Raw genomic sequence first — 141487 nt, 5'->3', positions numbered from 1 at the left:
TGGCTGGGGGACAGCCAGGACTGGAGTCCATGGTGAGAGATTTCCCCTTCTAGGCTTCAGTGGTGGCAAGACCAAGAATTAGAAGGCTGGGATCAGACAGAATCAGCAGGGATGTCGGATGAGCAAGGTTGTCTTCCCCGCAATGGGGTCGTCCAGTGCAGGGGTAAGATGAGCCCAGGGTGGCATCAGGAACCAAGGGCTGGCTCTTCATGTCACCTTCTCCATGTGATGAACCAGTGTATGAGCTGTCGGGGGCAGGGGACTTGATATGGAAAAACCCCTGGCAGGCAGTTGAGAACTGTGTGAACTTGGCCAGTCAATCTCTGTTCCGGGGTTGTTGGAAGGGACAAACAAGATTGTGGGTGTTGAGAATCTTTGTATGCTATAAAGTGTGGTGCAGAAAATGATCGCTAAGATCGATGCAGCCCTTACCAAGTGCCAAGTGCTGGACTTAACAGTTTTCTTTCAACTCTTATAATCCTAACAGTAACCCAGTGGTGCAGGTACTACTGTCCCCGTCACCCGTTTACACGTGAGAGTGAAGACTCGGACCCGGGCAGACTGGCTCTAGAGTTTGTATGGCTTAACCACTATTCTACATTACCTTTCCCCATGACCATCTTCGCCCTGTCTTGTTCTGCGACCTTGGGCCAGTCTCTTCCCTTCAATGTCCCCAACTCCATGTTGGGGGTTGGGCCAGATGAGCTCTTTAATCCTTCAAGCTTTGGCAGTTGGTGGTTCTGGAAGGGAACTTCCAAGTGGGGAAGAGGGTGAGGTGGGGTGAGAGCGAGGAGAGGACAAATTTTTCCAGCATCTCTGCCCCAACCCAGCCCCTCCTTAGTGGGTAGATTGGCAGGCTCCCCTTTGCCCTACAATTATGGGGCCAAGGGAGCAGGTGATGCTTAGCACCAGCCTGAAATACCCACTGGTCACTGGGGGTCACTGAAATCTGAGTGCCAGGACACCCGACAACAGGCGGTCAGGGCCTAGAGGGTAGCAGGGCCACAGCCTGCTGGAGCCACACCTCTTCGTTCCTACCCACCCACCCTGGGCTCCTGTCTCCTCACTCAGGGTCAGTTTATCTGGGCACCAGGCCTGCTCTGGGCCCTGAGATAGGGCTATTTCTAGATGTTCTCCTTGTCTCCTTTGCCTGGGCCTTCAGCCAGCTCAGGTCACCCACATAGACGCCCCCCCCCACACACACACAGAGTGTCCTTTTCTCTCTCTCACTCACCGCCACTGACTTGGTGCCTGGCCCTGTGCAGGGTCCTGACAACCAACAGATATCTCACATTTGACTCTCACTCTTTTGAGAGATGGGAGAAGTGGATGCATCTACAGATGGCAATACAGAGCAGCTATCATTGTCCCAGGGGGCTGTACACAGACCGTGGGAGACCAGAGGAGGGAGCTGCTCATTCTGCCAGGAGGGTCAGGGAAGGCTTCACATAGAAGATACCCTTTGGGCAGAGTCTTGAAGAACACCTCAGAGTCTGCTGTGTGTGGGGAGAGGAATTGGGAAGGCAGAGGAAGAGGGGATAGTTAAGCAAGATGAGATTTTCCTGCTGATTGATCTGGGAGGAGGGCAGAGGATAGAAGTGACAAGTGATGAGATTGGGAGTGTAGTTTAGGGCCAGACACGAAAAGGCCTTGTCCGTCACGGAGGAGGTGGCCTTTCTTCTGAAGGAATGGGGAGCCACGGAAGGTTTGGGGCAGGGCAGCACCATGATGTGACTTGTATTAAGGGAAGAGTTTTCTGGCTCTCGTGGAGGCTGGATTGGAGACTGGTTAGGAGGCTGTGGCAGCTGTCCCAGTCTGCTCACCCACGCCTGCAGCCAGCAGGAAGGGGAAAAGGGGAGGTGACACACCTCTCCTAATGAAAGGCATGACCTGGCAGGTGCACACGTCTCCTCTCTCGGCCAGAAATTAGCCACACATCCACATGCAAGCGAGTCTGGGAAACATGGTCATTATTCTGGACTGCCTGTTGGTCTAGAAAAAGGAGGGAATGGATATCAGGGGACCAGAGGTCTCTGACACAGTGGTTAAAAGCCTCTCTCTGAAATCGGACTTCCTGAGCTCAAGTCCTGCCTTACCACTTACCAGCCGAGTGGGCAGGTTACTTGCCCTCTCTGTGCCTCATTCACCTCACCTGAGGGTACAATGAGCTAACACACCAAGTGTTAGAGTGGAGCCTGGTACATAGTGAGGCCCAGAACTGTCTTTGGCTTCTGAGCATAGGGGTCGTTTTGGGGACACGTGCTGCCTGAGTCCCCTGGCAGAACTGAGGCACCCATGGGGGCTTATGTGTGGCTAGGGCACCCAGGGTTATTTAGCCCCTTCCCTTAAGCCCCATGGTTTAGCTGAGGTAGAGAATGCTGGGAGCAGGGCATGGGGGTCCTGGGAAAAGAAAGGTCAATTTTGGAGGGAATTCGAGAATACGTGGCCCAAGGAAAAATACCCCTGGACCCAGGAGCTTCGGAGGCAGTCCAGCCCGGAACCCCTTCCACTCTCAGGAGAGCAGATCTCCCAGCACCAGGAGGTGGTTAGTTTTGAGTCAGGGGCCCTTGAAGCAGGGCTCAAGCGATCAGACTCGTAGCTGCTGTGTGACCCCAGGCTTCCAGCCATTATTGCCCCTCTCCTGACCTGGGTCTTCCCATTTGGAAGCTGGGGATCACTTATTCCTACCTTCCTGCCGTGTGACTGTGAAGATTAGAAGTCAGTCCTGGCTCTGGAATTGGTTGCACCTGCAAGGCTGAGCACCTGGAGGGATGGGTTGCTGTGGACGACAGTGCGCCCCCTCCTGGGAAGGCGGAGCATTGCAGTTCCGTCCTGCTGTGCCACCGACCTTCTCCCTCGTTTGGCCTGTGCTCCCTTTCCCAGGCTACTGGCTGTGAAACAGGGTGAGATAAGTGCTGATGTGGGAGGGAGAGGAGAAGAGCCTAGAAAGATTGCGGTGGGAGGGAGGAGTGGGGAGAAGATATAGCAACTGCAGGAAAAAGGCAGACAGGTAAGATTGAGGGCTCGTGGGCAGGGACGAGAAGCTTAGCGTGAGTGGAGAGGTGTTTAGAGTTAGCTTTGAAGGGACCCGTTCTCCCCATATTCAGGCCCAGATGTGGAGCTTGCTGAGGGCAGGCACTGTGCCTCATTCATCCTTCTGTCCCCTTCCAGGACACCGCATAGGCCCCCACAAAAACAGGTCAGCTATCAGAGCTCGTTGGTTGACTCACGCCCCACCCGAAGCCTTCGTGAAGCCCCCTTCCTCCCAACCAGACTCCGCTTCAGGGAAGATCTGAAAGGCAGCCCTGGGAGGAAAGAGGTGCCCTGGGAGACAGGAGACTGGGTCCCAGGCAAGGAGCCCTTGTTGCCTTGCTCTGTGACCTGGAACAAACCACATGCCCTCTGGGCCAGTCTCCGCATCTGAATAGCATGAGGGGGCACTGTGGTTTGAGAGCCATTGTACACAGAGAATCCCGTCTTCACACGAATTCTTAGGCGGAAGTCCAGGAGATGAAACAAGCAAAAGGGAGCTGCACTGCTGAAGCCAGGAAGGGGCCTGGAATCTACTTGTGTGCTCTAGGGGGCCAGCAAGGCCAGTGTGAAGAGTGCCAGGATGGACACTTGGATCTCTGGGCCTGGCAGGCCTGCCTGTTCTTTCTGCAGCTTGGGGGTGGGGGCGGGGATGGGGGTGGGCAATTGAGTATCTAAGCAGCTTTGGCGAAGAGCAGGCAGAGCCCTTCCCCGGGTTGCCCTTCGATCACTGGGAACTGGCCCTGCCCACCCACAGTAGTTCCCTCTGGGGTCCCTGGGCTGGAGGGAGGGACCCCAGAGAGAGCCCTCAGATTCCAGGGCCTCTGGGTGCTTAACAGGGTTTGGAGTCCTGAGTAGGAGGATGAGGAGAGGGGAAATGAAGGGGAACCGCAAGATTTGGTGTCAGGAGGCTCCTGCCAGCAGGTTAAGTGGTCTGGAGCAGCCACTGCCCCTCTCTGGGTCCCAGTTTCCCTGTCTGTACAATGAGGGATGAATGCAGTGATATCTTCAAACCCTTTGTCACTTGTGACTGGAGGAAAGATGGGGGTGGGTTTGGAGATTGTGCTGTCATGCTGAGTTTCCCAAGAGAGATGGAATCCTGCTTGGAATTCAGAGGCAGTGATGGTGGGTGTGGCATCAGAGGCATGGAGGGGGTGAGGTGGGCTGGCAGGAAGACTGACTTTGAGCCTGGGCTCTGCCACTAAGCTGGTGTGTGCTCCCAGATCCAGGATTCAGTGACTTTCTGGAGTCAGACTGGGACAGGGGTCTGGAGCAGGCCCAGGGCCAGGGTTCCATTTTGCAGAGCTGGGAGTGGCTGTCATCAGCCATGGGAACCTGAGAGTCAGGAAGGATACAAGTGCCGAAAGGACCTTAGGGTCATAACACCCAACAGAAGGGCAGCCAGTTGCCCAAGGTCCCAGAATGGGCTGGGGGCAGAGCCAGGCCCAGAACCAGGACTCCTGACTGCCCGTTTCCTCTTTTCCTCACAAGAAGTCCTGATTGTGAGGTACAGGAGCAATCCGGGAAGTGGGGGAGACTGACTCCTCCCTGATCCCTGGGGTCAGGGAGGACAGAGGTGACATGTGTGGACATTGTGGTGACCAGTGTTAAGCCCAGCTAGCATGGCTTCCTCTCCTCTCTCCCTGGGGCTGGTGATCTGGGAGGCTTCCATCGCCTTTCCTATTTTCCTGCAGGGCGAGGGGTGCAGTGGGGCATTGGGATTTTGCAGAGACAGAGGGGTCCTGATTGGGAGGGGGGGTGAGGCTGGGCTGGGGGGTGCAGGGAAGAACTGAAGACAGAGGCTATTCCCCGTGTCTGGGGTGGGGTGGAGTACTGCCTTGTAATTTCTGGAATTCCCGCAAAGACCAGCATTCTAGTCCCCAAGTCCAGAGGAAGAGACATGCACAGGCTGGGACCTGGGACCTGGGACCCTTTGCTGCAGCGCTTGCACTTGTACAAACGTCTCCTGGAGCAACAAAATACAAAGAAACAAATAACAGTGTACATGCTTGCAGTTGGGGCAAATTATAAACAGCAAGATACAAAAAGACCAAAAACTCAATGGCTACTTCTGAGGTGTCAGGAGCAAAAGCAGGGCGCTGTGCATGATCCCTGCACACAGCTCCACCAAGGGGGTGGGGAGACCACCCAAGCCCCACTCTGGTCTGACCCATGAACCCCCCCATACCCTCACCCCACTTAAAGGACCAGCTCCTTCCCCCCCAACCCCACAACCCCCGCCCCCAGGGAGCGAGCAAGGGAACATGTTACTTGTTTTCTCTCCCTCTTATTTTTCTTTTTTAATTAATTAATAATTTATTTTTGGCTGCATTGGGCGTTTGTTGTGGTGCGCGGGCTTCTCATTGTGGTGGCTTCTCTTGTTGCGGAGCACGGGCTCTAGAGCGCAGGCTTCAGTAGTTGTGGCTCACAGGCTTAGTTGCTCCGCGGCATGTGGGATCTTCCCGGACCAGGGCTCAAACCCGTGTCCCCTACGTTGGCAGGTGGATCCTTAACCACTACGCCACCAGGGATGTCCCTTTGCTCCCTCTTGCTGCAGCATGAGTCCCAATAAAGCCTTGCCTGAATTTCTCTTATCTCTGGCCTCTTATCAATTTCTATTGATGAAACAGTCCAGGAACCTGGGTCAGTAACACAACTGCATGTGACCTCACATACACACCCAGACACCTACTCACATATCCCCGCCCCTTGACTGGTGACATAATTGGTGGGGCCCAGTGCAAAGTGGGCCCCTTGTTTAAAAATTATTAAGAATTTCAAGGTGATGACAGCAAGCATTAAACCAAGAGTGAGGCCCTTGTGAGTGCAGGGAAGCTGACCGCACCCCTAGACCCACCACCACTGAGGCACACGCTCCCTTCCCTCCAGAAACACACAGCTAACTACACCAGCCCCTGGGTTCCTGGAGCCTCACACCCAGCCAGAACCCCTCTCAGCTGGGCAGGTCCAGCTTCCCCTCATCTGGGGTGCGAGATCTCTCCCTCTTACTCAACAAAACTGCCCCCTTACACACACCACCCTGCCTGCTGGCTTGTGGGTGAATGATAGAGGAGTGGGCGATGCCAACTCCTCCACCCATTATGTGTGCCAGCCTGCAGGGACGCAGCTGACAGTGAAATGCCAACAATAATATACCTAACACTTGTTGAACATTTACCATGTGCTAGGCACTTCTAACACTTTATAAATATTAACTCATTTAATCCTCACAACTTTATGAGAGGTATTGTAAGTTATCGCCACTTTACAGATAAGGAGCCTGAGGCACAGAAAAGTTGAGTCACCTGTCAGATCACACAGCTAGTAAGGGAACTGGGATTTGAACCCAGGCTGTCTGCTCCAGAGAGCCTTCTCTGTCGGTTGTTGCCATGGTGCTGGACCAGGAATGTATCAGGCACTGTGGACCCAGATCTCGCAGGGCCTCTTGTGAAATGAAGAGAAAAGATGCTTAATGCAGCTTCACCTTGACTGGCATCCATGGACAACCCCGGGAGCCCCAGGATGGTCAGCAGACTGCAGAAACACAGAAGATTGTCTTTATTACAGTCTTAATATTTAGAAGATATATGAGCTAGAGACATATTCATTTTTTATCTTTTCAGAAACAAAAATGTCATATATGTAATGAGGGCATTTTCACTGACAACTGTGTACATGGTTGGATCATGGACAGTCCACATGGTGGCCAGTTATCTAGAAGACTTTCTCACGAACTGGAATGAAGGGAAACCTGCCCTGTCAGCAAGTCCTGTTCATCCAGCTGGCCTCCTTTAATATCATAGACCAGACTTCCCTGGTGGCGCAGTGGTTAAGAATCTGCCTGCCAATGCAGGGGACATGGGTTCGATCTCTGGTCCGGGAAGATCCCACGTGCCACGGAGCAACTAAGCCCGCGAGCCACAACTACTGAGCCTGCTCTCTAGAGCCCGCAAGCCGCAACTACTGAAGCCCGCATGCCACAACTAGGAGCCTGCGTGCCACAACTACCGAAGCCCACGCACCTAGAGCCTGTGCTCCACAACAAGAGAAGACTCTGCAATGAGAAGCCCGCGCACCGCAATGAGGACCCAATGCAGCCATAAATAAATAAATTTTTTAAAATGTTAAAAAAAAAAAAAAATCTTAGACCTTCGGGAGAGTCTGCCCAGCGCATGCCCACCCTCCTTCTCTCAGAGTTGCCCCTCCCCACTCGATGTGATCCTTGAGGCCCGGTCTGAATCCTTGGTCCCGCTCCTCCACACCCCTGGCCATGACTGATTGGTCCAGGAATGTCTACCTGCTCCAAGCCGGCCAATCAGATCTTTTGTCTGGGGATGGTGGATCTGCGTGTCAACCCACTGCGGCTGGTCTCTGACCTAAGAGCAGGTAAACTTGTTGACTGTAAACCAGCTGCCTTCACCTTCACTGCTGTTTTCACAAAAGAAAAGAGGAAGGAAGCTGTGTACAGGGGAAGGGAAGAATGAAGTAGTGACGAAGGGATATGTGGGGGGAGAGGGTAGCTGGCCCTCCCGCTGATGGCCACAATTGCTCTTCCTCCCCGGCATGCATCCCTAGGATAACTCCTGCTGTCATGTCAGTTAGCCTGAGAAATTGCTGTTCCTTGCAGTCCAACAACCTTATTTAAGTTTAAACTGGAAAACGGCAAAGAAAAGTACCACAAAGCCCCTGAATGTGTTGGTTTTATTGTCGTTGTTGAAAATGACAGATCCCAAAGCCATAGAGCTATCTGTGTCCTGGGAGTGTCCCCAATGGAAGCACGAGGTCATCTGTCTCTTTGTTTGGAAAATGCTTCCCACAGTGGAGAGGGCTTCCCCAAGACGAAATGACACCGAGTTCCCTTACCAAGTTTATGATTAATCTCTCTATCCGAAATTTTATTCCCTTTCTTGTCCCCTCTGACCTCGATCCTGTGCTAACTGAACACTCATCAACCAGAGTCAGATGACTAAACTTGCTGTTGTCAGTAACATCATTAATGTACTAAAATTGCTGCTGTAAGATATCATCATCAATGTACAAATTCAGGTTGTTTCTCCAGAAACACCTGGCTTCTCCAGAAACACCTGGTTGTTAGCCAGATGAGCTAACAGACCCCCACCCCACGCCCACCCCAGCCATGGACTACCTGGCCAGATAATCGTAACCCAGAGACATCCTGACTTCTGAAACTATAATTAATTAAGAGATGTCACAGCACCGTCACTAGGCGATGATTAATCCCAGCCTCTTTGTTCTTCCCCTTTAAAAAAAACCCCGTAACTCAGAGACCAAGTTGGGGTGGATCTGAGGTTTATCTCCCACTCCCTTGCTTGACATCCTGCAATAAACCCTTACTTTGCTACCAACTCCCGCTGTCGGAGTTTATCTTTCTGCACTGCTGGCACACGAGACCTTTGCCTGGTTTCAGAAATGTGCTTTGCAAAGGACTTTATCAAACTTGGGCTGTCCAATGGTGTGCCAGCAAATATTTGACAACTGGTTCCTCAGAAATCCAAATGTATACATTATATACATATGTACATATATGTTTATTATAAATTTTACTGATAAAGTGGATATGTAGAACACAATTTACAAATAACTGCACAATGTAGGAACTCTTGATTGTAGATTCCACATAGTCAATTGATTCTCCAGAAGGTTTTTGTTAATTTTTGCTGAACTCTTGCATGTCTAGTCAACCTATGGCTGCAATTCAATCCAAGTTTGAAATGGAGTTGCATTCCAGCCTGCTGTACTAGCTCTTTTCCCCATAAATTTATTGTCATTAAACCTGATATGTGATCTGCTGTTACACTGCTCCCTCTCCTATAAATATATTCATTGAACGGAAACCTCTTTCAGCTTCAGCTCTTTAGTTTACACTGTTAATATTTCATCCATCACTTTCTTTAACCTAGAAAGTCAACAAAACAGCAAATCAAGGCCCGATTTGTGACTTTTGCCAATTCCCACCTTGGCCGACTTCAAGTTACCAACGTGATATCACAAAGCAGAGGTGGGAAGAGGTGTGTGGAAGCACATCATTCATTATTGCCAAAGTTCTCCTACTCAGTTACAATAGATGCAGATAACCTCGAGAGAACAGAGAATAATAAAATGTAGTAAAATCAGTAGGAAGTCGTGAGTTTTGAGTATTATCTTTATTTTAATATTTCCTTTTTTAATTGAAGTATAGTTGATTTACAAAGTTGTGTTAATTTCTGCTGTACAGCAAAGTGATTCAGTTATATATATATATACATTCTTTTTCATATTCTTTTCCATGATGATTTATACCAGGATATTGAATATAGTTCCCTATGCTATCCAGTAGGACCTTGTTGTTTATCCATGATTTAATATCTCAATTGTAAATTTATACAATTTAATTTTTAATAATGACTGTTCAACAACCTGAAATTGCGAAATTCCCCAAACTTTAGCAACTGGCTCCTGAAAGCTGGTGTGAGCCAGCTCTGGCGCACTGCTGGATTTGTCTCCATCCAAACGCACCCTATGGGACACTGTCAACAGAAGAGGCCCCATGACTGGAGAGTCTGTGGTGAAGCTGTTTGCCGTGGGAAAGTTTGACCTGGTTTGTGCCTTGGAGCAGAGGAAGAAACTTGAAACAGTGACTCTGTCAAATTCAAGGACACATCGACGCAGCCAGTTTGGCAGGGCCATTTTGATTCCTTCATATCAAAACATGAGATTTCTTTTTTTACTACTAAGTGCTCAACAGACATCCTTGAGCCTTGACCTCAGCCCCTCTCTGCCTCCCCACTCTGTGTCTGAGACTCACCCCACTTATCACAGTCTGCAGATGCCTGTTTTCAACCCAGGCACCCAGAGGAGAAGCCCTTTTTGTTTGTTAGATTTTTCAGTCTCCATCACAACTTGTTTGTCCCTCTTTCCCAGGGAAAAGCGGAACTTTCACTAAGATCGCTTTCTTTGCGTAGCCAATGTGACAGGAAAAATTGTTTAATTTTAGAAGAATTCAGTCCCTGTTTTACTCATCCTCACCTTTCGAAACCCTAACTCACATGTCACCTCCCTTCTGATATTTCATTTTCCAGCATTGCTATGGCTATGACTTGTCCATAATCCAATTGTACTTGTTCAGACGAGAGTGTGAATGTTTGCTTACTAATCAGTGCCCTTGACTAGGCTGTGAATTTTTCCTCAAGGGCAAGGGTTGTGTCTGTCTTGTATGCTATTGTGTGGCCAGTGGCCAGTACAGGATCTGGCACTGAGGATTTTCTCACTAAATGTGTCAAATTAAAACACCTGAATATATATTCAATGCTATGGGGCCTCTTACAAGCCCCTATAAGCTGGGAGGTCACACTCTGGTTTGGGGGTCATTCTGGTAGGTCCCCCTTTGGGGTCTGGCTGCAACGTGCAGGGCCCTCTCAGGGCCCGTGATGTCTCTGCTATCACCACTGTCTCCATCCTTTCTCCTGTTCCAGCCTGGGGAGGGCTTTAGTCTGCTTAACAGTTTCTCTTGCATGGGAAGCAGGAGAGTAGGAAAAGGGCAAAATATCAGGAGAAAACAAACAGATCAATACATATTTCTGGAGTGGCTTTTATGTACCAAGCACTGTTCTAGGCCCTGGGGTTGCAGCTATGAGCAAGCAGACAGTTTCTTCTCTCAAGGGGAGCTGGGGTGGGCAGACAGTGATGGTCACAATGGCTACCCTTTATGGAGCCTTACTATGCGCCTGTGTCATCTCATTTACTCCTTCCAACAACATAATGACATGTGTTACTATTATCCCCATTTTATAGGTGAGGAAATAGAGGCACAGAGAGGTTCAGTAACTTGCACCAGCTAGTAGATAATCGGGGTAGGACTCTGAGCCAGGCAGTCTGAAAATTAAAGAAGGTCATGGGGTAGAGAAGGGCTGGCCGTGCATCCAGCTGGGGAGGACACTTCGAGCGTTCCTGAGTGAGGAGGTGGTGTTTGAGCTGGGGGCTGCCTGATGATAAGAGGCAGACATGCCTGGATATGGGGAATGAACATTCCAGGCAGAGAGAAGAGCAAGTGCAAAGGTGAGATGCACTTGCTTGAGATGTGAGAATGAACTTGACTTATCAAGGGCTGGAAGGAAAGCCACTGTGGCTGGGAGGTCAGGAGTAAAGGAGAGAAAGTAGCAGGGGGTGAGGGGCGAAGTAGATGGACCCAGATTGGCAACATTAAACTCCGTGGAGCAGGGAGGTTGCAGACATCTGGGCTGCTTCCCTTGTGCTGGGTAGGGCCAAGCCCTATGCCCATAAGCCCCAAGAGGTCATTATCTCCTGCCCCTGGAGGCAGCTGGGGCACCCATGGCTGGGGCCTATTCTAACCTCTCTTTGGTCCTGGGACCCTGAGGACTATCCAGCTGCCAAGGGGAAGGGGGCCAAGGGTGGGCTGGGGTGGAGGGCCTGCGGCCCAGAGAAGACATTTCTGATGGGGCACCAGGCAGGAGGTGCTGACCCCTGGGTCAGAGACCTGAGGTCTGTCCCAATGGTGGCAAAGGCATTTTGATTGGAGTCATTAAGATCACTCAGCCTTGATGGTCTGGACTTGAGCCAAGCTGTCCTCATTGGCTCCCCTTGACTTCCTGGACTGACCTCTCTCACCACCCAATGACACGAGAGATCCCTCTGGGGGCACTAATTAGCACCCCCTCTTCTGGATTCCAGGGCTTTCTCCCTGCCCCCATTCAGGGAAAGAGCTCCTTTTGGAGACCAGCCATTGCCTCTGCCCCCCACACGCACCTTCCCCCACATCCTGGGGGTTCAGCTGAGGCCAGTGCAACCACATTTCCCAGGGCCTCCTTGTCCTTCCTGCCTACGGGGAATTTTCACCCATGTCCCCTCTACTGGGAATGTTCTTTCAACTTCTGTTTACAATGAAAATTCCTCCTACCTTATTCCTCAAGGTATAACAGGTGAATTTCTTCCATCCTTCCTTCCTTCCTTCCTGTGTTCCTTTCCTCCCTCCCTCCTTCCTTCCTTCAAATTTATTTTTGGCTGCGTTGGATCTTCGTTGCTGCACGCACGCGGGCTTTCTCTCAGTGCGGCGAGTGGGGGCTACTCTTCATTGTGGTGTGCGGGCTTCTCACTGCGGTGATTTCTCTTGCTGCGGAGCATGGGCTCTAGGTGTACGGGATTCAGCTGCTGCAGCACACAGGCTCAGTAGTTGTGGCTCGTGGGCTTAGTTGCTCTGCGGCACGTGGGATCTTCCCAGACGAGGGATCGAACCCGTGTGCCCTGCATTAGCAGGCAGATTCTCAACCACTGCACCACCAGGGAAGCCCTCATTCATTCATTTTATTCATACATTTTAGGCATTCATTTATTCAGCTTCCACCAGGCACTGGGGGCACAGAGGGGCACAGACAGATTCTGAGGTCAAGGAGTGTATTAACCTGTGTGAGAGGCAGAAGGTAAACAAGCAGGACAGGTTACATACATAATGGACGGGTCCCAGTGCAGAATAAAAATGTGAGACCCGTTGTTAAAAAATCATTAAGAATTTCAAAACGGTGACAGCAGAACATTAAACCAATCAAAGGGTGCTTCCTAACTAAGGAGCCCTTCTGCAGAGTTCGTGTCCCCAGGAAGCTGGTCCTGTGAACAAACGATTCCATCAGACATGTGGTGGCGAGCCTGGAAGTCATCCAGAGGGAGGGGATGTCCACATATTGCCAAAAGCAGGAGAGAGATGGAAGGACTCTTTTTGGAAACTGCACGTTGTCCGGACGTGAAAAGGGGCCAGAGGAACAGGCAGTGTCCGATGTAAGAGAGTGAGTCTTTATTCTGTGGGCAGTGCAGAGCCACTTAAAGTTCTAAACAAGGGTGTGATCAGATTCTTCTTCTGAAAAGATTATTCTGGGACCAAATAAGAAATACAAATAAAAATATATGAAAAATGTAAATAATAATACATATAAATGATACAAAAAATAAATGTGAAAAAATTTCCACTTCACTAGTAATCAAACAAATCGAAAGTAATGTTTTTAACTTTTTTTTTTTTTTTTGCCACGCTGTGTAGCTTGCGGGATCTTAGTTCCCCGACCAGGGGTCAAACCCGTGCCCCCTGCAGTGGGAGTGCAGAGTCTTAACCACTGGACCACCAGGGAAGTCCCCAAAGTAAATTTTTTTTATTATCAAAAAGTGTTGTTTACAATATCAAAACTTTGGAAATGACTTTAACCCACACAGATCAGGCTGGTGCCCTTGTCCTCACAGCTCCCGAGAGGTCTGTTGGGGTTCTCCGGGGCACATGATTGACATGGGAGACATTCCAAGGGGGTCGACTTTATTTGACGATAAGTAATTTCAAACCTAATTTTTGTGTTCAAACAAACATGACAATCACACCACATGGCCACAATAAAAAATATAGACAATGACAAGTGTTGACAAGGATGTGAAGCAGTTGGAACCCTCACCCATTGCTGATAGGAATGGAAAAGGGTGCAGCAACTTTGGAAGGCAGTTTGGCAGTTTTCAAAATGCTCAACAGAGTTACCATATGACCCAGCAATTCAACTCCTAGGTATGTACTCAAGAGAAATAAAAACATATGTCTGCACAAAAACTTGTTTATCAATGTTCATAGCAGCATCATTCGTAATAGCCCCAAAGTGGAAGCAATATAAATGTCTGTCAGCTGATGAACAAATAGAATTTTAAAAAATGCTTTATTCGTATAATGTAATGTTATTTGGCAATAAAAAAGAATGAAGTGCTGATACATGCTATGATATGGATGAACCTTAAAAACATTATGTTAAGTGAAAGAAGACTGTTATACAAAAGGCCACATAATTCCGTTATTTGAAATGTCCAGAACAGATAAATTTATAGAGACAGAAAGTAGATCAGTAGTTGTCAGGGGCTGTGGGGAGAGAGGAATGGGAAGTGACTGCTTAACGGGTACAGTATTTCTTTTTGGGGTGCTGAAAATGTTCTGGAATTAGATAGTGGTGGTGAACACACAACCTTGTGATTGTTCTAAAACCCAGTGAAATGTACGCTTTAAAACAAATGGATTTTATGGTATGTGGAATATCTTTCAATAAAGCTGTTTTGTTTTTTGAGAAGAAATCATGAATACAGTCGAGCAAAGAATTAGGGTGACCAGCTGTCCCAGTTTGCCCAAGACTAAAATCAGAAAAGTCCCAGGCAAAACAGGGTAAGTTGGTCACTCTGCATAGAATGCAAACCTTACATTTATTTGAATGATCAAATGTGAGAATTTAAAGAAATTTCCTGGTTATATGAGAGGTAAAGCAGGGGGAAAGCTTAAGGAGCAATGACCTAAATGTCCAACAACAGGAGGTAGTTAAATTCATTCATTCATTCATTCATTCCCCACTAGAATGTAAGCTCCACAGGGGCAAGAGTTTTTGTCTGTTTTATTCACTGCTGTACTCTGAGGGCCTAGGACTCTGCCTGGCACACAGTCCATGAATGTTTGGTGAGGAGAGCTGTATGCTAGGTGCCAGTGGTGCATTAGTTCCTCCTGTCCTAGGGCTTAAACTGCCTCGTGGCTAGTTTAATAAGCAGACAAACAAGACACTAGTGAACAGATGCGGGAATAAGATAATTTCAGATAGTGATATATGTCATGAAGAAAATAAAGTGATCGAGTGGATCACTTTAGGCTGAGTGGTCCCAGGAGCCTTGCTAAGAAGGTGACTTCTGAGGAGGGGGACACCCACTGACACAGCCACTCTCAATGGTGTTAAGAAAACATCTTTTTTTCCTTTTTTTAAAACAATGAATCAACTTCTTATTTCACTGACTGGTACTTCTGATCCTCTATCTGATGCCACATTTAAAATCTTCAGAGTCCCCCAAAACAGCATTCAGTCTTCTTATATCCAGAGACAGGGGCCCAGAGGCAAAAAAGCTCAGGCCCCAGGCTGTTTTCAGGTGGGACAACAGCAGACATTCCTATGCAAGCCTGTGTCAGTTTTTAACTGAAATGCCATTAAGCTCTCCATCCTGAAACTTTTTTCTATGGCGTCTGTGGCAGAAATACACTCATCTCTCATATATGTAATTCCATGGGGGTGTGGGGTGGACATTACACAGGTACCAGCCAAACTTCTTATTCAGCCAGAAAGTGGACTTCTGGCTCAGTTTAATAGCAAGGAGATGAGCAAAACTGTGGTGAGTGTGCTGGCTCTTCCTCAAGGTGAGCTGGGCTGGATGTGAACGGAAGCACATGATAAAGGTGAATTAAGCTCCATAAAAAAATTAAGTTGCTCCTATCTCTATGAGCAGTCTATGAGCTGCTTCCAAGAATCCAGGGATGCCCACATCCCATACCTCATCCAGACAAGGCCAATTCCTCACGCACAGCTACATGGGAAGCACAAAAACCTTTTGTTGGACTTCCCTGGTGGTCCAGTGGTTGAGACTCCTCACTTCCAATGCAGGGGTCGTGGGTTTGATCCCTGGACAGGGAACTAAGATCCCACATGCTGCAGGGCGTGGCCAAATAACCCCAAAAAACAAAACAAAACAAAATCTCTCAAATAACGTCTTGCTTTAAAAAAAAAATCTTCTGTACTGCTGAACCAGTTTGCAAGGCAGAAATAGAGACACAGATGTAGAGAACAAATGTATGGACACCAAGGGGGGAAAACGGGGGTGGGGTGGGGTGGAGTGGTGGTGGTAGTGGTGGTGGGATGAACTGGGAGACTGGGATTGACATATATGCACTAATATGCATAAAATAGAGAACTAATAAGAATCTGCTGTATTAAAAAAATAAATTCAAAAAAAAGGAAAAAAACCTTTTTCTTTAAAAACAAAATCTTTTATTAACATTGTGGGGTGGGGATTGGGTCTAGGGAAAGATGTGGGATGGCTTTTTTATCCCCCCTGCCAGCAACAGCTATGTATCTACACACACACTCAGACACACATACATATCCATGTTCAAGGAAGTTTTTCTTCCCTGACTACAGAACCCCAGAATCCAGCTTGCCCCAGGATGAGAGACAGTGCCCATTAACTGCACAGGTCTGACGTATCAACGCACTGTATAAGGCTCCTGTGTTGTCTCACAAACTGAGAGGGCAGGGGCAAAGGGAGTGGATACTCACGGGGGATTTGCTTTTTGTCTGAAATCCAACCTACTTGGCAACACTTTTAGGTCCAGGCTCTGGGAGAGGTTCTGTGGGCACGATATGGTGGGTGACCTGACAGTCCCAGCCCACTGGGGTAAGAAGGGAGTGATTTCGCAGGGACAGAGTAGTATCTCTCACAGCCTCTGTGGGCTCAGCTTCTACACCCCTCGGCAATGCCTGAGTCCAGCACAGCAAGTGAGCCGTGTTCACTGACAGAGGCCGGAAGGGGGCGCTGTGTGGGGAGAACACCAGCCCAGTGAAACGCTGGGAGCGCACAGCTGAGCTGAGGGCACAGCTTGCACTCTTTGTGCCCACAAGGGAGACAGTCCATTCTCATCACCGAAGACAAAGACTTTACTCCACTGAGGATGCCAAGGCTGGGAGGTAGGAAGGTAGTCAGAGGCACTGCAGCCCATCTGTGATGCTGGCTTGGGGCAGTGGATATCCCACAGTGAAATTCTACTGTCCTCAGTGCATGAAAGAAACACGGAGTCCTTGTGTAGAGAGGCAGCAACACAGGTGACCTGCCCAGAGTGAGCTCGGTATGAATTCAGAATCATCTACCGAGCAAGGTCCCAAACCTTGATGCAGAAGTCTTTGCTACCACCAACCGCTGTGTGCCAGAGCTTGGGACACTGCAGACACGATGTCATGGTGCTCATACTTGCAGAACTTGCTGTCAATGAGTGTCTCATTCTCATCCAGCTCCCACAATTCAACAGCACCTGAATTGGAAGCTATTAGGATACCTCTGTCCCCTACCCAAGTGAGGTCAGCCACTCCAGCCTCCGTCTGGACTCCAGCAGAGCAGAAATCTTCCTTGCGGACAGCACAATGGTCCCTAAAAAGTCAGAGGGAGCCAGCCCAGCAGAGGCCACTCAAGCTGGAAGCCGTTAGCAGGAATGCCCCGATACCACACCGCCTCCAACTGATGCTCCATACAGGTGGGCGCATTAGGGGGATGGTTCCACTCCCCGCTGCCAGGGGCACAAGTTGGGGGTGGGGTTTCCTTCCAAATCTCCATGGTTCCAACTCCAACCTGGCCCCAAACTGGACGCCCGCCAGAGATTCAGCTCTGCCAACCCCCACGTGGTCCCTCCTCAGGAAAACATCTTAATGGCCAGGAAAATGTTCATGGTGAAGTGGTACCCTCATGTTCATAGCAGCACTATTCACAGTAGCCAAGACATGGAAACAACCTAAATGTCCATCAACAGATGAATGAATAAAGAAGATGTTGGTACATCTATACAATGGAATACTACTCAGCCATAAAAAGTATGAAATAATGCCATTTGCAGCAACATGGATTCAACTAGAGATGATCATACTAAGCAAAGGAGGTCAGAAAGAGAAACACAAATACCATATGTTATCACTTACATGTGGAATCTAAAATATGGCACAAATGAACCTATCTATGAAACAGAAACAGACTCACAGACATAGAGAACAGACTTGTGGTTGCCAAGGGGGAGGGGGGTGGGGGAGGGATGGACTGGGAGTTTGGGATTAGCAGGTGCAAACTATTCTATATAGAATAGATACACAACAAGGTTCTACTGTATAGCACAGGGAACTATATTCAATATCCTTTGATAAACTATAATGGAAAAGAATATGAAAAAGAATGTATATATATGTATAACTGAATCACTGCTGTACAGCAGAAATTAACACAACATTGTAAATCAACTGTAATTCAATAAAATAATTTTTAAAAAAGAATAAGATATATTAAAACACGTTGAGGGTGGGAAGTAACGGGTGATTTCTTTTTACTTTTTTAAAGCATTCTTGTATTTCCCCAATGCCCTGCCTGATGCAAAAATCTGGGGGATTGGATCCTGAGGTGAACTAGACAAATGAGGTCCCTGCTCTCATGGAACAGGTATATTTTATAACTGGGAGAAACAAAACTCAGAGTAAAGGAGTAACGTTATTTTTTTAAAAGATTGCAGAAATTGCACTGGTAGGTGTGCCAAAGAGCCAGCTGGAATCTGGAGTCCAGGTTAGGAGTTGGATGCAGCAGCTGTGCAGCCCGGGGTGAGAGCGGAGCTTGCTGGGGAAGGAACAGAAAGTCAGGGAGCACCTCTCAACAGTCACCCATTGTGTGCATGGGTGTAAGCCCTTTCCCCTGTCTCAGCCTCAGTTTCCCCATCTGTTAAATAAGAGGAGACACTAGAGGTGTTTCTTGTTTATAAAAGATTTATTTATTTATTTATTTATTTTTGGCTGCATTGGGTCTTCATTGCTGCACGCGGGCTTTCTTTTCAGTTGCGATGAGCAGGGGCTACACTTCGTTGGGGGTGCGCAGCCTTCTCATTGCTGTGGCTTCTCTTGTTGCGGAGCTCTAGCCGTGTGGGCTTCTGTAGTTGCGGCAAGCAGGCTCAGTAGTTGTGGCACGTGGGCTCAGTAGTTGTGGCTCGTGGGCTCTAGAACACGGGCTCAGTAGTTGTGGCGCACAGGCTTAGTTGCTCCACGGCATGTGGGATCTTCCCGGACCAGGGCTCAAACCCCTGTCCCCTGCATTGAAAGGCAGACTCTTAACCACTGCATCACCGGGGAAGTCCCTCCTTCCCTTTTAAGACTGAATAATATTCCACTGTATATATATATATATACGTTAGGTAGTTGTGAGTTTCCTTCAGCTCCAACATTGCAGGATTCTCAATTCCAAGTGGCTGTCCACCCTGGGGCTGATTGCTGCCTGGTGGGTTGGGGACCCTGGCTTCAAGCTGACTTTCCCTCCTGCTTGTGTCACCAGGCAGCCAGGGGAGGGCCCCGGGGGATGAAAGGCTTTGGCTAAATACCTGCTGCCTTCTCTCTGGAGCTTCAGGAGCCAGGTCAGGGCCTGGCGCAGGGCAGGGGAGGGGAGCTAATGATGGCCTGTCAGAGGCTTTGTCATCCAGATGAAACTGACCCTGCTCCCGGCCCCTGCTCCCAGGCCAGCCTGATTACAGGGAGCCCTATTCTTCCCTTCCTCGGGGCCAGGCCTGGCCTTGAAGCAGCCTCTGCATGCCCAGCTGCTCTGGAGCAGCTGCAGAGATAGGCCAGCTGAGGAATCTGGGGTAGCAGCTGCCAAAATGCACTGGCTTTGGGGCCAGAACAACAGATACAACGCATGGTGAAGCCAGCAGGCTTATGCAGTGGTTCTCATCTGGGGGTGACTAGTAATAAGAGCCACTGTTGCCTGAAGTTTTACTAGGTTCATCATGTACCAAGCACTGGACATGAATTATTTCATTTAATCTCACACAGCCCTAGGAGGTTGGTACTGTTAACCCCATTTTACAGAGGAGCAAGCTGAGGCTTGGGGAGCCTTACACAGCTGGTAAGCAGCCCAGCCTTGTTTGGTGATGAAGCCTGATCTCTTATCCCCTGGTTCTGCAATTGGGTGGAAATTTCTTTGGCGAGTTCCTTGGTGGAGGGCAGAGGAGGGGGCTGAGTGGATGGAGATCTATTTGCCTTCCCTGCACCAACAAAGGGCAGCAACTCTTGTAGCTGCTCAGGGTTCTGCTTCCAAACATGTGAACTACTGCTGTAGTTCACCTCATTTGTTTTACAGGTGGAGAAACTGAAGCCCTGGGAGGGACAGGGAACTGTCCAGGTTCACTCCAACAGGGTCTATGGCAGAGCTGGGATTAGAACCTGAGTCCAGCCTCCCAGCCATGCTCTGTTTTTGGTGCCCACGTGGCCTACTGGATCTTGTATGTGACCCACACAGGCAGGAGGGCACTCTGGGGCCTCACCTGCTGGGTCTGCTGGGCCTGGATCCCCACCCTTCCTTACAGAAGGAGGGAGATGCAGAGGTGGCCGGCAGTGGTGCAGAGAATAGCATGCAGGCTGGAGCTCAGTTCTGATGCTGCTGCTACCTTGCTGTGTGGCCTGGGTAGCTCTGCTCTCTCCAGACCTCAGTTTCCCCTTCTGTACAATGGGGGTTGCTGACAGTTTGGACCAACAGGCACTGAGCAGGGAGGAAGAGTGGTTAGTCAGGAGGAGAGGAAGGGAGGAGAGGAAGGGAGTGTATGGAGAGAAAGGGAGGAGCCACGGGGCCGCAGGACACCCTGCCTTACCCTGCTGTCCTGGGGAAACACCCCAGGTTCCGCCGCCCACACTCCACAGCTGGCTAGGGGACACCGCTTGGCCTGAGAGTGTCCAAGCCTTGGATGAGAGAGTTCTTGGTCCCCAAGACTGCCATGGGGCCGGTGGCTTCCCTTCTTCAGCCCCAAGACATTCCCTCGCCCTGAGAACGGTGCTGGCCTCATGGGGACCTAGAGGAGGCTGAGCTACTGGGTGGGCACTCCCATGGGTGTAAGCCTCACCCAGCCACGTGTGCTTGCATCCCCACAGTGCGTGTATGTGCAAACCCACCTGCACGTCTCACACAGCAGGGACTCTCACAGGCCAAGAGAGGCCCAAACCAGTTCTTATTTTTGAGGCTCCCAATAATTTAAAAATGAAGACATGCCGAAACAGTCTGGCCACAACTGTGGTGTGTTTAACATACTTTTATTTAATAAATTAACATCTTTAACATGCGCACACACACACTCACAAATCCAATGCAATTGAGAGATTCATAAGATCATTGCAGGAATTATAAATGATATGAGTTCACAGTGCTGTGTGGTCTGGTGACGGGATATAGTTTAAAATTGTATGATGAGCGTCCCGTTCTTTCCATCTTGCGCGTGATTCCCTGGGACTAGACATCCAGCCTCCTTTGAGTGTACATTGTTTTCTAACATTTTATTATGAAAAATGTCAAGCATCCAGAAAGGTTGAAACAATTGTACACTGAACACCCATATCCTTATCATCTGGAATCTACGAGGAGCATCTTGCAATATTTGCTTCAACTCATATCCATCCCTTTTTCCATTCATCCATCCAAATCCATCCAAATCCATCCTTTCGTCTCTCTATCCCTCCACCCGCCCATCTGTTTTTTGACGCATTTTTGAGGCTCACGAATGTGAGGACTCAGTCAAATGACACTCTTTTCCCGCCTCCTTCTCCCTGACAGTAACAGGTGTTGCTGCACTCTCACACTCACACACACCCCCCACATGTAAAACCCTCACGGGCACACACCTCACATGATTCACCCATGCTCTCCAATTCATGCATGTCCTCTCCTTACACATACTGACATGAATTCACATATGCAAACATCACACATAATCACCTGTGCACACACACACATAAAGACACACACACACACACACACAGTGCCACATGTGCATTTGTGGCAGACTTTTGATATCTGTAAAAGGAGCATCCAGAGACCTAGAATCCTCAGACCTGTGACCCTCGGGTAGTCCGTGCCAGGCCCTGGTTTACTCTTCCAGCCTTTGCTTCCGGCAAGTGTCAGGGGCTCCCCTGCAGCTCCCCGCCCCACATGTCTCATCTTTTCCACTTTTCCCACAGTCTTCTCCCTCACCTCCCAGTCACATCCCACAGAGAAAACCTCCCACAAAAGTTCCTTCTGGAGTGTTCACCACATCTGGGTACAAAGCCCACCAGACTGCCGCTCCAGGAGGGCAGGGACGCTGTTGCCTTGTTCACACCACATCCTCGGCACATGGCACCCTGCAGGCCCTGTGGTCGGTTGAAAAAGGAACAAAAGCGGCAGAGCTTTGCATCCCCTGGGCAGCCTCAGGGGCATACGCGTCACACACGCTCACCGCCATGCACACACAACACATTCTGCACGCATCCGTGCTTACATGTACATCGTGTGTGTGTCTGTGTTCATGCACACACCTGTCTGCCTGTCTCCATATTCTCCAGATGGAGTCAATTCCAGGACCTGAGTCCTCTCCTAAAGCCTTGGTCGCCTAAGACACATCTGCTGGAGTGTGAGGTCCAGATGTGGCCCCCGACCATGCACTCCCGAGCTTGGCCCTGTGCATCTGCATGGCAGAGGTTAAGAGTACCAGCTCTGGGCTTCCCTGGTGGCGCAGTGGTTGAGAGTCCGCCTGCCGATGCAGGGGACACGGGTTCGTGCCCCGGTCCGGGAAGATCCCACATGCCGCGGAGCGGCTGGGCCCGTGAGCCATGGCCGCTGAGCCTGCGCGTCCGGAGCCTGTGCTCCGCAACGGGAGAGGCCACAGCAGTGAGAGGCCCGCGTACCGCAAAAAAAAAAAAAAAAAGAGTACCAGCTCTGAGAATTCCCTGGTGGTCCAGTGGTTAGGACTCCACGCTTCCACTGCCGAGGCCCTGGTTCAATCCCTGGTCGGGAAACTAAGATCCCGCAAGCTGCATGGCGCGGCCAAAAAAAAAAAAAAAGAGTACCAGCTCTGGAGTCCAACAAAACCTGGGTTCCATCCTTGCTCTGCTTGTAATCACTTTATATGTTTCACGTGTGACTTACGTGAGTGCTACTTCTTGGAGCATGGATTTCCTTATCTGTTAAGCGGGAAAATAGTTCCCATCTTAAAAGCGTCCTACAGAAGATGCTCTTAGCAGGGTGCCTGGCGTGTTGTAAGCCCTTAAACATGGTTGCTGCGGATATCATTATTGTTGTTACTTCAGGCCTTTGCCTCAAACTCCCATGCACCCTTTGGGAGGGAGGGCAGCCTTGGTGGGGGGCTGTGTATGGGTGGATGGTGTCTCGTGAATGCCTCTCCCCAGAAGCTCCCCCAATCCCAAGCCCTTATTGTCCCACATGCATATTCATAAGGGATAGCTTCATCCCTGCTCTGTAAATGGGTCAGAAGCAGGAAGTGGAGGCCAGGGCAGAGAGCGAGGCCCAGGGGACAGGAGGCTCAAAGCCAGAGTGCATCTGAGTCCTCACAGACAGGAGGATGGTAAGAGGGATGGGCAAGGATGGGTGGGGGATACTGGGGGCCATGGGGGAGTTTGAGCAGGGGATTGTCCCCATATTACAGATTTGAAAACTGAGGCCCAATGAGATCAGATTAGAGAACCCTTGGGCTGAGTGGCTCAAGAAACCAGGTCCTGCTTCCTTTGGGATCTGGAGAGTTGAGCATCTGTCTGGGCTGGGTGATGGGCACAGGGGGATGGACCAATTGACCCGTGTAGGTTTCTCTCAATGGGTGTAGTTTACATGGCATTACATGGTTGGAAGAGCTGTGGTGATCCTGAATCCCAACCCTCCACTGAGGCTCCAAGAGGATGGGCGACTTGCTAGGATCACACAGCTGCTGACAGTAATCTTGCCTTTGGAGGTGTGAGAGATAGAATGATTCTGGTCCCTTGCAAGAGATTCAAGACTGGGAGAAAAGTGGGTGGGCTTGTCAAGATACCAAGGAATGAAGCTTCTTTATCCACCTCCTCATTTCATCTCCTCACTACTCCCGTGAGACAGCTGGAGCAAAAACGATTATCTCCATTTTACAGATGAGAAGCATGAGGCTGGAAGAGGAGGAAGCACCAGGAGAAGGCTACAGAGTGAGTTGTCTGCAGGGGGTCTGCCCCTCTGTGCAGGGCGATGTGGGGATGTGAGAGCCCAGCTCGCCTCCATCTTGGGCGGGGTGAGGCCAGGACAAGGCAGCACATCACCCCCTTCTGGAAAATTTCAATCTAAAAAATCAGAGGGGGCTGTTTCTCTACACTTGCAGGTATATTAATCCCTCCCTCCTTTCAGATAATTGCCTGTTTCTTAGAATGCTTTCTGGATGCTTGGAACTGCTCTGTGAGGTTAAGTAAGATAACCACTCCCATTTCAGGGTAAGGGGTGTAAGTAAGAGAGGAGACGTGATCTCCTGGGCGGCAGAGGGTGTGAGAGGCAGTGACAGAACAAGAGTCTCAGCGAAGTCGTGGGTGTTTTCTACCGGACCAGTTCATGGAAAGGGATGGGTTGAGGGATGGAAAATTCGGCTCTTGGGGCAGCAGTGTCAAGAGGAATTGACCCTGGGGTGGGTGGCTGTGAGAAGGGCTCACTTCAGACTGCTAGGTGGCAGATTGAGGACACTGGCCTTGTGGTAAACGTTCAGGCATTCATTCATTCAGGAAGCATCCACTGCCTTAGTGTGCCAGGCCCTGTGCTGTGCCCAGGGCAGGGGAGGGACCGGCCAGAGGTGAATCAGACAGTCCTTGGGTGGCTCAAAGTCTCCTGAGGGTCTCTGACTAGGACTGAAGACATTATTGGACAGAAAAAGAGGCTGACTGGGTATTGTCACCTCTGCTTTCAAACAGAGGCAGTGAGATGTCGGGGAGAGGCCTTGGGTTCTGAGATCAGGGCCAGATTGGGTGGTCTTCTAGCTCTGCCCTTCTGAGTTGTGTGGCTTTGAGCAGCAATAATAACTAAGCACAATAGGCATAGCTGATGTTTATTCAGTGCTCAGTTTACGTCTAGCACGTCACTTTACTTCTTTGAACCTGTTTCCTCGTCTGTAAAATGGAACGGAGTAGGAGTTAGTCTACTTCTCAGGGTTACTATAGGGCTTGAATGGGACCATGTAGGTGAAAGAGTTTGGTATAAGCTTGAGCTGTGTGGTAACTTTAGTTATTTGTGGGGCTGTAAAGGGGTCCCGTGTTGTAGAAACACAGGGAAGAAGGAGGATATTTATTCCTAATGGAGCCAGGTAGTGGTTTTAGGGGAAGGGTGGTTCTCTTCACCAAAAATATATGCGATTGTGAGCAAGGCTTTGAAGGGTAGAGAGGGGGATAAAGAGAAGGACTTTCCAGGGGGAGGGTATCTTGTGTGCAAAAGTGTGGAGGAGGGATAGTGTAGGGTATGTTTGCGGAACAGTCCTGGTACAATGAACGGCTAAGCCTGGCGCCCCGTGAATCACCAAGGATGCAGTCAGGTAGGATCTTTGGCCCCGGGGCCAGCTTTGAGGCAAGCAGATTTCCTTCCCTAACATTATCCCATCTACGGCTGAGTGAGGAGCGGGCTGGAGGGTGAACCGAGTGATTATAGAGCCCTGCTTCTGGGTCTCTCCCCCTTACCTCTAGGGGACGGCCTGGCAGGAATGTGACCCACCCACCCCTTCTGACCTCCTTAGCTGGGGGTCAGGTTCGGGCATCCCTGGAGCGATGAGCCGGGTGGCTCTGGGGAGCATGTGGCCCAAGACAGGAGTCAGTAGAGCTTAAAGAACAGGTGGATGGAGGGGAGGACAGACGAAAGAGTGCGAGGCGGGGTCTTAGGAGTAACAGGCACAGGGAGCTCACACTTGGCAAGCATCTCCTATGTGTTGTACCAGCCCTTTGAGGTAGGTATCCTCACTTTACAGATGGGGAAACTGAGGCTCAGAGAGGTGAAGTGACTTGCCCATTTCTTTGTCCAGTCATTCATCATTCAACGCTTATGTATTGGGCAGAGGCTCCGTGCCAAGCGCCGAGGAGTCAGGGGTGACCATCTCTTGGCTTCTGTCCCCTGCGGTGGGGGTCCGGGGGAAGTGTTGTGAGGTCGCATTGCGGCCTCGTCGGCACTCGAACCCAGGTCTCACTATTTCCAAACCATCACTTTGGATCCGGACACGAGCCCCGTTGCACGGCTCGCGCGGCCACTGGAATCCCCGGTACCTCCACTTTCCCTAGGGTCCCACCTGCCGCACCTGGCCCAGGTGAGTCCCGGGAGGTCCCGAGCGCCGCCGGAAGGCGGCGAGCGGTTCCGGCAGGTAGGGCGGGGCGGGGCCGGGGCGGGGCTGAGGGCGGGGCCAGCCCGCGACGCCAGGAGCCCGACCGGATTCCGCGCCCTTCTGCCCGCGCCCTGCGCCCCGCGCCGCCGCCGACATGGGGGCCTGTCTGGGCGCCTGCTCCCTGCTCAGCTGCGTGAGTCCCGCCCCCGGCGCCCGCCCCCGCCGCCTGCCCCTTCTTCGGCCTCGCACTTTTGTCCTGTCTTCTTCCTCCAAATAGTTTCTTCTTTTTCCTTCCTCCAAACTTGTCTTTCTGGGCCCGCATCCCGCCTCCTCGCCCCTCGGGTCGCCCCTCTAACCGACTTCCCCCGCCCCCATCCCGGGCCCGCGGGCGCCGGGGACAGCTGGTGTCCGGGGATCGGGTTACCGCGGGGGCGGGGGTGGGGCGCGCTCGGGCGGGGGAGGGGGTGTCCTGGGCGGGCGCCCCTCCAGGGAACTGGGGAGACTGAGGCCCAGAGCCCGGGGCGGCTGCGGCCCCAGCTGGCTCAGCTTGGAGTCGTCCTGGCAGTGCGCCTCTGGTCTCCCTCCCGGACGCTCTCTTTGTGTGGCCTGCCGGTCCCTGTCCCTCTCTGCCGTGTGTCCTCTGTTTCTCTGGCAATCTGTCAGTTGGTCTTTCTGTCCCTACCCGTCTGCCTCAGTTTGTCCATTTGTATGTGTCTGATATCTGTCCGTTCTTTTGTCCGACTGTCTTTGTCCGTCTGAATCCTCTCCATCTGTCATTGTCTGTCTAGACGGCTCCGTGTCTGTCCGCCGGGGTCTGTCTGCCCGTTCAGTCTGTCAGTCTCTCTGTGTCTTGTCTCTGCTTCGTTCAGTCTGGCTCAGGCTAATTCCTGGGCACTTCCCCCAATGAACCCCAGACGCTTGCCCTCTGGGCCCCAGAGCCGAAGTTGGGGGAGGGGAGGAGGCCTCCTTTGCTTTTCTAAGCCGGTCTTGAGTGAGGGGTGCGGGTTACCACCGCCATCGGCCCAGCTCTGGGTGGGAAAACCCGGGAACTGAGGGAGGTTGGGGTGTGTGGGGGAGGGATTACCTGGTCGTCTGCTCGGGGATCTGGGGAGCAGCCAGCAGAGGGGAGGAGCGTCCTCCAGACCCCGGCTGGGAGGCCCCTTCTCTTTTCTCCTTTCCCAGCCCCCTCTCCCTTCCCTCTTCCCTTCATTAAATCTGAGGTTCATTCAGGCAGCCCCCTCCCCCTCTGCCCCACACAAAAGATGAGCAGAGAGGCAGGAGGGGGAGTCTGGTGGCTGCTGAAATCCCAGTTTCCTTTGTCCCTGATTTGTGTGAGTGTGTTAGGATGGGGGTGTAGGAGTGGACAGCTGGGGGATCCAGAGATTTACTTTACAGCCATTTTTGGAGAATGATATCTGCACAGAGAGGCTACATAGTGGGTTCCTGGACTCTTGTCCTCCCTGGGCCTCTATTTCCCCATCTGTGAAGGGTGTGTGTGTGTGTGTGTGTGTGTGTGTGTGTGTGCGCACACCTGCAGGAGGGGGAATCAAGAGCTGGTCCCTGAGATCCCTCCCTGCCCAGTGAAACCAAGGTTTGGGCTAGGGCTCTGGCCAGAAAGGGTTTGCTTCCTGATGGGGGAGGGAGAGTTTCCTTGGAGTTGACCAGAATTCCATCAGGCTGGGCTATCCTGGGGATGGGGGGAGTGTTGAAGGGAGACCTGCCATTTCTCTGTGCGTCTGTCTCCCTGTCTACCTCCCTCATAATGCTGTTGGGAAGATTTAAAAGTGCCCCGCCCTGTTAGAGTAAGTGCTCCCAATAGGAGCTATTGTTATTATCATCTTAAAAAGGTGGTGGGAAAAAAAAAAAAAAAAAGGTGGTTGGAGACTTCCCTCTGGAGCCAGTTGCTGGTCTCTGAGTCAGACTCCTACAATGCTGAGTCAGAAGGCACCTGACGGGCCTGCTCCAACCCCCAGTTTACCGATGAGGAGGCTGCAGCCCAGAGAGGTTAGCTGACTTGCCTAAGCTTGCACAGTGAAAGGAGGAGGAACTGCACAGTCAGGATTAAAATCTGATTCCTGGTCTAGGCTTCTGCCCACACCTTCCCTCCCTTCACATCCTGGATGCTGAGGGATAGGGTTGGCACAGAGTGGAATCGGCAGGTTCGCTTAGGAAGTATCTGATATCTGCAAGGGACCTGCCCCTCGGGTCAGTGGCCTCCCCTTGGCGTTCTGACCTCTGACATTTACTGAGTACTTACAGCATGCCAGGTGCTGTGCCGAGCCCTTCACCCCTGCCATCTCATTACGCACCCCACCCGCCAACCCCATGACATAGTTATCCTATTTTACAGATCCTGATACGGACAATAGCTTCTGTTTACTGAGTGCTTACTGTGGGCCCGGAGCTCACAGCCCAGAGCTGTCCAGTGGTAGCCCAGGCCCAGCAGTGTAGTGAGCACTTTGTATGTACCCTTTCATTTAATCCTCACAACGACCCCAATGAAGCAGTGAGTATTATCACCATTTCACAGCTGAGGAAGCTGGATCAGAGAGGGAAGATGATTTCCCCACAGCCACACAGTTTTAAGTGGCACAGTTGGGCACTACTGGATACCAATAACAACCTGTTTCAATGGACATTGCCCCACAGGAGTGAAGTTCTAAGGGGGGGTTGCCAGGCATCTTTAGAGGGAACATTTTGGCATACATGGGTCGGTGGGGAAGACTTTTGTCCCTCCTGCCGTGACGCATTTGCGTCTGCCTCTTGGTCACAAAAGTCGCGCTCTTGATCAGCATTTGGACTGGGCTGAAGGTGGGTCCTGGCTGGGAGGAGATGAGATGGGCCCACTAGGGATGGGAGTCGCCAGCCAAGCCAGCACATGGTGAGCTGGAGATATTTAAGGAGGCCCTTCTACAGTCGAGGGAGTGTGAAAGGCCTTTGGCTCAGACCCATTGGTCTTGGTCCTGGCTTGGCCTCTTCTCAGCGGCGTGACTGAGGACCTCTCTCCTTGTCTGTAACGTGGCGAGAACAATGGCACCTGCCTCTCAGCATGTCAGGAGGGTTCAGTGAGACTTAATTAGCATGAAGCTGGCGTGCCGCGGCTGCTCTGTAAGCTCCTGCCAGTGGTAAAGTGCTGGAGACCACTTTCGAGGAATGGGGAACCTAGTGAAACCCAGGGCTGTCTGATGGGCTCCAAGCCACCTCACTGCCCTGCCCAGAGGCCCATTTTATGGCTGAGGAAACTGAGTCCCACTCGTCTAAGGTCATACTGCCAGCTGGTGGCAGAGTCAAGACAGGGCCCTCTCCTCTTCACACTGCGTGGGGGAAGGAAGTATGCTTTGAGTAGTCTTGGGCTGACCTCTTCTCTCCTGTGTTTGGTCTAGTGCTAGGGTGGCTCAGCCAGTTATGGGGTGCCATGGAACCTCGCAGCGTAAAGACTCTCAGACCCCGGGCTCCTGAGTTCTGAACTCTCCGTTCTGAGAACCTGGCTGGTGCTAAGATTCCACCGCTCTTATTTCTGGTGCTTTTCCATTGCTGCCTTTCCCCTGAGTGCATTTGTGGAGGGGGTGTTGTAATCTGAGTGTGGGCACAGTTTGTAGTCTGCCTTGGCCTTTCACATTGCATCACAAGCATAGCCTGTGTTGCTGTCAGTCTAGTGGCTTTCATCTTTCCTGCCTCAATAACATTCCATGGAGTCAGTGGGCCACCACTGTCCCCTGGTGTTGGGCAATGAGGTCATCTGCAGTTTCCTGATAGTCTAATAAGCTCATACAACCTAAAGCTTCGTGCCTGTTTTAGTTTTTTTCTGAATTTAAAATTTCTATTTTTTGATAATGAAAATCAACTTTATTGGGGTATAATTTATATTTAACTATATTTAGTTGTATATACCCATTTAAGTGTTCCTAACACATCTGCTCCATTCAGCAGAGAGATCCCTCTGAGGGATCACGATGTACCATGATGTACCACGATGTAATGATGGATATTTAGTTATTTTCAGCTTTCTCCTATTATTTTCCTCATGGGAAGTGTCACAGTGGACTTCCCGGTGTACATGTGTGCACACGTGTCTGCCTTTACTCCCGTGGGCTGGTATTTCTATAGGAGGAGGTTGTGGTAGGAGTGATCCCCAGAGGTGGAGTGGGGATCAGAATGTATGAACTCCAAGGAGGCTCCAGAAGCAGGGGGGGGCTGTGTGTATTGTTCTCTCCCTGACCTGGTCTCTCTGGCTACCAGCCAGGCCCTTGGAAATCCTGAGGTTTCAGGTATCAGGAATACCTGGATTCTGATCTCCAAAAACCACAGTGAGTTGAAAGGCCAGGCTCCCTGACTGCAGCGTGCAGCTTTTCTTGTGTCTCAAATGTCTCAAATTGAAATGGTATCAAGCCAGAGCCGGACCCTGACCTGGGTACTTGGGCACTTGGTCCCTGAGATCAGTACCTGTTGGCCTCCCTTGGTTTTCTTGGGCACTGGAGGGATTGTTTTCATCGCTGGGGTGTTTTGAAATTTAATGAGTCTGCCATCAGTGACTTAGCAGGCCCTGATGCAGACAGGCTTGACCTTGAATCCCAGCTCCTTAGCTCACTTGCTGTGTGACCTTGGCCACATCACCTCTCTGAGTCTCAGTTCCCCACTTGTAAATGGGAAGTTACAACACACTTCATAGTGTCCGTGAGGCTTAATCTAGACAAAGCCCTTATCATAGTGTCTGGGACAAGTAACTCGTCATAAAGGGAAGCTATTACTGTTATTACCTGAATCTCAGCACTGCTGTTCGCTTACTGTGTGACTTCTGGCAAGTTTCTTAATCTCTCTGATCTCAGAATGCTCTTTATGTTTACGAAACACTTCTTCTGGCATTTGCTTATCTCCTCACCACCCCCCCTCCCAAGGTAGCCATGAACAGGAGTCAGGATTGGGGTGGGGTTTGCAAGATACAACCAGAAATTGCTGGATGATTTGGACCGTGAGGGAGAATTTCATTCGGCATTCACTTAGCAACTGTGCTGTTACTTGGCTTTGTGGGTGAGAGAGATGGGTAAGAAGGAGCATTCTCAGGGGCATTTCCAGTGTGGGGGGAGAGGTGTGGGGGATACAGGAGGGCAGCTGCCCCTCAAGCAGAGTGTGCTCTACCCCTTGTGACCAGTCCAGAAAGCAGGGGGCGGGGCCTCAGAGGAGCAAGGGGCCCTTTTCAGCCTGCTCTCCACAAAGCTGGTCACTCAGCATAAGGCTGTTCCTGTCCCTCCCTGCTTTGAGAGGTGATGCCCAATGGCAATGGATGAACACGAGGATCCTGCACATGGCTGCCAGACTCTGCCAGCCTGGCCGACCTCACCACTTGCTTGCTTATGAAGCTTTGGCCATAGGGACTTCTTTCCATTCCTCCAACGCTCAGCTCCTGTCTGCCCCAGAGCTGCCTCAGGCTCTGTTCCCTCTGTCTGGAACACTCGTTCTTCCCCTTGGTCAGGAGAGTGAATCCTCATTGTTCAGCTCTCAGCTTAAGTGTCACTTCTTCCAGGAAGTAACCCACTACCCCCAATCTAAACTAGGCCCCCGCCAGTCACTCTCATGGCAGCACGTATGTTTTCTTCTTCACACTTACCATGACAGGTGTAATGACTTGCTGAGTATCTTTCCTGCCCTTGGAAGCTCCAGGATGGCAGAGCCTGTGTCTTCTTGCCCTCCAGACTCTTAAATACCTGAATGAGGAGTCAGGGCTGCTTGGGGGAAGAGAAACAGTGAACCAGATGTATCTGGATGTGGGCCCACTTCCTCCAAGGCTGGGCTGTAGAACTGGCTCCCAAGGGATGAGTCTACAGCTACGAAAGGTGTGGCATCACCAGCCCTTAAGTGATTTCAGCCAGCCCTAGGGAGGGAGGGGCTCACGGAGGGCAGAGGAGCTGGAGACAGAAAGGGCTGGATGCCTCTGCTGTCCCAAACTGGTGCAGCCCCAGAGCGGGAAGTCACAGCCACCCATATTCTTCATTCCATTCATTCAACAGATGTTGATTTATCAGCGCTTGCTCTTTTTGAGGTCTTAACATACGTCTGGTATGATGCCAGGCGCTTTACATTTGTTCAGCAGGTAGTCACCGAGCTCCCGACGATGTGCCAGGCACAGTTCCCACCTCTGGGAATACCATGGTGAACAAAACAGACAAAACCCCTTGCCCTGGTGGAGCTTGCACGCTAGCAATGAGAGGCCGGCAACACGAGTAAACTGTGAAGCCAATCAGGTGGTAGTAAGTCCTACAGAGAAAAATAAAGCAGGGAAAGGAGAAAGGGAGCCTGAGTGAGTTACAATTTTTTTTGGTCGTGCTGCGAGGCTTGCGGGATCTTAGTTCCCCGACCAGGGACTGAACCTGGGCCGTCGGCAGTGAAAGCACGGAGTCCTAACCACTGGACCGCCAGGGAATTCCCAGGGAGTTACAATTTAAAATCCCTACAGGACTTCCCTGGCGGTCCAGTGGTTAAGACTCTGCGCTTCCACTGCAGGGGGTGCGGGTTAGATCCCTGGTCGGGAACTAAGATCCTGCGTGCTGCGCAGCGCTGCCAAAACAATAAAAATTAAAAAATAAAATAAAATCCCTACAGTATTTCATTCTTAGAACTGCTATGTGAGAAGCAGGTACTGTTAGGATTCCCATTATATGGAAGAGGAAACTGAGGTTCAGAGAGCTTGAGTGAGCTGTCTAAGGTCACATAGCTAATCAGTGAAAGAGCTGGCCTTCCGGATTTTTTTTTTCCACTCTGCCTCCTCCTAAATAAGAAGCACTGTGACCCCAGCTCTCTCGCCGAAGCCACAGTAACACCTGAGATAGGTCCAGGTTTGAATCTGGGTTCCGTTGCTTACTGGCTGTGTGTCCTTGTGGGACCCAGCCTCTTCCAGCCTTGGTTTCCTTGGCCTCTCCCTTGGGCTTGAAAGTTAGACGGGGTGACATCTGGGGAAGAGGTGTCCCTTCGTGGTGTGGCACAGGCAGTCTCTGCGTAGGTTTGGAGATATTGAACGGGCAGTGGGCAGTGGGTGGATGCTGCGTGCTTGGGCGGGGAAGGGGAGAGGAGACCAGAGAGTAAGGTGCCATCCTGGCCTCCCCGCAGGCGTCCTGCCTCTGCGGCTCTGCCCCCTGCGTCCTGTGCAGCTGCTGCCCCTGCAGCCGCAGCTCCACACTGAGCCGTCTCATCTTCACGGGCTTCCTCTTCCTGGGGGTGCTGGTGTCCGTCATCATGCTGAGTCCCAGTGTGGAGAGCCAGCTCTACAAGGTGAGCCACCTGCGGGACCTGGCCTCTGGCAAAGGCTCAGCTACTAGGGGCCCAGGCTTGGGGGCCCAGCTGATCAAGAGGTGGGCAGGAGTGCCAGCGCACCGATGATCCAAGCTTGACGATGAAGGGTCGTTTCTTCATATTGGGAGGAGGGTTTGAGCCTTATTGTTTCTCATAAGCCTTGGTCCCCTTGGGAAGTCTCATGAATCATTATCCCCATCCCCGCCAGACACTGGCCTCAGGGTAAGCTCTCCCCACTTTCATGCGTGAGCCCAGTTTGAGGGTCCTAAGTCTTCCCTTCATCTCAGTGTTTCATAGCCAGTGGGATAGTTAGGCCAGAGGTTCTGACATACTGTGTATACAGAGCGTGAATTCCCTGGGAAGTGTGCTAGTCATGCAGAATCTCAGACCCTGCCTTAGAGACTCTAGTTCTGTAGGAGAGGGGAACCTCCGGGGATTCTGATGTAGCTGGTGGGCGGAGAGCACTTTGGGAAATCCTGCCCTGGACCGTGCCATGCCTTCCATTTGTCCCTGGGGGGCTCACTCATAGGGCTTCAGCCGCAGAGGTGGGTGGGAATGGAGATGGGCCATGGGTGGAAGTGGGAGGCTCGGGTGGCCCTCCTGGGAGAGCCTCCTGCCTGGCGGCCTGGGCTGAGTCAGCCCGGGTTCTGGGTGGGGTGGGGTCTTCCAGCTGCTCTGTCTGTCTCCACAGCTGCCCTGGGTGTGTGAGGAGGCGGCCGGGTCCCCCGTCGTCCTGCAGGGCCACATCGACTGTGGCTCCCTGCTTGGCCACCGTGCCGTCTACCGTATGTGCTTCGCTATGGCGGCCTTCTTCTTCCTCTTCTCCCTGCTCATGATCTGCGTGCGCAGCAGCCGGGACCCCAGGGCTGCCATCCAGAATGGGTGAGGAGGGGTCCCACCTGCACCCTGGGCCCCTCCCGCTGTGGTTTTCCCTATCCTCGGCCTGTCTCCAGCAATCTCCAGACCCTAACCCTCAGACTCAGGAGCCGCTGAAGCCAGGAGGGCACAGCACAGAGGTCGGCTCATCTAGTAGTTCCCATTTCTCAGATGAGGAAACAAAGCTCAGGAAAGGCAACAGCATCCCTAGGGCCACACACCAGTTTAGTGACACAGTTGGGGTTAGAGCCCAGGTGACCGTCCTCACCCATCACTGGTCCTTCCCTCTGCCCCTCGGGGCTTTTTCTAGGGCCAGGACAGATTTTCTGTGCCTGTCAGACTATCAGGAAGTCTCTCTCACCTCTCCTAGTACCTGCTCTTCAGGGTTGGGGTTCTGGGGGTCCAGCCTTCTTCTCTCCCCCTACTCAGCTTTCTTGTCTGTCCTCCCCCTTTCCCCACCATAGGTTTTGGTTCTTTAAATTCCTGGTTTTCGTGGGCATCACCGTGGGCGCCTTCTACATCCCTGACGGCTCCTTCTCCAACAGTAGGTGGCCCTGGTGGGGAGGGATGGGGGCTACCAAGGATGAGCGTGCTGGGGGCTCCTTTGCACACAGACCCCAGACTACTGGCTGGGTCCTTGCCTCCCACCCAGGAGAACAGGACTCTGGTGCTTGGCCACATGGCCTTTGGGCAACTCGGGGTTGGGGGGAACCCCCTTTGACCCCGACCCACACCCTGACACAAGGCATCTCTGTGCGTGGCCAGGGGCTCCTGAGGGCAGGGACTTTGCTGCTTCTCAGTGTCCCCAGTGCAGGGTGTGGCACAAATGACTGTTGAATGTATAAAAGTGAGCGTGAGAAGAGACCCAGACCCAGGGGCTGCTGCGCCATGGCTGGACCCCCTTGCCTCCCTCCCCTCTGCCTGCCTAGTCTGGTTCTACTTTGGTGTCGTGGGCTCCTTCGTCTTCCTCCTCATCCAGCTATTGCTGTTCATCGACTTTGCGCACTCCTGGAACCAGCGGTGGCTGAACAAGGCTGAGAAGAGCGACTCCCGCGCCTGGTATGCAGGTCAGTGCCACCCAATGGCCTCGTGAGGGGGCTGGGCTACCTGAGGAGTTGGGGAGGGTGGGGGTGGGTGGGTGTGGTCCCTGAAGCTGGACTACGGCCTGGAGGGCATCTCGAGCTGCCTCCTAAGGGCAGGAACTGAGCCGTCCGTGTCACGTGGAGGGAAGGGTGTGCGGCAGGGGCCCACTGACTCGGGTGGCTGAGGTGGGGTCAGATGAGAGCTGCACTGGAGAGTTCAGAGGGATCTGATTGAGCGAGCCCTGCAGAGCGAGCCACGAATGACACCTGGTCATTGAAACCCCAGTGGCAGAACGGGTCCCTTTTCAGTTCTTCTGAACTGATCAAGAAGAAAGGCACTCTTCAGGGTTGATTTGATTTTCACACCTCCCTGATCACCAGGCATCTAGTTCACTTTTTGAGAGATTGTTCTCTATTCATTGTCTTTTTTTTTGGCTGCGTTGGGTCTTTGTTGCCGTGCGCAGGCTTTCTCTAGTTGCGGCGATTGGGGGCTACTCTTCATTGCAGTATGTGGGCTTCTCATGGCGTGGCTTCTCTTGTTTTTGTTTTCGTTTTTTTTTTGCGGTACACGGGCCTCTCACTGTTGTGGCCTCTCCCGTTGTGGAGCACAGGCTCCGGACGCGCAGGCTCAGCGGCCATGGCTCACGGGCCCAGCCGCTCCGCGGCATGTGGGATCCTCCCGGACTGGGGCACGAACCCGCGTCCCCTGCATCAGCAGCGGACCCTCAACCACTGCGCCACCAGGGAATCCCGGCATGGCTTCTCTTGTTGCGGAGCATGGGCTCTAGGTGCGTGGGCTTCAGTAGTTGTGGCTTGCGGGCTCTAGAGCGCAGGCTCAGTAGTTGTGGCACACGGACTTAGTTGCTCCACAGCATGTGGGATCTTCCCAGACCAGGGATTGAACCCGTGTCCCCTGCACTGGCAGGTGGATTCTTAACAACTGCGCCACCAGGGAAGTCCCCTCTATTCATTGTCTTTATTTTTATGGTGACCTTTTTTACGGCAAGTGAATCATTTTAGTTCAGGGTGGGGCAGGAGCTCACAAAGCCTGGGTGAGGGACGGAAGTTTTTTTGTTTTTAATAAATTTATTTATTTTGAATCTTTTTGGCCGCGTTGGGTCTTCGTTGCTGCGCGCGGGCTTTGTCTAGTTGCGGTGAGTGGCGGCTGCTCTTCGTTGCGGTGCGCGGGCTTCTCACTGTGGTGGCTTCTCTTGTTGCGGAGCACGGGCTCTAGGCACACGGGCTTCAGTAGTTGTGGTGCACGGGCTCAGTAGTTGTGGCTCGCGGACTCTAGGGCGCAGGCTCATAGTTGTGGTGCACAGGCTTAGTTGCATGTGGGATCTTCCCGGACCAGGGCTCGGACCGTGTCCCCTGCATTAGCAGGTGGATTCTTAACCACTGCACCACCAGGGAAGCCCCCAGGGACTGAAGTTTAGTAGACGCTCCTTGGAGGAGGAAGTTGGGGCCTGAGACCCAGTGCACTGCTCGACAAGGGATGGGGGTCCTTGCACCTCTTGACCCACCTGCCGCTGCCTCTCCCTCCCAGGCCTCTTCTTCTTCACCCTCCTCTTCTACGTGCTGTCAGTCGTGGCCGTGGCACTACTGTTCATCTACTACACCCAGCCTGGCGCCTGCTACGAGGGCAAGATCTTCATCAGCCTCAACCTCATTTTCTGTTTCTGCGTATCCATAGTCGCTGTCCTGCCCAAGGTCCAGGTGAGCCTGCCTGTCTCTGCCCAGCCTGAAACCAGGCTCCTCGGTGTATGGGACTTCTTGTAGGAACCTTGGGGTCCTGGGGCCAGGGCTGTCAGTCACAGAGGCTTGGGCCAAGAGTGTGGGCTCCCAAGTCAGCCTCCCTGAGTTAGAGTCTTGACTCTCGCATTTATATGCTGGCTGTCTTTGGGAAAGTGCCTTAACCTCTCTGTGCCTCTTCCGTCTCAAATGTAAAATGGGAATAATAACACTATTTGGAGTTATTCTCAAGATTGAGACCATGTTTATGAACACTTAGAACAGTGCCTGGCATATCCATCAGACATTGGCTATTGTTATCATTATTTTGATGTCATCATTGTTTTCATGCAAATCAGGAGAACATTAGGAAGGGTCACTGAGTGATGATTCCTAGACACCTCAAGAAGTGGTATTAGAAGGTGCAATTCCACAGTTTCCAATCCCAGACTATCTGGGATGATGGGTGGGAGCTCCCAAGGTAATCACTTGTTCTTCAGAAGGGAAGCCTTCTGAATCCAGTGGTATTTCACAGTTTGGGATATCAGCCCACCAGGCGTTTCAGAGGTAGCTTAGATAGTCTTTGGGGGTCCTTAGCAGAAAGGTTGGGAATCTCCCTTCTGGCCAGAGCTTCCATTTCCCAGTAAGAAAACGGAAGCCCAGAGAGGGTGATGCCTCTGTTCCAGGTCACACAGCAATCAGTATTCATTCAGCAAATACCTCTTGAGCATCCACTGTGTACCAGGCACTCTTCTAGATGTTGGGGATACAGCTGTGAGGAAGAGGAGGAATAATAATAGCTAACAGTTAATGACATCTGTCATGTTATTTAGTCCTTGCACCATCATCATCCCCACTTTCCAGATGAGGAAACAGAGGCTTAAAGGAGTAAAGAGACTTGCCTAAGGTCACATGGCTAGTAAGGGGTGGAGCTGGGATTTGAACCCAGGCAGACTGGCTCCAGAGACGGTGCTCCTAATCACAGAGTTCAGATTCATATTTTCAAGTGTGTCTGTGTGGTGAGGAGTGGGAAAGAACAACCAACAGGAGACGAGGCCAGCTGAAGTAATTTTGGAGAATAAGTGCTATGTGGAAAATAAAAGAGGGTATGGGCTGAAAGGGAGGTGGGCAGGCAGGGCCGGGGTCTGCTGCAGTCAGGGTTTTCAGAGCCTTTTGCGGGGGTCCTGTTTGAGCTGAAGCCTGAATATAAAGACACTGCTGGTGCAGAGATATGGGGGAGGAAGATGTCAGGGAGAGGGCAGGGCGAGTGCAAAGACCCTGAGGTTGGAGAGGATTTGGCAGGTTCCGCGGACAGAGAGGTGGCCACCATGTTCGGGGAGTAGTCAGCAGGGAGGGCTGTCGGATGAAGATGTAGATGGGGTAAACGAAGGAGGGCTTTAATTCAGAGTGTGAAGAAGTGCTGCCCTTGAAGGATTCTCAGCTGGGGAACAAGTCGGGTAATCTGTTAGGAGAAAAAATTAGGACTCTACCTTTGGGTGGGCGAGGTGGCAGTGGGTGGCCCAGGTGGTATGTTTTCCCGAAGGGTGTGGGGTGGGATGGCCCTAGGGTGGTGAGGGTTTCTGAGGTCCCCCGGTTGGGTGTGGCTGGGCTGGGTGGGGGTGGGGTGTACCCAGGTTTGGCAGGAGTCACACTGTGGGCTGCCCTTGCCAGGATGCCCAGCCCAACTCGGGTCTGCTGCAGGCCTCGGTCATCACGCTCTACACCATGTTTGTCACCTGGTTGGCCTTATCCAACGTCCCCGGTGAGTAGAGGCCTGGGTTCCAGGTGGCCTGGTCTTCCTCCTGGGCTGGGGACCCTCAAAGGTGACGGGGACATTCCCAGCCCATTCCAAGACTTAGTCCTTCAGGGAGATGGGAGGACCCCATCTGTTCCTGGAGCTGTCTCTGTTGTTTTGTCTGCTGTGTGCTGTCGCTGGGACTTGAGTAGTTGGTTGTGTGTCTGTCTGTCCCTTGGCTGTCCATCTGAGCCCATCCTCTGGGCTCCCTGGCTACAGACCTGGCCTGCGTGGGCTGAGGGTGACCATGCTCCCATCCCCAGACCGGAAATGCAACCCCAACCTGCTGACCCTCTTTGGCAATGGGACGGTCCTGGCAGGCCCCGAGGGCTACGAGACCCAGTGGTGGGATGCACCGAGCATTGTGGGTCTCATCGTCTTCATCCTGTGCACCCTCTTCATCAGGTAGGGTGGGGGGCTGGTTTCTGGGAAGGAATCATGATTGGGAGCCCTGAGGCACAAGTGACGGGAGGATGTGGGAGCTGGGACACCAAGCTGGAAGGCGCGCTCCGCAGGCAGCACATCCAGCCCCGGCACTGTGCTGGTGGGGAAACTGAGCCCCTCAGAGGGCACAGAGTGACTGGGCAGCGGAGGCGGGGCTGAACCCTGCCTCCTGGCCCAAGGCCTTTCCCGAGCCCGGGTTGCCATGTGCCCAGCTCAGCAGGGTGCAGGCAGCTGTGGTGCCAGGGCCGGAGCCTGGACTGGGGCCAGCAGGTCCAGGCTCTATCACTCACACCTGTGTGTGGCCGCTTCACCTTTCCAAGCTTCAGCTTCCTTTTCAGTTAAAGGATGATAGCCTCTAATGCCCAGGGTGGCTTGTGACCCCACAGTGTCCCTTGAGAAAAAGCAGCTCATTCTTAAGATCACATGTGCTCTTAAGAGCACATTCTTGAAGGGGTCTTAGCAAGTGCTTATCAGCGTGGACTTGAGCCTGGCACCTTGGGCAAGTCTCTCAACCTTTCTGTGCTTCAGTTTCCTTATCTGTAAAATAGGAATAAAAATACTACTTATTGCATTGGCTTGTTGAAGAGTTATGATGAGTTAATATGTACAAGGCACTTAGAAAAGAACTTGGCAAGTAGTAGGTGCCAAATAAATGTTTGCCATTATTGCAAAGAACTATTAATATTTGCACAGCTGGATGGCTGTGAGTGGCTGTTTTGTGTCACCAGATGGTAATATCAAGTATACTTATTGTTGACACTGGCAGACTCAGGTATTGCCTCCCTGCGGCCTGGCATTTCTCCAGGTGCCACTCTGTGTGTCTGCACCTCTGCCCTGATCTTTTCTCCCCCAGTCACCCTTCCTGGGCAGCGCCCGTTTGCCTGTAAGCAACACACCTGCTTCTAGGCTCCTGGGCTAGAACATTTTGAGGCTGTTTCACATTTCGTTTTGTTTTCACCTTTTTCAAAACATTTTCTCCTAGTTGAGTTGGGGCAGTTCACAAACACCTCTCTTCTTTGTCCTCTCCTTTGATTTCTTTTCCAACCCGGAAGGGCCCACGTCACCTCCATCTTACAGATGAGGAGACTGAGACTTGGTGAGGAGCAGCCACTTGTCCGAGGCCATGAGCGCACAGTGGCCGTGGTGCTGGAGCTCACTTCCCTGCCCCCGAGCTCTATCCCTCCCCATCCCCAACGTGGGCGCAGAGCTGTGCTTCCTGATGCTTCTAATACACCTCCCTGGCCTTCAGTCACTGGGCTGCACCTCGGAGAGCCCACAGATCCCATCTGTTCTTAGCACAGTTCTTAAAACCCAGGAAGCAAGGAAGCATAAACAGCCACGAGGGCAGGGACCACTGATGATGGCTCTTGCCCCCAGCTGGATGGCCCAGATCTAGGCTCACGTGCACTAGATATCAGTACAGTATTTGGTGATTGGGGTCAACTGAAGCTCAGCAAGGGGTGATTTTTCAATTTGATGGAATGGGCTGGAATCCAGGCCTTTGTTCACTTTTTTCAGGATACAAGTTGGATCTTCAAAATTGTATATGTGTCTCAAACTATTAAATGTAGTTAAAAACATCAAGACCTCATTGTAGAAAAGCAATGACAGAAATCATTACTATTATTCTCTCTTTATTATAAACATAGAGAAAGGGGAGGCAGTGGGTAATACTACTTAGCTAAAATGAATAAAAGGTAAACAAATGTACCAGCAAATGAGCATTATTATGAAGATTTTTAATGAATGTAGTAGCTGGTACGATCCTTTGCGGTACTAAGTTCTCAACACGTGTTTGTGGAGATGGCAAATAAACAACCAGAATAACAAGGGCCGCTTATCTGGTTTCTACTCTGTGCCAGGCACAGTGCTGGGCCTTCAAACACCATTACTCCATTTAATCCTCCCAGCAACCCTATAAGGGAGGTACTGTTATCTCTGAATTTACAGACGAGGAATCAGAGGCTCAGAGAGGTTAAGCGTCTTGCCCAAGGTCACACAGGGAGTAGGGGTAGAGTTGAGAGTCAAGGCAGTTTGTTAACTCCAGGGCCCAGGGCCTAACCTCCAGGCCGCCGGCTCCCAAGCCTCTGGGACCCTGGTGCCCATGGTCATCATGGCCAATGCCGTGGTGCGTGAGGCCCCCTGGCGCTGCCCACCCACCCACCTCAGTGGTGACGGCCTGACAGCCACACGCACATCCTCCCCCCGCCTCCCCCAGTCTGCGCTCCTCGGACCACCGGCAGGTAAACAGCCTGATGCAGACGGAGGAGTGCCCGCCTGTGCTGGAGGCCACGCAGCAGCAGCAGGCGGCGGACTGCGAGGGCCGGGCCTTTGACAACGAGCAGGACAGCGTCACCTACAGCTACTCCTTCTTCCACTTCTGCCTGGTGCTCGCCTCTCTGCATGTCATGATGACGCTCACCAACTGGTACAGGTGCGTGGATGGAGCCGCAGGTCCGCAGTGCGCGTGCCACTTCCCTTCCCCTCCAGCCCTGCGCTGGGGTTTAAGACTTGGGCATGGAGGTGTCTCTCTAGGACCCTCCAGGGAGCCTGCCTCATCGGTGCTCCAGTTTCCCTGCCAGTACCTAGTCCACGCAGTAGCTGGCACCTTCGCTAAGTGCTGAGAAGTGGGGATCACGGGAGGTGAGGCTGGGCCTGTGCAGGGCAGACCAGGTTTACAGATCAGGGTGGTGATTTGGGTTATGGGGTCGGATTTGGGATTCATGGTTTGAGGGTTAGGAGTAGGGTGTGGGGTCAGAATCGAAGTCACAGGGTCAAGAATAGGAGTCCTGAAGTCAAGAGTTGGGATTGGGGCCATACAAAGTAACAAATTTGGTCATTTGGTTAAAATTGGGGTTACAAGTCCAGAAAGCCAGGATTGAAGTGACCAGGTCAAGGAGCTAAGATCAGAGTAACTAGGTTAGCGGCCAGAACTGGGGTCACAGGGCCAAGGGTCAAAATTGAGGTCAGAGATATCAGAACTGTGGTCATAGGGTCAGGGATGGGGTTATGGGATTGAAGGTCAGAGTCAACGTTAGAGGTCAGGACTAAAGTTAGGAGCTTCTGGGTCCCAAAGTCAGGGACCAGGAGTGCGGTCACGGAATTAGGATCGCAAGGTTAGCGACCAGAATCAGGTCACAATATTATACCTAGGACTTGGGTCAAGGTTGGAATTGAGGTCAGGGTCAGGTCTATGGTATAAGGCCATGAGCTCTATGTAGGGTCTTAAGGCCAAGTGTCAAAAATATCAAAGGGCTTCCCTGGTGGCGCAAGGTCAAGAGTCCCCCTGCCGATGCAGGGTACACGGGTTCACGCCCCGGTCCGGGAAGATCCCACATGCCGTGGGGCGGCTGGACCCGTGAGCCGTGGCCGCTGAGCCTGCGCATCCGGAGCCTGTGCTCCACAGCGGGAGAGGCCACAACAGTGAGAGGCCCGCGTATCGCAAAAAAAAAAAAAAAAAATCAGAGATGGGGCTAGAGTTTACAGGGTAAGAGCCAGAGGTGAAGTCAGGGGTCGCAACTGGATCCTAAGGTCAGGGCCGGGACTGAGGTCACAGCATCAGGGCCAGGCTCACTGGGATGATGGTGTGTTCCAGACCCGGTGAGACCCGGAAGATGATCAGCACGTGGACCGCCGTGTGGGTGAAGATCTGTGCCAGCTGGGCAGGGCTGCTTCTCTACCTGTGGACCCTGGTAGCCCCCCTCCTCCTGCCCAACCGTGATTTCAGCTGAGGCGGCCCCCTGCGGCCAGCCTACCTGGTGCTTTGGGGCTCAGTGACAGCAGGCTGAGCACCCGCCGCGCCTCCGGGACGTGCCTCTGAGCTGGGCCCCTCTGTTCTTAGTGCCTTCAGGGAGGAGGAGCATCAGGCCCCTTCCTCCCGCTGCCCCCCCACGCCCACCATGGAGCTGCCTCCTCCTTCCCCTCACCCCCATTCGCCCACTCTTGCCCTCTTGGGAAAAAAGGGCCCCTTGTTCTAAGGCTCCCCAGGAGAGGGTCCTGAAGGAGAGAAGCACAGAGCTGCTCAGAAAGCAGGAGTGCTCACCACGATGGAGTGCCCAGCACTGGGGCCCGGGTATTCCTGACCATGTACTCCAGGACACCCCGTCCCCTTCCTGGGCTCCGTGCCTTACTGAGTCTCTAAGACTCTGCCAATAAAGAAGCCGGTGTGTGTGCCTCCCATGTCTGTGCCCTTCCCCCTTGGCACGGGCCCCATCCCGTCTGGGCCCAGTGCAGGGGCTGGGAACAGAATGTCAGGGCAGAGGGGGCTGAAGGGCCAGACCATGAGGGGCCTTGAAGGTCAGATGGAGGGGCCCTGGCTCTGTCCTCTGGGCCATGGAGAGCCTGCGGGCTGGGGCTATAGAGGAAGGAGGGGCTTTGGCAAAAGGGAGCCTGGGGGTCAGAAAAGGGGGCCCTGGAGCAGTGTCCATATGCGGGGTGATGAGGCCAGAGTCAGGGTGGAGAGGGGGCTCACGTGGGGAGGCTGAGAGGCTGGTCTTCGGGCCATCTTACCAGCGCCCATCCTGAGGTCCTGCCCACCTCTGACCTGCCTCTAGGGTCCTCCTGAAGAACTTGTCACCACCCTCCACTTCTCCCTGCTGTAGACGTTGGCCCCTGCTCTGGCCCCAGGGTGTGGTGGGGAAGAGTGTGTGCTCTAAAGTCGGCCAAGCTGCCTGGATCCGCTGAACTGCAAGAGCCATCGGGCTCCTGTGGGGCTCCGGGCAAGTTTTCCCCTCTGGGCCCTGGCTCCTCATTCAGCAGATGGAAAAACGCCACCTGTACCCAGGCTGCTGTGAGGCTCAGGTGAAACAGGTTACCCATTTCTGAAGGCGCACAGCGATGTGCGGGGGACGGACAGGCTCCTGGCTGGGGCCTCCTGAGCCTGGTCTTGACGTTGTGATGTCCATCCTCAGGTCATAACAGAAATCGAGGTGACTGGGGTTTGTTGGGGGCTGAGAAGCAGTGGCCAGGGACGCAGCCCACTTCTAAGGAGCTTTAGGGTCATGGGGGCAGCACAGGTGCACGGGTGCACCAAGGAGGTGCCTGCCGCAGACCCTGTCAGGACAGTGGGAGTCGGCCAGATCAGGGGGAGGGAAAACGCCCAAGGGACAGGACGCGGCATGTGAGCAAGAGAGCAGGGTGTTTGAGGACCAATGAGAAACGTAGGGTGGTTGCCAGTGCAGAGGGTGTGTAGGGGTCAGGAGGTGGTGAGCTTCGGAGAGTCGGGCTGGGCCTGAGTCACACAGGCCCTTGAGGGCCATGGTGAGGAGACCAGATACTGTCCTGAGGGTAGAGGGGAGCCATGAAGGGTTTCTGAGCAGGGGAGAGGCCGTGAAGTTGTGAGCTGACCAGGGGGTGGTCCTGGAGGGTTTAGAGCAGAGTAGTGATGTGGTCAGATGGGTATTTTGGAAAAATTTTCCTGGATGAAGTGGAGGATGTAGCAGGTAGAGGCAGGTACCAGGGCCCAGGGCGGAGTGGGTGGGGGCCTGGAGTCGGGCAGGGGCCGAGGAAGCCTTCTCTCACCTTGAGACAGGTCTTGTGGATGCTTTTGTCCCCTGGTAGCTTTCAGCTGAAGGAGACCTCTCCACGGAGCAGCCTGAGCTTCCTCCCCACAACACATGAGATTTCATTTCTCTCCTCGTTTCACTTTAGGGAGAAAAAGCCCACTTTGTGCTCCCGATAACCTTTTTCAAAGGTTTGTAGAAGTGGGCACTTTTATCCTGCTTTTGTATCCTTGTTGCTCTACAGTTTTTCAATTATTCATTCAACAAACATGTACTGAGCATGATTTGTGCCAGGGTCTGGGCTGGGGCAGGCCTGGCAGGGAAGGAAGCCGGAACCAGACAGAAGAGCCTGAATGCTGGCTAAGGAGTTTCAGGTCCCAGTTTGGCTCTGAGAAGCCACCTCGTATCCCCCAGGCAGGGAGCTCTCCCTCCGTGTTTCCTCAGCCCCTGTTCTCTCTGGCGAGACAGTGGTCACACTCCTGTACCTGGTGGTCGATGGGGGTGTCAGGTGTCAGGCCTGACCCACTGCCCCCCCAGGGGCTAGGAAGCCCACTCAGCCTGCTTGCTGTATCCCCCTCATCCCCTGCTGCTCAGCGTCATGGCTTCCACACATCCTCCCTCCCCCATCTTTCCTCCATCGCCTCCTTCCTCTTTTCCTTCATATCCTCTTCTCTATCCCCTCTCTTCTCTCTCACTCTCCTTTGTCACCTCCCTTCCTTTGCCAGTCTGTGGGACAGGCTGTAGGACCCCAGCTCTTTTTGTCTGCCAGCGCTGACAGGCTGGGCTTCCCTGCTGGACTGCTAATGGGGAAGCGGCTGCCCTCATCCCCGGAGACCTGTGCTCTGTCCCTGGACACCTGCTGCCCAACACCTGCTTCCCAACACCTGGGCTGTGGTCCCTGCAGCGATACCACCAGCAGCCTCAACCCAGCCTGCTCTGGAGCAACTTTGGACAAAGTTGTAGAACAAATATCTGGGCAGAGTGGGTGCAAGACCTGCAGATCACGTGGGGAAACAGGCAGTGTGGTGCGCTGGAAAGGGCTCTGGGCTCGGCTCCAGTTCTGTTTCCATGGCTGTCTCACCACTGTCTCGTCACCTGAAGTTAGGCAACTCAGTTCCTCTCTCTGGGCCTCAATTGCAGCTTCCGTAAAATGGCAATAGTAGCTGTTTTGTAAACCGTAAAACATGGTGCTTCCATGAGACAAACACTGTGGTTAACCAGCAGACATTCCCAAGCCCCTTCTCCCTTTCCTGCCTCTGTCACAAAGGCGGGAAAAGTCAACTGTCACTTTGCAGCTTCCCTGAGAGTTAGAAGTGGGTACCTGGAAACATTCTAGCTAAGTAGACCCAAGTGGGGAGGCTAAGGAGCAATTCTAGAAAAGTTTCTGATTTTCTTTTACAAGGCACTACTCATTCCCCCTTTTCCTATTTTAACACAAATACGATGCCTGGAGCCACAGCAGCTATCTTGGGACAATGAGGCAACGAGCCCGAGGATGAGAAACCAACATGGTGAGGATTGTGGTCCAGAAAAATGGAAGGAGTCTAAGTCCTTGATGCACTTTTGAGCTGCTGCATCAACCCTACTGTACCTGACTCCAGACTTCTGTTATGTGAGGAAAACAAACACCAATAAATTTAAGCCCCTATTAGTTGGGCATTAAGTTCCTTGCAGCTGAATGCATTTCTAAATGATATAACATGTGAGATGTTTAGTGATAATAAAAATAATAAACAGGAGAAACTTACCTCCATTCCTCAGGACTATGGGCTAGCAACAGTATAGCACCCCCATATATATGTGTATATTTATAAATAACTGTATATTGTATATGTTTATATATACATACATATATGTTTAGTAGCAGGGGAAATTGTGACAAGACTTTTTTTTTTTCCTGCCCCTGCCCTGGACTTCAGCCTTGCTCCCATGATCTGACTAACTTGGCACCTCTGCTTTACTCTTTCCCTCTTTCCCATGGACACTATTATACTTTGTGATATTGTGATCAAATATATATCTGGTCTTTGCCCGTTTCTGGCACAGAGCTCCTAAAACCCTTGGAATTTCCTTAGTGATAAGAGTGAAAAAGTGGACAAGACAGTTTTTTGAGATATTAAATTTTCTCTCCTCTGCCAAACACATGGGAGAAGAAGGTCCTGGACCTCCTTGTCTTGGGGGAGGTCTGAGGAAGAGTGGGAAGCAGGAGAGAGAGGTTACCTGCAAAATATACTTCCCCTTCTGCCTTTGGTATCCAAAAGTCCAAGTTTGTTGAGCAGCTTCTGGGCAGTGGGGGAGGGGGTGGTGATGGGGGCAGCAGAGGCACCTCCTGGACGGAGAGGAGAGAGCCCCAAAGGAACTTGATTAGGGATGGGGGTGGTTCTTCCCAGACCCCAAAGAAGTTCTCCATGACTGGAAGAGGAGGCCGAGGGCTGTGAGTTCTATGAGCAAAGATGGGGGCACCAGTTCCTGCTGAGTTGGGGGAGCCAGGCAGAGCCCGGGGAGCAGGTGAGACCTCAAAGGGTGGAAGCACGGTTCCCTGCCCTGCCCGAGCTGCCCCCCGCCCCATACCAGATCTTTCTTGCTCTGTCCACTGCCTTGCTGCTACCTGCAACCCCAGGACTTTTGCACTATCCAGGAGGGGTCATGTGTGTTAGGGAGGAAAATGAAAAATGGCTGAGGTTGAATTTCCCACCAGCCTGGCTGGATGGGGCTTTGCATAGAAAGAAAGTTGATATAAAACAAATGAACAGGGCTTCCCTGGTGGTGCGGTGGTTAAGAATCCGCCTGCCAGTGCAGGGGACATGGGTTCGATCCCTGGTCCGGGAGGATCCCACATGCCGCGGAGTAACTCAGCCCGTGCGCCCCAACTATTGAGCCTGCGCTCTAGAGCCCGTGAGCCACAACTACCGAGTCTGCGAGCCACAACTACTGAGCCCGCGTGCCACAACTACCGAAGCCCACGCACCTAGAGCCCGTGCTCCGCAACAAGAGAAGCCACCGCAATGAGAAGCCCGCGCACCGCAACGAGGAGTAGCTCCCGCTCGCTGCAACTAGAGAAAGCCCACGTGCAGCAACGAAGACCCAACGCAGCCAAAAAATAAAAAATGTAAAAATAAAACAGAGATTCTATTTCTTGCACACCTGTGAATTGAGCTTGATACCCCCTTTAAAATAGCTGTAGATAGAGGCTGATTTATGGCAGCCCCGTCCCCCCAAAAAGCAGTAGGAGTGTGGAAAGCATTTCGTCTATTTCATTTTCTCGAGCGGCACAGGATTCTGTTGAGCGAATATTCCACCATTAATTTAACTAATCCTCAGTTAACGCGCATCCACATTGTTTTCAGTGGTTTTTTTGTTTGTTTGCTTTTGTCTTTCCTACTACCAGCCGCTGTGTTTATTCTGGCAGCTTGCTGAGCTGCAGGAAGAAGGTGGACTCCAGAGCCAAGATCCTCTAGGTTCTTATCTCAGTTTTGCCCATGAGCTACCCCCACCTCTCTGGGTCTCAGTTTCCCCATCTGCAGAATGGGGATTGTACTAGCACCCACCCCATGGGATGTTGCCGTGGTCAGTGAAATCACATCTGTAAAGGGCCTGGCACCATGCTCGGCTCACCGTAGGAGTCAAAGAAAGGGTGCCTCCTTCCTTTTTCTGGCTATCAGTCCTCGGGGACTGAGACAAAAGTCTAGGCCAAAAGATGAGGTCACCTTAGCCTTCCCTCTACCTCCAGAGACACCTGTCCTTTGCCTCTCTGGAGGAGGATGTGAGTGACAGGTGGCAGGAGGTAGGGAGAAAAATTATAACAGGAGCCAACATTTATTGAACAGTTCCTGTGGACCGAGCCTGGAGCAAGGAACTTCAACGCCAATAGCAAGTCTATTAGTGTACAGAGAAAGCAATTCATAAGAGAAAAAAAAGATGGAGACCTTGACTCCCCAGTCTTCTCTGATCCCCAGTCTAAATTAGCCTTCCCATTTCTCTTAGTTTTCTTAAAAACTCTACACTTCTCTGCATACATAGCCTTTATTACGGTGTGTGATTACATATCTATTTGTGTGATGATCGCTGTATTGTCTGACTTCCCCTAAGGTCAATGAGGGTGAGAACCTACTCTCGTTTATCATTTCCCTGGTGCCTAGAACAGAGCCTGATAAACAGAAAATGCTCAATAAGAGAAAGGTTAGTTGATTGATCATCTGAATGAGTATTAGTTGATTCTGGAGTAGCCATGAGAAAGCCTAGGGGACAGAGAGTTTATAGCAGAGTAGGAAGGGCCAGAGCCCTGGGCTGAGGTCAAGAGGCCTGGGTTCTGGTACTGAATGTGCAGGGTCAGAGGAAAATTCCGAGGAATGGCTTTGAAGCTGAGACCAGCAAAATAGGTGGGAATTGGGTGGTTCAAAGAGCATAGGAAGGGCTTCCCTGGTGGCGCAGTGGTTGAGAGTCCGCCTGCCGATGCAGGGGACACGGGTTCGAGCCCTGGTCTGGGAAGATCCCACATGCCGCAGAGCGGCTGGGTCCGTGAGCCATGGCCGCTGAGCCTGCGCGTCCGGAGCCTGTTGCTGCGCAACGGGAGAGGCCACAACAGCGAGAGGCCCGCGTACCGCAAAAAAAAAAAAAAAAAAAGAGCATAGGAAGACTGCCCAGGGCAGAGAACTGCATGGCAGCAGCTCTGCAGTAAGAGGACAGGACCATCCAGGAGCTGAGGAGCTCAGGCAGCATGGTGAGGGGTCAAGTGGTGGAGGTGGGGAGGTTCAGGCTATGGAGTTCAGAGGTCGCAGACTGGTGACCGGAATGCATGTCTGGTTTGGCCCTTGTTCTATGTTTAAAACAACAAGAACCTCAACAAAGATTATGGTGCCTTGCTCTGGAGCACACCTTCCGTCTACCTCAGCTTCCCCTGCCCCTCCTCAGCATCCCCCTGCTGCTTCATCTTTTTTTAAATAAATTTATTTATTTATTTTTGGCTGTGTTGGGTCTTTGTTGCTGCGCGTGGGCTTTCTCTAGTTGCAGCGAGCAGGGGCTATGCGGTGCGCGGGCTTCTCATTGTCGTGGCTTCTCTTGTTGTGGGCTTCAGTAGTTGTGGCATGTGGGCTCAGTAGTTGTGGCTAGTGGGCTCTAGAGCGCAGGCTCAGTAGTTGTGGCGCATGGGCTTAGTTCCTCCACGTTATGTGGGATCTTCCCGGACCAGGGCTTGAACCCGTGTCCCTTGCATTGGCAGGTGGATTCTTAACCACTGCGCCACCAGGGAAGTCCCTGATTCATCTTTTAAGTGACCTGCCTGACCATGAAGACATCTGAGTTGCAGCCTGCTGCAGGGCCAGGTAGGCTGTGGACAGGGCACTGGGAAGGCCTGAGGCCTGCCCACCCTCCTCTGAAATGCCTCCGGGGCTGCAGGCTTGGTCTGCCTTAGCCCTTCTCTGTTCTGTTTCCCAGAGGGTCCTGGGCTGGTGAGGTCCTGGCTTGTGAGGGTGGAAGGGCCCTTGTGGCAGGAGGAGTACCCTATGGTGGTCAGATCCTGAGCTGGAGTCCAGAAGGTTTGGTTCCCATCCTGGCCCCTCCACTTGCTTCACCTCTCTGAGCCTCAGCTTCCTTGCCTGTGAAAGGGGTAACAGGAGTCCCTACCCCAGAGGCTTAGGGTAGTTGTTTGACTTTGACTGTGAGCAATTCAGGACAACCCACTCACGTATTCATTTGTTCAACATGCCAGTGTGTGAGAGTTTAGTCAACTGTACCGTTTCAAGACGACACAGGCCACAGGACCACCGTCACTTCTGACACCAATTGCAAGTTCAGGGGTTTCCAAAACTGCCCTTAAGTTTGATCATCCACTAGGAGAACTCCCAGAACTCAGTGAAAGCTATTCTACTCACAGTTACAGTTTATTACAGGGAAACGACAGAGTCAAACCAGCCAAGAGAAGACAGGAATAGAGTGGAGTCTGGGGACACAACAGCTGCTGAGCTTCCGCTGTCCTGTCCACGTGAAGTCAGGGTGTGTTCACTTCCCTGCATCCATGAGCGACAATATGCACAGAGCACTGCCAACAAGGGCAGCTCACCTGAGCCTCCGGCATTCAGAGTTCTGATCGGGCCTCCACTGGGTAGGCATGACTGATTGATTGCTTGATTGATGACTGATTGGTCAATGGGTACTGTGTGACCCAAAGCCTGCACCCTAAGCCATGCCGTTGGTCTTTCTGGCATGGCCAGCCCCCATCCTAAATCACATTGTTACTGAGCAGAGAGGTGTGAGGGAGCCGGGCAGGAGCGCACGGCCAAGACCCCGCACAGGACGACAGCCCTCGGTAGCGTGCAGAGTGGTGCCAGGGGTTTGTTTGAGAACTGACCCCTTCCCACCCCTCTCCTCAGGTGTGAGGCTCTGCAAAGGGAAGTCAGCACCCTGGCAGGACCACTGCCCTGTGGGTGAGCTTCCTTTAGTGGATGCATCCCATCAGCTCGCCTCCTCATCTCCCGAATGGACGGTCCTTGCAGGCTTTGCCTGCAAGCCCAGAGGCTGCTGGCCCAAAGGAGGCCCCACCGGCCCTTCTTTGAATCCTTCATCCGGGCCCTCATTATCTTGTGTGCCCCTCTGTCTGTGGTCGTCTCCTCCATCTCCATCTGTGATGACCACTGGCTCCTGGCTGACAACCGCCTCTTCCGGCTGTGGCGCTTCTGCACCGCCTCCAACCAGACTGGGCTGCACTGTCTCCAAGACCTGAGTCAGGCCCACGTGCCCAGGCTGGCCTCAGGCATGGCCGTGGCCCACAGCGTGGCCACCTTGGCCGTGGGGGTTGCCATCTTGGTCCTGGAGCTCCTCATGGTGTCTCAGGTGTGTGAGGACCCCCATTCATGGCGCGAGTGGGCCCTGGGCTCCACCCTCTTCCTTGTCTCGTTCATCTTCTCCCTCAGGGGCCTCCTGAGCTTCCTGATCCTTCTCAGGAACCAGGTCACGCTCATCGGCCTCACCCTGATGTTCTGGGGCAAGTTCACGGCCTCCTTCCTCTTTTTCCTGAATGCCATCAACGCCATCACCCACTTCAACAGCATCACCCATCGGTGGGGCTTGCCTACAAAATTTTAGGCCCCCCTCTGAGAATATTGAATGCTGCCAGGAAGTGTGGTCAAGATGGCACTTTTCCAACGTGTGACATTAAAACTGCCACCTCTTAGCCTTTGGCTGGTTGGGCCAGTGGCCCAGGGGCTTTTGCAGCTGGTCCACCAACCCTGGGGTGCAGCTGGCTCCGTGCCACCAGCTGCAGTCCAGCTGCACCGGCTTAGCCAAGTTATTAGGACGTTGATTTTACAAGAAGAAACATATTTTTAAGAAAAATCACATTGTTACTATCTGGCTAGTCCCAGACCCCCCAGGCAAACAAAGATTACCGTCCAGAAGGTGAGAGCAAAGGTCAGACCTCTTTTGGGCAAGGTTAAGTTTTATTTTATTTTTCCAGCTTCACTGAGATATAATTGACACATAACATTGTGTCGGTTCAAGGTGCATGTGTTGATCTGACACATTTATAAATTATAAAATGATTACCACCATAGTATTAGCTACCACCTGCATCCCATCACATAGTTATCATTTCTTTTTTATGGTGAGAACAATTATCTACTCTCTTAGTAACATTCAAGGGTATGATACAGTATCATTAGCTATAATTACCAAGCTGTGTATTAGATCCCCAAACTTGCTAATCTTATAACTGGGAGTTTGTACCCTTTGACCAATACCTCCCCACCCCCAGCCCCTGGTAACCACTAAATTCTCATTACATACAAGGTCAGCCTGGAAAAGAGATGTGACTTCTCCATATTAGAAGACCCAAGACGAGCCACCTTGCCTCTACGCACACTTATAGCCTGAGCAGCCTGGAGCCGGTAGGTTGACTTAGAATAAACAGAGCTAGCATTAGCTAGCACTTATTGAGGATTTTCTACGTGCACGGGCTCAACCGTTTCCGTGCATTAACTCACCTAACCTTCCCACATTTTCCACAAGGAAGAAGTATTCATGGCCTCATTTTATGTATGAGAAAACCAAGGCAAGGAGAGGTTTATAACTCACCCACCACACACAGCTGGTAAGGGGCTGAGTCTAGGATTTGGACACAGGTCTAGGTGACATCTAAGTCCACACTCTCTGCTACCTGCCTCCTATATTCTAAAATTACGGCGTTCGATTCAACTGTGAAAATTAATGAAAGAAGGGAAACCTCACTAAAATGGAGTGGGAAGCCAAAACGGGGAGCTCTCATAAGGGTATCACTCCATCAATACTGATTCCCAATGGGAAGAGACATACCTTGCATCTCCAGCAGGAAATGAACTACTTTACTACCTGCAGCAGGAGGAAGAAAGATTTTCTCCTCCACTGAAAACAGCTGGGCCAATGAGAGACTGACACAACTCGGCCAATGAAAAGCCACTGTTCTTTGAACTCCCAGTTTCCTCCAATGGACATTTTGTTTATAACAGCCCCTCCCAACTTCCCCTTCTCTATAAAAGTTTCCTCTCCTTCCCCTTACCTGGCTTGCCCGTGGTTTACCATAGTTGCAATTCTTTGCTGCTTCCCAATAAACCCATTTTGCTGGTAAAATAACTGTTTTGTTGTTTCAGATTAACAAAATATATTGAGTTCAAATTCTGGGCTCAGCCACTTATGGGCTGTGTGACCTTGGTCAGGTCAGGGATCCTCTCTGAGTCTCAGTGTCCTTATTGACAGCAGTTAGGATGCCCCCTCGGTGCCCTCTCCCTCCCTTTGGCCTCCTGACTCTGTCGGTATTATTCACCCGACTCGCCCACAAGGCTAGGGACTGCTGGAGGGAAGAATCGCAACCTATGTGTTCATACAGCTCCCACCGCCACCTGCCACACTGCCTGGCTCAGAGGAGGCATCTGTAAATGTTTGCTGTTATTGAAGTACATTGGAGCGTGCCCCGGAAAGACCAGAAACGAATCCTGCTGAGCAGGGGGAGGGCTGTGCAGCCAGGCATCCTCGTAGCTGGGCGCCCACCTGGGAACCTGGTCACACCTCAAGGGGAAAGCACAGACCTTAACCCCCAGGGACCCGGCTGGGTGTAGGCCAATGTCTCGACTTGCAGTGTGGCCTTAGGCGAGGACGTAACTCCTTTGGCTTTGCTTTTCCCATTAGTAAAATAAGGAAGTAGGACTAAACCATTGGACAGTTAAAGCCTGTTCTCCTACCTCGGCTGAAAGGCCCTCAGGAGCTCTGGTCCGGGTCCTCACAGAGGAAAGGTCTGTGATGGTCTTTTTGAGAATGCCTCCTTCTCTCTGGTCTTGATGGTCTGTTCCTCCTCCTACTGTGCCCCGTCACACACATGCACGCATGCATACAAGGCACACATATGCATACACACGGTGATGCATACAATGGACTGTCACTCAATATCCATTCACCCCTCCTCTCTGGACCTGCCTTAGTGCAGGAACTAGAAAGCTGAAAACACACTTCCCAGACGCCCTTTCACTTAGAGCTAGAGTTCTGCGTGTGACTTAGCTTCAGCCAATCGGAGACACTTACATGACCTTTTGGAAGGTGGAGGTGAGTTTCCGCAGACAAGCATTGTTTGCAGAGGTTTGGGTTTTTTCTGTGGCTATTTCCAGCGTGTGGGCACCAGGTTCAGGTGGGGTGAGAGGCGGGGCTGGGCTGTGCAGATGCTGGTGGCGAGTCTGCTGGCAGTGCCGACCCACTATGACAGGCGGTGGTGGCAGCCGGGGCTCCCTGATCCTGGTGGCTTCAGCAGGGGTGGTGAGGGTCTGGAGCCAGGGGCAGCTCTCTTGAAATAATCAGGTCTCCTGATTATAACACATAACACTCTGTAACGGATTCCTTTCTGTTTAGCTAGAATACTTACTTTCTGTTCTCTGCACCTAAATCCTTCAAGTCTTAGCTCAGCTGTCCTGACCCCCAAGCTCGACCGAGTCCTCTGTTAGGTGCTTCCCATTCTCCAGTTACACCTGATATCCGACCAATGTCTATTCTCTCAGAGCCTGGACGAATTCACATCCTCTCATCACATATTTAAGGGGCATGTGTAGGCTCTGTTCTTGGTGCTGGAGATAACAGCCCTTCATAGTGTGAAAATTAGTAAAGGAAACCTCACTGCAATGAAGTCCGGAGGCCAGAAGAGGAAGCTCTCAAAGTACCACTCCAGGTCAATTACAGACCCCAACAGAATAATATTCAACAGGGAAGAATCATCAATTACAGGCCCCAACAGGAAAAGATGCACCTTGCACCTCCTACAAGAAATCAACTACCCTAGCAACTCAGCCAATGATAAACCATCATCACCCTGAACTCTCACTTTTATTCAATGGACTTCAGTTCAGAACAACCCCTTCCAACTTCCTCCTTTATCTCTATAAGGTAAAGTTCCTTTCCTTTGTTTGTTGGACTTGCCTGTGGTTTTTGCTGCGGCTTGCTTTCTGAACTTGCAATGCTCTGCTCTTCCCAAATAAACGCACTTTTGCTGGTAAAATAGCTGACTGTTTGATTTTAAAGTCAACAATGTGACAGCACGAAGTAGGGGCTCAGTAAATATTAAGGAAACACACAAAACAGGTCAACAAATTAATAAATCAGGTAATTTCAGATAATGAAAAGCATTATGAAAATAGAACAGAGTAAAGGAATGGATGGATAGTTGGAAAGCTATCTTTCCAACTATGTATACATTTCCTGAGCCAGGGTTGGGAAGGAGCTAGGGGAAGCCTCTTTGAGGGGGTGACATTTGAGCTGAGACCTGAAGGAGAAGAAGCCAGGCATAGGAGGGTCTGGGGAAGAGAATTCCAAGCAGGTGTAGAGGCCCTGAGGTTGGAAGGAGCTTGGAGTGTAGAGGCCCTGAGCTTGGAGTGTTTGAGGAACAGCCGTCAGGACAGTGTGGCTGGAGCAGAGCGATTTGGGGTGGTGGTGGAGCGGGGAGGGAAAACATAGGCTGAGTCACATCAGTTAGGCCTTGGAGGCCATGCTAAGGAGTCGGATTTTATTCTGAGTACAGTGAGAGGCTGTCAGAGGCCCTGAAGCAGGGACGTGATGTGACCGGTTTATTATTTGTTTTAGATTTTGGTTTTTTTAAAGGAACTAATTTTTAAATTTATTTATCTTTGGCTGCATTGGGTCTTCGTTGCTGTGCGTGGGCTTTCTCTCTAGTTGCAACGAGCCGGGGCTACTCTTCATTGTGGTGTGTGGGCTTCTCATTGCGGTGGCTCTCTTGTTGCAGAGCACGGGCTCTAAGAGGCGCGTGGGCTTCAGTAGTTGTGGCACGCGGGCTCAGTAGTTGTGGCTCACGTGCTCTAGAGCGCAGGCTCAGTAGTTATGGCGCACGGGCTCAGTTGCTCCGTGGCATGTGGGATCTTCCCGGACCAGGGCTCAATCCCATGTCCCCTGCATTGGCAGGTGGATTCTTAACCACTTTGCCACCAGGGAAGTCCGTGGTTTATGTTTTAAAGGACAGTATTATGTCAGGGGGTGGAAGAAGGTCAGAGTGGGATCAGGGTGACCATTTGGGAGGTGACCATAGTAGACAGGGAAGGAGGTGAATGACTAGTGTGACAGCCCAGGAGATGGTGCAATGTGAGCTGAGCTGGGAAATTTTTTGGAGGTAAAACCAGCAGAAATTGCTGATGGGTTAGACATGGGGGTGTGAATAAAACAGAAGAATCAAGGATGAGCCCTGGCTTTTGGCCTGAGCAACTGGGTTAATGTTATCTATTGCAATGTGGACAACTGGAGTTGGATTCGGAGAGGAGAGGTCATCAGATTTCTGTTTGGGATGTTAGAACATCCAAGGGGAGCTACTGAGAGACTGCATAGTTCAGGGGTTGAGAGCAAGGGCTCTGGAGCCAGACTGGCTGGGCTGGATTTCTGGCGTTTTAGTAACTGTATGGCCAAGGTACTTTAATCTACTTTAAACCAATGCCTTAATTTTATCATCTGTAAAATGAGAATAATTACGGTACTCATTTCATAGGATTAATGAGGATGGAATGAGTGAATTTATGTACAGAGCTTGGGACAAGTATGTATTATATGTATTGTTGCTATGATTATGATGCGGCCAAGCCAGCAGTTAGATATAAGAGTCTTGAGCTTAGGAGAGACGCCAGGGCTGGAGCCATTGGCTTATAAAAGATACATGTACAATTACCAGACGGGATGATTCTTCCTGGGGGAGACTACAGAAAAGTACATGGACATGCATGTTGTATTCACCACTGTATCCCCAGTACCTCACACAGTCTGCATATAATAGGTGCTCAATGAACATGTGTTGAGTGGGTACGTTTGCCTTGGCAGAAGGCTCCTCTAGTGGCCAGACTGACCATGTCTGACCATGTCTGGCTTCCAGATGGAGTCCCCACCACCCTTGGGCCCTTTCACTGCTATATTCCCAGGGCTCAGCACGGGGCCTGGCACAATACACCCTCAATAAGTACAAGTAGTAGTTGGAAGAGTAAAAGGCTACCTACAGGTGTGCCTAGCTCAGGGGTGAACACAGAGTAGGCCTGACCTTGGAACCTGTGCATGAACGTGACTGTTGGCACTTGGCAGCCGTGCCACCCCATTCTGTGTTCACACTGTGTTTGTTCCTGGGCTCTAAGCTCAGGAACTAGATGTTCCAGACTCTTTTACTGGCAAGATTACGGGTACAGTTCAGAGTGTCCTGAAGAAACGTGCTCACGTGATATTTAGAAGGTGGAAGAGGGTAGAATCCATCTTTCCTTCTTTGGCAGCCATGATAGATGTGTGGCCTTCTGCAGATGTAAGTTTTTACAGCAGCTGGATGACTCCATCCTCCATCCCACTGCCAGTCTTCGGCCTTGGGACTGCAGGACAGCACCGACTGCAATGTGGGCCAGGACTTACTATAGTTTCTCGACTCCAGGTGGCAGCAACAACATTCTAACTCTTCATATCTAGCTACACTGTGACTCTTGACTCTAGAAGCAGGTGGCATCTCCTGACTTTACTCCCGATACCTTCTTTGCAAACATCTAATTCCCTGTGTTAAATTCCTTCCTGCTTGAAATTCCTAGAGTGGCTTTTGTTTTCTTGATGGAACTCTGGTTGATACAGCAACCTTCAGGGAGGGACAGGGTTGTGTTGCAGAAAGAGCTGGAACTCTGGAGCCAAGCAAGACTGGATTTTCATCCAGGCTTGTCCATTTTTTTAGCTGTGTGAGCTTGGGAAAGTCACTTTGTCATTCTTTGCCTCAGTTTCTCCTTCTCTAAAATGAATATATAATTAAGTAGTTAATCATCGTTTATTAAGTATATAACATGAAATAAGCACTTTTCTAAATGCTTTGAATATATTAACTCATTGCATGTTCCTTAATAATCCCATGGTCAGATTTTAGATATTTAAAACAAAATTTTAAAATTGAGGTAAATTAACAGGAAATTAACAATTTTAAGGTGTACCCTCCAGTGTCATTTCATACTTTCACAACGTTGTTCAAGCATCACCTTTATCTAGTTCCAGAATATTTTCATTTCCCCAAAAGGAAACCCCGTACCCATTAAGCAGTCACTCCTCATTCCCTCCTCCTCTCAGCCCTTGGCCACCACCAATCTGCTCTTTGTCTCTATGAATTTACTTATTCTGGACATTGCGTATAAATGGAATATGCGACCTTTTGTGTCTGGCTTCTTTCACTTAGCATAACTGTTGAGGTTCATCCATGTTGTAGCAGGTATCAGTACTTCATTCCTTTTTACAGCTGAATGATATTCCGTGTATGGATACACCACATTTTGTTTACGAATATTTGGGTCGTTTCCACTTTTTAACTATTATGAGTAATGTTGCTATAAGCATTCACGTACAAGTGTTTGTTTGAATAGCTGTTTTCATATCTCTTGGGTATATACACACATAGAAGCAGGTGCTAAAATTGTGTGTTTGTGAATGTGTGGATGTCCCACCCTGATATGAGGCTACACCATGCCACTGGTTGCCCAGAGAGAGAGGGCAGAACACCATGGCGTCCTGTGCCAACTCTCCTCTGGGCAGTAAGCCAGAATGTGCACTGCGTTGGTCTCTTCTCTGAGTTGAATCCCAAGATCTTAACTAGTGCCTGGAGACAGGCCAGCCTGAGCCATGACCGCATCTTATTGTACTGTTTAGGCTTTTCTCAGAACTCTTAAGATCACCCAGCACAGTCTGAGTAAGATGCCTCCACCCAGCTAAGAGTTTTTAGAACATTCTGTAACCAAGGCAGGACAACTGATCCACTCCCTAGTAGGTGCATAATGACTACAGGTGAATAAGGTGACTTTGGACACATTTCTTGAAAGGGACACATTTCTTGAAATGGAGACTCAGTTTCCTCTCCTGTAAAATGGCAATAATAATGCCTTCTTCCTTCCTTCACTCACTCACTCTGTTCATTCATTCACCAACTGTGTATTGCGCACCTATCCTGTGTCTGGCCTTGTTCCAGGCACTGAGGACACAATGGTCAGCAGCAGACATCGTGCCTACCGTCCCGGGGCTGATAGTCCAGTGGAGGAGATGGATATAAACCCAATAGCCACACAAACACATGTGAAGTTCTAAATGTGTCAAGGGCTATGATGGAAAGGTAGCCAGAGCTATGACCTTCCATAGCAAGACGATTCAACCTGCCTGAAAAGGGATGGATGGCTTCACTGAGGAAGTGTTACTTGAGCTGATGTCTGAAGCAGGAGTGTAGTGGTATCACGCAATCTTTATTTTTTTGGCCGCACCACGCGGCATGCGGGATCTTAGTTCCTCGACCAGGGATCGAACCTGGGCCCCCTGCAGTGGAAGCGCAGAGTCCTAACCACAGGACTGCCAGGGAAGTCCCAGTATCACATGTTCTTAATTTACATTTCCCTGATGACCAGTGAGGTTGGGCACTGTTTTATATGCTTACTGGACAGTTGAATCCCCTTTTGTGTGTGTGCGTGTGTGTGTGTGTGTGTGTGTGTGTGTGTGAAGTGCTTGTTTAACTTATTTCCCCCAGCTTTATTGAGGTATGATTGGCAAATGAAATTGTAATGTATTTAAAGTATACATCTGATAAAGTGATGATTGATATACATATGGTACATTTGGTAATATATATCAGTACATTTGGTGAAGTGGTGATTTGATATACATATACACTATAAAACTATTCCCACAATTAAGTTTTTGAACACATTCATCACCTCATAGAGTTCCTTTTGGCGGGGGACGGGGGGATGAGAATCCTTAAGAGCTACTCTCTTAGCAAATTTCAAGTATATAAGACAGTATTATTAACCATAGTCACCATGCCATACATGCCATACATTAGTGTACATTAGATCCTCAGAACTTATTCATCTTATAACTGAAAGTTTGTTCTTTTTGACCAGTCATTCCTGATTTCTCCTCTCCCCCAACCCCTAACAATCACCATTGTAGACTGTTTTTATGAGTTTGACTGTTTTTCTTTTTTAGATTTTATATGTCAGTAATATCGTACCACACAATATTTGTCTTTTTCTGTCTGGCTTATTATACTTAACACAGTGACATCCAATTTTATTCATGTTGTTACAGATGGCAAGATTTCCTTCTTTTAAAAGGCTGAATAATATTCCACTGTATATCTGTTGAACTCTATTGCCCATTTTTAAATTGGGTCATCTTGTAGACGCTTCTTGAGAAGTGCGTCCTTTTATTGACATACGTTTTGCAAATATATTTTGCAAATATCTTCACCAATCTCTGTCTTATCTTTTCACTCCCTTACTGTTCTTCTGATGAACAGTAGTTCTTAATTTTAATGGAATCCAATTTATTATTTTTTTCTTTTACGATGCTTATTTTGCCCTGCTTATGAAACTTTTGCCTCCCCCAAGTTCAGGAATATATTCTTTAATTTTTTCTTCTGGAAACTTTGTTGTGCTACTTTTCATAGTTAGGTCTATGCTCAAACTCATATGACCACTGCTATTATTTGTCTTATCAACCCTTACTCTTCCTTCAGAATCTAGTTCCATCACTGGCTTTTCTTTGGAACACCGTGACCTCTCTAGACTTATTTAAAATGCAGTTATATCACTGAACACATTGTGTTTCAATCAGGATTCAGTTGCGTGCTGGCTAGTCTAAGCAGGAAGGAATTTTTCAAGGTGCTAAGTGGCTCACAGAATGATGGGGTGAGCTGAAGAAACAGGCTCCAGTTCGAATTTTCAAGAACAGCTCTCAGAACTCGACAATCAAGAGCACGGCTCTAATTAGAAAGATTAGGCTCCAGAATCACATCACTGCCACGGCTAAGAAGCTGCTACTAATGTACCAAGCCATGCCTGCTATAATCCTTGGTAGCAGAATGAATGAGTGTCCAGTCTTATTCTTAATGTCTACTAAGCAAGGGAAACCACATCGTTACTAACTGTGCTTCTGAAAAACCAAATGTCTCCACAATTGTGTTGCTAGCAGAAATGGCAAAAACAATGGGAAGATGGCCTCCATCTCGCTTCCATTTTCCTAAATCTGGTGTGAGTGAATCTGATTGCCCTTTACATAAATCCCCTGAGTCCTGGCTGCCAGGGGCCCTGGGAGAGCACACTGGAAGGAGAGTGCTGTCCCAGTGTATCCATCACACACAGTATTGTGATACGTGTGCTCTTTTCTGTCTTTCTTACTGGAAGGGATGTGTTCCAGGAGGGCAGGGTTCTATTAACCTTCGTGTATGCCCAGTGAGTAGGTATAGTGTAGGGGCTGGTTAAATGTTTGTCGTATGAATTAATTAAATGTGTTTCTGCTTATTGCCTGTATGTCACTTAGGATACTTTTAGTTATAGCCAACTGAACAGCCAATTCAAATTTGTTAAAAAAAAATAAAGAGAGTCTATTTGTTCATGCAACTAAGAAAGGCAGAAGTAGATCTCACAGCAGGTGAGGCTTGATCAAGCTGCCCAACAATGTCACCAAGGGCCTAATTTCTTGTCATCTCACCGATCTGACTTCTTTCTCCGATGTTGGTTTCATTTTCTGTCCTCGTGGGTTTTATTTTCTAGTGAAGATGAACAGATGATTTTATTTTATTTTTATTTTTTTAAGATGTATTTATTTATTTTTGGCAGCATCGGGTCTTAGTTGTGGTGCACGGGCTTCTCTCTAGTTGTGACGTGTGGGTTTTCTCTCTCTAGTTGTGGAGTGCAGGCTCCAGGGCACGTGGGCTTTGTAGTTTGCAGCATGCGGGCTCTATAGTTGAGGAGCTCGAGCTCAGTAGTTTTGGCGTGCGGGCTTAGTTGCTCCACAGCATGTGGAATCTTAGTTCCCCGACCAGGGATCGAGCTCAGTAGTTGTGACGCGCAGGCTTAGTTGCCCCACAGCATGTGGAATCTTAGTTCCCCGACCAGGGATCGAACCGGCACCCCCTGCATTGCAAGGCGGATTCTTTACTGCTGGACCACCAGGGAAGTCCCAGATGATTTTAAAATATGGACTATATAGTGTATTAAAAGCTGAGATATGCTCTGAAGAATAAGTAAAAGAGGAATAAAATAATAAATAATGAATTAAACTTAAAAAAAAACAGGATTGGAGGGCGGGTCAGCCAGTGGTTCTTAACCTCTTCTGTGCCATGGGCCTCTGACAGTCTGGTGAAGCTTAAGGACTCCTCAGAATGTTTTAAACGCACAAAATAAAATATATAAGACTACAAAGGTAACCAATTATATTAAAATAATGAATAAACAAACTTATGATGGGGTAATATATGTATTTTTATAGATACTTAATATATTAAGATATTTTAAATACCAACAAGTCAAAGCTTTAATTTTATTTTAAAATGATCACATGAACATGAGACACTTACCCAGTTTTAATAAGAACATTAAACAGTGAGGTGAACTTTGACTTACCGCCTTCCACCTGTTGATCAACAAACTATGTAGGGAAAGGAGCCTGGAAAGCAATGAACATACCTGGGTCACTGGTACGAGACCACGAGACATAGCTGCTTGGTGACTGAACAGCTCCTAGGCACAGGGTGCCTGATATTGGCTGGCAGTGCAGGAGCAGCCGATGGGAACATTTTGGTCACATGTATTCAGCAGAAAGTTTAATAATTACTCTAACTTAGAAGTAATAATGAACGTAAAGGATGTTTTGAGAGGTTTGCAACCACTGCAATGTGATATGAGTATCTGTGATTTCCGCTGGTGACAGACACAGGTACTGATCATGTGACTGTGGCTTGCTACCTATATTCGTAATGAAAGGAAATGATAAATTTCAGTGAGAGGCTGGTGAAAATTAAGATATAAGTACTTTCCTATATGGACATCCTGAATTCTATCTGTGGCCCCCAGGTCAAGCAGGTAAGTCATTCATTGCCACCCCACCCAGAGGTGAGATTAGTATTATCCAACTTCTAATGGTTGGAAAATTCTGATATGATAGGGAAGGTGGGGAATGGGTGCTGGGGAGGTCACAAAAGAGTGTCCACTGCATCTCTGTGGATCTTTCATGAATGTGTTGTATTCAGTCCTGGTTTCCACATCCTGGGAATCCCTCCTCAGTCTTAGACAAACCAGTAAGGCTAATTTCTCTACTCATCCAGCTTTCTCTGTAATCTGTGTGCTTCCACGAGTTCATGAATTTGCCTTCATTTACCTGAACTTCGACTTAACCCAGGAGCCGTTTTGCATGGGAGAGTGGGTTAGTATCCAGAAAACTGTCTTCACGCTCTGGTTCAATCCATTTGGGTTTTATTCTCTGGGTTTTATTCTCAGGGACTTGTAAGATCATTGCATCTGACCACACGCAACTCTCAGATAGGTCATGAAGGAGTGAGAAGGTCCTCTCTTCCTTATAGAATATAAAATCAGGACAGCCCTGAGCTGTCAGAGAGCAGATTCAGATGCTTCCTTGCACACTTCAATGTTAGCAGAGGACCTGTCCATGCTGGGACCAAATCTCTGAGGCAAAGACCTCAGTTTCTCGATCTGAGAAATGGAATGATTGGAGGAGATCAGATATTCTTAGCCTGCAAAAGATTCTGATAAGAGAAGAAAGGAATAATAACTTTCACTTGATTCTCAAAATGGTCTATGATCAAGAAAAGTTTAGATCCCTTGGATTAGATGGTTTCTAAAAGGCCTCCTGGACATTGCATCATCACCGTTGCCATCACTAAGGTGACCAGCTGTCCTGATTTGCCTGGGTCTGAGAGATTTCCTGGGATTCAGGACTGTTGGTGCTGAAACCAGAACAGTCCTGGGCAAACTAGGGGATGGTTGGTTAACCTAAGCATCACCGTCACCACCGCCACCATCATCATTACCATCCTCATCACAATCACCCCCACTATTACCATCTCTACCATTACCACCACCACCGTCCTCACCACCACAGTCACTATCATCGCCATCAGTCGTTCTCATCTGTAATTTACTGGACTCTTACTACGTGCAAAATGCTTTACATGCACGGCCTCGTAAGTTCATTACAAAGCAGTAAGGTAAGAGCTAAGCCTTAAGAATTCAGGCTTAAGGAGTGTGATAGTAATGAGCTCAAATCCCAGTTCTGTCACTTACCAGCTGCAAAACTTTGCAAGTCATTTACCCTCTTTGAGCATCATTTATTTTTCCATTCCTGTTACTTTCCCCTCTCTCCTTGTTGTATAGCTCTGTCTCTAGCACTGGATTTCAGGATGCTTGAGGGAAAGCAGTTTGTTTTATTCATTTTCTCTGTCATTCCACCTCACCCAAGAGACTGATATAGAATAAACGTCTGTAAATAACAATAATTGTTATAATGGTAGCTAATAGATATATTTTTTGGAGCACTTACTTTGTGCTGGGCTCTTTTCTAAGCACTTTACATGTATTAACTCATTTCTGATTTAGTTTATTACATTATATATAAACAAAAAAAGATCAAAGAAAAATGGTGGGAAATGGAAATGCAAAATAATATGGTATGTTTTATAGTATAGAAATTAAATCTCCATAAAGCCACATGAGAAACAAAAATATAAGATAGTAGAAATAAATACATGTTTGTCATTAATCACAATAAATGCAGATGAATTTAATTAACCAGAGTTCTCTGATAAGATTTTTTTATAAAGATACGTCTATATACTATTTGCAAGGGTCACACCTAAAACACAGTGACACAAAAGAACAAAGTACAGGCATATCTCAGAGATATTGCAGGTTTGGTTCCAACTCCTGCAATAAAGTGAATATGCAGTAAAAAAGACCTACACAAATTTTTGGTTTCCCAGTGCATTTGAAAGTTATGTTTATATTATACTGTAGTCTACTGTGTGTAATAGCATTATGTCTAAAAAACAGTGTTCATACCTTAATTTAAAATACTTTATTGTTAAAAAATGCTAACCATCAGTGACCAAATGCTGTTGGAAAATGGTGCCAATAGACTTGCTTGACTCGGGGTTGCCACAGACCTTCAATTTGTAAAAAAAAATGCAGTATCTGGGCAGCACAATAAAGCAAAGCAAAAGAAAATGAGGTGTAAACTGGTGGAAAAGACATAATAGGCAGACACTAACCTAAAGAAAGCAGGTGTGTCAATATCGATACAAACGAGATAGGTTTTAAGGCAAAAGTCTTTGTTAGGTATATAAGAGAATCATTTAATGATAAACAACTCACCAGGAAGTTATAATGAACCTAAAGTTCTATGGACCCAATAATGTAGCCTCAAATTATACTAAAGCAAAAATTAACAGACTAGGAGAAATCTACATATCTACAATTAAAATGGGATTTTTAGAGATGCTTTTCCAATAAATGATGTATGAGACAGTAAAAAAGTAAAAATAGAGAAATTGGAATAATAAATTCAACAACTAGTGGGGATAGAGGTTGGGAAATTGATTCCTTAAAAATTAGTCTTTAAGGCTAATGACAGTTGTGTTGGTAAGATGTGGAGAAACAGGAACTCACATATTTTCAGCAAGAGTGTATATTGGAGCCATTATTTTGGGAAATGTGGGAAATGTGGCAATATTGGGCAAGCTTGAAGATGAGAACAATGATTGAGCAATTCCATCAATAGATGTTTGCCCTAGAGAAACCTCACCCACATGCACGGGGAGACATGTACAAGGATGTTCATTGCAGCTCTGTCCATAATAGTAAAAAGTGCAAAAGATCTAATCAGCACTCTGTTAAGGATGGATAAATAACCTGAGGTTTGTTCAGATAGTGGACTACCCTATAGTATTTGAAATAGCTTAAGTAGAGCTACATAAACCAATAAAGATAACATAAAAACACACTGAAGACTGAAAAAAATAAAGTTGCAAAATGATATGGTATGACACGATTTATGTTAGTTTTTTTGAAATGCACAAAATAATACCCGATGTTGGTTGTGGGTATATGCATATGCAGTAGAAGCACAAAAACATGCATGGTATTTTTTTAAAATTTATTATTTATTTATTTTTGGCTGCGTTGGGTCTTCGTTGCTGTGTGTGGGCTTTCTCTAGTTGTGGCGAGCAGGGGCTACTCTTCGTTGCGGTGCATGGGCTTCTCATTGCAGTGGCTTCTCGTTGCAGAGCACGGGCTCTAGGTGTGTGGGCTTCAGTAGTTGTGACACGCAGGCTCAGTAGTTGTGGCACATGGGCTTAGTTGCTCCGAGGCATGTAGGATCTTTCCGGACTAGGGCTCGAACCTGTGTCCCCTGCATTGGCAGGTGGATTCTTAACCACTGCACCATCAGTTTGAAGATTTCCCTGTGAGGGATAAGGAAGAGGAATGGGGTTCTGGCCACGAGACCACTAACCGTAGCTCTAACTCTAACCAGGACTGGGTCTCGAGCCTGGTGGGGTTCTGGGGAATCCCTCCTCATCCTTGTTGTGTATTAGTTAGACTCCAAGATGACCCTTGCTCTGCTGTCCGTCACGTGGGAATTTGGGCTTGTGATCTTGAGCAATTCCCAGTATCTCTCTGGACCTCGATTTTCTCATCTGTGAAATGAGCTAAAGGTATTTTCCCTAGAGGTGGACTCAATCTTGACCTTCACATTGTCAGAGGCTTGTCATGGGGAAGAGAATTTAGACTGATTTGTACTGTGTGGTTTCAAAGAGCAGAGCTAGAAGCAAGAAGTGGGAGGGAGGTCGAAATAAACTGCTATCAGTCAGAGTTGCTGTTCAAGAACTGAAAGGGAGCGAGCTCTCTGTCTTCAGGAATGTGCAAATAAAGTCAGCTAGATGAACATGTGGAAAGGAAGTTGGAAAGGGAATTCCTGGCCTGGGAGGAGTGGCTGATGTCCCAGGGACTGCCCCCACCCCTCCAAGGTCCTTGCTGGCTGAAAGCTTCTGTGATTCTAAGTTTCTATGATTAAAAGCACCAGCCTACCTACCAGGTAACTTTTATTTACCCCTATTTTGCCGATGGGGAAACTGAAGCTGAGAGAACACAAGTAACTGTTATAGGAAAGCCCCTACATGTGGCTTAAGGTCCCCTGTCACTGTCACTGTCAAGTGACAATTTCCCTTCTGCAGGGGAAGCACATGGAATTAAAATACTGTGAGTGGCTATTGCTGTTATGCATCTTTTGCAAGGGCAGCTGCACCTCTTCTGTGAGGTCAGTTGAAGATCTATGATGGAGCGAATTATGTGGTCTCAAGGCCCTTTGTTGGAGATGTCTTTCTGCTGGATAAGTATGTGGTGGTGAAACATTCGCCCTCAGCTCCCTCTGGTTTAGTCATCATGCTGGCTAAGTGCTCTGTTTGTGTCCACGCTGCCTTCCAAGGGCTTGCACATCAGTGTCCCAGTTCAGGGACACAGGGGATCTGCGATGTCACCACAGGCCTGAACTTCTACTCTGAGTGAAACAGTGAAAGGGAGGTCGCCCTCTTCCCCCTCCCCCACCCAGTCACCTGGTTGCTGCAGCAGGGGTTTGGCTGTGGGTGGTGGGTAAGAACCTTTGTTGGCTTCTATGGCCATGTGGACTACACCAGCTCTGGGGATTGGATGCTATCAGGTGACTGAAGACCCCCACCTTCAGACAAGAATAAGAAAATATGGGTAGCAGTTTGCATTGTAATTAACCGGGACTAAAGCGTTCCTTGTAGCTTATGACTTTTGGTTCACTGGAACCAAAAGCAAAGTATAGTCCGGAACCGAGGGGGAGTTAGTCCCTATTTGGCTGACCCTAAAACATTTGGAATTGCATTTGCTGAATCTGGGTCCCAACAGGTCTTGAACCATTGGGTGGGAAATCACCAATCACTGATGGACTTGATCAGTGGGGAACGGGGCTCCCCTGCCCCTTCCTGCTTCCACCAATAGCTGAAGCTGGTGGTGGGGAGTAAGAACCCAGGAGTCAGTCTGAGGCAGGAGGATAGAGGTAGCATGAGAAGCTGCCCTCAGTAAGATCTTCTCTCTGCCCAGTGGCCCCAAATGGACCAGAGTTCTGTTTTTTTTTAATTGTGGTAAAATATGTATAACATAAAATTTACCACGTTAACCCTTGAGTGTACAATTCAATGTTATTAAGTACACTCACGTTGTTGTGCAACCATCAACCCATCCACCTCCAGAACTTTTCTGTCATCCGAAACTGAAACTCTGTACTGGATAAACCATCGCTCCCCATTCTCCAGTCCCTTCCATGCTGTCCCCATCTAGCCCTTGGTAGCCACTATTTTACTTGCTGTCTCTATGAACTTGACTAATCTGGGTACTTTCTATAAGTTGAATCGTACAATATTTGTCCTTTTGTGTCTGGCTTATTTCACTGAGCAGAATGTCTTCGAGGTTCATCCATGTGTCAGTGCTTTATTCCTTTTTACAGGTGAATAATATTCCACTGCACGGATATACCACATTTTGTTTATCCATTCATTTGTTGATGGACATATGCATTGATGGACTTTTAGCTATTGTGAATAATGCTGCTATGAGCATAGGCATACAAATGTCTGTTTGAGTCCTGCTTTCAATTTCTTTTTGGATATATACTTAGGAATTGCCAAATCATATGATAATTCTGTGTTTAAATTTTTTTAGGAACTGCCATAATTTTTTTACACAGTGGCTGCCCCATTTTACAACCCTGACAGCAATAGACAAGGGTTCCAGTTTCTCCACATCCTCACCAACACTTTTTTATTTTTTTGGTAATAGCCATCCTAATGCGTGTGAAGTGGTATCTCTTTGAATGGACCGGGTATTTAAACTATGAACAGGTACTTACCTTCCCTGAAAGTACAGTAAACTTGGCTGCGGCCAGAGGACAATTGCCATGGGCACCTGGATGGGGAGTAAGGAGACTGGCATAGTGAAACCCCTATCCTGGTTTTGGCCACCTGTTCAGTGGGTGGTTGATCATGGAGGGATGGAAAACTAACTCTGCACCTTGAAATCCCCTGATTGGTCAAACTATTTGTTATTGAACACATGTCCGTGTGCCTGATGCAGAGCAAGGGCAAACAATACGGAAACAATGAAGTTTGGAGCAGAGGAAGGTTATTGCAGGGCCATGCAAGGAGGACAGGTGGATCATGCCCCCCCCAAAACCCAAACTCCTTAAAGGGTTTCAGCAAAGCATTTTTAAAGGCCAGGTGAGGGAGGGGCATCCCAGGGTATGTGATCAGCTCATGCTGTGATTGGCTGATGGTGACCAATCCTTAGGCGCCAGAAGGTCTGGGAACTATGTGCTCGTGATCATCAAGTAGTTAATTTCTTCCATTTGGTGGTGGTTTTAGCATCTGAAAAACTCAGGAAATATGCATGAAATACTCTCTGGGTACTTCAGAGAGGAGCTACAGAAGAGGATATGGGGGAGGGGTCCATCCCAGGAAGACCCCATAGGGTCCTGCTCAGTTATGTATTTACAGAGAGTCCTCCACAAGCCAGTGAAAAAAGATGTTGGGTCTAAAATGAAGTGGGGGTTTTTGTTTTGTTTGTTTTTGTTTATTTGTTTTTTAGGTCTTGATTTGTCAAGAGAATTTTGAAAAATGCTGAAGATCTGGTCCATATCGTCCCTCATGTTACTATTCCCTATGTATCTAGTGCATGGAGACTATTTGTGACACTAGGTGCCCTTGTTCTCCACCTTCTCTGGGGTTCCCCACAGCTCTCCCTCTCCTGTTCTGAACAGTTCAGCTCCTCCCCTCACTTGCAGCTACAGAGGAAAAGCCCTGCTATTACCCATGTTCAAGCATGCTTACCACTCCCACAAGTGACTTATCAATGCATCTTTTCCAACTACTCCAATGTGAGTTCCATGAAGGAGGAGACGTTGGTTTGTTCACTGCTGTATCCTCAGTGCCTACACTGTCCCAGGCCCATGGTAAGTGCTTGATAAATATTTATTGAATGAATTGATTAATATATGAATGAATGAACAATGCATTGTACATTTCTGAATAGTAATTCTGTAAATACCATGTTCTTAACCTTGTCACATTTCCGGTGGTATTTTAGTCCCCCTTAAAAATCAGCAGCTTCCTGACTGGTCAGTCCCTGTGCAGTTCTGAGCGCCTCCCACTGTCCTCTGTCAGCACAGTGAAGTCTTCCAAAGGAGGTGTGTATTGAGCTGGACAGTCTAGCTTAGGCTGCAGTAACAAACAACCTTCAAACCTCAGTACTTAAACAATAAGGTTGTTATTTCCTCAAACTATATACCCAGCAAGGGTTGGCTGGGGGCTCTGCTCTACACTGTCGTCACTGTGGGACCCAGGCTGATGGAGTAGCCACCACCTGCTGATTGCTCATATAGAAGAAAAGACGACGATTCACACTGGCTCTTAAAGCTCCCTACTGGAAGTAAGGTATTGCTTTAGCTCACATTTCATTAGATGAAGAAAGTCACATGGCCATACATAACTTCAAGGGATGGGAGGCTGTGATAGACTGTATTATTGCCAAAATGTTTGCTGTCTCTCCCTGTAATCCTCTCCCCACTGACATCAGGCTTGGTCATGGGACTTGTTTTAGCTACTGATTTTTAGTAGAAATGTGCCATGAGGGTCTGCTCCTTCAGCCTGAATCCTGGAATGATGGAACAGAGCCAGAGCTGACCCACAATGGGAGCATAAGATGAGTGAGAAACAAATCTTTATAGTTATGAACTTGTATGATTTGGGCATGCTTTGTTATTGGGGCATAACTTAGCTTAAATGGATTGATTCAGTGGGGAAGTGTAATTTTACCAATTACAAGAGAATTGCGAATAGCCGATGGACAGCTCTAATGACTACCACCCAGAGCCATTTGAGTTGGACATCACTGGAGATGAACAGTAGCTTAGCAGGCTGGAGGGAAAGGGTTTCAGGCAGAAGGAAACTTCTGCAAAGGTTTGGAACAGAGAGGGATGTGATAAGTGGGCTGGGTGGGACTGGAGAGTCTTCTGAGGTTGGTTGTGTGGTGGGAAGGGGGAGACTGGCAAGGACAGAAGAGGCCATTATATTCCCCCCAGACTGGCTGTTTGCCCTGGTCTCCATCAGACCCAGATCTGAGGTCATCCTTCGAGATGACTTCTGTGAGTTCTGGAAGCCATTTTGTTGGGTGAGGTCCTGCTTCTCTCTGACCTTCAGGTTTCCATCTGTAAAACCAACATAATAGTATTCACTTTGCAATGTTGTGACCATTCAGTGACTATTTTAACTAGTAGTGGAAGAAGCCTGGGATCTGGAATCATACAGACCCGTGTTTGAATCCGGCTCTGCCACTTACTGAGAACCTCAGGAAGTTTTTAAAAAAATTTTTAGGAATTTTTTTTTTTTTTTTGTGGTACGCGGGCCTCTCACTGTTGTGATCTTTCCCGTTGCGGAGCACAGGCTCCGGACGCGCAGGCTCAGCGACTATGGCTCACGGGTGCAGCCGCTCCACGGCATGTGGGATCTTCCCGGACCGGGGCACGAACCCGTGTCCCCTGCATCGGCAGGCAGACTCTCAACCACTGCGCCACCAGGGAAGCCCAGGAATTTTTTATAAACATCTGTGAGCCTCTGATTTCTCATCTGTAAAACAGAGATGGTACACAACACTGTAAATCAACTATACTCCAATAAAAATTAACTTTAAAAAATACAGATGGTAATTAGTGCTTCATGGGGTTGTCATGAGAACTATAAGAAACAGTGAAACTCTGCAATGCATAGTAGGAGTTCCATAAATATTCATTAACCCAACTGCAGGGCTCATAGAAATGTTGGGTCTGACTCATCTTTCTTTGATTCTAGACTTGCTACAAACCAGATGGTTTTGATGCATTTAAGGCAAGAGAATGTGGGCTTCATGAAGCTTCATGGCCTTTAACAGCACAATTAAAGAAAATCTGAGGTATCTTGGCATTTAACCACATGGCCATCCCAGGATCTAATAGGACCAAACCCCAGTTATTCACCAAGGTCGCACCCTGCATTTCAATCCCATTCTGAGTCCATAGGATCAAACTATGAATGTTCCAGAAGAAATGTGCATATGATCAGGCAGGCTGTGCTGAGAGTCATGTACTCACCTGACCTCTGCACGAGCAAGTCCCAGCTCTCAGAGAAAGGTAGGGCTGTCAGAGCCATCTGCGGAGCACCTGCTTGTACTAAACTGTGTACCAGCCTTTAGAGGCCAGGTTATGGCACAGAAACAGCCCTCAGATCCCAGTAATTTAAACCAACAGGGTTTAAGCTAAGATCTTGATTTGGTTGTCTCATTCAGTCCTCAAAATAGCCCTAGCGTCCTATCCTAATATTATTTCCATTTTTCAGATGAGGACATAGAGGATCAAAAAGGTAAAATAATTTGACCAGAGATGGAATTCAGATGAAGATCTTAAATTGTCTCATTACACTGCTTCTTGGGTTTTACAGTTGAGAGACTCAAAGCCTGAGAGGGCAGACTTACTCAAGTCACACGGCCCTGTTAGCTTATCTCCATGTCAGCACCATGTCACAGGTCTCCTGATTCCTAGAAAGAATGAGTTCTGAGTTTATGAATGTACATAATTTATAAATCAGATGCCATCAAATCTCAATGTTTACACTATGATCTCTTTGGTCACATCCAAGCTTAAAACATCATCCTCCCTCCCAAAGATATGATACATAATTGACTATATTTTAATGTATTTTATGGATTGTTTAAAAGCATATATTTGACACTTTAAATCATTTCATGTTTATATCGGTTAGAAGTGAGGTTCTAAATACATTTTATTTTCCAAATTGCTCACCTGCTGTCCGAACACCATTTGTTCTATAAATTTTTTGTTGTTGTTTTTTTCGATGATTGGGGATTTTTTTTTAAAGAATTTTTAAAATTTTTAAATTTATTTTTGGCTGCTTTGGGTCTGCACGTGGGCTTTCTCTAGTTGCGGTGAGTGGGCGCTACTCTTTGTTGCGGTGCGTGGGCTTCTCATTGCGGTGGCTCCTCTTGTTGTGGAGCATGGGCTCTAGTAGCTGCAGCACACGGGCTCAGTAGTTTTGGCACGATGGCCCTAGAGCGGGCAGGCTTCAGTAGTTGTGGCACGCGGGCTCTGTAGTTGTGGTGCACTGGCTTAGTTGCTCCGCGGCATGTGGGATCTTCCCGGACCAGGGCTCAAACCCGTGTCCCCTGCATTGGCAGGCGGATTCTTAACCACTGCACCACCAGGCAAGTCCCTGGTGATGTGTTAAACTCTTTTGTTCTGAGCTTTGTTTCTGGCCTGTCCGTTCTGTCCCATTGATTTTTCTCTTCTTGATCCTGAACAGGTTGTAGAAGCTGACAGACTTTGATATATATCCTAGATCTTAAGTGTCTTAGCTGTGACATCCTATATTTACTTATTCTACAAATATTCACTGAAGCAAATTCTGTACCAAGTCTTATACTAGTGTGCATCACTGGAGACCCACAAATGCAGAAGATGTGTTCCCTGTCTTCAAGCTATCATAATCTGGTGGGGACAATTCATAGGGACAGAAACGCAAGCACAAATGCCAACAGTAAAAGTGAAGCACTTCATGTACATTATCTCACTTAATCCTCATCACTGCCACTTGAGGTCACTGCCCCTCATTTTTCAGAGGAGGGAACTGAGGCTCAGAGCTGTCAGGTAATTTGCCCACGGCCCCACAGTTAGTGAGCAGTAAGCCAGGGTGATTTCAAGCCCAGGAGATTAACACCTCTGCTATACCAGGTCACTTGGCAAACAGGAGGAAAGGAAGAATACTGTCCAAGTCACACAGCAGGTTATTTTCTGGGTAGAGACTCACTTCTTTGCCACCCAGACATAAAAGACTTGCCATCTCTGCCATCCTTGGGTCCTCCCCACTCTCCTGCCCAGGCAGGGCTGGCAGAAGAGAAGAGTCAGGGCAGGAGCCGGCTCCGTGAGGAACTGCATTCCTGAAACAGGCCAGGAGGCTCTGGTCACAGCACAGAGGTGGGGTGTAAGCCTGCGGGGAGTGTCAGCTGGCATTCCAGGGGCAAGGCAGCTCCAAAGTGGTGGCTTCAGCCCGAAAGGGCCAGCAGGTCACAGCGACCTCAGCAGCTCACATGTACAGGGAGGGTGTGGCCAGGGAGGAGGGACGTGACTGGACACTGAGTGACACAGATAGGCTCATTTTTCCATCTATCAGCGTGACTAAGACACTCTTTTTGCAACTCAGCAACCTCTTCTATCAAGGGCTAAGCTCCCCCAAGAAAGTCAGAAAGACTTGCAGGCTCTTTCTGCCTTGGCCACATACCTCCCCCAAGGGCATAAATTACAGAAATAGTCACTGGCATCAATGAGGAGGAGAGAAGAAGGGAAAAAAATAGACCATATCTCAAAACAGACTGATGGGGCTTCCCTGGTGGCACAGTGGTTGAGGGTCTGCCTGCCGATGCAGGGGACACGGGTTCGTGCCCCGGCCCGGGAAGATCCCACATGCTGCGGAGCAGCTAGGCCCGTGAGCCATGGTCGCTGAGCCTGCGCGTCCGGAGCCTGTGCTCCGCAACGGGAGAGGCCACAACAGTGAGAGGCCCGCATACCGCAAAAAAGAAAAAACAAAAAACAAAACAGACTGACGTTCAGGTCTCAGCTGAAGCCATTCATTCTTGGGATTGAGTCTCAACTGTGCTGCTTCCCAACGGTGAGAACTTGGGTGAGGTACACCTGCCCTCAGACCCTCAGTGGCCACATCTGCGAAATGGGAATAATTTATACAGTACTTCTGCCCACACCACCCCCGCCCTCGGCACAGTGCCTGGCACATGGTAGTTGCTTAACGAGCACATGTTGCATGAGTTCATACTTGTCTCCCTCTGGTTCAGTTGAGTAGGAGCGTCACAGGGCAGGGATTTTGGTTTGGGCTGTTCGCTGCTGTTTCCCCAGCACCCAAGCTAGAGCCTAGCACAGAGTAGGTGCTGGAGAAATCTTTGTTGGATGATTATAGAATAAGTAACCTAGAGCCTTCCCTGGCCCAACAGACTTCTCCTTCCTACTGAGGAGAGGGGTGTAAGTCAAAAGGGAGTAGAGAAAAGTGGTTAAAAGCAAAGCTCCCTGGACTTGGGAGACCTGGGCTCAGATTCTGTCTTTGTCATGTACTTGCTGTGTGACCTTGAGCCAGTGACTTCCTATTTCTTTTTTTTATTTTTTAAATTTTATTTATTTTTAGCTTTAGTGGGTCTTCGTTGCTGCGCTTGGGCTTTCTCTAGTTGTGGTGAGGGGGGCTACTCTTTGTTGGGGTGCACGGGCTCCTCATTGCGGTGGCTTCTCTTGTTGCGGAGCACAGGCTCTAGGCGCGTGGGCTCAGTAGTTGTGGCGCACTGGCTTAGTTGCTCCGAAGCATGTGGGATCTTCCTGGACCAGAGATCGAACCCGTGTCCCCTGAACTGGTAGGCGGATTCTTAACCACTGCGCCACCAGAGAAGTCCCTGACTTCCTCTTCCTGAGCCTTCATTTCTCCATCTTTAAGATGGGACTTAAGAGTTATTGTGAGGATTAGCTGAGATAACCCACTTCCCAGGCTTCCCTCCCTCTTTCCCTGTCCTGGCAGGACTGCCAAGACCCCTTCACGGTGGCTGACCTGGGCGTACTGGCCAGCTGCCATCGGGCCTTCCGCCAGGCCCTGCCGCAGGTCTCACCCTTCTGTGCGGTGAAGTGCAACAGTAGCCCCTGGGTGCTACTGTTATTGGAAAGGGGTTGGTTCTGAGCTAGAACCATCAGCATCTGGAACAGTGCCTGGCACATTGCAGGGACTCAGTCACGGGCACCTCATGGTCCCATCCAGTGGGAGCAAAGGAGTGGGTCACCAGTTGGGCTCTTGGCCATGCCATGTGGAGCTGGAGCAGGTGCTGGGCCTGGGCATGGCCCCCTCGTGCATCATCTACGCCTACCCCTGCAAGGCTGTCCCCCACATCGAGTGCGCCACTTGCCATGGGGTGAAGCTCCTGGTCTTTGACATCGAGAAGAAGCTCACTGAGGTGGCCCGGGACAACCTGGGACCAGGTGTGACCGGCAGGGGTGTGCAGGCAGCTGGGGTGACAGTCAGGGGGCTGGGGACAAAGGCAACGTAATGAGCAAATTACCCAACACAGTACTTACCCAACAAACATTGGTCTAAGACAAATGAAGAGGTGGACCTGCAAGTCCCAGCCTGGTTTAAGGGGGTCTGGCAGCTGGTGGTACGTGGGAGCTCTATTGCATTTGGACTGAGACAGCCCAGGTTCAAATCCCAGCTCGGTCATTTACCTGATATATGTATTGGGCACGTCTCTGAACACTTCTAACACTTGGCTCCTTCATTTTCAAAATGGAGGCGTGTTGCCTGGCACACAGTAGGTGTACTACACCAACGCTGTATCTGTTTTCTACACTCCCTTCCCTGGGTGTAACTGAGGAAGAGGTAAATGTATACACGTGTGCTCTTGGGCTGGTGATGGATGTGGAGACTCAGTGGTATTGGACACCCTACTGGATCTGGGGGCCCGCTGGGCCTGGAAAGAGGGTGGGAAGCAGTGGTCTAGGCCCCCTGGCATCTCGGCTGAGTGCCCTTTCCTTGCCCTCCCCATTCACTGTGTCCCTTGCCCAGGCTGGTCCTCCAGCTGCAGACCAGAGACAACCAGAGCACCGCCCCCCGAGCGCCAAGTTTGGGGCCAGCCTGGAGGTGTGTGGGCACCTGCCCATGTCTACCAGAGACCTGGGGTTGGCGGTGGCGGGAGTCGGGTGAGGGAGGCTGAAGACTCCAGAGCTGGGGGCGGGAGCCCTGGGGTCTAGTCCTGCCCTTGGCAAGCTGCAGCCCCTCTCTGGGCTTGTGGGACCCCATCTGTCAAAAGAGGAAGGATTGGATATGAAGTTTACTTAGGTCCTCCTGCTCCAAGGCACTGGGGTTTGGGGTCTAGTCATGAAATGTCCCTGAGAGGAAGAGGAAACCAGGTGGCTGTGCCGCCGCTGGGGTGTGTGTGTGGGTGTGTGTCACGTGGACCCCCGGGTCTGGAGGTGAGGGCCCCCCATGGTGCCTTCATCCGTAGGTCAGCCCGAGTGTGCAGGTGTCTGTGAGCTCACAGCTGGGCCGGCACAGTCAGGGATGTTTCCAGGTGTTGGTTCCTGCATTTGGCCCCGGTGGCTCTGTGTCTTATATATGCCAGTGCATCTCTCTCTGTGATTATCCACGGTCTTTGTGGCTTTATGGTTCAGAATATATGAGGCCATAGGTTTCTGCACACATTTCTCCTGAGTTACACGCACGGACTGTGCTCAGCTTCCACACGGGATCCGACTGCCAGACACCCCAGAGCTACATGCAGGACGACGCTGACTGACGGCACATGTTCGAGATGGGCTGCAGGGTTGGGCAAGACATGAGCCTCCTGGCTATTAAAGGGAGCTTCCCAGAGTGAAGGGTTTGGGGCCCAAGTTTGAGGAGGTGAGCTGGCGAGGGCCCTGTGGCTGGTACCTGTGCTCAGGGAGATCACAGGGTGTGCCCGGGCATGTGCATGAGTGTGGGTGCCTGTGTACACGTACATGTGTTTGTGTGTCCACCTCTCTTTGGGCCTCTGCGTGTACCAGGTGTGCATGTGTGGTTTGGTTCCGTCCAAAAGCAGACCCTGAGACAAAAACTTGGGTGCTAGTAGTTTCTTTGGGAGGCACCAGTGAGGACATCAGGAGAGTGAGACAGAAGGGAGGCAAGTCAAAATAAGAAACGGTCAAGCTGGTTACCACCGTGGGCATCTGGACCAGCCCCGCTGGGGATCATCTGCGGAACCAGAATCATCCACCAGAGGACAGGGAGCTGGGGCCTTTGTCCATCAACTCCTGAAGTTGTGGGCAAGGGATGGTAATTCCCCCACACCCAAGCTGGTTTCTGGTGAAGCTGGAGAAAATCGTCGGGGAGAGAAGAAGGTGTAGGTATGTGTATATGTGTGTTTGTGTGTGTACGTGTTTCCCTGTGTCCGTGTGTAGAAATGTGTATATCTATTAAATAACTATTCTCAGTCTGTCCCATGATCCAGCAACCAGAACAATAATACCTGACCCAGTGGGGCCTCCGGGACCCTCCTCCAGATGAAGGTAGTTGTCCCTCCAAATAGGTTGATGCTCAGGCCATATTGTTTGTAAATATGTTGACTTTCACTCCCAGCCAATGAATGTCTTAGTGTGTGCACAAATTTGCTTGTGTATACATGTGTGTCTGCATGGGTGTGTGTGTAAGTGTTTCTGGGTGTCTCTGGACATGTGTCTTCGTGTGTGTACTTGCCCCTCCTCCCATCAAGCTTGCATGCTGGAAACAGAGGTGCTCTAAGAGCAGAGGTTACAAACAAGAGACCCCTGGGCTTGTTTGGCTCCCACAGTAGTTACAAATTTTAGTTGCCAATATTCTTTGTTTTAAAATAGATGCATTTCACAAATGCCTGAATTCCTCTGGCCCTCTCAAAAATTTGAGAGAGCTGATGATATAGAAGTACAGTCCATCTTGGCAACAAGTAAATCAAATTTATGGTGCATGTCCAGTATCTGACGGATCTGTGGGACTGGGAGAGTAGCTGCCCTCTTTGCAGAGGCATTGACTCTCCAGTTTGTTGTAAGACTTAACTGGCCCATTTTCTCATTTATGTTACCTGCTCGGCCCCTTAGGTAACTGAGCTTTCAACCTCTGCTTTATAGCAATAATCGGAGCCAGCAGCCTCATACTTTACAGATGAGGAACTGAGGTCTCACGTGTGGGCAGGCCCGACTCTGTCAGGCTGGGCAGTGGAGGGATAAGTCCCAGCCAGTGCACACACCCGTGCCCCTCCAAGTGCTCCGATAGCTTCCGGGTGAGCCAGTGAGGGGGAAGAGACCAGACCTCGGTCTTTTCTGTCTTCCATCCCTTTCTTCCCTTCCCCTGTGTCCCTGCAGGAACTCTGCCCCGAGCTGCCCCTCTTCCCCTGCACCCTCTACAGAAGTCTCCCCTGGACATATGGGGAGCAAAGGGTGGATTGGGGTAACGGGTGCCAGCCAGAGAAGCTAGAGGAGCCCAACGACCCCACTCAAACAAGGTTATCTCATGGACACATCGCAGAACATCAAATCCCCCATCTGCAAAGTATCTTGGTTCTGCCCAGTCAGACACTCAGGGGTATAAGTAGGCTCTGGGAAAATGTAAGTTAAATCAAGATGGAAGACATTTCCATGAGTTTTCTTTGCTTGGGGAGGATGGGCAGGCCTGAGTATATGACTCATGGGTCTCCAGGCCTAATCAGCCTGTAACAGACCCTAAACGAGAAGACCTTTGCTTTTTATTCTCCATAGTAAGAAGTCTCCATCACTTGAATCATAAGAAATTCTTTAAAAACAAAAAACACTAGGTTTTCATCCTCAAGAAAATACTGAAAATCCAGGAGAAGTGCTCCTATGTCCCTCAAGGCCATCCCGTGCTCTCTCTCCTGTGACATAATAAGAAATAGACATTTGGTCTCTCTCCCTAGTTTTCTAGCACAGCTCCTAAAACCCCTGGAATCTCTGAAGAGATGTGTCTTTTTGTATGTTAACGCAATGGCCTCAGGATTTAATCAATCACGCCTACATAATGAAGCCTCCAAAATCCCCTAACTGAAGGGGTTCAGAGAGCTTCCATAGGTGAACATGAGGTGCTGGGAGGTTGGTGCGCCTGGACAGGGCATAGAAGCTCTGTGCCCCTTTCCACATACCTTGCCCTATGCACCTCTTCCTTCTGGCTGTCCCTGAGTTATACTCTTGTATAACAAACTGGTAATCTAGTAAATAAACTGTTTTCTTGAGTTCTGTGAGTTGTTAGCAAAATATAAAACCCAAGGAGGGAGTTGTGGGAACCTCTGATTTGTGGCCAGTGCGTCAGAAGCACAGGTGACAACCTGGACTTTTGATTGGCATCTGCAGTGGAGAGGACAGCCTTGTGGGACTGAGCCCTTAACCTGTGGGATCTGACGCTTTCTCCAGGTAGATCGTGACAGGATTGAGTTAGATTGTAGGACAGCCAGTTGGTGTCTGCAGAGAATTAGAAAATTACTTGGTGTTGATGCCGAAAGCTCAGCCTCTGTGCACCAAACTGAATCTCGGGAACAGAGTTTTGGGTGAAGTAGAAAAGAATAGCTTTATTGCTTTGCCAGGCAAAGAGGGACACAGTGGGCTTGTGCCTCTTAAAATTTTGTGTCCCAACCTGGGAGGATTTGGAGTTTTATAGCAGTAGTTCAAGGGTGGGGTTGCTGACAAGATTAGGGTGCGTGCAGGGCCTGCACTCCTTTATTTACTTATTTTTAATTAATTTTAATTGGAGTATAGTTGCTTTACAATGTTGTGTTGTTTCTACTGTACAGCAAAATGAATCAGTTATACATATACATATATCCCCTGTTTTGGGATTTCCTTCCCTTTTATGTCACCATATTGCGTTAAGCAGAGTTCCCTGTACTATACAGTATGCTCTCATTAGTTATCTATTTTATACATAGTATCAATAGTGTATATATGTCAATCCCAATCTCCCAATTCCTCCCACCTTTCCCCCTTTCCCCCTTGGTGTCCATACATTTGTTCTCTACATCTGTGTCTCTATTTCTGTTTTGCAAATAAGATCATTTCATCTCATCTCAGGTGGTCGGGTCTCCTAATCTTTTTTTTTTTTTTTTTTTTTTTTTGCGGTACGCGGGCCTCTCACTGTTGTAGCCTCTCTTGTTGCGGAGCACAGGCTCCGGACGCGCAGGCTCAGCGGCCATGGCTCATGGGCCCAGCCGCTCCGCAGCATGTGGGATCTTCCTGGACCGGGGCACGAACCTGTGTCCCCTGCATCGGCAGGCGGACTCTCAACCACGGCGCCACCAGGGAAGCCCAGGTCTCCTAATCTGGATGGGCTTCTCTGGTCCCTTTAATCTGGCCTCAGGTGGTTTCTTGACTGCTCCTCCTTTTATTAGCAACTGTTCAGAATCTGCGCTTTGGAACTCAGGGAAGGTCATGGAGGCTGGAGTCTTGCCTTCAAATAAGAAATGGGGGACAAAAAGGCTTCTGTGCCCAGGAGCCCCACAGGGTCCTGCTCGGTTTCAGTGTGGAGCAACCCCCATATATCTGGTTACAGAAGTGTTCTGTGAGTGTAGAGAGAAAAAGAGTGTGGCTTTCTTTCATCATCCCTCTTCGACTGGACCCCTGCAGCTCTGGGCTCAGCAGGAGCACCCCTGAACCCACTTCTCTAACTGCCTCTTCCAGGCTGCTCCAGGCTGTTCTGGTTTCCTGCCCTCAGTCACTCTGAGCCTCCCCCCACCATCCCAGAGTGCAGCTCAGATCACACCATGGTGCTTTACAGACCTTTTCTGAAAGTTTGATGATGAATGGAATTACTGTGTGGAGAAGAAAACATAGTAGGTTTCTAGGCAAGGGGCTTGGTTTTTCTGGGCCTTAGTTTCCTCATCTATGAAACGAAGATAATGACAGTGCTTTCCTTACCAGATGGACATGAGGAATGAATGAAAACATGCACATAAAGCATGGTGAGCTGGGACTTCCCTTGGTGGTGCAGTGATTAGGAATCCGCCTGCCAGTGCAGGGGACACGGGTTCGAGCCCTGGTCCGGGAAGATCCCACATGCCGCGGAGCAACTAAGCCCGTGTGCCACAACTACTGAGTCTGCGGAGCCCACATGCCACAGCTACTGAAGCCCATGTGCCTAGGGCCCGTGTTCCGCAACAAGAGAAGCCACTGCAATGAGAAGCCCCCTCACCGCAACTGGAGAAAGCCCGCACGCAGCAACGAATACCCAACACAACCATAAATAATAAATAAATAAATTTATTTATTTAAAAAAAAAGCATGGTGAGCAGTCAATAAAGTCACCTCATTACACGTGTATGTCATTGACAAGTACTGTGTGCTGGGCCTTGCTGAGTGATAAGACAGAGCAGCGACTAAGGCTCCCCTTTTCAAATTTATAGTCCATTTGAGAAGTGCATCAGTTGGGATCTTACAGGAAAACAGAAAGGACCCCAGGTATTTCAAACAGAGAGGGATTTAATTGAGGAAATTAGCTGAGAGAAGGTTGGAAGTGCAAAAAAAGGAAGATGTGTTACCCAGTGTCTTAATTCCCCCAGGATTGACCCAGGGACAAGGATTTGAGTGCATACAGTTAATTTGGGAGCTGCAGGGGACACTAGCAGGGTGGTGGGGAAGTGAGATAGGGAAAGGAAGGCAGCCAACAGGGTGATTAGTGTTCAATTCCACAGGCAACTCTGGGGTATAAAATGCATGCCTCAGAGTCATCCCACATGAGGAGCAAGGGAGCTGGACTATTTAACCCCAACTCCCAAGAATCATTGTTTGAGGGCTCCTGGGCTCCTATCCGTCTCCCAGAGTAATGGAAATAAAAACAAAAATAAACAAATGGGACCTAATTAAACTCAAAACTTTTGCACAGAAAAGGAAATCACAAACAAAACAAAAAGACAACCCACAGAATGGGAGAAAATACTCGCAAACGATATGACCGACAAGGTCTCCAAAATTTACAAACAGCTCATGCAGCTCAATATCCAGAAAACGAACCACCCATTATGAAAAAATGGGCAGAATAAACATTTCTCCAAAGAAGACATACAGATGGCCAAGAGGCACATGAAAAGATACTCAACATCACTAATTATTAGAGAAATGTAAATCAAAACTACAATGAGATATCACCTCACACCAGTCAGAATGGCCATCATCAAAAAATCTACAAACAGTAAATGCTGGAGAGGGTGTGGAGAAAAGGCAACCCTCCTACACTGTTAGTGGGAATGTAAATTGGTACAGCCACTGTGGAGAACAGTATGGAGGTTCCTTAAGAAACTAAAAATACAGCTACCATATGATCCAGCAATCCCACTCCTGGGCATATATCCACAGAAAAACATGGTTCGAAAGGATACATGCACCCCCAACGTTCATCGCAGCACTGTTTACAATAGCCAAGGCACGGAAGCAACTTAAATGTCCGGCAACAGATGAATGGATAAAGAAGATGTGGTACATATATTCAGTGGAATATTACTCAGGCATAAAAAAGAATGAAATAATGCCATTTGCAGCAACATGGATGGACCTGGAAATTACCACATTCAATACTAAGTGAAGTAAGCCAGACAGAGAAAGACGAATATCATATGATATCCCTTATATGCGAAATCTAAAAAAAAATGATACAAATGAACTTATTTACAGAACAGAAGCAGACTCACAGACTTTGAGAATGAACTTATGGTTACCAGGGGGGAAGGGTCGGAGGAGGGATAGATGGGGAGGTTGGGATTGACATGTATACACTGCTATATTTAAAACAGATAACCAACAAGGACCTACCGTAAAAAAGTAAATAAATAAAATAAATTAGTTTAAAAAACCCAAATGATACCAAAACAGAAGTATCAACCCCACATAAATCATTAGAAGATAAAATTGGTAGAAATAAATCATTACATTTGAGCGAAGGAGAAGCGTGAGAAGTGCAGGGTGTGATGGGAGGTCTAGGTAAAAACCAGGCTTAGTCGGCATGCTGAGAGAAGGTGTTGCTCTAATGCTGGTGAGAGGTGAGGGTCACCTGGGTCAGGGTGGTGGTGAGGGATGGGATGTGTGTCAGAACAGCGTGGTGAGCAGAGTGGAGGAAGACCATCTGGTACGCCCTGTGGGGAGAGTCCTGTAGATTCAAGTTCCCACCACCCTCCTTCCCCACCCCAGGTTGTCCTTTGGCCTTTGCAGCCTCCAAGCCCTCCTTCCATGCCCCTCCCCATTCAGTTATCTGAACAGTATCAGTTCAGTTATCATATGTTTACAATCATCGTCTCCCTGGTACATCACAACGATCCTATAAATATTATTATATTTTAAATACATTTATTTATTTTGGCTGCGTTGGGTCTTCATTGCTGCGCGCAGGCTTTCTCTGGTTGAGGACAGCAGGGGCTACTCTTCGTTGTGGTGCGCGGGCTTCTCATTGCAGTGGCTTCTCTTGCTGTGGCACAGGGGCTCTAGGCTCACAGGCTTCAGTAGTTGTGGCACGTGAGCTCAGTAGTTGTGGTGCATGGGCTGAGTTGCTCCGCGGCATGTGGGATCTTCCCAGAGCAGGGCTCGAACCCGTGTCGCCTGCATTGGCAGGCGGATTCTCAACCACTGTGCCACCAGGGAAGTCCCCTATAAATATTATTAATCTCCATGTATTAGAAGAGGAAACTGAGGCTCAGGAAGTTGGTGTCACTGCCCAAGATTTTTTGAGAAGATGATATTTGAGCTGAGACCTGAAAGATGAGAAGCTACTCTTGGGAAGGGCTGGAGAAAGCACTCGAGACAGAGGAGAGCCACTGCAAAGGCCCTGAGGTGTGGAGCGGTTTAGAATATTCTAGAAATAGGAAGGAGGTCTGTGAGGCTGGAGCTCATTTCTCAGACCAGGGCTACCTGGCATCTGACTCCTCTTCAGGAATCGCCTCTCTGATGGTGACTCTGACTTCTCTCTCCAGCTCTGGCCACACACTTGGTGACAGTCTGCACTCAGTCTCTCTGCAAGGGCCATCTCACATTTCCATGCCCTCCCTCAGACCTGGGGACCAGCGCTCTCACTGTAAAGCCTGAGGCTCCCGCCCCAATCCCTGGACTGGCCTCAAGGGGGCAGCAGTGTACAGAGAATGCCCAGGGTGAGGCTGCCAGCCCAGCCAAGGCCTCTTCCTCAAGGGCTCTGCTTCCCGCTGCTTCCAGACTAGCAGATTTATCACAAAGTGAATGAAACTTAAACCTCAAAGTCCTTCACTCTGTTAAGCCACTTTCAAGGCCCAGGAATGGGCTCACAGCAATTTTGTACTAATAATTTTGCTTTTTTCCCCGTAAATCTTACAGAGGATCCCAATCCGTATAGCTTCAGATCCCACCAAACCTCTCAGGGCTCCAGGGGATTCAGGAGGAAAAATAAGGTCACTGGTCAACTGAAGTTGAGCCAGTGAGGGCCTGAGGGCTTCCTGGTGGGTTAGGACACTGGTCACAGCCAGTGCCTACCAGCCAACATCAGCTTTCGACCTCTAGGCCCCCACCCTGAGGGTCCCTCACAACCCTGATGTGGCTCTGCTCCCAGTGGGTTCTTGGTCCTTAGCAAGCCACTCTCCTGCCTGGGTCTTGGTTTCCACTTCCAAGTACAGCCAGAATGAAGACATGAATGAGACAGGTGGCCACCTCAGCTCCCGACGGCCTCTCAGTTCCTGGTTCTGCCTTTCCTAGGGTCTCTGAGATGCCTCAATTTCCTGCTAAGAAATCCCCTTTGAGTGATTGAGTGTGAAGGTGATTTTCTTGTAACCCAAAGAACTAAGAAGGAGCAAAAGATCTGCTGTATCTTTTAGCAGATTTTTGCTGTTACAGAATGCACTGAACAGAGCCAATGTGGGTTAGGCTGCCCAGCACGCAGACACTGGGACCATGTTGATTGCTCAGTGAGTGGCTCTTCTGAAACCAGGAGGAGGTTTGTCGACTGAAAAAAACAATGCACAACCTAAAAGTTGAGGGTTAGGTTTTATTTGGTGGACATTCCGAGGACTTCAGGCCCCAGACACAGCATCTCAGATAACTCTGAGAAACTGTTCTGAAGAGGCAAGGCAGGGAGCCAGGATATATAGGAGTTTTTGCTACAAAGACCAGGTAGTTGGAACATCAAAATATTACTGTTAATAAAAGAAAACCAGACATCTCAGGTTAAGGAATTTAGAGCTTGTCTGTACATGGGAAGAGGCAAGAGTCTGGGCTCACTGATGTCATTTGATATGCACCTCAGGTATCTGGGGCCAGCACCCTGTGCTTTCTCATCCCGAGTCTCCTCGGGGTGCACTGCTGGGGGCGGCTGCAGTAGTTGACTGCTAGGTGGCGGGCATTCTTTGTTTCCATCCTGAGTTCCCTCAGGGCTCACCATTGGGGCAGGTGTAATGTGATGGCTGGGTGGCTGCAACATCCTTTGTTTACTGATATGGCAGGCAATATTTTAGTTCACAGGCTGAAGAAAGTTGGAATGGTTGAAAGTATTTGCAAGCTTGGACTAATTTATTCCATTTTGATTTGGTTTGGGCCAGTCTGAGCTGGTTTTATCTGGTTAGACCCCATTTATTACAGGTTCATCAGGCAGAGGTGAGTCTTGGCCTGTTTGGACTAATTTTTGCCATTTGAGCTGACTTAGGCTGGTTTGATCCAGCTGCTCATCCATCACATTGGCAAAAAATGTTCAAACTAAGAACCTTGGGGAAGGATGCAATTTGGCAACATCTATTTGCCAAAGCAATTTGGTAATAGTTATTAAAATGAAAACCACAGACATTTTTTGGCCTAGCGATACCACTCCTAGAATCTGTATCACAGAAATGAGAATGCAAGCATGGAAGGGTTTATGTACAAAACATTTTTGTTGGCAGCATTGTTCCTGATAACAAAACTGGAAACAAAATTCATGTTCATCTAGGGAGGAAGAGTTAATAGCTAAATAAATTGTAGTACCTCCTTACCATGGAATAGAATGCAGCCATTAAAAACAATGAGTTAGGGCTTCCCTGGTGGCGCAGTAGTTGAGAGTCCGCCTGCCGATGTAGGGGACACGGGTTCGTCCCCTGGTCCAGGAAGATCCCACATGCCGCGGAGCGGCTGGGCCTGTGAGCCATGGCCGCTGAGCCTGCGCATCCAGAGCCTGTGCTCCGCAACGAGAGAGGCCATGAGAGTGAGAGGCCCGCGTACCGCCAAAAAAAAAAAAAAAAGCAATGAGTTAGAGCTAGAACTATTGATTTGGAAGGATTTTCATGCTGTTTTGTGAGAATAGTAAGACACAGATAAATGTATATTTTTAATATAATTTTTATTTTTATTAGACAAAAGGCCAAAACTGTATATATATATGATTATATGAGCCTAAAAATACTGTGGAAGGATACATACCACTTGGTTAAAGTAAATTACCTGGGGTGGTGGGAGAGGAAGGAAGGAATGAAAAGAGGAGAGAGGGAGGGGGAAGGGGAACAAAAAGGCTGATTTTAAAAAGATGTTCATGATACAGAGTACACACTGTTACTGTCCCAGCGATGGGATATTAAGTATACGGGTTTGTTAGAGTCATAAACAGATGCATGTAAGGCTGGCCTGAAAACATTAAGGGTTTTCATTGGGGAAATGGACTTTCAAGTGGTTTTTACTTGCTTTTCTTTAACTTTCTGTATTGTTTAAGTTGATCACCATAAGCAGGTACTATTTACATAAGCCAAAAAATAAAGAGCTATTTTTATTGTGGAAGAAAAAGGAAAAGAGATACCATAGTCTTCAAAGACTCTCTGCAAGGGTTTTTTATTTTTTTTGGCAGTATGCGGGCCTCTCACTGTTGCGGCCTCTCCCGTTGCGGAGCACAGGCTCCGGACGTGCAGCCCCAGCGTCCATGGCTCACGGGCCCAGCCGCTCCGCGGCATGTGGGATCCTCCCAGACTGGGACACGAACCCGTGTCCCCTGCATCTCTGTTTCACAGCTGGGTGAGCAAGAGTTTGGAGGTCCAAGATCACGCAACTGAAGGAGGTGGGGGGACTCACGCCCAGGGTCCAACACTGAAGTCCAGGCCACACCCACTCTCTGCCTTCTGCCTCCCAGCAATGTAAGTTCTGGAATCAGACAAGCCAGTGCCATTCGCAGCTGTCACAGCAGGCCGGCCATCGCTGTCTCTGAGCAAGGACCTGACTCATGATTTTGCCCAGTGAATTAATAGAACCACTGTGTCTCTCCATGGCCTGGATTCATGGCTGTGTCATAAAAGTGCTGGCAGCAGCCAGACTTCCTCCTTCCTGACCCCAGGCCCCGCCTGCCTGTGACCTGAGCCCTGTCAAGCTAAGTGGCCCTCGTGTGGAAGGTGTCTCCACAAACTGTTTCAGCCGGTTTCAGTCCAAACTGTTTCAAGACAGAGTGGTCTGGGGTTTACATCCTTTCTCCTCTGTGCTCACAGAGCTGATTTCATCTTGCTGTGTACAGGCAGATCACGCAGGGGTCAGGCATCTGCTCTGTTCTTTCCAGATTGTAAGCCAGGGATCCCTCCTGCTTCCTGATTTCTGAGGCAGCTCACGCTGTCTCTGAACACTCATTTCAGAGGCATCCGTTGACCTTCCCAAACAGGGAGTGAGTGACAGGGAGAAGGCAGCACAGCCAGGCCCTGCCCTTGGTCCTCTATGTGCATTGGCTCAGCAACCCTGAGAAGTGACATCTGTTAGTATCCACATTTGACAGAGAAGGAACAGAGGCACAGGAAGGTCAAGTACTTACCCAGAGCAGCCCCAGAGCCGGCTCAAACCTTAGGGGTCTGGCCGTAGGGTCCATGACCTTCACTACTACCGCTCTCCACAGTAGCTGTGGGACCATGGACAACTCATCTGAACTGTTGACCTTCAGTTTCCTCATCTATAAAGTAGAGATGAATACCCTGCCCTCCGCCGCCCAGTGAGTGTGTACATCCTTGACTCAGCACATAGACTTGGGTCTCCCTGACCCAGTCCCCTCCGTTCCTCTCCACCTGAACCTGCACCCCAGGGCCTGGCTCAGAGTTGGAATATCTCATGTTTGCTGATATTGCAGTATGCAGGAACACATCCCAGAAAGGTAAGGACACAGAGGCACTAGCATCGGGCCTGGCTCCAAATGTGCATTGTATCCATGGTGTGTCTTGAATAAGTCATTTATTCCCTTAAACTCAATTTCTTCATCTACGAAATGGGGTATTAACCTCCCCTCTGCCACATTGGCTGTATTCATGAAAGTACAGTAAGTCCCCTACATATGAACAAGTTACGTTCCGAGAGTGCATTTGTAAGTCCAATTTGTTTGTAAGTCAAACAAAGTTAGTCTAACTACCCAACTAACACAATTGGCTGTATAGTACTGTACTGTAATAGCTTTATAATACTTCTCACACAAATAATACATAAAAAACAAACACAAAAATTAAACATTTTGGGGCTTCCCTGGTGGCACAGTGGTTGAGAGTCCGCCTGCCGATGCAGGGGACACAGGTTCGTGCCCCGGTCCTGGAAGATCCCACATGCCGCGGAGCGGCTAGGCCCGTGAGCCATGGCCGCTGAGACTGCACGTCCGGAGCCTGTGCTCCGCAATGGGAGAGGCCACAACAGTGAGAGGCCCACGTACCGCAAAAAAAACACAAAAGTAACAAAAACATTTTGGGACTTCCCTGGTGGCGCAGTGGTTAAGAATCTGCCTGTCAATGCAGGGGACACAGGATCAATCCCTGGTCCAGGAAGATCCCACATGCTGCAGAGCAACTAAGCCCACGTGCCACAACTACTGAGCCCGTGCGCCACAACTACTGATGCCGCACACCTAGAACCCGTGCTCCACAACAAGAGGAGCCACCGCAATGAGAAGTCTGAACACTGCAACGAAGAGTAGCCCCCACTCACTGCAACTAGAGAAAGCCCACGCTTAGCAACGAAGACCCAACACAGCCAAAAATAAGTAAATAAATAAATTAATTTTAAAAAATAAACATTTTTAATCTTACAGTCCAGTACCTTGAAAAATACAGTGGTACAGTCCAACAGCTGGCATCCAGGGGCATCGAGTGAACAGGCAAGAAGAGTTACTGACTGGAGGAGGGAGAAGAGGTGGGAGATGGTAGAGCTGAAGGATTGTCAGCAATAAGAGATGGAAGGCAAGCTGCAATTTCACTCATGCCTGACGTCGATGGCACAGGTTCTGGCTCCTAGCTGGATTCAATTCTATCTACTCTCTTGAAAAACGATCCAGTGATGTCTGGGTAGTAACTTTTTTTTCTTGTCATAAATGACATGGTAGCACTGGATTGCATTCTGAACGGCTGCTGCAACCTTTGTGTACCATTCTACTTTCAGGTGCTGCGCCTCAAAAACTAACAGTGCCTCCCCAAATAAAGAAAATCCCCTTGTCATTTCCTGCATCGTGAATCTCTTCGGTTCTTCAGTTACTTCTTCTTCCTCTTGTTTCTCTTCATCCTTTCTCTGGGCCTCCAGTTCCGTCAGGTCCTCATTAGTAAAAGCTCCTCGTGTTGCACAGCAACCGTACTGTACAGTAAAGTACACAAAAGCACAACCACTTGTAGAGGATGCGCGCACGTGACAATGTACACCAGACACGTGAACTAACTTACGTGATTGGACATGTGAATGCATGTTCGAATCTTTGAAAGTTCGAAACTTGTTGGTTTGTATGCAGGAGATTTATTGTACCTATTTGCTGCTTATTGACATATGTAGGAACATGCCCCAGAAAAGCCAGATAAGAAGTCCTGCTTCAGGTGGGGCTGGGCGGCCAGTCTCTGCTCACATGGGGCATCCTCAGGCAGGAGTCAGTGTGGGATGATTCCTCAGGGATGACTCTCTGTCCAGCCTACCTGCAGAGTCACCCGGGGAACTGAGTCACGGCACCAGGGAACTCAAGGGCCCTGCCCTGAGAGGTTCCTATTCTGCTATCTGTCAAAGGAGCCCCAAATGTCACTCTGGACTGTGACACCTACTCTCTTTGTGACCTTGAGCAGGTTACATAACCTCCCAGGGAGGAAGGAAGAGGCCAGACCAATGGGAACTGGGGGCGTTTGGCCTAGGGAAGAGCTACCTTGGGTGACATGAGCCCTGTCTGCAGATGCCTGAAGGGCTGCAAGGGGAAGGGGTTTGTGAGGAGAATGTAGCTCTTCAAGACATTTATTTTTTTTTCAAAACTTTAACTTTTCAAAAATTTCAAATCTAAATGTTGCCTGGCACGAACTCCCGAGCACACCTCCCCTCTTTCTGGTTTTGCCCCCGGAGGCCATCACTTTGAACGTTGTCAGGCATTTCTTCTGCTGTTGACTCAATATCCCCAGATAACGAGCTTGTGATGCTGTTTCATGATTTAATGCATTAAATATCATATACTTATTTTTTTATGAGGTTCTTCTATATCTCCTCACGTCTCTTCAGTCTTCCCAATATATTTTATCACAATTTTATTTAAATCAGTTACCAACACTTACTTTATCCTGACTATACAAAATATCGTTTATCATTTTTTTGCCTATTATTTTTAAAATTATTGGGTATACCTAGAGTCTCTTTTTGGGTTAAACAGATCAAATGGGATCTCAGTAGTCTGAACACCTACTTTTGTCCTGCAGAGCCCACGGTCAACTGACCACACCAAAGATCCCTGCAGACCTAACCATTCTGATCCCACTAGGGTCCTGCTGTCCACGATGGTAACCATGTTGCCTCTGCGGCCAAGTGCTGTTACTTGGCCTGTACTATCCTCCAGGACCTCATCTCATCTTTCCCTTTGAAATAAGGAAGTCCATTTCAATGGCAGAATTTCCGTCCTTTATCTCTGGCTTAGAGAGTGATTTTCAAAGAAACTACTACTCCTTTTGCTGGTGTGATTCTCAATGCATTTCTCAGTCCTTGGAGAAGGCATGTTCTCCTGAACCTCTACAGGAAACGTAGTTAAATGGTGGACGAGCTGCTTGGATGCTCTCCTTAAATCTCTGGATTCCTTCCTCTGTATGAAACCAGGGAATTTATGGCATTCAACCTCACTTACCGCAGGCCACCATGGAGTTCAGGTTTAGCTAATCAACCAAGCAGACCACTCCCGGAGGTTTGAGCGCGCACCTAGATGGTGACTGCAGGTAAGTGAACCATACGGATAAACTGGTCTGATCAAAGTTATGTTCCTCCTTTCTGTGTCTAACACCCTCAGCGTCCATTCCCACACAGATTCTACAGGTTTTTGTTAATGTAAATTGATTAAACCTTTAGATTATTTTGGTATGGCAGTGTTCCCCTCTAGGGTTTGACGTTACTGGGGTGCCCTTGGGGTGTGCTGTTAAAGAATTTGAAGCAATGAGGGGTGGGGGGGTGCATGAAGAGATTACTGTCACTTACAACCCTCCCACAAGGTCATAACAGGGACCTTTAGAGAGTCAGAAACAGCCTCATCAGTGCCAGGAAAAGGGTTAACTGTGCTGACGAGGGGGGCTTGACGTATTCTGTGGGTCTGAAGCACTTTGAGACATCGAAAGCTCCACATACGTCTTTATTACAATTCTTAGGATGCATGTTTTCTAAGTCAATCCTTCAACTTTCATATGTCACCAGAGGCCTGATATAGCTATGAAAATGTGAATCTTAAGTGTACAGCTGAATGAATGTATATACACAATATATACATGAATATATATGTATGTGTATATGCATATATGAAAAGGTGAATATATATGCCAATGATCCCCAGCTTGTGAGGGTTCGACTTACAATTTTTTGACTTTACGGTGATGTGAAAGTGGTACACATTCAGTAGAAACCATATTTTAGATTTTGAACTTTGATCTTTTCCTGGACTAGCATATTTGGTTCCATACTCCCTTGTGATGCTGAGCGTGGCAGCAACTGACCGCAGCTCCCTCCCACGAGGTCACCAGGATAAACAGCTGATACATTTACAACCGTTCTGTACCCACACAACCATTCTGTTTTTCACTTTCAGCGCAGCTCTCAATACATTACATGAGGTATTCAACACTTTATTATAAAATAGGCCTTGTGCTAGATGGTTTTGCCCAACTGTAGGCTAATGTCAGGGTTCTGAGCACGTTTAAGGTAGGATGGGCTAAGCTATGATGTTCAGTAGCTGAGTGTATTAGATGCATTTTCAACTTAAGATGTTTTCAACTTGTAATGGGTTTATTGGGACATAACCCCATTGTTAGTAGGGGAGGATCTGTAAGTATATTCTGTATTACCACTGGTAGAACAAGATATAAGATATAGGACATTTCCAGGAACCCAGAAGGCTCTCTCACACTCCCTCCCTGCCAGTAGCCTCCTACCCAGAGGTAATGACTCTTCTGACTACTGTCAGAGTAGATTAATTTTACTTGTTTTTGAACTTCATATAAATAAAATCATGAAGTATGTATGTATTGTTATTTTGGGTCTGCCTTTTTTTTTTGCTCTACATATGTCTGTGAGATTCACTCATGGTTTTACAATTAGCATTAGTTTGTTCTTTTTCATTGCTGTGTAGTATTCCATGAGATATATATGAATTTATTTGTCAGTTCTATGATTGATTGACTTTTAGATTGTAGCCAGTTTGGCGATATTATAAACTTGCTATGATTTTGTACACGTCTTTTGGTGGACATATTTCTGTTGAGTGTTTCTTATTTCTTTTGAGTGTATACTCAGAAATGGAATTGCTGAGTCATAGGATGGGTGTATGTTTAACGTTAGTAGATGTGTGTGTGTGCGTGCATGTGCGCACGTGAGGTAAGGCTATAAATTAACTGATGTTGTGATAGGGCAACTTGCATTCTCAAACTTGTATTTCCGTTATTGGCTCATTCGTCTCTTCAGCAGTAAGAGATGAGAGATTCTTCACAGTTTAGTCATAGAAAGTTCCTGATTCTCTGGCCATGTCTTGTGCCAATAAATTATGCCTCTGAGCTTGCCATATTATTTCCCTAAATTCTCTAGGACATGCAGAAGTTACTCCGCCCCAAATACTGGTATTCCTTCTGCCTTTTGTGCCATTTTATGGCACTAGACATTTGGTCCTTAAAGCCTTACTTTCAACGGGAACTTCATTCCAACTGACAACAGGCAACAATTTAATTAACCACTGCTTCACCATCACACACCATGGCGGTGGCTAGAGTCACTTTTGTAATACTAGCCAGTCCTCATTGCCTTCAGATCAACCTGATAGAGCCCAGGTTCATGTTTTCACACATCCTCGCTGCAAGCGAACTTGGCAAAGTTAATTTTTGCTTCCACATTGGAGAGATGGAACTTCCAGAAGCGGTGTTCAGAGATGCCGGGCATCCACAAGACACGACAAATATCCCCTATAGGGTCCATATTTAATTTTTAAGACAAAAAGTTTAAGGTCTCTGGTTTAGATGATCTCTAAGGCCCTTATCTTGCCAACATTATTATCATTATCGTTAACTACAGTTTAAGTACTTAACCAGTGTCATGAAGGCACTAAACTATGGGCTTTCCATGCATTACCTCATTTACTCTCCATGGTCCTATTAAGTAGATTTTATTATTATCCTGCCTCTCCCTGCCTTGGTTTCATCACCTATAAAATGGGGATAATAACTGTAACTACATCCGTAAGATTTTGTGAGTATTGAATGAGTTGATACCTGGCAGGGTGTGTGGTAGTAAGCACTCGATAAATAATTATATTATCCTCACCTCCCCTCATCTCCATTGGGCACATTAAATTCGATGTGTTTAATCACTGAGTTATGCTGCTTTTTCATTCCCGGGAACAGAGGCTCTGAGGTCAACAGAGCTGGGTTCAAATTCCTGCTCTGTCTTACCAGCTGTATGACCCTGAGCAAATCTCTTCATCTTTTAGTCTAAATACAATGGGAATACTAAGTCCTCCTCTCTGGTCTCTAGTGGGGATAACAAAACTGGGGATAACTTGCGAAAAGAGAGCCTGTTTCCCCATCTTTCTGCTCTTCCCGGGACTGGCATAATTGTTGGATGTTGGTGAGTCATTCCAGCCATGCTTCAAAGAGACTCAGGACACAAGCCCGACCAGGCAGGCTGAGTGAGGTGGAGGTTCAGCTTGGAGAGGGGTCCTTGGTGCTGGGTGCTGTGCCAGTCATGATGTGTCTCTGATCAATCCTGCACTCATCCCCAAGCTAGGAGCCAACATATGGAACTTAGTCAAAGCCCCGGGGAAGACCTGTGCTGACACATTCTGTTGTCTGCCATAGGAGCTCTGGGTAGACGGGCTGGTCCCCCAACTCACCATGTGATCTCTCAGCCTCTGTGTTACCTGTGGTGAATCTCTCTGGAACCTTGCTTCTGCACTGGGAAAACCACGGAGTTATACTAGATGGAAATCAGAGAAGGAGTTTTTGACCCAGAAAAGGACAGACTCAGGGACATATTGATACAAATTTCAGGTCACTGAAGGGGTTCTGTGGGGGCCTGAAAGGGAGGAGGCAGGACCTAAGAGTCAACCAGGGGCTTCCCTGGTGGCGCAGTGGTTAAGAATCCGCCTGCTAATGCAGGGGACACGGGTTCTAGCCCTGGTCCGGGAAGATCCCACATGCCACAGAGCAACTAAGCCTGTGCACCACAACTACAGAGTCTGTGCTCTAGAGCCTGCAAACCACAACTACTGAGCCTGTGTGCTGCAACTACTGAAGCCCACGCGCCTAGAGCCCGTGCTCCACAAGAGAAGCCACCGCAATGAGGAGCCCGCGCACCACAATGAAGAGTAGCCCCCGCTCACTGCAACTAGAGAAAGCCTGCGTGCAGCAACGAAGGCCCAACACAGCCAAAAATAAAAAATAAAATAAAATAAAATAAAAAAGAGTCAACCAGGAAGAGACAGAGTTTAAAGAAAGACCTCGTCATCAATCAGAGCTGTTCAAGAATAAGGCTGGCTGCCTCAGGAAGTGGGGTGAGCTCCCTGTCCCTGGGGGGTATGCAAGCAACCTAGTGGGATGATGACCTATTTAGGAAGTTGAAAAGAGGATTTATATACCGAGAGACAGGGAGGTTCGACCACATATCTTTTCAGGTCTAAGATGTTTGGTTCAGAGATTCTGACAATCTAAGAGTGTGTGCATTTAAGAATCTACCTTGTAGGTGCTTCTTATCATACCCTTTCCATGGGTGAGAATCCTGACGCTTAGAGTAGATAAATCACTTTCTAGGTTTTTAGATTTGATTCAAACTCAGACTGGCAGGTTTGCAAGATCTATGTTCTGTCTGTTTTACCCAGGGCTGGACTGAGAGCCACTTTGTAAGTTAGTAATATTGTGGTGTCTCTTTAAGTGAATATTCTTTTTTCTTTTTAATGGTGCTAATATCTGATTTTTCTTACTTTTTTAAAAATAGATCTTTATTGGAGTATAATTGCTTCACAATACTGTGTTAGTTTCTGTTGTACAACAAAGTGAATCAGCCATATGCATACATATACCCCCATCTCCCCTCCCTCTTGATCCTCCATCCCACCCTCCCTATTCCACCCCTCTAGGTCATCACAAAGCTCTGAGCTGATACCCCTGTGCTATGCGGCTGCTTCCCACTACCTAACTATTCTACATTCGGTAGTGTATATATGTCGATGTTACTCTCACTTCATCCCAGCTTCCCCCTCCCCAAACCGTGTCCTCAAGTCCATTCTCTATGTCTACGTCTTTATTCCTGCCCTGCCACTACGTTCATCAGTACCATTTTGTTTTAGATTCCATACATGTGTTAGCATACAGTATTTGTTTTTCTCTTTCTGACTTACTTCACTCTGTAGGACAGACTCTAGGGCCATCTACCTCATTACAAATAACTCAATTTCGTTTCTTTTTATGGCTGAGTAATATTCCATTGTATATATGTGTCACATCTTCTTTATCCTTTCATCTGTGATGGACATTTAGGTTGGTTCCATGTCCTGGCTATTGTAAATAATGCTGCAATGAACATTGTGGTACATGTCTCTCTTTTTTTTTTTTTTGTGGTACGCAGGCCTCTCACTGTTGCGGCCTCTCCCGTTGCGGAGCACAGGCTCCAGATGCTCAGCGGCCATGGCTCACTGGACCGGAGCACGAACCCGTGCTGCATTGGCAGGTGGACTCTCAACCACTGCGCCACCAGGGAAGCCCAACATGTCTCTTTTTGAATTATGGTTTTCTCAGGGTATATGCCCAGTAGTGGGATTGCTGGGTCCTATGGTAGGTCTATTTTTAGTTTTTTAAGGAGCCTCCATACTGTTCTCCATAGTGGTTGTATCAATTTACATTCCCACCAACAGTGCAGGAGGGTTCCTTTTTCACCACATCCTTTCCAGCATTTATTGTTTCTAGATGTTTTAATAATGGCCATTCTGACCAGTGTGAGGTGATCCCTCACTGTAGTTTTGATTTGCATTTCTCTAATAATTAGTGATGTTGAGCATCTTTTCATGTGCCTCTTGGCCATCTGTATATCTTCTTTGGTGAAATGTCTATTTAGGTCTTCTGCCGATTTTTTAATTGAATTGTTTGTTTTTTTGATATTGAGCTCCATGAACTGTTTATATATTTTGGAGATTAATCTTTTGTCCATTGTTTCATTTGCAAATATTTTCTCCCATTCTGAGGGTTGTCTTTTCATCTTGTTTATGGTTTCCTTTGCTGTGCAAAAGCTTTGAAGTTTCATTAGGTCCCATTTGTTTATTTTTGTTTCCATTACTCTAGGAGGTGGGTCAAAAATGATCTTGCTGTGGTTTATGTCAAAGAGTGTTTTTCCTGTGTTTTCCTCTAAGAGTTATAGTGTCTGGTCTTACATTTAGGTCTTTAATCCATTTGGAGTTTATCTTTGTGTATGTTGTTAGGGAGTATTCTAATTTCATTCTTTTACGTGTAGCTGTTCAGTTTTCCCAGCATCACTTATTGAAGAGGCTATCTTTTCTCCATTGTGTGTTCTTGCCTCCTTTGTCAAAGATAAGGTGACCATATGTGCATGGGTTTATCTCTGGGTTTTCTATCCTGTACCATTGATCTATATTTCTGTTTTTGTGCCAGTACCATACTGTCTTGATTACTGTAGCTTTGTAGTATAGTTTGAAGTCAGCCTGATTCCTCCAGCTCCGTTTTTCTTTCTCAAGATTGCTTTGGCTATTCAGGGTCTTTTGTGTTTCCATACAAATTGTAAAAATTTTTGTTCTAATTCTGTAAAGAATGCCATTGGTAGTTTGATAGGGATTACATTGAATCTGTAGATTGCTTTGGGTAGTATAGCCATTTTCACAGTATTGATTCTTCCGATCCAAGAACATGGTATGAATATTCTTTTTTAAAATATATTTTGAGATATTCACATACCACACATTTCACCCATTTAAAGTGTACAATTCTCTATATATTTTTTGTATCTTCATGGTGTTGTGCAAGCATTGCCACAATCTAATGTTTATATGTTTTTGTCACCCCAGAAAGAAATCCCGTATACATTAACAGTCTCTCCCCATATCTAAGAAACCATTGCCTAATCCAACATCATGAATATACTCCTATCTTGTCTTCTAAGAGTTTTATAGTTTTACCTCTTATATTTGGGTCTTTCATCCACTTTGAGTTAACGTTTATGTATGGTATGAAGTAGCAGTCCACTTCATCCTTTTACATGTGGATACCCCATGGTTCCAGCATTAAATAAATGTTCCTTAAATATCTGTTCAACATTCATTCAGAAGAAGTTGTACAGAGAGAGGGTAGAAGTATGGGCCTGCTGGTAACAGGAGGCCCTGCTGGTGACCCCACCTCTCCCTTCTGTCTTAAGCAATTCAGCTCTGCCCAAACTTGCAGCATTTCTTGCAAAGCCAAAGCCCTGCAATTTACCACACCCACCCACTCCTGAAGCCAGGGTGAGTGTCCCCTCACCCCGTATGACCTACCAAAGTTTGACTTCCAATCTCTTACTGAGTTTTGGTGACATTCAGTTTTCTTCTCTCCCTTCATTTCCTGGGTGTTTTGGTGCCTCAGCAACTGAGCTGACCCACTCTTGAATTTAACCCTGAACAAATGATTCCTGTAAGCAAAAGAAAGCATGATTTGAACATGTGATGGAAGAGTGTTCCCACCAAAGGGAACACACAAGCCAAGAAAGCAAGCACTGCAGCTTTGGAGAGAGAGTGCAGACATCACCAGGGTGGTGTATATAGCTGGCGAGGCTGGGAAATGGACAAGGAGCATCCCTCAGGATTGTGCATTTAGGAGGAAAGGGGGAGCTCGTTCAGAACTGAAAGCCTCTCCATCTGCAAGTGTCTAGCTTGCTCGAGATCAGGTCTGGATTTGAGATCATCTTATTAGAAGGGTTCTTTGTATGCCACATTTTGCACCCTCCTCCCCATTTTCACATCTGTAATATCAGGCTAATACTTGACTTGTATTATACATCGACTTTGAAGCCCAGCAAATTCCCACCTCCTTTCTTCCACCGCTACATTCCTTTCTACTCCTGGGGCCCAAGCTTGTTCGCACCTCTGAGCCTTTGCACCAGCAGTTACCGACACCTGGAATGCTCTGCCCAGTATTGGCCTGGCTGGCACCTTCTCATCCTCGAGGGCTCAGGTAAATGTCTCTACCTGTAAGGAGCCTCCAACCACCTGTGATCATCCTGGGTCTGCTTGCCCCCCTCCCCATGCACTCTCTGTCCCTCCCTGACTCTGTCCCATCTCCCAGGGGGACTGGCTTCCGGCAGGGGTCAGCCACTGGGGGGCACTGGCATGAGGCTGGGAGGCCACAGGAGAAACCAGGCTGTGTCTCCTCCACCTCTCTGTCCCAGGTAGCTTCCTAGGCAGTGGCTGTGTCTCCGTGGTTCCAACTTCCTCGAAGTGACCTCTGACTCCGGTTTGGGGAACGTCACTGTTCCCTTTGCCCCTCCAGTCCAGGCATGGGAATAACTTCCTGCCAGGATCCAGGTTGCTTCACTGTTCGCTGTTTGGCCCTCAGCTGCTCCATCACCTGTGGAAACAATCCTCTGCATTAAATTGTCTCTGTTGTGAAGAGCTGAAGTGGCTTTATTTTCCTGCTTAGACCCTAACTAATCTCCCTCCAAGCTAACGTGTGTCCCCAACTGTCTTCTTGAGTTCAAGGGACACAGGGCCTTCCTCCTCAAGCTGCTGCAGGGGTAGGACTGAGGGCCCAGGTTCTGTATCCCTGAGATGCTCAGTACCTCCGCCACCCAGGTCTGGGCTGAGCAGCAATCAAGAGAGGCCCAGGGACCACACAGGTGGGTCCAGCCTGAAGGAGGAGGGCCTGCCTGGGTTGGTGGAGGCAGTTGGGAGAGACAAGCAGGTGACAGAGTGAGCCCTGGCAGCCTGCATGGGAAGGTAGAGAGACAAGGAGACGAGGGGCCCAGGTGGTGGGTGGGAAGGGCGTGAGAGGAGGGGGATGTGGTCCAGCTCCATGGCCTGATGGGGTGTGATTGACTTTCCCATTTAGAGAGATTTTCAAAGAAATATTTAAACCCACAGAGAAAGGCAAGAATCTACACATAAGCAGAGGCCAATACATCCTCCAGGGCAGTGGACCCGGAATCAGATCCCACCCAGGATCTGCAGCGTGCGGAGGCGGCCTGAAGGCCAAGTCCACCACCAGCTCGCCAGGGGAGTTTCGGCCCTTTTCTCCTTCTGGCCTCTAAGCTTTCCCATGTACAGGATGGGAGAGGAGGTTGAGAAGGAGCCTAGGTCCTTACTGGTTCTGACGGGGCTCTGATGGTCACATATTAGCAGGAGTCTGAGCTTCACCCATGTACCTGTCACTGTGGGCAGAGCAGGGGTAGGAGAATTACCATGGCTTGAGGGGGAACAGTTTCCGACTGGGCTCCACTGCTTCGCGGGGATCTGGTCGGGGCCAGCTCTATCCATATGGATTTGCCTAGAGCCAAGAAGTTGGGGTCAGGCACATGGCCTCACAGGTCTCAGTGCAGGGCAAGGTGGCAGCTGTCCTCACCCCAGGCTGGCGACACCCCGCACGTTGGGTAGGCAATGCACCAGGAGCATCTTGTCCACCATTAATCCAGGTACTGAGCTCGTCCTGGTGCTGAGGTTGCAACCCCATGGGGGTCACCCATCCGACACAGATTCACTTTGTCCAGGGTCCCACAAATGTGTAGCTGGCTCTGGCTGGAATTTGCCTCATAAGCTGCTGTGAAGACTCCATGACTGACCCACATAAAGTACTCAGCGTAATGCCTGACACTTATTTAAGGCTTAGTAATATTGGCCATTCTTGTTGCTATTATCATGATTACTGGTATATGCTGGCACCTGGCTAAACTCTTTTCATCTCATTTAATCCTCACGACCACCTGCTGGTTTATCCCCATCTTGAGGCCCCCAGAGGTGAGGTCATCTGCCCAAGAACTTACAGCATCTAAGAAGCAGAGCTACAAGTCAGTTCCAGCTGAATCAGTCTGGGGTGAGAGTAGGTGGGGGTCTCTGTAAAAGCCTGGACTTTACTATCTTGTTTGGATTCACAGATGGGATTCATGAGACTCTAGAAGTTAAGGGATTTGTCCTGGTCCTGCAGCAAGTTCCTCCCTCCAATCCAGGCTCTACCTGTTGCCCCTTCCTAGATGTTTAAGCTCCCAGAGCCTAAGGGGGATGGGAGACAGGGGGCATTGACCCCTGGTGGGAGGGAAAAGGGTTGGAGGCCACAAGTGAGCAGAAGGCCAGACAGGGCTGGCAGAAAAGAAGAGTCAGGACAGGAGCCGGCTCCTTGCTGAGCTGCCTTCCTGGAACAGCAAGGAGGCTCTGGTCACAGCACAGAGGCGGGGTGTGAGCCTGCCGGAAGTGACGGCTGACATCCTAGAGGGTGGGCAGCCCCAAGGTGATGGCTTCAGCCTGGGAGGGACAAGGGGTCACAGAGACCTCAGCAGCCCACATGGAGAGGGAGGGCGGGCCCAAGGTGATGGCTTCAGCCTGGGAGGGACAAGGGGTCACAGAGACCTCAGCAGCCCACATGGAGAGGGAGGGCGGGCCCAGGGAGCAGGGACGTGACTGGACACTGAGTGATGCAGATAGGCTCACTTTTCCGTTTGGAAAAACTTCCAGCGAGGTATTTAAATGTGCCGTGGAGGGACAGCACCAGGAGAGACCAGCTCTTGCTCTGACGCAGTGGAACCGGCCCGTGATTAGAATCTGAGGTCCTGATTCTACCCCCTCCAGGTTTGCTGAGTCTTCCGGAGACCTCTGGGCCCCTCGGTGTTTCCATCTGTGAAGTGGGAAGGGTGGACGCCGGTTCCCAGGGTCCCTCCACTCTGATTGTCTCTGATGTTCACGTATAATTGGAGTCTGACTTCACCTGTGATCCTGTCGTGTGGGTGACAAAGGAGGGTTAGTTCTCGGGGCCTGGGACGTCTGGGCTGAGCAGGCAGGGCTGGCCGAGGTTTGGAAGGACAGCCTGGGGTGGTATTTGCCCTGGCCCCTGAGATCTGGGCTGAGCTCTGCTCTTCCCATGGGATTTACCCGAAGCCCAGTCGCCACAGATCCTGGCCGCCTGGGTTGTGGCTGGGGAAGCAGGTCACAGTAGGCAGCAGGTGAGTCTGTGTGTGGTGTGGGGGGCGTGGGTGCAGTCCCAGCTGCGGAAGCAGAGGGCCTCTGGCTGCAGGCCACCCTCACTTCGGTCTCAGGGAAGTGTGGCCAGCAGCAGGTCCAGTGGCTGCTCTAGGGAGCCCAGGTGCCGGGCCCAGCTCTGCCACTGACCATTTGGTGACCTCGATCAAGTCCCTTCGTGTATCTGGGCCTCTCATCCCTGTGCGTAGAATGGGAACCTTGGACCTAGATCATCTCCTGGGCCCTGGCTCTGAGCCCTAAAATCTGAAGATCCTGGATTCTGCACTTATCTTTTCTGGCCTCAGTTTTCTCATCTGTGAATGGGAACACGTGTGTGGAGGAGCCCGGAAGAGGATGCCAACCCTCTCTTCTGTGTGCACAGCCTATGTATCTGGCTTGGTCCCCCACCAGGTCTCTGAAGCAGGCTGGACCAGGCCAGTGGCCCATTTTACAGATGGGAAAATTCATGAGGGCTCTGTGGAGCTCTTGTGGCTGAAGGGGAGGGCTGAGAAATTATGGCCTAGGAACTCTGGCTCTGGGGCCCTCAGGGAGCTGGGAGGAGGGAAGAGGCCCCATCCTCAGTGCAAGCCCTTTCCAGGATGTTGGAACTGCGCCTGGCTAAGGGCTTAGTTGGAGTGTCAGGGATGAGCACCCCCGTCGGGAACCCAAAGGAGAGTGAAGAAAGCCCTGGAAGCATGTGGCCAAAGGATCTCATCAATCTGGAGGCTGGGGAAACTGCCTGGCAGGTCCTGAAGATCAGGGAGCTCTCCGATTTGGTAGGGAGGGAAGGGGAGGGGAGGAAAGAGAAGGGAGGGGGAGGAGAGGAAAGAGGAGGGAGGGAAGGGGGCGAGTAGGGAGGGAAGAGGGTGTCTCAGTCTCTACTTGGTGGGCAAGAAATAAGACTTTCTGTTTTACAGTCTTATGTCAGTCTCCTAGGTCTTATTCCAAGGCTCTGTTCTGCTGGGGGTGATGGAATATTTCTGTCCCCTTCTAGCTCTCTCCCCACCCCACCACTTGGAGTTTTACCCAGTGCCAAGCTGTCTGGTTGAGGGTTGGAGCTCTGATCTACAAAGATTGTTGCCCTCTTGTCCCCCTATTTTAAGAGTTAGAAGGCCTGGCGTCAAATCCTACCTTTGCCGTGTACTTGCTCTGTGACCTTGAGCCAGTGACTTCCTTTGTCTGAGCCTTTGTTTCCCGACCTCTGAAACGGCAACAGCAATAGTACTTCCTGCATAGAGCTGTTCTGAGGATTAGCTGAGATAACCCACTACCCAGCCTTCTCTTCCTTTTGCACTGTGCTGGCAGGATCGCCAAGACCCCTTCATGGTGGTTGACCTGGGCATGCTGGCCCGCCGCCATCAGGTCTTCCGCCAGGCCCTGCCTCGGGACTCACCCTTCTATGTGGTGAAGTGCAACAGCAGCCCCTGGGTGCTGCGTGACCTGGCCACCCTGGGCACCGGCTTCGACTGTGCCAGCCAGGTGAGCCTGGGCCCAAGGCCAATTGTCTCATTCATGGGCCTGATACTTCCTGGGAAAAAAAGGCCAGTTGCCAGGGGTCCTGGAGTGGGGACTGCAGCACCTTGAACAGGGGATGACACTCATAATCCTCAATTGTTTGGGAAGGAATAAATGAATGAACTATGGGTGTGGTCAACCTCCCACTGGTCCGCGTGACTAAGGCAGACAGCCTGAGCCAATGAGTGGAAGCACAAGCTTGAAGCTTGAACCCGTTCCTGTCCTGGCACAGCCATTTCACCTGAGCCTCAGTTCCTTCCTCTTGAAAATGGCGCCAACTCTACTTTCCTTAGAAGAGTCTAGAAGCTTAAAGAGCACAATTTGTGCTCAGCGCACTACATAGTAGGGGTTCAGTCAAGGGCAACCCCTTTTACTCATGCCCAGGCTTCCTGTCCCCAAAGAGTAAAGGACAGTGAGGCAGCCCCCTACTCTGGCTGTTACCCATGCCAGGTGGAGCTGGAGCAGGGGCTGGGCCTGGGCGTGGCCCCCTCTCGTATCATCTATGCCAACCCCTGCAAGCCTGTCTCGCACATCTAGTACGCTGCCTGCCATGGGGTGCGGTTCCTGACCTTCAACAGTGAGGGGGAGCTAATCAAGGTGGCCCAGCACCACCCTGGGGCCAGGTGAGACCAGTGGAGAGGGGCGGTGCAAACAGGTGGAGACAGGTAGAGCAAGGGACCTCAAGCCTGGGACCCCAGCAGATGGAGTTGGGCTGCAGGAACCAGATGAAGGTGGTCCCATACGGTGACTGGCACAGACCCAAGCAGCAAAGTACAAGAATTTGGGTCAGTGGCCCGATGCCTTCCCTGGTGCACATTGGTGCTAAATAAACGTTGCCTGTGTCTGCATAGACACTAGGCAGAGCCTAGCATTAGGCGGTCTGGCATTAGGCGACATCATGGAAAAAGCACGGAGTCGGGGAGACCAGGGCTCACATTTCAGTTTCATTTGTCACATGCTGTGTGATCTTGGGAAAGTTATTTAACATCTCTGATCCTGTAACGTGGAGACCTATGGAAGGTGTATTATAATTTTATCCTTTTCCTGCTTTTTCTTGCCTGGGCAGAAGTCTGTAAGTAGTGAGTGTGTTCACTCCTTGGGACTCCATGGCTGGACAGTCCAGAGGAACTAGGCGGGGGTGGGTGGGAAGCTGGAGGGAGGTTGGATCGGGGGCATCGGGGCTCATGTGCCTAAGAACTCCTGGCATCCTTTGCACCCCTCTCCCAGGCTGGTCCTCCGGTTGTGGACCTAGGACAGTGAGAGCATCTTGCCCTGAGCGCCAAGTTTGGGGCCAGCCTGGAGGTGTGTGAACATATGCTGAAGTCCGCCAGAGACCTGGGGTTGGCGGTGGTTGGAACCAGGTGAGCACACTGGCTTTCCCTGCCTGGGAGGCAGGAGTCCTGGCTTCCACTGTCGATCTCCAGCTTATTGGACACCCTCCGGTCAGCTGAGGCCCCTCTGGACCTCGTGATGCTCCATCTGTGCTCAGCGAAGAACCTGGATCTTATCTGGGATTAAGGTGGGGCAAAGGAGGCACAGGCCCTGGGTGCAAAATTTAAGGGGACGTTAAAACACTTATACTGTAGATAACTAACATTTTAATACAATATTTGAAAAAATAAAAAATAATGCAAAAAAATTCATAATGAGGAAAATATCAAAATTTTAACTGAAGACAGGATTGGCATTTCTGATTTTTCCTTTTGCTTCAGGGTTCAATTACTATTACCAATCTTGTCTTTATTTACATTATTTATTTATTCATTTAATATTTATGTATGTGTGTATGTACGTATTTATTTTGGCTGCACCGGGTCTTTGCTGTGGCATGCGGGATCTTCATTGCAGCACGCAGATCTTTAGCTGCAGCATGTGGGCTTCTTAGTTGCAGTATGCATGCAGGATCTAATTCCCCGACCAGGGATCAAACCCAGACCCCCTGCTTTGGGAGCACCGAGTCTTACCCACTGGACCACCAGGGAAGTCCCTATTTACATTTTTAATGTTTTATTCATTAGTGATGTTTCTGAATCAATGTTGCTCTTTACAACGATCACATTAAATGTTCTTTATCTTGATTCCTTAGTGTTGTGGCACCCCCTGGACTTTTGCACTGGCCTCACCCTACCCAGCCCTGATTGGTTCCTCAGCCCGCCCTGCCCTCCAGCATGGGGATTCAGGGTTCTGAGCACAGTCCTTCCAAGGTGGAAGAGAAAGGGAGCCCCTGCAATGAGGCACTGGGAGGGGCCTGCTAAGAGAGGTGACCGCCACCCAAACGTGAGTGCCCCAACTCAAGGATGACCATGTGTCAGTGTTTCTGACCCTGTCTGTCTTCCTACTGACCCTTGCTTTTTCACATGTGTTTCTCTACATGTCACTCGACGTGTGTTCAGCTTCCACGAGGGCTCAAGATGCCAGGCACCCCATAGCTTCACGCAGGCCATCACCAACTGCCGGCGCGTGTTTGAGATGGGCTGCGGGATCAGGCATGACATGGATCTCCTGGACATCGGAGGGGGCTTCCCTGGAGAGGAGGGCTCTGACTCTAAGTTTGAGGAGGTGAGAGGGGAGGATGAGAGAGAGCCAGGTGTCCCAGCCTGGGTTTAGGGGACAGAGTGTGTATGTTTGGGGAGCTCGTGGAACTGTGAGTCGTATGTGCGTACATAGCTGGGATTTGTCTGACTATACTTACACAGCCTGTGTGCATATATGAGCACGTACATATCTGGCTCCATGTCTTTCTTTAGACATGTTAGTTGCTATCCCCGGTTAAGCTACAGTCAGGTAGAAGTTTGCTATCCCTGAGACCCAGGGAACATTTCATCTTCACTGACTGTGTATTAATTTAAATGGTTCCAGATTCAGACATCTCAGGGTGCAATGTGCTATGTGCCCTTGGACAAGTTACTTCCCCACTCTGGGTCACAGTTTCTACCTGTTTCCTCCCTAGTAAAATGGCACACAGCTCCCACACAGCTGTCATGGGAACGAAGGGAGACGACGCAGGTAAAGCTCCCACAGAGGGACTGGCCACATTAGGCTCTGGGTCTACCCCTGCAGATGGTGGGAGTTATCAACACCGCCCTGGCCCAGGACTTTCCCTAGGGGAGAGGCGTCGAGGGCATCGCGTCAGGTCATCGCAGAGCCCGGCCGCTTCTACGCAGCATCTGTCTGCATGATCGCTGTCAACGTGATTGCCAGGAAGGCTGTGCTGGAGCCCGGTGGGTGGGCAGGGCACCATCCAGGCGTTCCCCGGCCCTCAGGGGAGAGGATGGGCAGGGAGTCTGGGCTCCAACCCTGGGCTGCTAATTAGCAGGAAACAAGCTTCAAACTGGGTCTAGGAATGAACCTGTTAGTATCACTATTTTGTTGTTCTGAAATAGACCGGGAGGTGAGAACCAAGACAAAGGGTCTTCATTATTCCTAAGTAGCCAATGGATTTATACTGTGTTTATGGGGGTAAAGTTACAAAACACAGCCCACGAGGTTCACAGACACCATCGTGCTGGTGTGCACCTTAAATTCATCCAGCAGGCATTTTCTAACAGGTGCAAATTCTTATACCAAAAATATAGTGAGTAAATACAAATTCTTACGACAAATATAAGAAGGCACTCTCGTTGTTGTCATGGCCTGAAGGTTAAGGGTGACATCTATAGGGTAATGGTAAACCTTTGACGATTGAGGTTAACCACCACAGGGGAGTTTTTTGATTGTTATTTTTGCAGCAGGAGTGGGGTGGGTTTGCTTTCCTCACAGTGAGCTAACCAGAAATTCCATTTCATGATGAGATGGAGAATAGATGTCTCCCGCTGGCTTAGTGCTTTTATTCTCCGTGGCTGTATGATGATTGACATGTAAATATTTATAACCTGCTTTAGCCTCCTCCCTTATCCTTTTTGACAAATGATTGGCCACAGCTTTGCAATCCCTAAGGCACTTGTGTCAGTCGATTGCCATTTCTTCACAAAATGTCTCATTAAAGATCATTGTGATAGGAAGCATATGATTTCAAGCCACCATTTAACAAAAGTCTAAGTATTAGGGGCTTATAGTTATTATTTTTAAAATTTATATCTTTATTATGGTAAGGGGTAATTTGTGTGTGTGTGTGTGTGTGTGTTTTGGCCGACCCACATGGCATACGGGATCTTAGTTACCAGATCAGGGATTGAACCCGCGCCCCCTGCAATGGAAGCGCGGAGTCCTAACCACTGATCTGCCAGGGAAGTCCCTAAGGGCCTGTTATTTTTATTTCCACAATAACAAGAGATGCCAATTATTAAGTATCTGTTATGTGTGAAAAACATATTTTCTCTCATTTCTGCTCCACAACCCTGTGAAATAATTTAGGGGCATTCCCATTTTACAGGTAGAGATAGTGAGGCTCAGAGAGAGGAAGTAACTTGTCTGAGGCAGCACAGCTAGCTAGTGGTGCAGCTGGACCTGGGTCTGTCTGATTCAAACACTGGTGCACTTGGATTTGTACTACATGCCAAGCAGAGTTGAGCTGTTGACCTTAGGGATGTCTTGACTACCTCTCGTGACCAACTAGTTTAGGGACAACTGGGGCTGTGGCTACAGGAGATGGGATCGGTGACAGCAGCTAAGAAAGCAGGGTCCTCGCAGATGGTGGGAAGTACACCGGGGAGGGGGCAGAAAAAACAATATTCAGAAAGATCTGGGCATATAAATGCCCAAATGTTATGAAATGCTCCAAATGTTAAAAGAGATCAGCACAAAATCCTGAGTTTAGATTCAAGAAAGCAGTGTTCTAAGAACAGATGAAGAGTGGTTGTGAAGAAACCGGCTTGGTAGTAGGTCCTGTCCAAAGGATCTGGGGGTCATAGGTGACCACCAGCTCAATATGCATCAGGAGTATGATGGAGCTGGAGAGAAAGCTGCCACACGCTTACTTCGGTAACATCAATAGAGGCAAAGTGTTTAAATGGAGGGAGGTGACAATTGTGCTGTACCCTGTGCTTGTCAGAGTTGGGCACAGTTTTTGTTCTAATCAGGTTATGTAAGACATGGAAATAACTGTCATGAAGGAGAGGTTATTACTCACAAGTTTCCTCTGGAGAAACCAGAGGCATGGCAGGCCACACAGGGCCACAAGGGGAAGGACCGGAGTGGTTCAGCAGGCAGAAGGACAAAGGGGAAAGCCAGGCCAGAGCCTCTACTGTAGTTTTCAAGGATAGGAGTGGGTGAGGCAGGGTGAGCTGGATCTGGCAGGTGTGGGACTGCTAGTTTGAGCAATTTCAGCGGGTTGTGGGGGTAAGGACTGCCCTGGGGCCGCTAGCCAGAGGTAGTGCCTCAAGTTCTGGGAGCTCCATCTAGGAGGCAGTTTGCGATATGGACGCTGAATTGGTTGGCTTGCACAGGAAAGGCGCTCTTGTAAGGCAGTCGTTTGCTATCTCTAGGAATTAACCAGCCCAGGGAGGAGCAGTCTCTCCAAGGTCAGCAAGGCCCCAGATGCCAAAGCATCAAGAACATGTAGTTTACACAGGCACCCCTTTGAGGAAGGAAACTGACAAATTAGCACATCACTGAGGAGCAACCATGATGGAATTAGGTCATGAAGAGGCCGTTTGCCCCCAGTTTTTTTTTTTGTTTTGTTTTGTTTTCTTTTGCAGTACGGGGGGCCTCTCACTGCTGTGGCCTCTCCCGTTACGGAGCACAGACTCCAGACGCGCAGGCTCAGCGGCCATGGCTCACAGGCCCAGCCGCTCCGCGGCATGTGGGATCTTCCCAGACCGGGGCACGAACCCGTGTCCCCTGCATCGGCAGGCGGACTCTCAACCACTGTGCCACCAGGAAAGCCCTGCCCCCAGTTTTGACTCATGCAGCAGGGGCTCAGGGAACCTGGTCTAAGGTGAGGGCAGAGTACCTGAGACCTGCGACCTGGGGACAAATCTCAGACCTGCCACAGTCTCCTGTGTGACTTCTGACGAGACTCAGTCTTCTCAACTGTAAACCAGGGCTCATTGTACCTACTCAGAGTGTAGTTACAAGTTAAATAGCTTAATACATGTAGAGAGCTTAGAACAATGCCTGGGCTATATCTCATGGTATGTTAGTTAGATTATTCTTATGAGGAGAGGAGGAAAAGGGGCAACACCCTGATGCGGGGAGCAGAGGGGCAGTGGGAGAGCAGAGGACAGGCCCCTACCGTGCATGGGTTCAGAGAAGACTCCTGGAGCAGGGAACAGGGGTTATCCAGCGCTGGTCAGAGGGCCAGGCCTCCCCCAAGGGTGCTGGGCTCGGGTGTTGAGGGTCAGCGGTGAGACCTGGCTGAGCACAGCTCGGTCCTGCCATCTGCCTGCTCTCAGGAGGCTACTGGAAGCTGCTGTTCTATCTCAACAATGGCCACTACGGCACATTCTGCATTTTCCCAGGGAGACTGAACCCAGGATGCCCATTGTGGTGAAGGTAAGGAGAACTTTTTTGTGGCTCTGGAATCTCCCAGACTCTGAGACCCCCTAGTCCAGCCCTCTTTGGGCAGGGCTCCCTGCTGCCAGGGGGAGAGGCGAAAGATCTCAGATTATCGGTGGCTTGACAGATTGTCACACCTCGTGCATGTACCAGGATGTGTACATGTGTCTATGTGTATTGGCAGGTGCACTTCTGTGTGTGTGCATTTCTCTGTGTGGGCCTGTCGATTTACACCTGTGCAGGAAGGTGGGTGTCCAGGTCCATGGGTCTGTGGAGGGGTGTGTGTGCAGCTGTTTGGCTGTTTGTGTTTCCATGTGCATTTCTCTGTGTCGCTATGTTTGTGGTTCCAGAGTCCTTGAATCTTGGAGGTGCAGGAGACTTAGGAAGTAGAGATTCTCAAACTTTGCTTCACATTAGAATCATCCGGGAAACTTTAAAATACCCCTATGCCCAGACCATGCCACACACCATTGATATCGGAACTTCTCATGGGTTGGGACCCTGACACGATCCTCAGGCGTTTGCAGTGCAGCCAGGTTTGAGTCCCGGTATTTTGAGTGATTATTAAATAAAATCTTCCCACTTTATAAATGGGAAAATTGAGGTCCCATCTGTGTCTGCACTTGTGAATTGGCAGGGCAGGAGTATGTCTCTAGAGCATAAGCTCCATGAGGGCAGGGCCAAGAACAGTGCCTGGCACATAGGGACCACTCAGGAATTGGTCAGAGTGGGTGAATGACAGAGTCTTTGCTGGTACCTTCCCTCTGGTGCCCTGGGGGCATGCCCTGCAGGCTGGGGAGTGAAGGGGGGGGTGCCTTCCTTCTCTGATCCCCACCCCCCTGCCACCATGTCCCTGCAGGACCTCCGCCCCAAGCTGCCCCTCTTCTCTTGCACCCTCTACAGCCCCGGGTGCAATGCCTTTGACAAGCTCTTGTTGAAGGAGGTGCAGCTGCCCGAGCTGGACGTGGGCGACTGGCTGGTCTTCCCCTCCATGGGCGCCTACATGTCCGCCATAAGCTCCGCCTTCAGTGGCTTCCCTCTCCCCTCCCATCTGCTGCGCCACGGGACCCGAGCTCAGGTGTCTGGGGGGAGGTGGAAAGGGGCTGGGCAGTGAGGAGCTCTCACCAGGATCTGAACTTGGCAAGGGGAGCTGGTGGCTGAGCTCTGGGGTCCCAGGCCCCGGAAATACCCTACTCACCCAACTGGCCACAGCAAAGCCCAAGATGTCTAGCTGACCTTTGACACTGGCCTCTGCCTGTGGGGTTGACCCTGTTACAGCCTCTCCACAGGTAAATCCAAGGTAGCCCACCTGGGCAGTTCTGACAGCCCTGATGCATAGATGCCTTTGTGGGCAGAATCAGGCAGCCCTGTGTCCCCAGATGACCCTCAGCCCCTTGGTTGAAGTGCCCCCACCCCGCTCAGCTCTGACCATCTGCAGCTGCCCTCCGGGTTCCCTCCTCAGGTGTCCCTTCCCCACCAGCTCCAGGCTCCCTCACAGCCCCGCCCCAGGATCCCGTCTGGGCCCAACCTAGGGTTTGCCTCCTTAGGTAGCAGAGGTGGCCTTAGAACACCCCTTTACTGGCACATTCCCTCCACAGGAGCCTGCTGGAGACTGCACTGTAGGCTGAGACAAGACCAGAATGGAGGGGCTTCAGACACCTCGGTGCGCCCACGTGGGGATGCTTGGGGGCAGGGATCTGGTGGGAGGAGTAGCGTGGAGGAAACAGAGGTTTGGGTGCCTCTGAAATGATGTGGCAACCTAAGGTTCAAAACTGTCTTCTCCCTAAGTGGGCCTGAAGCCTAGGGTAGCTCTTCTGGGAGGCTGATCCTGCCCTGCCTGCTCCTAACCCGCTAGACCCTGGGGTGGGGCAGGGAGAGGAACCTGCGCTATTACAAGAGTGCCCCCTGGAGGCCATGCCCTGGAATGTGAGACAACCTGCGTTGACCAGCACCTTGTGACGCTTTGGTCCTTCCTTTCCTCCAGTTAGTGACCCCTGCGTTGTTCCAGAAAGGTTTATGTGAACCATAGGCACCCACCCTAGTGGAGAGAGCGGGGGCATTGGAGTCAGACAGGTCTGGAGGGGATCCAGGCTCCACCACATCCTGGCAGTGTGGTCAGAGCCTCAGTCTCCCCATCTGTGAAGTGAGGGTGAGATTAGCATTCCCCTTGCAGGGCTGTTGAAAGGATGAAGCCAGATAATGCAAATCCTCATTCAAGGTCAGTTCATATTCACCTGCCTCTGGCTGCCCTGACCCTGGCCCTGGCCTGCTCAGAGGCCAACCCTGCCCCCACGGTCTGGCCATCCTCAGGGAGCATGCACACAGCATCTGGCCACACAGCTAATGCGCCATGTGGGTGCCTCAGACCTGACCTTGGCCTTAAGAAACGCCCAGGTTGGGGGGTTGGATGGACAAGGTGTGGATACAGCCAACTCCGAAGCGGGGCAGATGCTACCACGTGTCCCCTGGGCACACTAAAACTTTAAAAACAACAATATTTGGGGAGTTGTGAGCTCAAAAAGACAATGTATCCTGCAGGGAAGGATGATGACAGAGGTAGGGTTTGGGACACATCGTGATGACCAGTCACCTTGCTGCAGCGAGGGAAGGGGAGAGAGGGCCCCAGAGGCCAAAGTCACCCACCTCCTGCGTCCTGTGTCCTTTTTTAAGCTTCGCCTGGTAAGACAAGACATTCTCTGATCTCCAGCTTCTGCAAAGGGTCCTCCCCATCCACCAGAATCAGCCTTACCAACCTTGCTGCTGCCTCCCCAGCCCAGCCAAGACCAGAGGAGTCTTCCGGCATCCTTGGGCTACAGAGGTTTCCCCTCCAGACATCTGAGGAGAAGGGAAGGGTATCTGCACGTGCCACCCAAAGAATCCAGAGCGTTCATGCAGCCTTTGGATTACGTGTTATCCATTTGTCTCCTCCAAGAGCCTGAAAATTGGGAGTGGAAACGTCTACCCTTACCTCCCCAGAGATATCTGGAAGTACAACTATGGGTGTGCTTTAGGGAAAAAATAAAGTTGTATTCAGATGCAAGAGATGTTGGCGTGTTTTGTGTTTTGCCTTCTGGGTGCTGTACTGTGGATATTCATCCATCCATCCATCCATCCATCCATAAAATAAAATGTGAGGGCCTAGACTGTGTCTGGCACAGGTGACACGTGATGAACAAAATGGACAAAAATCCAAGTTCATGGAGCTAAACTTCCAGTTGGAAAAAGAGTATAAGCAAACACATAAATCAATGATAAAATGAAGTGGAAGCAATAAGTGCTGTGAAGAAAAATAAAGCAAGCAAGGGGACTGTGAGTGATGGAAGACAGTGCTATTTTAGGTAGAGGGGCCTGGGAGGCCTCTCTGAGGATGTAGCAGGTGAGCAGAGACCTGAAGGGACCGTGTGGTTAGCTGAGTTAGAGAGTTCCAGGCACTGGAAGCAGCAAGTCCAAAGCCAGGGATGGAGAGTGTTTCCCCAAAGGCAAGAAGCCGTGTGTGGGTGAGCAGAGTGAGTGAGGGGAGGTGTTGGGAAATGAGGCAGGAGGAGGGTCAGGGGCTGATCTTGTCAAGCCTCAGATAAGTCAGGGATTGGACTTTCTTCTGAGGCGGGGGAAGGCAGGGAAGGGGGAGGGGAGGCCCTGGCAAGTTTGAGCAGGTGAATGCGGTGAGAGGATGAAGAGAGAACTTGAGGGGTTCCTGCCCGTCCTGGGAAATGACGGTGGTCACAGTACAAGTGGTGAGAGGTGCCAGGTTCAGCACAGGCTGCAAAGGTCAAGTCGAGAGAATTTTTGAGGGGTCAGATGTGGGGTAAGAGGCAAAGAGAAGAGTCAAGGACAAATCCAGGGCTTTAGGCTGAAGCTGCCGGTACACAAAGGGAGATGCAGGGGAGGAGAAACGGGTTAGGAGGGGTTAAAATGGAGAGTTCAGTTTCGGAAAGGTCAGGTTTGAGACGCCTATTCAATCTCCAAATGGAGTCAGATACAAGCATTGGATTTCAGGGCAGAGGTCAGGACGGCAGATATAAACGTGGATGGGGCGTGGTCCACACTGGATGGACTTTACATTCCTGGGGCCGCCCAGCCCTGCCAGGAAGTGAGCATACAGAGAGAGGACACAAGGCACGGGAACTGAGAGGAGAAACATTCCAAGGTGGGAGCCCTCGGCTGTGTCAAATACTGCCCAGAGGTGGGTGAGGTGAGGGCTGAGAACGGCATCGGGAAAACGGAGGTCATTGGTGATTTTAACCAGCGGGTTTCAAAGCCAAGGAAGGTTGGTGGAAGTGGAGTCCAGAGAGGATGGTGGAGAGGGTGGGGCGTGGTCACCTCTTCCGGGGAGTTCGTTGTGCTGTAAGGGGAACAGGAAACGGGAGGGTAGCTGGAAGAGGCGCCCCGTAGAGCCAAGGAGGGGTTTGTTTTAAGATGAGAGATATTATGGCTTGTTTGTAGGCTCACAGGGATGACCGACAGAGGGGAAGATAAGATGCAGGAGAGAGAAGCGACAGCGGCAGAGCAAAGTCCTCGGGTGGGTGGGAGGGGCTGGCGTCCTGGGGGCGGGGGCTGGGGGAAGGTGCGCCCAGATGGGAGCTCGTGCCACACCTACGCGGGGTGGAAAGGGGCTGGGCAGTGAGGGGACGTGACAGGTCGCTGTCAGCGGGGACAGGCAGGTCGCTGGGAGAACGCAGAGCTCTCTACTGATTGTTTCTTTCTTAGCGGAGTAAGAAGCAAAATCATAGTGGGGAGCAAGGAGGCAGGAGAGGGTCCTGGTGTTTTTAGGAGAGGGCCGAGTAGAAACGTCACAACGCGCGTGGAAGGGTGAATGGACCAATGAAATGGGTGGGATTGCCAGCACAGGTGCCCACTCGAGTTTTGTGGGGATCTATTTAGAATGAAGCCTGTCATCCGGTGTGTTTTGTCTTCAGCCACAGTGGGCACCTGTGCTACCGGTGCAGGTGCAGAATGGGGGGTGGGGTGGGGAGGGGGAGGGGTGAGCCAAGGGAGGTGGAGACAGCTTGGAGAATGGGTGCTCCCGGGGGTCTCTGCAGGTCCAGGCTCCACACGCAGTCCTCAGAGCCTTCTCCTGAGAGCACATGCTGTCCTTCCACAGCCTTTACCTGCTGGAGACTCATAATGACCCAGTGAGCTTATAATGCCCCCACGTTAGAGAAGCAAACCCTGCGGTCGCCTAGCCAGTAAGTGGCAGAGCTGGGATTTGACTTTAAACGTAGTTCAGTCTTCTCCCTTTAGGGCAGCAGGGGTATGCACACTGTGTTTAAGAAAGTCTTGCTTTCAGAGGCATATGAAAAGCTGCTCAACATCACTGTTAGAGAAATGCAAATAAAAACTACAATGAGGTATCACCTCACACCAGTTAGAATGGGCATCATCAGAAAATCTACAAACAACAAATGCTGGAGAGGGTGTGGAGAAAAGGGAACCCTCTTGCACTGCTGGTGGGAATGTAAATTGATACAGCCACTATGGAGGTTCCTTAAAAAACTAAAACTAGTAACGCCATATGACTCAGCAATCCCACTACTGGGCATATACCCAGAGAAAACCATAATTCAAAAAGACACATGCACCCCAATGTTCACTGAAGCACTATTTACAATAGCCAGGTCATGGAAGCAACCTAAATGTCCACTGACAGACGAGTGGATAAAGAAGATGTGGTACATATATACAATGGAGTATTACTCAGCCTTAAAAAGGAATGAAATTGGGTCATTAGTAGAGACATGGATGGACCTAGAGACTGTCATACAGAGTGAAGTAAGTCAGAGAAAAACAAATATCATATATTAACATATATATGTGTAATCTAGAAAAAGGGTACAGATGAACCGGCTTGCAAGGCAGAAATAGAGACCCAGATGTAGAGAACAAATGCATGGACACCAAGGGGGGAAAGTGGGGTGGGGGGAATGAATTGGGAGATTGGGGTTGACATATATACACTAATATGTATAAAATGGATGACTAATAAAAGCCTTCTGTATAAAAAAAAAAGAGAGAGAGAAAAAGAAAGTCTTGCTTTCACCCAGATGGTGAAAAAAACCAAGCTTGGCTGTTGGGAGGTTGAACTTCAGGTGTTCCGTGCAGTGGCCCAGGCTTTGTCATGGTTCAACCATAGTGACTTGCTGCCACCCATTGGCCACTATCAGTATTGCATCCAAGCAGAACCTGCATCGCATTTGCTCAGCTAAGGCTTCAGTGTCTGGGTCCAAAAATGCCCTTGTTGGGGCTTCCCTGGTGGCGCAGTGGTTGAGAATCTACCTGCCAATGCAGGGAACACGGGCTCGAGCCTTGGTCTTGCCGCGGAGCAACTAGGCCCATGAACCACAACTACTGAGCCTGCGCGTCTGGAGCCTGTGCTCCGCAACAAGAGAGGCCACGAGAGTGGCCCCAGCTTGACGCAACGAAGACCCAACACAGCCATAAATAAATAAATTAATTTAAAAAAAAGTGTCTTAAAAAATTGCCCTGTTGAAAAGGGCTGTAGAGGAGTTCTCTTCCCCCTTTGACAAATGAGGAGAGAGAAGCCCAGAGAGATGACTTTAAAAAGCCATCTGCACCCGCCTACTCCATCCACTCAGTTGCTCATTCATTCAATAAATATTCATTGAACACCTCTGTGCCAGACACTGTTCTAGGCGCTGGGATTCAGCAGAGATCATTGCTGTTGTAGAGCTGACATTCCATGGGGGGGACAGGGAGGACAGGTACCAATCAGGTAAATAAACCAGGTAATGCTAGATTGTGATGGGTGATGTGAAGGAATTAGAGTGACTGGAGAGGGTGGTGGGAGGTGACATTTGAGGAGAGACCTGATGACTGGGAGGGTTTGGGAAAGATGCTCCGGGAGGAGGGAACAGCACTGCAAAGGTTCTGAGGCTGTGAAAGGTGTGGGCAGGTTCCAGAATGGGTGGAGCCCACCAACACCCCAGCCCACAGCTGTCTCTGTAGAACGAGTAGAAGTGGGAGCAGAACTTTCTAGAAGGAGGGTCATGCCATTGACCTTCACTCAATCAGTCCACAGCCTTGATCAGCACCCATCTCACTCACACAGCTGACCACTCTCTCCTGGAAACTCTCTCTTCTCTTGGTTTGTGTGATACCAACCTCTGGTGGTAGGAAAAGCTATGATTATTCTCCTGTGAAAATTAAAGCTTAACGATCAACATAGAGAAATTTCCGGTTTGAAGGAAGCCACTGCCATGTCAAAAGCTAGAGCAGGAAATACTGGCATGTGGAGTCAAAGGTCAAGGTTGACATTTCTGGGCTCTGGGACAGGAGCATGTAGAGGAGAATTGGTGGAGATGTAGTCAGTCTTGCTCGTAGCTGTTGCCGTGTTATAAGTGTGTGTTTGTGGATCTGTTTGCTGCTAATTTGTGAGCCATTCTTGGCAAAAAAAATATGAATATTTATAAGCTTATATATATAATATGAGTAAGCTTTACTCAAATCCTGTGAGTGGTGTTCCAAGAAATAATAAGTTTTGGAAGCAAAACAAGTCCCTAATTTGGTAATTCCACCATGTTACTCGAATACTACCCAATTATGTTAGCTGGTATTTTCCAGTGTTTGAATGTTTGCTCTAGGCTATAGTTCTCTGTAAAGCAAAATTGTTCATTACTAAAAAGAGGAAAGTGGGTTTCCCTGGTGGCACAGTGGTTGAGAGTCCGCCTGCCGATGCAGGGGATACAGGTTCGTGCCCCGGTCCAGGAAGATCCCACATGCTGCGGAGCGGCTGGGCCCATGAGCCATGGCCGCTGAGCCTGCGTGTCTGGAGCCTGTGCTCCACAATGGGAGAGGCCACAACAGCGAGAGGCCCGCGTACCGCAAAAAAGAAAAAGAAAAAAAAAAAAAGAGGACAGTTATATGAAGTAACATGTACCTAATACCCAGCTTGAAGATGTGTTTGAACACACTCAGTTCAACCAGCATCAGTGCAAAATGAAATCAGCTCCTCCACACCAGAAATATTTATCATAAAAACAAAAGATCAAGGGCAATTAATACTTTGTGTTTTAAATTTTCATTTTAAGACTCTTTTAAGTAGTAAGCATTTATGATATCACTCAATTTTTTTAATGACTTTTATTTGGCATTTACGTTAAGTTAATGTTTCCCCTTTTAATTTAAAAAAATATTTTATTTATTTTTGGCTGCACTGGGTCTTTGTTGCTGTGCGTGGGCTTTCTCTAGTTGCAGTGAGCAGGGGCTACTCTTCGTTGTGGTGCGCGGGCTTCTCATTGCGGTGGCTTGTCTTGTTGCAGATCACGAGCTCTAGGCGTGCGAGCTCAGTAGTTGAAGCATGCAGGCCCTGAAGTGCGCAGGCTTCAGTAGTTGTGGTACGCGGGCTCAGTAGTTGTAGCGCAGGGGCTTAGTTGCTCCGTGGCACGTGGGATCTTCCTGGACCAGGGATCGAACCCGTGTTCCCTGCATTGGCAGGCGGATTCTTAACCACTGCGCCACCATGGAAGTCCCTAATTTTTTTTTTTTTTTTTTGCGGTACACGGGCCTTTCCCTGTTGTGGCCTCTCCTGTTGCGGAGCACAGGCTCCAGACGCGCAGGCTCAGTGGCCATGGCTCACGGGCCTAGTCGCTCCGCTGCATGTGGGATCTTCCCGGACCAGGGCACGAACCCGCGTCTCCTGCATCGGCAGGCGGACTCTCAACCACTGCGCCACCAGGGAAGCCCCCTACTTTTTTTTTAATGATCAAGCGTCTATACGAGGTAGAGGTCATTGTTAAATGTTACTGAAATAGGGTAGTCCCCCCTTATTCAAGGGCGATATGTTACTAGACCCCCAGTGGATGCCTGAAATTGTGGAGAGTACTGAGCCCTGTACGTACTATGTTTTTCCCTATCCATACATACCTATGATAAAGTTTAATTTATAAAGTAGGCACAGTAGATTAACACCAACTAAATAGAACAATTATAATATACTGTAACGAAAGTTATGTGAATGTGGTCTGTCTCTTTCTCAAAATATCTTATTGCTCAAATTTCATGCCTTTTCCATCTTAACTAAGCACTTATCTTGCACTGTGGCCATAACTTTTGCACTTTGAGGTGTGACATCCAAAGTAGCATGAATTTCTTTTTTCTTCTTCACAATTTCAGGGATAGAAAATTTATTCTTACCATAGATCTTAGCAACCTCAGCATTTTTTCATTCCCTATAAGTTTAGGACTTTGGCTTAAAGGAAGGACTTTACAGCTTCTGTTTGGCATATCTGAATTGCCAGCATCACTACTCTTGGGCTTTGTGGGCCTTATTAAGTAAAAATAAGGGTTATTTGAACACAAGCACCAAATACTACAGTCAATCTGATAACTGATGGATACTGAATGACTCATGGGCAGGATTACTCTGACAAAGGGTTGGTTCACGTTTCCTGTGGGATGGAGTGGGACAGCTAGAGATTTCATCACGCTACTCAGAATGGCGCTCAATTTAAAACTTATGAATTGTTTCTGGAATTTTCCATTTAATATTTTTGGACCATGGTTGACTGTGGGTAACTGAAACTGTGGAAAGCAAAACCATGGATATGTGGGGGTTGGGGGATTACTATATACCATCCTGTCATATACTGGCTCGTAATAATAATAAACCATGCATCTATAATCCTGATTTTTTAATCAGGAAACCTCTGAAATGTTTAGTATAACCCTCTTACAGAAAAATTTTCACTGTTTATTATTATGGTCAATCATTATTTTCCCAAAACCCATAAAGTGTTGGGGAAAATACAGAATAATGTATGATTTCAGGAATTCCTGAGAATTTCCTGGGATTCTGACATCTCATACCCAAATCCCAAAGAATATCTGTTGGGAATTTGGAAATGCTCTTTGAAGTTTTACCTCTGTAACATCTCTCGACTCTGCATCCCATCCCATCCCCAAGGCCACTGCTCTGATAGTCAGACCTTTGTCATCTCTTCCGACCTTGTGAGTCAGACTCCAGACTCCTCCAGCCCATCCTCCACGCTGCAGAGGGATCTTTCTAAGGCAAAAACTCAGCCTGTCATTCGGCTGCGAAATCCATCCCTGGCCCCCCAATTCCTTCACCAGTGTTTTTCAAAATGCATCTTGGGACAGTGGTTACATAAAAACATCTGGCAGTTTCTAATAAGTGGTGGTTTAGGTAGCTTCATTCAGAGATTCAGAATCTCTGGGAGTTGAAGCCTAAAAATCTGCATCCACATCTTCTGAATGATTTCTTTAAATCCTTTTTATGGTGAAATACAACATGAATACAGAAGCCACATAAAACAAAGGTACAGATTAGTGAACCATAATTAGGCAAACTCCCCTATAACCACCACCCCTGTCTGAAGGCAAATCCTTGCCCCCCACCCCAGAAACTCTCCGCATGCCCCCTCCCTAATAACCCCTTCCCACCTCCACCCCCAAGAGCAACCAGCAGCCTGACTTTCACTTTGCCTGTTTTTTGCTTATTTTAATGTCATTAAATTTTGTTTAATCCTTGGTTCTCTTTCCATCTTTTTTTTTTTCCTTCTTGTGATTCATTTGCTAATGAAACCAGATCATTTGTCTTACAGAGTTTCCCACAGTCATTGCTAACTGCATCCCCATAGTGAAGGTAGCATATTCCTCTCTCTCTGAATTTCCTGTTAATTGGTAACTGGATCCAGAGACTTAATCAGATTCATATTTCTTTTTCTTTTTCTGACAAGCCTACTTTTATAGGTGATGTGTGTTCATCATCAGGGGCTCATGATTATGTTTTCACTTTCTCATCTTGTACATTTCCCACCCCAGATCTGAAATCAGCCCCGATATCTGGGGTAAATACCTAGGAGTAGAATTGTTAGTTCATAAGGCAGAAAAATGTTTAACTTTCTAAGAAGCTGTTAGTCATCTCGGGTGGTGTACTTATTTACACTCCCATCAGCAATGTATGAAAGCCCTAGTTGCTCTAAATCCTCACCAGGATTTAGTATGTGAATCTTATTTTAGCCATTCTAGTGGTATGAAATGTTATTTCATTGTGGATTCAGTTTGGAGTTTCCTAACAACCAATGATGTCGAACACCTTTTCATGTGCTTATTGGCCATTTGTATATCTTCTTTTGTGACATGTGTTCTGCGTATATATTCTATATGTGTCAATTGAGTCAAGCTGGTTAACTACTTTGTCCGAATCGTCTATACCTTTACTGATTTTGTTTGTTTATTTGTTTGAGTTTCTGAAAAAAGTGTGTTAAAATCTCCAGCTGTGGTGGTATGTTTGTCTATTTCTCTTTTAGTCTCAACAACTTTTGCTTTATGTATTTTTAAGCTGTGTTACTTGGTGCATACAAATTTAGAATTATAACATCTTCCCACTGAATTGGACTTTTATTGTTATAAAACATCTGTCTTTATTTCTAGTAATATTTTCTGTCTTAAGCTTATTTTATCTGATATTATTATAGTGACATTAGTTTTTTTTTAAAGTAGTTTGAATGGTATACCTTTTTTCATCCTTTTGTTTCTGTGTATATATATATATGTATATATATATATATATATATATATATTTTTTTTTTTTTTTTTTGCAGTACGCGGGCCTCTCACTGTTGTGGCCTCTCCCGTTGCGGAGCACAGGTTCCGGACGCACAGGCCCAGCGGCCACGACCCACGGGCCCAGCCGCTCGCGGCACGTGGGATCCTCCTGGACCAGGGCATGAACCCGCGTCCCCTGCATCGGCAGGCGGACCCCCAACCACTGTGCCACCAGGGAAGCCCTGTGTTTTTATATTTTTAAAGTGTTTCTTATAAATGAATATAATTGGGCTTTTAAGAAATCCATTTTAATGATATCTGTCTTTTAGTCAGTTTGTTTAAACCATGTGTATTTAATGTAATTACTGATAGAGTTGGATTAAGGTCTACCATTTGCTATTTGTTTTTCTGTCTCATCTGTTCTTTGTTCATTTATTCACCCACTGTTTTCTTCTTTTGGATAATCAAGTTGTTTTTATTATTCATTTTTTTTCCTTTATTAGGTTCCAGTTATACATTTTTATAAAATTCTTTTCAGTAGTTACTATAGAGATTTAAATATGCATCTTGGACCTATTACTCTATGTCTTAGTTCAAGCTGCTATAACAAAATACCATAAACTGATTGGCTTAAACAACAGAAATTTATTTCTCACAGTTTGGGTGGCTGTGAGACCCAAATCAGGGCACCAGCATGATTGGGTTCTGGTGAGAGTCCTCTTCCTGGTTAGCAGACAGCTGTCTTCTTGCTGTGTCCTAGCATGGCAGAGAGAGGAAGCAAGCTCTCTTGCCCCTCTTCTTCTTCTTTTTTTTTTTTAATTAATTAATTTATTTAATTCATTTATTTTTGGCTGCGTTGGGTCTTTGTTGCTGCACGCAGGCTTCCTCTAGTTGTGGCGAGCAGGGGCCACTCTTCGTTGCAGTGCACAGGCTTTTCATTGCAGTGGCTTCTCTTGTTGCGGAGCATGGGCTCTAGGCACACAGGCTTCAGTAGTTGTGGCTTGTGGGCTCTAGAGCGCAGGCTCAGTAGTTTTGGCGCACGGGCTTCATTGCTCCGCGGCATGTGGGAACTTCCCGGACCAGGGCTCGAACCCGTGTCCCCTGCATTGGCAGGCAGATTCTTAACCACTGCACGACCAGGGAAGCCTGCCCCTCTTCTTATAAGGGCACTAATCCCATGAGGACTCTATCCTCATAACCTAATTAATTCCTAAAGGCCCCATCTCCAAATACCATCACATTGGAGATTAGAGTTTCACTGTATGAATGGGGGTGGGGGGGGAGGGAGAGACAAACATTCAGTCCATATCACAGTATTACAGACTCATTGTAGTATTAAATTAATATGTTTACCACTGTTTTAACAATGTAAGAACCTTACAACAGTTCAGCTCCTTTCACTCCCTTCCACCTTTTGTGCTATTATTCTTTATTTCTATATATGTTATAAACCCTACAAGACATTTCTATTATTGTTTTACTTGTCAATTTTTTTTTTTTTAAGGGAAGGCTATTTATTTATTTATTTTTGGCTGTGTTGGGTCTTCGGCTTTCTCTAGTTGAGGCGAGCGGGGGCCACTCTTCATCGCGGTGCACGGGCCTCTCACTGTCGTGGCCTGTCTTGTTGCAGAGCACAAGCTCCAGATGCGCAGGCTCAGTAGTTTTGGCGCACAGGCTTCATTGCTCCGCGGCATGTGGAAACTTCCCAGACCAGGGCCCAAACCCGTGTCCCCTGCATTGGCAGGGAGATTCTCAACCACTGCGCCACCAGGGAAGCCCATACTTGTCAATTTTTAATGTTTACACACACATTTGTCCTTGCCAGTGCCCTGTATTACTTTCTGAAGGTCTGTGCTTTCATCTGGGATCATTTTACTTCAGCCTGAAGAATTTCCTTTAATGTTTCTTGTGGTATAGGTTGGCCAGCAATAGATTTTCTCAACTTTTCTTTGTACAAAAATATCTTTGTTTCACCTTAATTCTTAAAAGATTGTTCCTCCTCTGTATAGAATTATAGATTAGCAAGGTTGGGCTTTTTTTGTTTTCATTTCTGACCTTTTAAAATGTCATTCCATTTTCTTCTGGATTTATAGTTTCTGTTGAAATGTAGGCGTCAGTCTTATTACTGTTGCTTTAAAGATAATGTGTCTTCGTTTAGCTGCTTTTAAGATTTTCTCTTTGTCTCAGTTTTCAGCTGTTGACAATGATATGTCTAAGTGTGGTTTTCTTTAGTAAAACCTGTTTGGGTTTTACTAAGCTTCTTGAATTTGTGGGTTGATATCTTTCAACAGTTTTGGAAAATTATAAGTCATTTGAAGTAATCCTCAAATATTGCTTCTGTCCCAAATCTCTTTTCTCCCCTTCTGGGATTCTAATTACACAAATGTTAGAACTCATTATGCTCTGTTCCTACTATATTTTTCTCTGTTTCAGCCTGGATATTTTCTGTTGAACTGTCTTCAAGTTTGCTAATCCTGTCTTTTGTCTTTCTGCTGTACCCTTTTGTTGTTATCATTATTGTTAAATATATCCAATAAGTCCTGGGACTTCCCTGGTGGTGCAGTGGTTAAGAATCCACCTGTCAGTGCAGGAGACATGGGTTCGATCCCTGGTCCAGGAAGATCCCGCAAGCTGTGGAGCAACTAAGCCCTTGCGCCACAACTACTGAGCCCACACACCACAACTACGGAAGCCCGTGCACCTAGAGCCCATGCCCCGCAACAAGAGAAGCCACTGCAGTGAGAAGCCTGTGCACCGCAACAAAGAGCAGCCTCCGCTCACCACCACTAGAGAAAGCCCGTGCACAACAATGAAGACCCAACACAGCCAAAAATAAATTTAAAAATAAAAATAGGGCTTCCCTGGTGGCGCAGTGGTTGAGAGTCTGCCTGCCGATGCATGGGACATGGGTTTGTGTCCCGGTCCGGGAAGATCCCACATGCTGCAGAACGGCTGGGCCTGTGAGCCATGGCCGCTGAGCCTGTGTGTCCGGAGCCTGTGCTCCACAACGGGAGAGGCCACAGCAGTGAGAGGCCCATGTACTGCAAAAAAAATTAAAATAAATAAATAAAGTTTCCAATCCCATAGCATTAAATATATATATATATATATATATATATATATATATACACACATAATATATATCTCCAATAAGTTCTTGATTTCAGGTGTTGTATTTGCCAGTTTTAGAATATTTGATTATTTAAAAAAATTTATTCCACTTCTCTATTGACAATCTCTATTTTATATCCACCCTGTCAATCTTTTTTTCTTCTATGTTCTTTAACATATTATCAGAGTTATTTTAAAGTTCTTATCTGTTAACTCCAGCATGTAGATCATTGTGGTTCTGACACTATCTTCTATTTTTTTCTCTTGACTACCAGTCATGTTTTCCTGCCTCTTTGCATGTCTAGTAATCTCCAATACATGATATTGTTCAAATTGTAAATTATCCCAACATGATAAGTGTGTAATAGCATCTTACTGTGGTCTTAATTTGCATTTTTCTGATTATATGTAAGGTTGAGCACTTTTTCATATGTTTATCAATCATTTGGTTTTCCTCTTTTGTGGAGGGCCTGTTCAACTTATTATTTATTATTTATACAGTGGTACCCTCTATTCCTAATAGCACTTCTTTTTTATTGAAGTATAGTTGATTTAAGATGTTGTGTTAGTTTGAGGTGTACATCACAGTGATTCAGATATATTCTTTTATATTCAGATATATTCTTTTTCAGATTCTTTTCCCTTATTTGTTATTAAAAATATTGAGTATAGTTCCCTGTGCTATACAGTAGGTCTTTGTTGGTTATCTTTTTATATATAATAGTGTATATATAATAGTGTGTGTATGTTAATCCCAACCTCACTTTCTCCTTTGGTAACCATAAGCTTGTTTTCTATGTCTGTAGGTCTATTTCTGTCTTGTAAATAAGCTCATTTGTATTTTTTTTGGATTCATATATAAGCTATATATATACCAGAAGCCATTAACAAATAAGAAATATAAATGGCTTTTAAGCGATATCATATGACATTTGTCTTTCTCTGTCTGGCTTACTTCACTTAGTATGATAATCTCTAGGTCCATCCATGTTGCTGTAAATGGCATTATTTCATTCTTTTTTATGGCTGAGTAATATTCCTTTGTATATATATACCACATCTTCTTTAGCCATTCATCTGTCAATGGGCATTTATGTTGCTTCCATGTCTTGGCTATTGTGAATAGTGCTGCAATGAACATTGGGATGCATGTATCTTTTCAAATTATAGTCTTCTCTGGATATATGCCCAGGAGTGGAATTGCAGGATCATACTCTATTTTTAGTTTTTTAAGGAACTTCCATAGTGTTCTCCATAGTGACTGTACCAATTTACATTCCAACCAGCAGTGTAGTGGGGTTCCTTTTTCTCCACATCCTCTCCAGCATTTATCATTTGTAGACTTTTTGATGATGGCCATTCTGACTGGTATGAGGTGATACCTCACTATAGTTTTGATTTGCATTTCTCTAATAATTAGCTAATGTTGACCTAATTATTAATTATCTTTTCATGTGCCTGTTGACCATCTGGATGTCTTCTTTGGAGAAATGTCTATTTAGGTCTTCTGCCCATTTTATGCTTGGGTTGTTTTTTTCGATATTGAGTTGTATCCTAATAGTTCTTCTTGCCTTAAAGCCCACTCTGTCTGATGTTAATATGCATAGGTATTTGGTTAGTAACCTCACCCAGAGGGGACTTCCACTTCCTTTAACTGACTTGGGAATTATACTGTTTTTATTGTGTTAATGTTTATCCTAGAGGTTATAATCTACACACTTAACTTCTTCAAATGTAGAGCTAATCAACCCTCCCTCCAAAGAAGATTTTCACTTGCTTTTTCCAGGAGGCTGGAGGCACACAGTCTGGGGGCACGTCAATCTAAGTTCAAGACTTAAGTTTACAGACCATCCAACCGATATAAGCTGGGGCTGCAAGTCCATACTAGGGCTGGCTTCTGGAAGCATGGCTCTGGGATTCCTGGCTTATTGTGGGGAAGGTTTTCTATATGATCATTCACTATGTACTCTTAACTTTATCTGTGCCCCTTGCGCAGGGGAGTCGGCAAAACAACAGTTCCAATTGGCCAGAATTAGAAAAAATGACTTTCTTGCTTGGTTTATCTGTCAAACTTTCTGTTTTCCTTCCATTTTGTTCTGGTAATTCTGTACCCTCTGGTTACACCAGTTTACCTGCGTTTTTAGTTGTTTTCAAAGGGAGAATTGATCTGAGTAACTTAGCCTGACATTACCAGAAAAGAGAAGTCTACCAGACCCCAGACTCCATTTGACAGAGATGGAAACTGTGGATCAGTGGGGGGTGAGGCCACTTTCCCAGGGTCTCAGAACCAGTAAGAAGTGGCACCAGCCTGCAGACTGAGGACTGTCCTACACCAAGTCTGGTGATCTCTCCACTCATTCCCTGGCAGTACCCTCTTTGAGACTTGGTTTCTCCATATATAATGAAGAAGTCAGACCAGACGTTCTTTGAGGGCCCACTGGGCTCAGAACAGAATTTCATAGTTTTTCAATCCTCTGAGACCCACCCAGCCTCCTCCCCAACCTTCAGTTCTGGATTGGCTCTTCTTAGATCCGACCCCTGAGGTTAGTCACAGATAATTCCCACATCAGCCACAAGGGGGCAGTGGTGTGCAGAGAGCGCCCAGGTTCTGAGATGATGGCTGAGCCAAGGGCTTCTTCTTGGAGGTCTTTGCTTCTCACTGTCAGAGTAAAGGGGAAAATGATTTTGCCTGGGATCCAAAGCCCCCTGTCCCTTCTGCTTCATTTCATTTGACAAACTCTGGCTGGTGCACGGAGATTAGTCATCCCCTGCCTCTACCCTTGAGGACTTCATGGTCCACTAAATCCTTCTCTCCAGGCTGGATTTCAGGCTGATTTTTCCACCTCCCTGTTTTTGCTCCTGCTGTTCTCCTTCCCCCATCGCTGACATTTCTCCTCATTCTTAATGTCAGCTCAGATGCCAACTCCTCCCTGGAGCCTCCTAAACACTCCCATCATAATCCCCCTCTCCCCTCCCTGTGCTCACAGCCCTGGCTCTATGTTTCGAATCCTGGTCTGGCCATGTCCTTGTCTCATTCCTCAGGCAGGGCAGTTTCCCCCTCAGCTCTGGGCCCCCTGTGCCAGCCCAGGACACCATGAGTGCTGGAGGGAAGGAGGTGGAAGGTCTGCTGGATGGGATTTCTGGCAGAGCTGCAGTGGATTTGAGCCCAGCACTGAGAGGGCTCCACCGTGGAGGCTCATTTCTCTACCCCAAACCCCAAGCCTTTTTGGGATCCAGCTTTGCACTCACTGCTAAGGAAATGACAAGAAAAGCTTCTAGTTCCAAGAACCAGTGAATACATAATGAAATCATAAAAACAGCAGAAGAAAACATAGAAGGGTTTCTGATTAACTTTGGAGTTAGAAAGACCTTTCTATGACTCAAAACCAGAAGCCATTAACAAATAAGAAATATAAATGGCTTTTAAACTTTTGAAGAAATCCTCAGCCTTTTTTTTTTTTTTTTTGCGGTACGCAGGCCTCTCACTGTTGTGGCCTCTCCCGTTGCGGAGCACAGGCTCCGGACGCGCAGGCTCAGTGGCCATGGCTCACGGGCCCAGCCGCTCCGCGGCATGTGGGATCTTCCCGGACCAGGGCATGAACACGTGTCCCCTGCATTGGCAGGTGGACTCTCAACCACTGCACCACCAGGGAAGCCCTGAAGAAATCCTCAGCCTTATTTGTAAGAAGATAACCACAGATTAAAAATACAGTGAGGGCTTCCCTGGTGGCGCAGTGGTTAAGAATCTGCCTGCCGATGCAGGGGACATGGGTTCGAGCCTCGGTCTGGGAAGGTCCCACATGCCGCAGAGCAACTAAGCCCGTGCGCCACAACTCCTGAGTCTGCTCTCTAGAGCTCACGAGCCACAACTACTGAGCTGCGTGCCACACTACTGAAGCCCAGGCGCCTAGAGCCCGTGCTCTAGAACAACAGAAGCCACCGCAATGAGAAGCCCACGCACCGCAACGAAGAGCAGCCTCCCCTCGCCGCAACTAGAGAAAGCCCACACAGCAACAAAGACCCAATGCAGCCAAAATAAATAGATAAGATAAAATAAATTTTAAAAAATTACTTTAAAAAAGCAATGTACTTAAAAAAAATACATTGAGATTCCATTTTCACCTATCAGATTGGCAGAAATCCAGAAGTTTGATGTCGTTCTTTAGGTGACACTGTGGAAAAGCAGGCATGCTCAGCGTTGCTGGGGAAGGGGAGATCCCATGGGGGACCAGAGGGCAATATCTATCCAATTTACAAATACCCCTGTGTTAGACTGGATTGTAAGGTGACCTCCTTGGCTTTCAACTTTGTGTGATCCTTTGCATGTGGGCAGAATCGGTAAAGATGATGAAAATAGGGGCTCAATGATTATGTTCCATTATATGGCAAAAGAGATTTTGCAGATGTAAATAAGGTCCCAAATCAGTGGATTTTAAGGAAGAGAGATTACCCTGAGGGGTCTGGACCTGATCAGCTGAGCCCGTTAAATACAGAGAATTTTCTCCAGCTGGTCTCAGGAGAAGTCAGAGATTTGAAGCATGAGAAGGATTCATTGTGCCGTTTGGAGGAAGCCACATGGTAGAGTATGTAGGTGTCCTCCAGAAGCTGAGGGAGGCCCTCAGCTGATCGCCAGCAAGAAACCAGAGACCACAAGGAAGCCATCTCTACCAACAACAGGAGTGAGCTTGGAAATTGATTTTCCCCCTGACGCTCCAGATGAGGACTAAGCCTCACCAACACCTTGATTCCATCCCGGGCAGAGAACCCAGCTACACCATGCAGGACTGTCCTATAGACTCTCAGCGTGTTATTTTAAGCTGCTGAGTTTGTGATACTGTTATGCAGCCACAGAAAACAAATACAGTACCTTCAACCCAGCCATCCACTCCTGGGAATTAATTCTGCGAGTATACCTTTAACGTGTATTAAACAAAGTATGTACGTGATTATTTATTGCAGCATTATCGTAATACCAAAAAGAAAAAAACTAGAAAGGACTCAAATGTCCATCAATAGGGAATTGGTTAAATGAATTATTTCAGTCTACAATAGAATATTAGGCAGTGATATAAAAGAACGAGAAGCTCTATTGGCTGATTAAAATCTCTAAGACATGTGGCTAGTGGGAAAAGGTACCGCACAGTATATATAGTTTGTTACGTTTTATGTAAAAAGGGCGTTATGAACATTTATTCATTTTTGTACGTGCATAAAGCAACTCTGCAAGAAAACCTCAGATACTAATAAAAACTGGTGACCTGTAGGCAGTGGGACAAGGAGTCAGAATAGGGCAAATGAGGCACACGCATCCGAGTGAGACTTTTTATTGTATGCTTTTTATACATTTTTTTTGGAACAATGAGAATGTATTAATTAATGAAAAATCAAATTAAACTAATTGTTTAAAAAGAGTCAATGGGGGAGTTCCCTGGCTGCCCAGTGCTTAGGACTCCACACTCTCACTGCCGAGGGCCCAGGTTCAATCCCTGGCTGGGGAGCTAAGATCCCACAAGCTGTGTGATGCGGCCAAAAACAATAAAGATAAAAATAAAATGAGTCAATGGGGGCTTCCTTGGTGGCGCAGTGGTTGAGAGTCCGCCTGCCAATGCAGGGGACGCGGGTTCGTGTCCCGGTCCGGGAAGATCCCACATGCCGTGGAGCAGCTGGGCCCGTGAGCCATGGCCGCTGAGCCTGTGAGTCCAGAGCCTGTGCTCCACAACGGGAGAGGCCACAGCGGTGAGAGGCCCGCGTACCGCAAAAAAAGAAAAAAAAAAAAAAAAAAAGAGTCAATGAGCACTACCTCCCTAGATTCTTTCTGGGCCTGAGCCTGCTCCCTTGTTTTTCCCCAGAAGTTGATCCTGGGGCATGTCCTCCATGGCACCCTTGACCTCTGGCATTCCATCCTCATTCTCCCTTCTGCCCTAGGGGAACTGGAGAGACGGATTCAAATAGCTGTGTCTGAGCATGTCATGTCTCTGGAACTCAGTTTTCCCATCTGTGAAATGGGGATGCTAATACCTCTGAGGATTGTTGGGGGATTAAATGAGATAATCCATGTCAAGTGACCCACCTGTAGAAGGTGCTCCTGGCATTTGTGCTGGCTGGGATGGAAAAGGGGCGGTCCTCGTGGAGGGCCTGTAGAAGGTGCTCCTGGCATTTGTGCTGGCTGGGATGGAAAAAGGGCGGTCCTCGTGGAGGGCCTGTAGAAGGTGCTCCTGGCATTTGTGCTGGCTGGGATGGAAAAAGGGCGGTCCTCGTGGAGGGCCTGTAGAAGGTGCTCCTGGCATTTGTGCTGGCTGGGATGGAAAAGGGGCGGTCCTCGTGGAGGGCCTGTAGAAGGTGCTCCTGGCATTTGTGCTGGCTGGGATGGAAAAAGGGCGGTCCTCGTGGAGGGCCTGTAGAAGGTGCTCCTGGCATTTGTGCTGGCTGGGATGGAAAAAGGGCGGTCCTCGTGGAGGGCCTGTAGAAGGTGCTCCTGGCATTTGTGCTGGCTGGGATGGAAAAGGGGCGGTCCTCGTGGAGGGCCTGTAGAAGGTGCTCCTGGCATTTGTGCTGGCTGGGATGGAAAAAGGGCGGTCCTCGTGGAGGGCCTGTAGAAGGTGCTCCTGGCATTTGTGCTGGCTGGGATGGAAAAAGGGCGGTCCTCGTGGAGGGCCTGTAGAAGGTGCTCCTGGCATTTGTGCTGGCTGGGATGGAAAAAGGGCGGTCCTCGTGGAGGGCCTGTAGAAGGTGCTCCTGGCATTTGTGCTGGCTGGGATGGAAAAAGGGCGGTCCTCGTGGAGGGCCTGTAGAAGGTGCTCCTGGCATTTGTGCTGGCTGGGATGGAAAAAGGACGGTCCTCGTGGAGGGCCTGTAGAAGGTGCTCCTGGCATTTGTGCTGGCTGGGATGGAAAAAGGGCGGTCCTCGTGGAGGGCCTGTAGAAGGTGCTCCTGGCATTTGTGCTGGCTGGGATGGACAAAGGACGGTCCTCGTGGAGGGCCTGTAGAAGGTGCTCCTGGCATTTGTGCTGGCTGGGATGGAAAAAGGGCGGTCCTCGTGGAGGGCCTGTAGAAGGTGCTCCTGGCATTTGTGCTGGCTGGGATGGAAAAAGGGCGGTCCTCGTGGAGGGCCTGTAGAAGGTGCTCCTGGCATTTGTGCTGGCTGGGATGGAAAAAGGGCGGTCCTCGTGGAGGGCCTGTAGAAGGTGCTCCTGGCATTTGTGCTGGCTGGGATGGAAAAAGGGCGGTCCTCGTGGAGGGCCTGTAGAAGGTGCTCCTGGCATTTGTGCTGGCTGGGATGGAAAAAGGGCGGTCCTCGTGGAGGGCCTGTAGAAGGTGCTCCTGGCATTTGTGCTGGCTGGGATGGAAAAAGGGCGGTCCTCGTGGAGGGCCTGTAGAAGGTGCTCCTGGCATTTGTGCTGGCTGGGATGGAAAAAGGGCGGTCCTCGTGGAGGGCCTGTAGAAGGTGCTCCTGGCATTTGTGCTGGCTGGGATGGAAAAAGGGCGGTCCTCGTGGAGGGCCTGTAGAAGGTGCTCCTGGCATTTGTGCTGGCTGGGATGGAAAAGGGGCGGTCCTCGTGGAGGGCCTGTAGAAGGTGCTCCTGGCATTTGTGCTGGCTGGGATGGAAAAGGGGCGGTCCTCGTGGAGGGCCTGTAGAAGGTGCTCCTGGCATTTGTGCTGGCTGGGATGGAAAAAGGGCGGTCCTCGTGGAGGGCCTGTAGAAGGTGCTCCTGGCATTTGTGCTGGCTGGGATGGAAAAAGGGCGGTCCTCGTGGAGGGGGTTTATTGAGCACGTAGTTGGACCACAAATGACAGTTTCCTCCGTTTCCCGCTCACTCACTATGTGACCGTGGCCCAACTCCTCCCTCTGTCTAGTCTCCATTCCTTCAGTTGCAAATGAGAAGTTTGGATTGAATGAGCTCTCCATCTTGTGTATGAGTTTGGGGCCCTCGGTGACCATGGAGAGCTCTCTCTCATTTCAGATATGGGTTAGTGAGGCCCAGACGGAGCGACGACTTGTTCAGTGTCACACAGTATGTCCGAGGCAGAGCCAGGACAGGGACTGAAGGCCTCTGACTCCCACCCAGGCCCTTGACCTCTCTCTGCCCAAGCTCATCTGTGCCTGAGCAGCTATGTCATCACACAGAGACTCTCCCCTGGACCTCTCCTTATCTCCCCAGCTTCTGGTTGTTACTACAGAAGGGCTGCTGCCCACCCAGCCTTGAGTTTAGAGGCTCCAGCTCCCCTGCAGGCCCTGAGCCCCAGCCAGGTGTCTCCCCCAGCCCCTCCCCAGCATCTGTCCCCTCCAGCAGGAGACACAGAGTGCCACTAATGCCCTGGAGAGAGCACCCCTGGGGAGGCATGGAGCCAGTAAAGGGCCAGGGGAGCGCCTGTGACCACTGGAGTGAGCTGCCCCACAAAGGCCTCTAACTTTTGATCTCTCACCTGAGACTCCCAACCTCCCGAGGGTCTCCCGCCCCTCATCCTACTGCTCACTGAGCTACTGGCCTTGAGGGAGTTGCCTCCCCTCCCTGGGCCAAAGAGAGAGTGGCCTTGGGTTCTGACAACCTTCTAGATCTCCATGGACTCTGACTATACTTTTTGCCCCTGAGTTTCAGGAGATTCTTAGGGATCCTGGGTCAAGATATCCCATCTTCTGTCTAATTAACGTGAGGTTGGTTCCGAACATTTGAGGCTTGACCTAGGATAAGTAATTTGAGTGTTTCTTTCAGCAGATGTTGGTTGTGCTTCCGACAGGGAAATACGTCTTGGTCTCTCTTAGATGTGGACTTACTTCCGTGGCCTCTGCCTATGCATCACTCTCACCCCTGGGAGACGTGTGGGGCTGTTTGTTACCGTCCAAACTGACACACACAGAGAACAGAGACCCTTCGCATGTGCAAACGCATGTACAGATTCCAGACCTGCTCTAATCCTATTTGACCGCCTTAATCTGGTTTTTGTAAGGTTGACCCAAGAGGTTTGAGCAGGTTGACATTAGTTTCAGCTAGTTTTAACTGGTTGGGCTCACTATGTGTAGGCGTAAGCACATCTGCATCTATTTGACTATTCTGAGCTCATTTGTGGCTGTTGTGATTTGGGTTATCGTAATAATAGCAGACACTCATATTGCACCTGTGATATGTTGGCACGGTCAGTTCCAAGGGCTTTACGTTAAGTCATGTAATTCTTACAACTACCCTGCAGGTGGGGACTGCTGTTAGTGTCTTCATTTTACATGTGGATAAACTGAGGCACAGAGAGCTTCAGAAAACTGCCCCGGGTTTCCTGGTCCCTGAGAAGTGGAGCCAGGATTTGAACCTACTCCGTCTGGCTGCCAAGCCTGTGCTCTGGACCTTGATGTTAGGCTCTATCACTGCCGATGAGTCTTTGAACCACTTCTTGATAAGTCAATTCTGTCTGAGCCCGTTTATTCTGCTTTTGCCAGTACGGGCTGCTTGGTGCTGGTTCTGTCTGCAAACAGACTTGAATTTGGCCCGTTCTGATTGACCCACAGATCTCAGGCCTCACAGAGCCTAGAAAGGGAAGACCACTATATTAGTTTCTTGGGGCTGCTGGAACAAACGGCCACAGATTTGACTGCTTAAAATGGAAACGTGGGGCTTCCCTGGTGGCGCAGTGGTTGAGAGTCCGCCTGCCGATGCAGGGGACACGGGTTCGTGCCCTGGTCCGGGAAGATCCCACGTGCCGCGGAGCGGCTGGGCCCGTAAGCCATGGCCGCTGAGCCTGCGCGTCCGGAGCCTGTGCTCCACAACGGGAGAGGCCACAACAGTGAGAGGCCCGCGTACTGCAAAAAAAAAAAGGAAATGTATTTTCTCACGGTCTGGAGGCCAGAAGTTCAAAATCAAGGTGTCAGCAGGGCCATTCTCTCTCTGGAGGCTCAAGGGGAGGATCTGCTTCTTGCCTCCTCCAGCTTTTGGTGGCTCCACGTGTTCCTTGGCTTGCGGCCGCATCACTCCAATCTCTGCATCCACGGTCACATGGCTTCCTCCTCTTCCTCTGTGTGTCTCTTATAAGGACATTTGTCAGTGGATTTAGCACACCTCCAACCGCCCCCCCCCCAGATATTCAGGATGATCTCATCTCAAGATCTCTATCTGCAAAGACTGTTTCCAAATAAGGTTACAGCCACAGGTTTTAGGAATTAGGACTTGGACATATCTTTTGGGGGGGCTCCATTCAACCTATTACAACTGCTAGGGTCACATCACAGCATTTCCTCCTGAGAACCTAGCTCTTAAAAGTGACTCTTTCTATCAGATTGGGTTTTTACCCAACCTTTAGGGCTTTATTACTTTCTGCTTAGGGATTAAAAGGCCAAAGTGTTCAATGTGCTTGCAGCCACGGAAGAGCCCCTTGTACTTTTCAAGACCCATTTATTAATATTCCTGGCCGGGAAAATCAGGAATTCCTGGAAACACCAAGCAAGGTGTGGAGATGTTTCTGTACATAGGCACCGGCAGACAGAACCCGCTTTCTACGATGTTTGTTGATGACGACACCAAGCTTACTGTTCCCTGGGGAGCTCTCTTTAGTGAAAGAAATGCTGAATAGAAGGAGGGCAGATAATTAAGAGATGAGGGGGAGCTGTTAACCCCCCCCCAAAAATCTCCACACTCCTGGCCCAGGGTTGAAAGAAGCTAGTCATTTAGATAAAGATAGAGATGAAGAAATGGTGTCGTTACTCACCAAATAAACCTTGCAAGGAAGCAGCACTCGGGCCGCTTTGTACTCAACTGGCCCCGGCACCAATAAACAGAAGTATAACAGAGAAGGGAAAGCTCTGTCTCTCTTTTCTGTATTTCCCCACTTGCACCCGTAGCTGACGACCACAAACGCCACGGCTGTGAGAGCCAACTTAGCCCTTGGATAGCTTTGGCATCTGCAGAGGCTTCAGGGATGGGCTCAAGGTCCTGCTCTGCCCCTACCAGCTGTGTGACCTTGGGCAAGCCAGAAAGTCTTTCTGAGTCTTGACTTTCCCATCTGCCAATTGATTTCATAGGATTACCTGGGAAAAGGCCCGCGTTTGGCACTTGCCGTGTATGGCAGAAAACACACGAGCAAACAGACTGGCCGGCCAGGGTCATTCCAAATTCATGGTCAGCAACTTCAAAGGGTCACTCCGCACGGCCGGAAATCCTACTCTGTTTCTTTAGTGGGCTTGATTGTGATAACTATTTCACATCTAATCCTTGATCCTCCGTCCCCTCCTCTTTTCCTGCCTCACTTTGGCTGCAACTTGCTTCCACTCCATTGGCAAAAGAGAAACCATCAGAGGAGGTTCCCTCAGCTTTGCACGGCTGATTCTACAAATCCACCTCCTCTTCTGCCTCTCAGATGATTGTCCCTGCTCCTGTCAAATGCCAGCCCCCTCCTCCTGTGCTCCGGGTCCCCTCCCTCTTACTTTAGCAAGGATTTCGATCCTGGGAAATCCCTCTCTCTGTATCATCAGTTCCTCCCCAGCTCCTTGCCATCAGCATAGAGATACGATGTTATAGTATCGTATGTTATAATATGTTATCGTATGTTATCGTATCCATATTTGGACAAAACTCTCCCTTCACCCTCCTTATTTCCTTCCAGCCAAAGCCCCATTTCTCAGCTTCCCTTTGCATTAAAACGTTCTAAAAAGTTGCCAGTGGTTGTTCTCTCTGGTTCATTGGCTCCCATTTGCAGTCCCACCCCTGCCATTCGGCTTCCATCCTCATTCTTCCACTAAGACTGCTCCGTCAAGGCTGCCCCGAGGTCCTTGCTGCCACATCTAGTGGACACATCTCTGTCCTCAGCTTACTCGACCTTTCTGCAGCATTCCACACAGGCAGCTCCCCTCCTAGGTCTTGAAGCACTCTCTTCCCCTGGCTTCCTGACAGCTCTCTCACCTGGGCTCCCCCTTCCTCCCTGGCCAATCCTGCTCAGTCTACTGTACCCTCTCCTCCTCTCTGCCCAGCTCCTGATATAGGAGTGTTCCCAGGCTCTGTCCTCCCGCTTTTCCAGTCTGAGCCCGAAACCAGCCTAGGTCACACAGTCTCTGTGCATCCAGCTGGTCCCCAAGCCTGCCCAGACTCCAGGAAGGGGAACAGCAGAGAATTTGGGACCATCCTCAACCCACCAGGTAGAAACCCGGAAGTCCTCCTCAATTCCTCCCCTCTCTCACCCATCACCCCTGACCCTCCAGCAAGTCCACAATAGGTCCCCAACAAGCCTGCTTCTCATGATCTCCATGGCCCCCAGCCTCGTTCAGGCCTCAGCATCTCTAGCCTGGGTCACACCATCGCCTTCTACCTGGGCCCCCTGATTCCACTCTTACACTATAGTCATCTGTTCTCTACAGAGTAGGCAGAGTGGGTTTTTGCACGTGTGAATCAGATTATTTCACTGCCACGTTGACATCTCTTTAGTGCTCAGAAGACAATTCAAGCTCCTAACTACAGCCTGAGGGTCCTGCGTGATGGGCCACGCAGCCTACCTCCCAGCCTCAAGTTGCTCCTCTGCCCTCCTCGTTCACTGTAGAGTGGCCACTCTGGGCTTCCTTCTGTGTCTCAAACAGACCGACTTGTGCCCGGCCTCTTGCTCATGCTGGCCCGGCTTCCTGGAACACCCTCTAGGAAGGGCTGCCTCCTTCTCATCCTTCAGCCTCAGCTCAAATGCCATCTCCTCTCTGAGACCCCCTTGACCATCACATCACTCCAGGTTCCCACGCCATGTGCACGGCTTCATAACACTCAGCATCTAGCACAGAGCCTGGCACATAGTAAATGCTCAATAAATACTTGTGGAATAAATAAGAAAAATCAAACAGGAAAGCATTCCACGGCTCAGTACAACAGACTTCCACATGGCCCCGAATCTCATCTCCCACAAGCTCCAGCATGCTACGGCAGCGCCACATTTTGCCACACAGCCCTGCGGGCAGTGCTTTGATAACAACAGTCCAACAGGCCCCAGGAAGCCCGACATGTCACGACAGGGCCCAACACGGACAACATTAGGCCTGGCCTGGATCTCAGACTCAGCTCCAGGTATCACTGCTCCAAGCTCTGGATGTGTCCAGCTGACCACAGGGGCCCACAAGGGACCCCCAGCCCTAGCTGTGGTGCCGACTGGGACCCAAACATCTGAGCCCCCATGCCTCAGGTGGTGGGTAGTCGGCCACAGACCTGGGTTGAGCACAGTACAATGGGTCTTTGTCTTCCCAGGAGGCCCTGCTCAGCCTCCAGAGGAGAGTGGTCCATCCTGAGCACCCAGAGCAGCTGGGGAAGGGGGAGGTGGGGGAGGGGTAGCACCGGGCTCCCGGGGAGAGGAGAGGAGGCCCAGGTCTCTGTTCTGCTGTACAACCTTAGGCATGTCACTGCCTCTTTTTAGCTTCGCCTCCCTTTTGTAGAAAGAAAAGAGCATCAAAGGGCCTCTAGGGAGCACCTGAGTAAAGATGGGAAACCAAGGCCCAGAGAGAGACAGTGTCTGCCCAGGGTCACAAGTGAGGGAGGTCAGAGTCACTTCGGAGCCCCAGGCCACCTGCCTCCCAAGGAAGCCAAAGGGCTCAGAGGGTAAGGCCTGCTGCTATCTCCTCACCTGTTGCTCTGCCCTAGGCCCTTGGACAAGAATAAAGACAGAGAGAGAGTCACCAGGAAGGAGAGGGGCCATGGAAAAGGAAAGTGGGTTTCCAGCCCCTCCCCCAGAGCCCTGCCCTTTTCCTTTCCTCTTTGGCCAAGCAACCCAGTGAGTCACAAGATTCCACTGGGGCGGGCTCAGTGCCAAGCTCAGTAATGACGAGGGACCTCGGAGCCATGCTTTTGGCTCTGCTCTCTTTCCCTGCTCTGTGTTCCTGTCTCCTTTGCATGGACAGACAGGCAGGCAAGGACAGGCAGATAGCTAAAACCCGTGAACAGACACGAACAGACACCTACACAGACACACAGACTCCTAGCAAGACAGACACCGAGTAGCTAGGCAGACACAGACAGGGACAGTCACACAGCTATACACAGCGACACACAAGCCGACGAGCACACAAATACAGGCAAACAGTACACTGATGGGCAAGACAGACAAACCCATGACCACACAGAGGCAACATCCAGACAGATGTGCAGGCACGTAAGACAGGTAACAGAGAGACAAGCAGACTCAGACACACTCAAGCAGAATCACCTCACAGACTCAGATACACATACAACACTGACAACATGGGTGGCCTACAGGGGGTGGTTTGGGGCAAAGAACAGGCCAGATGCCCCTGGGCCAAGCCCCAAGCCGCAGAACCACACTGAAACTGACTCATGAAAGTGGGTTCTCTGGGCATGAACTCTTCTGAAGGCAGCCTCCATCTCCTTCCCAATACGAGGGGCCCACCTTGCAGCAAGATGAATGGAGGTTAGACATGGAAAGGGCCTTCTCGACCAGGAGGGTGTTGAGACCTGCAGTGGGTGACTAAGGGTGATGGGGGAAAGGAGTGGAGTGGTGGTAGGTAGGGAGCCTGCATCCTGGCTGTGTGCCCTGGGGCAGCTCTGTCCTTCTGAGCCTCAAGTGTCTCATCTAGGTTCTGTCCTCCAGGGTCCCCGCAGGGAGCAGATGGCCAGCTCCTGTGAGTGTTCCCGCCAACACTGGGGCTCCAGGACATTACTCCTCCATCCTCCGCACATGCACCCAGGGCAGGATTCCCTCGTTGACTCCCTGCCCAGTACCCCCTGGCAGGGGGTAACCCAGTCAACCCAGTCACAGATGCCCATTGTCCTGGCCCCTCCCCTCCCCCTGGGGCTGGCCAGCTGAGGATGCCCAAAGGCTGGGGGAGGGGTGCAGGGAGGTCAGAGAGAGGGCAAAGGGAATCCCCGGTACTTGAAGCTTCCCTCACCTAGAGGCAGCTGTGAGGCTCAGGCCAGGGATGGGGGGATCAGTCCAGGTGGAGTCTCTTTCATCCTCCCGCTGTTAGAATCCTCTGGCCCGGGCCCAAACTGTTGAAAGAGAGGGGACTGCGCGATGGGGAGGTAAAAGGTGATGGGCAGGCCTGGCGGGACAGAAGCTCCATTGTTTGGGGCCCAGGCCAGCCTGGGCAAAGGCAGGGTTTATAACCAGGGCAGGAAGGGGGGGCTCTGCAGGGGGCGCCAGCTGGCAGGGCTCTTCCTTTGGACCCTGGATGGGGGACAGGTGCCGAGCACGATGCCCCCTGGAGGGGTTGATAGAGGCAGCAGTGTTTGGCGAGGTGCCGGAACTGAGTGGGGAGGGCGGACGCAAAGAGGGGTCTCAGGGCAGGGAGGCAGCTCCCACCCCACACCCACCCCGCCCCCTCGGGAGGATGAGCAGCCCAAGGGTCCTAAATCATCCTCCTCCAGATTCCAGTCATTCCTGGGAACGGAGGCGGCTTGGGGCGGCTCCAAGCCCGGGGAGGGGGGGCGGGGGGGGCACTGTGAAGAGCGGTGTGCATGGCTTGTCTTTATTACTGAGGGGTCACGGGGCGCTTAGAGATTTTTGCCGCCCACACTCTCCCCATCATTTCCCAAACTTAGGTCCCAAACTCGGAGCTCTGCTGCCCCCTATCTTCCCTTGTCCGCGCGAGCCCCTCAGCCCCACGGCGAAGCCCACTGGGCAGTTCTTACCAGTGTCACACCACAGTTGTTTCTGCTTCGGTTGGAGTTCCGCCCCTAAGGGAACGGCTTCCACCGCAGACCCAACAAGGTCAGTCACGTGCTCACGGTCCCTCTCACTAGTCCCAATTTCGGAGTTACGGCGGGCCTATTCCAGGTGCAAAAGAGCCGGGGCCCCTCCCTCCCGCCGCCGGGGCCGGGGCGGCGCGCAGGGCGGGGCGGTACAAAAAGCGATCCCGCCCCGCGTTCCTCACTTGACTTTGAGTGTCCGGCGGTGGCAGGAGCGGGAAGGCGGAGGCGAGTAGGGCAGCCGGGCTCAGCCCACACCCCTCACCAGGTAGGGACGCTCCCCTGCTCAGAGGGGAGACGGTGTAGACAGAAGGAACAGAGAGCATGAGGGGCCAGGTGGAGGGACCAAGCCAGGTGGCAGAGAGGGAGAGTGGAGGGGGGCAGAGGGGCACAGAGAGAGGGACACGTGAGGGCACAAAGTCAGGGACCCCCATCAAGGACGGAGGCTGAGGGAAGCACAGGGATCCAGAACAGGAGGAGACCGCGGGTGCGAAGCATGGGTGTTGAGTGGGGAGCACCAAGAATGCCACCATCCCCACCTCCTGTCCTTGAAGGTCCCCCGGCAGGTCAGGGAGAGGCTCCATTTCTTGCCTAAGCCCCTTCCCCCAGTAAGCCAGGGCACATAAACTGTGGCTTCTCGCCCCTGTCCTGCCTGGGGACACAGGAATCAGGGTCCCTGCTGGAACCCCTTGGACTCACAGCCCCAGGAAGCTGGGAGATCAGTCCCTGGGGTGCCAGGGAATCTCTGTTGCCCACCACTTCTGACCCCTGAATTCTGCCCTCCCTGGGCCCAGGAGGCACCATGTGGCGATGTCCACTGGGGCTGCTGCTGCTGCTGGCTGGCGAGTTGGCCCTGGGTGCCCAGCGGGGTCGTGGGCGCCGGGAGCTAGCACCGGCTCTCCACCTGCGGGGCATCCGGGATGCGGGTGGCCGGTACTGCCAGGAGCAGGACCTGTGCTGCCGCGGCCGCGCCGATGACTGCGCCCTGCCCTACCTGGGTGCTACCTGTTACTGTGACCTCTTCTGCAACCGCACCGTCTCCGACTGCTGCCCTGACTTCTGGGACTTCTGCCTCGGCGTGCCACCCCCCTTTCCCCCCATCCAAGGTGGGCACCAGACGGCCAGGGGTGGGTCGCTTTGTCAAGCCCAAACTCAGCAAGGCTCAGGAGCAAGGCTGACACATTGACATTTCCAGGGGGAGGCTTTGTAGAATCTGGGAAAGAGACCCTGCCCGTCTCTCTGCACTTCCGGGAAGTCCCCACTCTGGTCTAACTTGAA

At 49.4% G+C, this 141487-nt stretch overlaps 4 protein-coding genes, 1 long non-coding RNA gene and 2 pseudogenes across 8 annotated transcripts in view; 5 read left to right on the top strand and 2 right to left on the bottom strand.

Moving 5' to 3' along the window:
* Positions 1-16175: 16175 nt before the first annotated feature.
* LOC111175447 (methylosome protein WDR77 pseudogene) lies at positions 16176-17273 on the bottom strand (annotated as a pseudogene).
* Positions 17274-25796: 8523 nt separating this feature from the next.
* Positions 25797-43112, top strand: SERINC2 (serine incorporator 2). Its single transcript, XM_022575047.2, has 10 exons — positions 25797-25916; positions 32825-32986; positions 33699-33889; positions 34348-34427; positions 34813-34950; positions 36512-36681; positions 38368-38458; positions 38755-38896; positions 41154-41369; positions 42531-43112. The coding sequence occupies exons 1-10, from the start codon at positions 25878-25880 to the stop codon at positions 42664-42666; spliced, it is 1365 nt and encodes a 454-aa protein (XP_022430755.1). The 5' UTR covers positions 25797-25877; the 3' UTR covers positions 42667-43112.
* Positions 43113-43217: 105 nt separating this feature from the next.
* On the top strand, positions 43218-64256 carry LOC111175492 (voltage-dependent calcium channel gamma-like subunit). Its single transcript, XM_030759870.2, has 3 exons — positions 43218-44627; positions 49655-49757; positions 50325-64256. Exon 3 carries the CDS (start codon positions 50911-50913, stop codon positions 51514-51516), a length of 606 nt encoding a protein of 201 aa, XP_030615730.1. The 5' UTR covers positions 43218-44627; positions 49655-49757; positions 50325-50910; the 3' UTR covers positions 51517-64256.
* Positions 64257-64312: 56 nt separating this feature from the next.
* LOC149750801 (putative ornithine decarboxylase) lies at positions 64313-113065 on the top strand (annotated as a pseudogene). Its single transcript, XR_016387980.1, has 3 exons — positions 64313-69750; positions 105579-111590; positions 112598-113065. The product of XR_016387980.1 is annotated as a putative ornithine decarboxylase (transcript).
* On the bottom strand, positions 67491-89916 carry LOC111175494 (uncharacterized). The gene is made up of 3 exons (XR_002644726.2): positions 89407-89916; positions 72303-72365; positions 67491-71422 (listed from the first exon to the last, which is right to left on the bottom strand). It is a non-coding gene; the product is annotated as an uncharacterized LOC111175494 (long non-coding RNA).
* LOC111175448 (ornithine decarboxylase-like) lies at positions 102673-106597 on the top strand. Its single transcript, XM_089914367.1, has 5 exons — positions 102673-102753; positions 103283-103456; positions 103943-104028; positions 105886-106051; positions 106553-106597. The coding sequence occupies exons 1-5, from the start codon at positions 102673-102675 to the stop codon at positions 106595-106597; spliced, it is 552 nt and encodes a 183-aa protein (XP_089770493.1).
* A 27311-nt stretch (positions 113066-140376) lies between the features above and the next one.
* The window catches only part of TINAGL1 (tubulointerstitial nephritis antigen like 1), a 9981-nt gene continuing 8870 nt past the window's right edge, over positions 140377-141487 (top strand). For 2 of the 3 annotated variants that reach the window (XM_089897231.1, XM_022575050.3), the window contains exons 1-2: positions 140386-140477; positions 141004-141315. In XM_089897231.1, coding sequence (XP_089753357.1) covers positions 141012-141315 — 304 coding nt within the window. In that variant the 5' untranslated portion in view covers positions 140386-140477; positions 141004-141011. Of the gene's footprint in view, positions 140478-141003; positions 141316-141487 lie in introns of all 3 variants that reach the window. The other variant, XM_089897232.1, reaches the window with a different exon arrangement.

Source organism: Delphinapterus leucas, chromosome 1, assembly GCF_059928025.1.
Source record: "Delphinapterus leucas isolate spDelLeu-1000000601 "Yukka" chromosome 1, BTC_Dleu_Yukka2, whole genome shotgun sequence".
Classification (NCBI taxonomy): domain Eukaryota; kingdom Metazoa; phylum Chordata; class Mammalia; order Artiodactyla; family Monodontidae; genus Delphinapterus; species Delphinapterus leucas.
Note: the sequence above shows the minus strand (reverse complement) of the source record. Positions and strands in the feature narration are given on the sequence as shown.

Coding starts and splice junctions, on each gene's coding strand:
- SERINC2 (XM_022575047.2), top strand. CDS start 25,878: ATGGGGGCCTGTCTGGGCGCCTGCTCCCTGCTCAGCTGC. Junction 34,428..34,812: donor TGACGGCTCCTTCTCCAACA/GTAGGTGGCCCT, acceptor CTGCCTGCCTAG/TCTGGTTCTACTTTGGTGTC. Junction 38,459..38,754: donor GGCCTTATCCAACGTCCCCG/GTGAGTAGAGGC, acceptor TCCCATCCCCAG/ACCGGAAATGCAACCCCAAC.
- LOC111175492 (XM_030759870.2), top strand. CDS start 50,911: ATGGACGGTCCTTGCAGGCTTTGCCTGCAAGCCCAGAGGCTGCTGGCC.
- LOC111175448 (XM_089914367.1), top strand. CDS start 102,673: ATGTGGCCAAAGGATCTCATCAATCTGGAGGCTGGGGAAACTGCCTGG. Junction 102,754..103,282: donor TCAGGGAGCTCTCCGATTTG/GTAGGGAGGGAA, acceptor CTGTGCTGGCAG/GATCGCCAAGACCCCTTCAT. Junction 104,029..105,885: donor AAGCCTGTCTCGCACATCTA/GTACGCTGCCTG, acceptor ACGTGTGTTCAG/CTTCCACGAGGGCTCAAGAT.